This window comes from Gastrolobium bilobum, unplaced genomic scaffold (assembly GCF_033153095.1).
Source record: "Gastrolobium bilobum isolate Gb01-03AN ecotype WA unplaced genomic scaffold, APGP_CSIRO_Gbil_v1 utg359, whole genome shotgun sequence".
Taxonomy (NCBI): Eukaryota; Viridiplantae; Streptophyta; class Magnoliopsida; order Fabales; family Fabaceae; genus Gastrolobium; species Gastrolobium bilobum.
This window is the reverse complement of record NW_026897777.1, coordinates 4,177-137,027: the sequence shown is the minus strand read 5'-3', so window position 1 is coordinate 137,027 and position 132,851 is coordinate 4,177. Positions and strand designations below refer to the sequence as shown.

General features: G+C 33.1%; 10 protein-coding genes and 1 long non-coding RNA gene across 13 annotated transcripts; 5 read left to right on the top strand and 6 right to left on the bottom strand.

Moving 5' to 3' along the window:
* Window positions 1-5,872: 5,872 nt before the first annotated feature.
* Window positions 5,873-9,856, bottom strand: LOC133310218 (uncharacterized). Its single transcript, XM_061511113.1, has 4 exons — window positions 9,770-9,856; window positions 8,900-9,402; window positions 6,470-7,070; window positions 5,873-6,328 (listed from the first exon to the last, which is right to left on the bottom strand). The coding sequence occupies exons 1-4, from the start codon at window positions 9,854-9,856 to the stop codon at window positions 5,873-5,875; spliced, it is 1,647 nt and encodes a 548-aa protein (XP_061367097.1).
* A 14,634-nt stretch (window positions 9,857-24,490) lies between these two features.
* LOC133310217 (uncharacterized) lies at window positions 24,491-28,201 on the bottom strand. The gene is made up of 4 exons (XM_061511112.1): window positions 28,115-28,201; window positions 27,069-27,571; window positions 25,085-25,685; window positions 24,491-24,946 (listed from the first exon to the last, which is right to left on the bottom strand). Exons 1-4 carry the CDS (start codon window positions 28,199-28,201, stop codon window positions 24,491-24,493), a joined length of 1,647 nt encoding a protein of 548 aa, XP_061367096.1.
* A 9,291-nt stretch (window positions 28,202-37,492) lies between these two features.
* Window positions 37,493-44,005, bottom strand: LOC133310216 (uncharacterized). The gene is made up of 4 exons (XM_061511111.1): window positions 43,919-44,005; window positions 43,100-43,602; window positions 38,088-38,688; window positions 37,493-37,948 (listed from the first exon to the last, which is right to left on the bottom strand). The coding sequence occupies exons 1-4, from the start codon at window positions 44,003-44,005 to the stop codon at window positions 37,493-37,495; spliced, it is 1,647 nt and encodes a 548-aa protein (XP_061367095.1).
* Window positions 44,006-56,742: 12,737 nt separating this feature from the next.
* Window positions 56,743-62,111, top strand: LOC133310215 (uncharacterized). The gene is made up of 4 exons (XM_061511110.1): window positions 56,743-56,889; window positions 58,402-58,877; window positions 60,813-61,413; window positions 61,653-62,111. Exons 1-4 carry the CDS (start codon window positions 56,743-56,745, stop codon window positions 62,109-62,111), a joined length of 1,683 nt encoding a protein of 560 aa, XP_061367094.1.
* Window positions 62,112-65,879: 3,768 nt separating this feature from the next.
* LOC133310223 (translation factor GUF1 homolog, mitochondrial) lies at window positions 65,880-70,378 on the top strand. Of its 2 annotated transcripts, XM_061511118.1 has the most exons (12): window positions 65,880-66,226; window positions 66,467-67,217; window positions 67,636-67,792; window positions 67,906-67,960; window positions 68,175-68,242; window positions 68,315-68,419; window positions 68,504-68,575; window positions 68,753-68,866; window positions 69,205-69,345; window positions 69,433-69,492; window positions 69,724-69,925; window positions 70,064-70,378. In XM_061511118.1, exons 1-11 carry the CDS (start codon window positions 65,897-65,899, stop codon window positions 69,887-69,889), a joined length of 2,019 nt encoding a protein of 672 aa, XP_061367102.1. In that variant the 5' UTR covers window positions 65,880-65,896; the 3' UTR covers window positions 69,890-69,925; window positions 70,064-70,378. The 2 variants fall into 2 exon arrangements, 1 of the variants encoding a protein (XP_061367102.1); XR_009751426.1 differs by lacking the exons at window positions 69,724-69,925; window positions 70,064-70,378 and having other exon boundaries at window positions 69,258-69,345; window positions 69,433-69,473.
* Window positions 70,379-72,757: 2,379 nt separating this feature from the next.
* LOC133310234 (WRKY transcription factor 72A-like) lies at window positions 72,758-75,234 on the bottom strand. The gene is made up of 4 exons (XM_061511131.1): window positions 75,138-75,234; window positions 74,034-74,554; window positions 73,765-73,878; window positions 72,758-73,657 (listed from the first exon to the last, which is right to left on the bottom strand). Exons 1-4 carry the CDS (start codon window positions 75,232-75,234, stop codon window positions 72,758-72,760), a joined length of 1,632 nt encoding a protein of 543 aa, XP_061367115.1.
* Window positions 75,235-85,434: 10,200 nt separating this feature from the next.
* On the bottom strand, window positions 85,435-89,981 carry LOC133310228 (plant cysteine oxidase 2-like). Of its 2 annotated transcripts, none has more exons than XM_061511123.1 (5): window positions 89,309-89,981; window positions 87,812-87,930; window positions 87,551-87,713; window positions 86,487-86,705; window positions 85,435-85,966 (listed from the first exon to the last, which is right to left on the bottom strand). In XM_061511123.1, exons 1-5 carry the CDS (start codon window positions 89,529-89,531, stop codon window positions 85,842-85,844), a joined length of 849 nt encoding a protein of 282 aa, XP_061367107.1. In that variant the 5' UTR covers window positions 89,532-89,981; the 3' UTR covers window positions 85,435-85,841. The 2 variants fall into 2 exon arrangements, with proteins under 2 accessions (XP_061367107.1, XP_061367108.1); XM_061511124.1 differs by having other exon boundaries at window positions 86,487-86,736; window positions 87,597-87,713.
* A 12,198-nt stretch (window positions 89,982-102,179) lies between these two features.
* Window positions 102,180-110,210, bottom strand: LOC133310229 (uncharacterized). The gene is made up of 9 exons (XM_061511125.1): window positions 110,012-110,210; window positions 108,590-108,644; window positions 107,731-107,766; window positions 107,599-107,643; window positions 106,766-106,849; window positions 106,507-106,572; window positions 106,335-106,373; window positions 104,084-104,183; window positions 102,180-102,463 (listed from the first exon to the last, which is right to left on the bottom strand). The coding sequence occupies exons 1-9, from the start codon at window positions 110,206-110,208 to the stop codon at window positions 102,309-102,311; spliced, it is 777 nt and encodes a 258-aa protein (XP_061367109.1). The 5' UTR covers window positions 110,209-110,210; the 3' UTR covers window positions 102,180-102,308.
* Window positions 110,211-114,054: 3,844 nt separating this feature from the next.
* LOC133310214 (cation/H(+) antiporter 15-like) lies at window positions 114,055-117,032 on the top strand. Its single transcript, XM_061511109.1, has 3 exons — window positions 114,055-114,243; window positions 114,636-115,643; window positions 115,770-117,032. Exons 1-3 carry the CDS (start codon window positions 114,055-114,057, stop codon window positions 117,030-117,032), a joined length of 2,460 nt encoding a protein of 819 aa, XP_061367093.1.
* Window positions 117,033-119,958: 2,926 nt separating this feature from the next.
* Window positions 119,959-122,010, top strand: LOC133310235 (uncharacterized). Its single transcript, XR_009751431.1, has 3 exons — window positions 119,959-120,417; window positions 121,160-121,250; window positions 121,771-122,010. It is a non-coding gene; the product is annotated as an uncharacterized LOC133310235 (long non-coding RNA).
* A 3,249-nt stretch (window positions 122,011-125,259) lies between these two features.
* LOC133310213 (cation/H(+) antiporter 15-like) lies at window positions 125,260-131,992 on the top strand. The gene is made up of 4 exons (XM_061511108.1): window positions 125,260-125,439; window positions 125,893-126,891; window positions 126,987-128,219; window positions 131,936-131,992. Exons 1-4 carry the CDS (start codon window positions 125,260-125,262, stop codon window positions 131,990-131,992), a joined length of 2,469 nt encoding a protein of 822 aa, XP_061367092.1.
* The last annotated feature ends 859 nt before the right edge of the window (window positions 131,993-132,851 follow it).

The following is a 132,851-nucleotide window of genomic DNA, read 5'->3' as shown; positions in this document are numbered from 1 at the left end:
TTGTCATTTTTGTAATTTTCCCTTACACTTGGCTCACCTCAAACTGTTTTATAATCCAACATTAATTAAGTTCATTAAATCTTAAGAGTGATGCGCTAACTAAATCAAACTAATTTAGTCTTGACAAAATTTTCTGTCCCAAACAGATAAATATTCTATTTCGTGCTGTGTATCATAAATTAATTATTTAACGTACTACATTTAAATTACATATATAAATGGATTTTGATTTGGTCCCTCTTATCACCAGAGTGATATTCTTTGTATTAACATATAATTTCCTTCACTATCCAACGTCTCTGACTTCTGACTTCTGACTTTCCTTGATTTCTATCCTTATGTATGCATTTGTGTCACTACATTAAAATTATAATGGTTATTTTGAACTTCGAAAAACGTAACAGATATGTATCTTATTTTGAACGAACAGTATATCAAACGATCGACCATATTATTTATGTTAGTTAAGTTTTATAAGCAAAGATACATTAAAGAAGACTAAATATTATTTTTAGTCCTCAGTAAATTTTACGATACCCGCTTTAGTACTTAGCAAATAAGAAGGCTCATCGTGATTCCTAAGAAATTCAAAATGAACCCATTTTAATCTTTTTAGAGACTAATATGGGTCTTTTTTAAATTTGTGAGGGACCACAATTTCAACTAAATAGGTCCATTTTGAATTTCTCAGGGACTACAGTGAGCCTTTTTATTTGCTAGGAACTAAAACGGTTATCGTGAAATTTGCTATAGTCCAAAAATTGTATTTACTCCATTAAAGAATTTCCAACGGTGATATCTCACCCACAAAAGTTTACGTGAAGAAAAAGGAACATTGACAAAACATTGGCAACAGTGAATAAAATGTCATGTTTTGTTAAATTTTTTATTCAAATGTCACGCGAACAATATTTTTTATCTGACTATCACGTATCATAATTCGCTACCACTAATAGCGAATTTCGTAGCCAATAATTTCGTGACACGTGGTCATATTGCAGACCAAATTCACTACCAGTGGTAGCGAATTATGACACGTCAGCTTTTTCCTGCGAAAGTGTGCCACGTGTCAAAAAATCATTCACGAACATAATTTGCTACATAGTGTAGCGAATCACGTTCTGCTTGACACGTGTCATTCTTGCTGACTGTGCATTCTGACGTGGCATCATTCGTTACACTGTGTAGCGAATTATTTGCAAACATATTTCGCTACACAGTGTATCGAATTATCTCAGGTGTTATTCTGAAAAAATTTATTGTTAACGTGATAATTTGATAATTTTTTTTGCCAAACATGACAAAATGATCAATGTTCCCAAAACATTGTCTTTAACCTTTCAGGAGCTAAAGAAAGAAAAACTGGAAACTTGAAAGTCATTTTTTTTGTTTGGGGTATTTCACTTGGAATTAAGACAATTTGGATTCGTTATATATGATGAATTATCTTTGATATCGGAACGACACCATCTTACCAAATAAAATTGTCACAATCAAATAAATGGGAGAAATCACGTAACAGGGGCGACGAGATATTGCTTCTTATAATATTTCATTCACATAATCGAAAACATTATTTATAAGAGAAAAGGCCGGAATATAATATTTTAAAAATTGAAAAACCCACCGATGAAGAAAAAATTAAAATGAGGGAAGTTGCAAACTGCTGCAAATTTTAAAAATTCAATATTCATGTCTATAAGATGTGCTGCAGGAGAAAACTTCAGTGGACCGTAGTTACTAAGATACGTAATAATCTTGGGTGTCTAAAAATTTGCATAAGATCCATTTATGTATCTTAAAATTTCAGTGCATCGATAATACTGAAAAATTTTGCGTGCAGGATGTCGGCAGCTTTGTGCAGAGTTGGTACGAACTAATTGATAAGTTGGTTGGCTTGCTATCTTTAACTAATGGGTAATTGTAGTCTTATGTCACATAAAAATTTTGTTATCTCCTACACACTCAATTTAAAGTGGGACCCAATAGAAAAAAAATGAAAAAAAATAAAAAATAAATGGCACAAGTATCGATGTATGGACATAAGATAAGTTTTTTTTTCTTATTACATAAGAGTAATATTGCCCTTAACTAATTGATAAGTTGCTTGGCTTGCTATCTTTCAATTTTTTATATTTTGCTTCCATGACGATGTGTCTTACAATCTTGCGTATCACTTATTATTCCTTTTTGGACAAGAAATATGGAAAATTGGATAATTCCTATCAAAGAGTCAAAATGGTATAAAAATTAATATCAAAATATTGATGTGAAGATAATGTTACTATTATTTTAATATATGTTAGATTAAAAGTCAAAATTTTTGAGATTCAACTATCCTCGTGCTGATGCATGTATGGGTCATTCTCCTTAGCCATATTTTAAAAGTGCCTACTTGAAATAAGTTTACCAAACGTACATCTTTGCGTCCCCATTATTTTAAAAGTCCAATTCCATGTCACCCCCTAAATATAGGATAGACTTTGGGAGGTATATTGGATTAGAATTTTAAAAGATTTATTTGAGATAAAAATTCTTATAGATTTTAAAAAATTATTTAGAATTAGAGGGACTTTAAAGACTTTTTTTACAATCAAGATTTCATAAGATTAGATTTTAGAGGATTTTAAAATAATTTATAAAATTTGAAAGAAGAATATGGATTTATAAGATTTTAAAAAATCATATGAATTTTCAACAAATATTCAAAATTACAAGAGTCAATAAAAAAGAAAAGAAATGCAATGATATTAAAAAAAGAGAGTAAAACCTAATATAATTCTCTCAATCAGTAAAACATAATATAAATTTTAACAAACATTCAAAATTACTAAGCAACAACTCTCTATATATCTAAAGTTATACTAGTCCTCCACGTATTAGCACTCTTGGATTGGACCAATGGATTGAAAATTATCTTTTTCATTTGGTATTAGATCTACATATGTGATTATAAGACCCAATTTTTTTATTTATTAAAATAATTCTAAATTTGAATATATAACCTAAAGTTCATGATACAATTTCGTTTGAAATTTTTTGCAATTGATCTTGTAAACCTTGGGGTTTTTGTTCTACGTGATAAGAGTTTTCTATTCATATATCATATGCATGTTTTTATTGAGTATTCTAAGAAAATTTCAAATTTGAATTTTTGAGTTTTATTACAAGAAAGTTTAGAAAAATTTCAAATTATTTTCAATCGATACATTGAAACCTTAAATTGCTTTGAGATTTTTAAAAAATAAATTTTTAGTTATCTATTGACACAAAAATAGTTTGAAATTGTTTTTATAGCGAAGAAATTTCGTTCATGAGTATATTGTTATGAAATATAGGATTCATATTATGAAAGTTTTAATCTTTCTTTAAATTGATATTGTTTAATTGATATAAAACGGAAAATTGGTTTAAGAATTTTAGTTCCACTATATTGTTTCGAATATAAAAGTCACACATTTTTGTTCCAAGAAAAATCATGATCCATAGCTTGAAAAAAAAAATTGAACTTCCAAAGCTCTCAAAAATCACTAAAAGTCTGCTGCTTTTGAGATGGATTATATTAGAATCGTGTTGGTTCATTATTTCTGGAATGTTTTGGGATGAAAATTGCTCAGAAGTTTGCTGTTTTTGAGCTTTGACGAAACTCTCATGGAGGAACCCAGTTTCGAGCGGGTCAACTCGCCAAAGGAAGAAGAAGACAATGCAATAGAGAAATCTTATAAAATTCTAGGGGTTAGGATGAGAGGCATCCTACTTATATTTCTCACTAAAAAGTCTCACGAAATTCACATCAATAGAAAATCCATTAAAATCGTCATATTTTTTAGCGAAAACTTCAAAAAAAAAAAAAACCCCTACAAGTTTCCTCAAAATTATTTAACCCCCTCCCCAAAATTTTTAATCATTTACCCTTTTACTTAAAATTTCTTTATCACTTACCCCCCTAATTTGATTTTTCATCCAAAATTTTATTAACAGAGTTAAATTTTTTAAAAGGTACCAAAATTACCCTTAATAGAAAAAATAAAAACATAATTTCCTCACCAACGTAGTTTTATACAAATTCACGTAAGAAAGACATGAATGTAAATCAGCGATTGAATTCTCCCTCTACTCTCATTGACACAGAAAGCAATGAAATAGCACCTTCTGCATGTTTGCTTGGTAATGTCATATGATTAAGGGAAAAACAAGGCATATATGAAGCACAGAACGTAAAGCTTTTCAGTTGCTATGCAAGCAAAATAAAGTGCGGCTCTGAATAAATTTATAAAGTCAAATTTATTGATCATATAATAGCAGAAAAACTTATAACAGAAAAGGGAAGATCTAAACCTGCTGAGATGATGCCTCTTTAATCATTTTATTTGAACAATGGCACCAACAATTGTGAGTGTGGTGTTTAATAGCAATAGAATTTGCAGGAAACAATTTTAATAGTTACTAATTCTAACAAGGCTACCTTAAAGAAAACATTCTGTGAGTTCGTCTAAAACTGCGTTTGTGAGGAAATTATGTTTTTCTTTTTTCTATTAAGGGTAATTTTGGCATTTTTTTTTAAAATTAACTCTGTTAACAAAATTTTAGATGAAAAATCAAATTAGGGGTAAGTGATAAAAAAAATTTAAGTAGGGGGGTAAATGATTAAAAATTTCGGGAAGGGGTTAAGTGATGTTGAGGAAACTTGTAAGATTTTTTGAAGTTTTCCCTATTTCTTAATACCACAAGATTTTTTTTTCTTTGTTTAAAATCCTGATTGAATACCAATAGATTCGAAAGGACTCTAAATTAATATTTTAAAATCCTAATCGAATACCATGTGACTTTTTTTCAATCCTTTAAAATCTTAATTGAATACCAACAAATTTTTTTCTCCAAAAATAATCAATTAAAATCTTTTGAAATCTCAATCCAATACACCCCTAGTTCTTTATTTAAAGTTGTTTCACGTTCATGCAATTCTAGTCTTTGCTACAAGCTTAGATGTATGATATTATTTTCCTAGTGCTTGTATATCCTAGTTTTGAGGATTACTCTTATAAATTGAAGTAATCTAATTTCTTATATATTGATTTCTTGTTTTTAGAGGTTTATACAACAATCACAAGACTAGCTAAACCATGGTCGAGATTTGTTCAACAGAAGATATGCCTACAAAGACTGTCAGATTAGCCCTGAAATAGCACCGAACCTACGTTTGAAGTAGAAATTATTCGCAGGCAAAGATATAACACTTAATAACTAACAACTTACCTAACATCTCAATCTATTAAGTGATGGTCTTTAATAATTTTCTATTATATCTTATTAACATTCCCTCTCACCCAGGGGTTATTTGGGATTGAAGTGTAGATATTATATAGGTTCATTTTGGTTATTTTGAACCTGAGTCTAATGAAATACCGGGCTACAAAAACGAAATCCCATATTGCAAATATTAAAATCTTTTGTAAGACTTCTCTCTCTATATCCTTTTTTCTAAATGCGATGGAAAGTTAGAAGTTAGGATTTCTTATAAATTATCTACATTTCTCACCTTTAGCATAAACATAATTGATCCTTCTGTATACTCATTTCGTACTTACCTCAAACTTAAACGTATGATCCTTATTCTCATAAGCTTAACCATTAAACAAGACTACATAAGCGATTATAATGGTATCACAAGCCTTAATTAATATCCAAACATACAACAGATTATATGCGTTTCAATATGATCGAGTCCAGAGAATTCCAAGAATATATATTTGTTCAACTTCTTGCTACTGCTCGTTCAGCCCATCTTATTCACAAATAAAAATCATAGAACACATGACATGAGATCATGGATCATGTTTCTTTATTTCCATCACTAACCACAGAAATTTTCTTAGACGCAAAAGGCATAAAGCGAAGTTCCGGAAGTGAGGTTTCCAAGTACCAATCCGTTACCTATCTTATATCCATTTCCAAAATATATGCACCCATCACTAATGGACATTCCACCAAACACTGTTGATCCGGTCTCATAAGACCACATAATTTCACCAGTCTTGCCATTTATTGCATAGACAGGTCCTTTAACATTTCCGGATCCCACAAAGACAATGCCATTAGCTACACTAACAGGACCAAAAGCAGGGGCATTACTGGGGTTGGCTATGGACCATAAGATCCTACCACTCTTTGCCTCCATAGCAACCCACCCTCCACTAGTTGTAGTCTTGTTGGATGGTAAAAGAGTGAACATTTTGCCACCAAAATTAGCAATGTTAGTGTAGACCCTTTCTTCGTCAGTGGCTGCTCCCCATGATCCACCTCCTGCAACCCCACCAGGACCAGCTTCCTGCAAATTAAATATGAAATAAAGAAAATTTTCAACGGACAACATGTATATAAAAAGTCCATGGCTCACAAAATAAACATGAACATGGATCCTGCTCTAGAGAGAGATAATGATTAATGATATTCTTAAAAAAAAAATTACCGTAGACCAAATGAGCTTGCCATCATCTCGGTTCAATGCCCAAGTAAAACCACTCTTTTGTACAGCAACAACAACGTCTAGTTTGGTTCCATTTACATCAATTGGGAGCATCATTGGTGCTTCTCCAAAATCAGCATCAGGGTTAGGACCTGGTGGACAATTAGGTGTTGACAAGTTATTGCAAGCAACGAACCACACATCATATCCTCCTAATTGGTGGTACCATTTGATTTTACCACTATCCAAGTCAAGTGCAATGATTGATTCAGAGTGATTGTCTGGTTCAACACACTCATCAGGATGAGTTGGTCGACTTAAATTATTCTCTCGTTCTTGACATTGGCGTATGTGCAAAGGGGCAGAGTACAAGTTTCCAGTGGCAATGTATATATGATTCCTTGAGACATCAATGGAAGGGCTACTTCCCCATATAGCTGCTCCAGCATATTCTCCTCGTTCTCCATGGTTATTAGGTAGCATGAAGGTTTGCCATAAGATGCTACCAGATTGAATATCAAGCTTTAAGAGGCTTCCCCGAAAGGTGCAACATTCTTCAATACTGAGGATTTCTTCTGCTGAAGCTGTACCAACATAAAAGGCCCTGTACATATATAGGATGGCCAACTTTTTCTTATATATATATGACGATGTAATAATTATGCATTAACATGAACATGACTAACCTATACATCTTAAAACAAGTAATAGTATCACATGACTAATATTTGTACTAAATATGATAACCGCGACTCATCAACTGTACATGTAGATCTATGTTGCACTGACATTTCAAAAAACTTGACGTGTCGTGTTCGATATTTCTCGACACCCCAACATTTTTCGATACTCTGACATACTCCGATATTTATAATATTTGAAATTATATTAGATATCATGAAAAAAATTGGTCGATGCTTTATCAAATTGATATAATAAAAATTAAAACTAATATCGAATAAATCTCACTGCAGTGTATAAAAGATTTTCAACTTGAAAATATAATAGTAAATATTTAAATCTTATGTTTCTTTGCAAAAGTGATGGATATTTTAAGTATAGTTTCATTTTTTGGTTAAATTATTGAATAATAAATATAATATACACTACATAAATTAAAAATATTATTTAATACCAAAATATGTCCTAATGTATCGAAATTTAATGTTTTTTAATATTTATGTATTGGAGTGTCCTGGGTGTCAGTGTCGGGCCGAGTTTTTAAACACTACATTACACAATCACTTTTCCTACAAGATAATTCTTATAAAACCCAACCTTTAATAGCAAAATACCAAATACCTAATAGCTTTATAAACCATTCATTTATAATAAGAGCTAAGCACAATATTGTAACAACGACAAAATCGGGTAGCTATTCTGAGTTAAAGGAGAGAAATATGAGATTAATGGGCTAGGTGGTCTATACATCAAGGTCTAAAACATGTCTTAAATGGCATAATTTTAATTATGAGTATAATATTTTTCTTAAGATAAAGTTATATCCTAGAGAGACATAAAATAGTGAATGACATGTGTGAAAAGAAGAGAGAAAAAAATGAATCTCTCTCACTTTTTGTATCTACTAAAAATACGTATTTATAAGTCATTAGGATTGATGAGGGGTTTGAGTTTTGAATGAAGTCCTTAGTTCAAATTTAGTGCCACCATTGAATGAGGTCATATGTGAAATATTAAACCATATACAAGTCAAACATACTTTTAAAAGACGAGTATTAATTTATGATGGCGTTATTGAATATTAATTTTGTTATAGCATTGAATAAAGAAGGCTTACGTTAGAAATAATGAGATTAATGTTTCTCATGATGTAAGTAATTTTATTTCCTACGCATAGATAAAAGTAAGTGGACCTATGTGGGGCAATATGAAAAGAAGAAATAGAAAAAAATGAGCTTCACACACTTTTATATATGTGTAAAAGATAAAATTATCTTTTTCAACATGAAAAACACTAATTCCATAAATAATTACAAGTAGGGTGGCTGCTAGTTTTTTTTTTCCGTAAAATATAAAGAATTATAAGGTATTAACATCATCTTCAAACTAACAAGTTGATCAGCATCTGACTCCTCATAATAATAAACAATTTCATGACAAGTTAATTTACTCCTAAATATATAAAACCCAAATAGAATGTTAACCCAATAGCAAAGTCAGGTCAACATGTCAATAATCCAACCACATGTTCGCAATTAAAGCAAGCATAATGGATGTGACTTTAGAATTTGGAGCAATGTGCTATAACAGATCTTTTAATGTCCTTTAATCATTTCACTTATTAAAAAAACAAAAATCATTTATTATCGTTGTATGTGGCTAATTAAAGGCGTTACAATGAATCACCAAATTAAATTGGAAAATTATTGATGATAGCAAAATTATTAATGGGTATAATAAGAAGATACTAACCCTCTGTGGTAAGTTCCAGACATAGTCACAACGCCAGAGTTGTGGCTGTCCAAACTAGTTTGCCAAACTAAGTCACCTGTTGATCTTTTGACAGCAATAACAACAGCAGGGCCATATATTCCAACTATGAGGAGTTCACCTGCTATGGTTGGTGTTGCCCTTGCCACTGTCCAGTTAACACCGGGTACAAAGCCTGTTGCATTTAGGCCTGTTAACTTGTGCAAGTTCTGCTTCCACACAAGTGATCCATCACATGCTCTCACTGCAAAAATGTCCCCATTCCATGATGGAAAATAGAGAGTGCCATCAAAAATTGCTGGAGTTGCAGTTATGTCTTTGCCTGCATAGAATTTCCACTTCAAACTTAGGTTGGAAACAGTTTCAAGGCTGATCTTGTGTTCCTTGCTGGCATATCTTCTGTTGTATATATCTCCACCATGGTTTAACCAATTTTGTATCATTTTTGTTGACTGTGGTTTGGGTTCCTCTGGGGAAAGCCTGTACTGAAATCACTCAACAATTGCAAACTCAGTTTAGTGCATTAATATAGTTTGTACTCATATATATCATAATTAATATGTATCATAAATTTCATGTACACACACGTAAATGAAAAAGTAAAAAAAGATTTTTACACACCATTTCATTAATGTTTTTTTTTTTTTTTACACTTGCTTGTTTGGGTAAAAAGAAAGTGAAGGTATATATATATATATATATATATATATATATATATATATATATATATATATATAAAAGTATATTTGTCTTGGTCTATTATACACATAAAATTTTACAAGAATAGTATGCAAATAACTTTGTTGACGGAAAAGATGTAAAGAAAACGAGTATAGAGTACTGGAGGCTTACATCAGAACCTTGGGAAACTGAACTTGTTAGTAGACATAATACAAACACAGAAATAACAAAAGTGGTGATTTGCTCGAACGGTGACATGATGTTGGGAAATTGGAGATGCACTATATAGGTATAATCGTGTTAACATTCAAGAGTTTCCATGTTTTGACATATCACCATGTAGTCTAGCTATATATAGGAAATGTATTGAGTTAACACAATCTTAATTAACTCGAGACAAGTTTATTTCGCTGGGCAATGGCGGACCTGTGTACTTCTAAGTGTGTGCAATTGCACACACAAATTTTTTTGGGAAAAAAAAGAATAAAATATATTTTGGGTCATCAACAAAAATTACAGAATCCAATTTAATCTCTTAAAAAAAAGTCGACTCCTGATTTCTTTAAATTCTAAAATAGACCCATGTTAGTTCTTTTGAGGGATTAACGTGGATCTTTTTGAATTTCTGAGAACCATGATTTTGATTATCTGGGTCTATTTTTGAATTCTGACAGATTATAGTAGACTTTTTTTTTCCTAAAAGATTAAATTGAGGCCCGTAATTTTTGTTGAGGACCCAAAATGTTATATTGTAACAGTTTAGTTGATTCTTGATTTTTTTTTTTATATTAAGTTAAAAAAAATTTATATTCTTTTGTATTTTAATATGTTCAAAATTTTCTTTAATTTTTTTTTCTTTATTCTTTTATTCTAAGTGTGCAGACATTAAAAAAAAAAAATTCTAGGTCCGCTATTGTTCCCTAGTATTGTCACACGCTTAGATTCTTTGAGCCGGTTCTGAGACTAATTCGGAGTATGGGGTGAGTCAGGAATGAAAATATTTAAACCCTCCAAAAGGTGAACGAATAATTATTTCATGATAAAGCTATTTCACGATATATAAACTATGTTTTTTAACTTGATTTTTTTTGTTAGGGGTGACAATTTTCAATATATCTCGTTGACAAAATATGAACACGACATGAAAGATTCGTAGTGAGGTCAACCTGTTTTTAAATTCATATCATTTTTGTGTTTGCAAAAATTGACATGAAAATTTTTTTGTCGTGTCATGTGTCAACTTGCAATATCAAACTGACCTGCTTTAATCCTTTTAAAAGTTATTTGTGTGTGTTATGTTATAAATAGGTTATTTATATCTTATCACGCCAAGTCAACCCGTAGAACAATTAACATACTATGAGATTGATATATTACTCATGTCATGTTGTATATATCGTGTCAATCCTGTAATAAGCAACATACTTTAAGGTTGTAGGTTATTTTATCGTATAGTATTAACTCACAAATAAGTGGGTCGTGTTTGTATTGAAGGTCTTAACCCAATTTCAAATTTATATCATGTTTGTATTAAATTTAAATATATTTATATTTGTGTCATATTTGTATTGTATTATATAAACTCAAATTGTCATTTTTGTAATTTTCCCTCACACTTGGCTCACCTCAAACTGTTTTATAATCCAATATTAATTAAGTTCATTAAATCTTAAGAGTGATGCTAACTCAATGAAACTAATTTAGTCTTGACAAAATTTTCTGTCCCAACAGATAAATATTCTGTTTCGTGCTATGTATCATAAATTAATTATTTAACGTACTACATTTAAATTACATATATAAATGGTTTTTGATTTGGTCCCTCTTATCACCAGAGTGATATTCTTTGTATTGTCTAACATATAATTTCCTTCACTATCCAACGTCTCTGGCTTCTGACTTTCCTTGATTTCTATCCTTATGTATGCATTTGTGTCACTACATTAAAATTATAATATGGTTATTTTGAACTTCGAAAAACGTAACAGATATGTATCTTATTTTGAACGAACAATATATCAAACGATCGACCATATCATGTATGTTAGTTAAGTTTTATAAGCAAGATACATTAAAGAATTTCCAACGGTGATGTCTCACCAACAAAAGTTTACGTGAAGAAAAAGGAATGTTGACCAAACATTGTCTTTAACCTTTCAGGAGCTAAAGAAAGAAAAACTGGAAACTTGAAAGTCTTTTTTTTTTTTAGGTATTTAACTTGGAAGACAATTTGGATTCGTTATGATGAATTATCTTTGATATCGGAATGACACCATCTTACCAAATAAAATTCTCACAATCAAATCAATGGGAGAAATCACGTAACAGGCGATGAGATATTGCTTCTTATAATATTTCATTCACATAATCGAAAACATTATTTATATATAAGAGAAAAGGCTGGAATATAATATTTTAAAAATTGAAAAACCCATCGATGAAGGAAAAATTAAAATGAGGGAAGTTTCAAACTGCAGCAAATTTTAAAAATTCAATATTCATGTCTATAAGATGTGCTGCAGGAGAAAACTTCAATGGATCGTAGTTCATTTATACTGAGATATGTAGTCGGATCTTGAGTGTCTAAAAATTTGCATAAGATCCATTTATGTATCTTAAAATTTCAGTGCATCGGTAGTACTGAAAATTTTTGCGTGCATGATGTCGGTAGCTTTGTTTAGAGTGGGTACGAACTAATTGATAATTCCTTATATGATTAAGGTTCGTTACTATTAAAAAAATGGGGGAAATCTTTATCATTATTTTTTTCTTACTAAACATTAAAATAAAACATGAAATAAAAAAATATAAAATTATTAAAATTACGGGTAATCTGGGTTCACTCTTATAACAAATTGAGATGAAGTGCAGCAGATTTGGTGATAGCCTATTTTTCAACTAGTGGGCTGCGCAATTAAATGAGGAGCTGCTTGGCGTGCTATCTCACAATTTTTTATATTTTGCTTCCATGATGATGTGTCTTACAATCTTGCGTATCACTTATTATTCCTTTTTGGACAAGAAACATGGAAAATTGGATAATTCCTATCAAAGAGTCAAAATGGTATAAAGATTAATATCAAAATATTGATGTGAAGATAATGTTACTATTATTTTAATATATGTTAAATTTAAAGTCAAAGATTTTGAGATTCGACTATCCTCATGCTTGTATGGGTCATTCTCCTTAGCCATATTTAAAAGTGCCTATTTGAAATAAGTTTACCAAACATACATCTTTGCTAACTGCCTCCACATTATTTTCAGGTCCAATTCCATGTCACCCCCTAAATACAGAATAGACTTGGTTCTTGGTTTAGTGTTGTTTCGCGTTCATGCAGTTCTAGTCTTTGCTGCAAGCTCAGATGTATGATATTACTTTCCTAGTGCTTGTATATCCTAATTTTGAGGATTACTCTTATAAATTGAAGTAATCTAATTTCCTATATATTGATTTCTTGTTTTTAGAGGTTTGTACAACAATCACAAGACTGGTTATATAAACCATGGTCAAGATTTGTTCAACAGAAGATACGCCTAGAAAGAGTGTCAGATCAGCCCCGAAATAGCACCGAAGCTACGTTTGAAGTGGAAATTCTACGTAGGCAAAGATATAACACCTAATAGCTAACAGCTCACCTAGCATGTCAATATGTTAAAAGTGATGGGTCTTTAATAATTTTCTATTATATATGATTAACACTCCCTCTCATCAAGGAGTTCTTTGGGATTGAAACCTAAATATTATATAGGTTCATATTTTTTTATATCTTGTGTTAATTTAATTTCACTAGAAAATTGTGTTGAACAATAAAGTATACAACTTTTATTAAGAGAAACTCAAATTACACACACTTAAACTTTACTGAGACTACTTTGAGTTATACACACACAAACACTCACTTTTACTATTTATTCTCTTAAATTCACTTTCACTCTACACTATTCTCGCTTTTTTCTTTCTCGCTTGTTGCTTCTTCTCACTTGTTTCTAACTTGGAGCCTTTACTCCTATTTATAGTTGCCTTATGAGATCTCTGGATCCTTCTTCATCTTACATGGTCTCTAGATTCTTCTCTTAGTTTCTTCATTACTCTTTGCCTTTACAATGTGTCTAGTTTCTTCCATTTATTTCTTCATTCTTCTTTGTTCTTTGTACACCAATTCTAGAAAGATCAATCGATGAAATTTTCTAGAGAACTCTAGTGAGTGAAGAAGAGAGTAGTTGATGCTCATTTCAATACTCCACCTCAATGACTACTCTCTTACTGTTGATCTAGAAATCATACCAAGTTGCCTTCTATACTCTTGAAGTTTCACACCATTGAGTCCTTTACTGAATAAGTCTGCAACTTGGTCTTCGGTCTTCATGTATTAAATTCCAATATGTCCTTGTAACACCTTTTCTCGAATAAAAGTGATAAGGCACCACCTCATGCTTGGTTCTCACGTGAAAGACTAGGTTCTTATAACACCTCATCTGCAGCCGGTGTATTAACATGTATATGGTACTAAGCGCAACATAATTTAATAATTAATGCAGAAGTTACATATACAAATAACCTAATCACACAAGGGTAAAATGGGAACTAACGTTTTCCTTTCCTTATGTATTGACACACCTTCAATTTGTTTCATGATTAATCAATTACTACATTCTCTTATACCTCACATCTCTAATACTTGGGACTTTACCAAAACTATAGGTAATGGTAATTGAGTAACCGAATGTGATAATTAAACACCACCTCGGTTAAATAAAAATAGACATCATCTGGCTGCAATTTAAGGATTTGGGATATTGTAAAAACCCGCACCATTAATTTAGGAATTTATTTAATTAATTATGAGAGTGATGATATAATTTCATAATTGACTCTAATAATTATGAGAAGGCTTAAATAACTATAGTAAGTGAGTATTAATGTTGAAAGTCGCTATTTTGACGAAAAATGCAGATACTGGTTCTGCTCCCCGGTATAAATGCGTACTGATGAAGTATTCCGAAAAATTATGAAAAATATGTATATATTACTAGAATAATATATAGGACTAGTATAACAAGTTTGGAGTCAAAATAATGAGAACTAGCATCAGAACTGATACCGGCTACGTAAAAGCGCGTACAAACAAAGTGCTACGAAAAATAAAATAAAAATATGACAAATCCTAGAAAAATGGCTAGGTTCAGAATCCAAATTTGGGGATTAAAATGATAAGCGTAGTTATTAGTGCTAATATAGTGTGATTAAACTTGAACCGCCTATATATACTAATTGCACAAAGCCCTAGGTCATATTTTGAAGGCTACGTGAGAGTTCCTTGGCAGATGATCATCCCTCCACTGTTCCATTGCCCCCTCTCTTGAAAACTCACCAAAGAAACCATTTTTCTTCTTATTCTCTTCACCAAAACATCTTGTGTGAGTGAGAGATAGCATTGGGGGTAAGTAGGAGACCTTGTTTCTGAGTTTTGGTCACTTTTGGGGAAGTCTAGGGGCTGAGTTCTTGAACCTTGTTGAGGGAGCCCTTGTCATGGCATCTTGAGCTTCAAGAAGCCATTTTTTGTGAAAAAGGACCAAGTTTTGTGTGCCATTTTCGTGCACCTTTGGAGTCTGAACTTGGAGGCTGAGTGGTGAGCTCCAAGAGCAACCTTGGTCTCTGTTTTGAGCTTGGGTGGTAAGCACCATCACTTGTCTTGAGTTTTACCTTGTTAAAGTTAAAGTCTTGGCATGTAAAATGGTAGGATTAAGTAGCTAACATGATCACTGGTCTAAGTGGGCTTAAAAATGCATGCTTGGACGTATTTTAATGCTAAAAACGCAACCTTGGAAGGATATATTCACGAAAATGCATAACTGCATTCTGTCACGAAATATCCGGATATGATATCCGGATATAGGGTTGGAGATATCCGGATATGGATATCTGGATGTGGATATCCAGTTATGGCCCCGACAAATATCCGGATATTCTGGGAATTTTGAGATAGTGACTGTTCTGTGCATACAGAACTGTATTTGGGGTTTGTGGACCCTAGATTGGTTAAGTTAAACATATGTAATAATTAACCTAAGTCAGAATCAACGAGATTAAGGGCTTATGGCTTTGTGAGAAGCCTAATGGCATGAAACGTAAAAGGAAAACGTTGTCCTTATGTCATACACTTCTAAATTATGAATGTTGATATGATTGCTGATATAAATAGACTATGAGAGTGCTGTTGTGGACCTTGGACTTGGTTGAGCTCTTGAGTTGGATAGTTAGCTTGCGAGGTGAGCTTTCGTGTCCTCGGTTTTGCCATAGTTGATTCCACCATACCCCATGGGGGGATGGTTTACATGCATGATGTGTTTTCATGTATTGATATTTGAAATGATGTTGAGTTGTTAAGTGCAAGTTCTTTATGATATTCATGTGTTGTTCCACCTAAACGATAAGCCTGAGTATGTGGCGTCATACAAAATGGTGATTATGTGGGTGGGTGCAAGTGGCGTCTTACACTGATTGTAGGTTATAGACGTATGTAATCCCTGCATTTTCTCTGGCCAGTAGGATATTGACATACATGACATGATTATCTGCTGCATTGCACTAATTTTGGAACTTATATTATATTACTGCTTTTAAACTTATATTGCACATGTAAGTGAGCTTGGGGTGGAGAGATCCTTGAGGACCCCTTGTCTTACTGAGATTTCTTTTTAGAGGTCTCACCCCACGTTTGGGGCATATTTTCAGGTTCAGGTAACTCGGGATCTGATACCTCGGGCGACAGGAGACCGGAGCTTAGTTGACTGTTTATGCATGTTATGCTGATGTGCTTGGATGCCGACTTATATTTTATTTCTTTATATTGTTATATGATTTGAGACTCTGTTGGGCTTTGTTGCCTTATTTGGTGAGCATGGGGTTGTCCATGCCACATTGATGTTAGTTATGCTTGTAGCTTTGAGTTGTATAAACTATCAGGTTTTGTCCGGTCTACGTGTTGTAGTTCCGTGACTAGAGACACGCCTATTTATATTATAAGGTTATTCAGTGTATATAGCTTTTATTGCAATTTACATACCGGCAATGTTTTGAAAAGGATTAATTAATCAACTTGGCCAATAATAATGACGTCATAATTGAAAAGAAAAAGTTAGTTCGACATTTTAATTAAGTGTTGCTTAATATGATGATATGATAACAAATTGGATATACAGGGGTGTTACAGATATTTTTCAATCTCATTAAAGCACCTAATTGACAGTTTATAAAGAGCCATGCACAATCTATCATATCCACTAGATTACACCTAGAATCTATCCATGGAATTTACATGTTAGGCTCCATGCCAATAATCTACATACATTGCATATTCATCATCTCATTCATGCAAGTATTATAGCATTTACAAATCTATCACATGAATGCAAACATTACATCAACATTTCTCAAATAAATAAAGGCAACACATGCCATATATATATAAGCCTTAATCAATATAGATATAAATAAATCTCAAAATGTATAAGGCTAAACAAAATATCACATGTCATTACAGTTATCTAAAAGTACAACTATGCAACATTTTATCAAAACATCTACGTAAGATCCTCATAATCCATCCTCCAATGCATCTGAGCTTTCTAGCTCTACACAAGCCTCTTGACTTGTGAGGGCTCCCCTGCTGCTGTTGGAGTATTTGAAATATGTCCCCAAAAAGGGTGAGATACGAATCTCAGCAAACCCTGGTTCTTAGAGTAATTCTCCACCAAGAGTTTACTTCCTATATGAAAAGTCAATATCCATAGCATAAAAGCAACATATATCTTGAGGCAAATAGAAATGATTGTAAGTGTTTACCCAGTACACCAGGATCCGTGTGCACCCAATATACTGTGGATCTGTGCTCCCAAAGCACTATCAGTGGGATGCCTCCCAAGAGTAGCGGACTTCCAAGGGCTATCCCTTGATGGATGAAATCCATAAGAAAAATAACGTTCTGATTAGCCAAAGAACAAAACAATCAAATCACTATATTTAACCCCTAGTGCTTATCCAATGGTGCTCTCACCAATGTCACAATAATTTTATATGAATGCAGTTATACCATACAACTAACACACAATCAATCATACAATACATATAACTATAGCCCCATTGGACCATGGTGGAACAACCAAGAGGGAGTAAAACCCTAAGAACAAAGAGTTTACATTTTGAAGCTATGTGTTATAGCACCTCTTGTCCTAGCTTGCTTCTAGCCTAAGGAATCCTATACACAATCCTTCAACCCATATCACCTATTTAAAATATCATTCCATTTATCAACATATACAATCATATAATTTATACATCAAACTATCAAGCTAAGGTTACAATCTCATCAACAGCTAAGGTTTGGAAACTTACCCTTTTTCTTGAATCACTTAAGAATCAAGGCTCAAGCAGCCTATCCATTAGGCAATTTCACCAAGCAACCTATTCAAGGCATACCTCAATTAATTAACATATATACAACAATATAATCATATACCAACACTTCCAATTGCTATCAAAGTTTTAGGTTTGGTGACTTACCATAATTCTTGATAATTCAAGAATTTAAGCCTTGGTTCATGGATGTGTTCAACACTTTATCTTATTTCAATAATTCAATTGGTTCAACTCTATATTACCAAATGAACATAAACAACTATTATATATTCTATATCAACCAACATTCCGATGGATAAAATATCACCAAAGTACACTAATAACAACTGATAAACCCTTGGTTTACCATGTTTTTAGGCTTAATTATGATTGATATATGTTATGAATTGCATGAAAATTAGGGTTTTATGTTGTAAAGTCACAGTAATTGAATATCTTGCTAACATGTTGTCGTAATGCTGATTTACAAGGGTTTTTGACACATATTATGGCATTTTGGAACAAAAGGAAGACATCAAGGTGAGTTGAAGTCACAAGAAAGCAAGATTTCAAGTGTGTACCAGCTGAAGGAGGACGTTTTGGGGTCCATGAAGCATGTTTAAACGTGCAAAAGGAATAAAAACACCATTGCCCCGTGGAGGAGAACGTTTTGGCGCACAACAGCACGCCAAAACGTCCAGAAAACAACATAAACCATTCGAAGAGCACGTTTTGGCGTGCTACAGGACGCCAAAACGTGTGAAGGCAGACAAGAATACACATCAAGAACGTTTTAGCGTGCTACAGCACGCTAAAATGTCCATACACGGTCAAGCCAACTCCAAGAAAGATTTGATCAAGATATGCAAGCAGATTCGATAAAGATACAAGGAAGAAACACCTCAACCTTGATTTGAAATAAGATATAAATCCAATGGGAAGATGTGATGAAGATACAACAAAGATTTGAAGCTCTAATTCGTCAACCAAATCTTCAAGATATTACATGCAAAAAGGAAACAAAGATGAAATCAAATACAAATCTGATATGGATTCATTGGGAGATTTAATGATGGATACAACTCCTATGGTTATAAATAAGAAGCTTGGGAGCAGACCAATTCAGAAACCAATTCACAATTCCAGAGCATTACACCAAGACGGAAGGAGAAATCCTGTTGCGGAATGCTGGAACACTGAGGAACCAAGTCAACATCACACCAATGGAGGCTTGTGGTTCTCTTTTCTTTATTATTTCTTTTCAATTCAGTATGCTAGAGTAGTCTTTTATGTAGTTAAGGGTAGATGGAACCCAATTGAATCTTTATGTTTATGAATTAAATTGTCTCCAAATCCTGTTCTTTTTATAATTGAATAAATTAACTGTTTTTAATGCTTTCTATGAGTTTGTTCCTTATAGAATGATTTTGGTGAATTGTATGACAATAGGGATGTTGGTGCATGAACCTTGACTTGATAATTTATCATAATCCTTGTGATCTAGGAATAGGAATAGGAATAAACATAAGGTAATTATGCAATCTTATAATTCTTGATCTTAATGCATGTTTTCTTGGGGAATAATCGGGGAACTAGAGTTCTTTCAAGATTACATAGATTTATAGTAACAAGAATTGAGCTGTAATTAACTTAGATAGAATTGATTGACAATATATTAAGAAACAGATTCTTGACTCTTTAATTCATAACATATTGAGGATATTAGGGGAAGTCAAAACCTTAACTACGCTTGTTTTAAATCTTAATCAAACATCAACTTCATTCATCCTTTTAATTCTGAATTTTCATATTGCATGCCTTTAATTGTTTTTAATTTTAAGTCCTTTGAATCACAACTCTCTTCATCTAAATTCTTGATTGTCCAACTAAGACGCGATTAACGAACTAGTGCTTGAAAATTCTGATCCTCGTGGGAACGATCTCGTACTCCGGTACACTTTATTACTTTCACGATCGGTGCACTTGTCGAGTCGCTATCAACAACTCACCTTCATTCTTGAAAGATTCAAGAATGCAAGTTTCCACCAATGACTTGATCTAAATGTGGCTCTTCTACTTGAATGTCACAAGATTCACCTCTACAACACCAAACAATCAATGACCACCATCACAACCTATCTCACATTACTTAAAGCCTAAGTAACCTCACTTTGTTCATAATTTGAAATTTCAAAAGTGATACAAATGATGGTTGCATTACTTTTCCTTTGCCAAGAACCAATCTCTAAAATATTTTGTGAAGGCATTAAGGTTCATTCTCACTACAACACCTCAAAACATGAAAATCTATTCACTTTGTTCTTAACAATTTCCAAAAATGATTAAAGTTGTGGTTTTTATGTTTTTTCTTCATTAAACACATTTCCTAATCATTTTTTCTCAATGGCCCCAAGCCAAATTCAAGTCTTAATTCATGTTTGTAACTGATAAATGTCAAAGACATTATGTTTATAAGACCAAAAATAGGTTAAATAATGATAAAATTGGTCAAGAACATAGTTCATATAATTAAATGCAAAAGAATTGGGGGTTTTAATGTTTGAACATGAGTCAGACTTAAAAATATATTGGTTTCGGATTTAAAATTATTAAATTTGAGCATTAGAGCAATGGGTAAGTTAGAAGAACTTAAAGTGATAAAGGAAGAAAAACCATTTAGTGAAAATATCCCTAAAGTTACTTCCAGCCAATTTTTGGCATCCAATATGATGGATTTCAAGAAACAGTGAACGGTCTTATCAATACACAACTGTATAACTCCCTAGGAATTTCAATTGCACTTATATTCATCACTGTAGGAATTGCATTCAAGCTTTCCCCAGCCCCTTCTCATCAATGGACTCCTGACGTATATGAAGGAGTGCGGTTCGTTCAATAAATTCCTACCTCTCTGTTTATTTCTGAGATGTTTGGATTTTTTAAAACTCCATAGACATGCAGAAGAGAAATTCTATTCTGACTCGGACCAAGACATCACTTTACTTGTTCAAATAACAACTAAGGTGAAACAGAGTCAGGAACAACGAATCCATTTATGAAAAAGATTTATTTTGCAAGTTTGTTATTACGGGTAGTTCATATAAAGGATCGGACTAATGACATAGACAATACTTGAATTCTCGATGTAGATGCTATATAGTTGGTTTTCATCCTTCTGAGACTACAAGTATAATAAGAGCATCCGTCGACAAAAGGAACACCCTAAGATGATCATCTCGAGGCTATTGAGAACGAATCAAATCAATTCTCAATCTTTTCAACCTCGGTTCCATAGGAGAAAATCATAAAGATTGAAAAAACCGGTCATTCACAACCACTGATGAAGGATTCCTCGAGAAGTTAAGGATTAGTAATGCTTTTGAAAACTCAAAATCGAATGGATTCGGTCTTATATATACGCGAGGAAGGAAATCAAAAAAAGAAAAAAATGAGTTATGATATCCCTCCAGCATATTATGTTTCAAAGGCAAAAATAAGCAAGGATTCAATCTAAATTGATCCAAAAAAGACTTATAATTGTGATAAAGATCGCTAATCCATTCTCAGACTTGTTCTCACTAAAAATTCTATGTTTTGTGAAAAAGTTTAGACGAAAAAGAGATATAATCACAAGAAGATAAGAAAAGAAGTTTCTATTCATTCGCGCCGTTAGCGCTTAGTTGGCCCTGGAAACGCCAAAGAACTTAAATTCTTCTGTGTCACCGTGCTTCTGGCGCTAAAAGCCCCAAGATAAGGATAAAGCTTCTATTTCACCATGCTTGTAGCGCCATATTAGGGCTACCAACGCCAACGATACCAAATACCTTATGTTTCTCCGCGCCTCTAGCACGGTATTGGCGCTAGAAGCGCTAGCAATTCGAATCCACCGCGCCTCTAGCGCGGGTGTGGCGCTATCAACGCCAAGACCATAATTGAGCTTCTGTTTGGCCGCAACAGCAGCGCAGGAGTGGCACCACCAGCGCCAGAAGCATGTGACCTGATTAAGTGAAGATCAAGTTATATCTGAAAGAGGCATATCTTATGGAGGATTTGGTGGGATTTTGAATTATATTAAAAAGAAAACAAAACCTAATGAGAGGTTGGAGAATTGCAATTTTCAAAGAGAAAAAAACTTGAAGATTGACGCAATTGTGGAAGACCATCATCTTCTTCTTTCTTCTTCATGATTTATTCTACCTTCTTTTCTTTCTTTATTTTGTTTAAGCCAGCTATGTCTGGCTAGTTTTCTTTTGTAGTTAGGGATATGGATCAAACGTGAATCCTTGTTTGGTTTAAATTGTTTCTTTAATAAATTGTCTCAAACTATTTTTATTTTACCTTGAAATTATTCTATTCATTTTTGTATGACTTGATCAATCATATAAGGATAAATAAAGTTAGGGTTCACAATAGACATATTGGAATCTTGATCTGGACTAGAGTAAAATATCAATTCGTGCATGATCTAAACATAAATTTGTAGGAATTTCAAACTTTATAATTCATTGCACTTAAGGTTTAATCTAAAAGAAATTTCTAAAACATTAGGGTTCCAATATGGTTAAAGGATTAAAGAACTAAGAAATTGGGATTTAATCATTTAATTTTTGGATGATAAATTATTTGAAATAATTGAGACAAAATATTATTGAAATTAATTTAAATTACTCAAGGGAGATCGAAGGTGAAATATACCCTAGCTGCAGTTTCTTTTATTGAGTTAAATCCTGTTTTAATTCTTTGTGTTTTGGTCTGAAGTTTATTTTAATTACTATTGTCTTTATTTTGATTTTTTATCATTGAAAGTTACTCTTCCAAACCACTGTGATTTGTCCAAATTAAGAGAAATAGTGAGAATATTGATTGACATATTTAATCCTCGTGGAAACGATAACTCTACTAACTCTTTATCATTTGTACGACTAGTATACTTGTCGTGATCGCAATAAGTTCTTCTTTCTTTTGTCACTTAGGAGTCGTGCGAGATGAAAGTCTCATGCACGGTTTTGAATGAGAGAAAGAACTGAGGAATCCTTTTTTCGACTATAAATCTCTCGCTCCAGTCGTTGCTTTTCTTTCTATTACTTTGAAAGTAGCCATTTTAGCTTCAAGCACTCGAATTTTCGATATTCTTTTTTATTTCTAATCAAACGAATGGCATCTTCTTCTAAAATTCCTAGCTATTCTTAGCATGATATTAGGGAATCTCATTGCTAATACCGAAACAAGCATGGAACATATGCTCGCGTATTCATTCATAGGTCAAATCGGATATGTAATTATTGGAATAATTAATGTTGGAGACTCAAATGGTGGATATGCAAGCATGATAACTTATATGTTGTTCTATATCTCCATGAATCTAGGAACTTTTGCTTGCATTGTATTACTTAGTCTACGTACTAGAACGAATAACATTTGAGATTATGCAAGATTATACACGAAAGATCCTTTTTTTGGCTCTCTCTTTAGCCCTCTTCTATTATCCTTAGGAGGTATTCCTCCACTAGTAAGTTTTTCGAATTGTGTAGACATAGCAGCAGCACAAAGATCTTGGTCATTTTTCTAGTACAGGAATTTGCTGTCAAGTAAGAATCAGAAGAGTTTGTTCTGATATCTGTCCCAAAGCTACTACCTAATGGATCAATAAAGGGGTAGCAAGATATTCAAGGTATGCAATTAAATGGTGACAGGAAAAGACAATGGGCGAGGGTGTATAAAAGAACTCTGCTGTTTCTGGCTTCCAGTCACAGTTTATACGATACTTTGAGTAAGCATATTGTATGGAAGTTCTTATTTGTCATCGTTCGTTCTCCAACTTCCCAATGGATTTCCATTTTTGAGGGTTTAAAAGATAAAAAGTTAAGAGTAAAATCTTCTTCTTTTTTTGAAAATTAGTAAAATCCTCTTCAGTATCCCAATCTATGGATGCAGGCACAATTTTTGAGTTGGGCTTAAGTTGGAATACTCCGATCCAATAAGGGACTATTTTTATTTTGGTTATTTTGAACCTGAGTCTAATGAAATACAGGGCTACAAAAACGAATTCCCATATGGCAAATATTAAAATCTTTTGTAAGACTTTTCACCCTCTCTCTCTTTTCTAAATGTGAATGGAGAATTTAGCATTTCTTATAAACTGTCTAAATATCTCACCACTAACATAAACATAATTAATCCTTCTGTATAAGTAACACTCATTTTGTAATTACCTTAAACATCAATATATGATCCTTGTTATCATAAGCTTAACCAATAAACAAGAGTACAAAAGCCACTATGATGGCACCACAAGCCTTAATGTACCCGAACATACATAGATTATGTGTTTCAATATGATCGAATGCAGAGAATTCCAAGAATACATGTAGGTCCAACTTCTTGCTGCTGCTCGTTGATCCCATCTTATTCACAAATAAAAGTCATAAAACACATGACATGAGATCATGGTTCATGTTTCTTTATTTCCATCGCTAGCCACAGAAATTTTCTTAGACGCAAAAGGCATAAAGCGAAGTTCCGGAAGTGAATTTTCCAAGTGCTAATCCAAGACCTATCTTATATCCATTTCCAAAATATATGCACCCATCACTAATGGATATTCCACCATACACTGTCGATCCAGTCTTATAAGACCACACAATTTCACCAGTCTTGCCATTTATTGCATACACAGGTCCTTCAACATTTGTGGATCCCGCAAAGACAATGCCATTAGCTACACTAAAAGGACCATTAGCAGTGGCATTACTGGGGTTGGCTATGGACCACAAGATCCTACCACTCTTTGCCTTCATTGCAACCCACCCTCCACTAGTTGTAGTCTTGTTGGATGGTAAAAGAGTGAAGTTTTTGCCACCAGAATTAGCAATGTTAGTGTAGACCCTTTTTTCGTCAGTGGCTGCTCCCCATGTTCCACCTCCTGCAATCCCACCAGGACCAGCTTCCTGCAAAAATATAAAAAAATGAAAATTTTCAACAGACAACATGTATATAAAAAGTCCATGGCTCATAAAAATAAACATGAACATGGATTCCGCTCTAAAGAGAGACAATGATTAATGAAATTCTTAAAAAAAAATTACCGTAGACCAAATGAGCTTGCCGTTATCTCGGTTCAATGCCCAAGCAAAACCACTCTTTTGTACAGCAACAACAACATCTAGTTTGGTTCCATTTACATCAATTGTGAGCATCATTGGTGCTTCCCCAAAATCAGCATCAGGGTTAGGACCTGGTGGACAATTAGGTGTTGACAAGTTATTGCAAACAAAGAACCACACATCGTATCCTCCTAATTGGTGGTACCATTTGATTTTGCCAGTATCCAAGTCAAGTGCAATGATTGAGTCCGAATGATTTTCTGGTTCAACACACTCATTAGGATGAGTAGGTTGAGTTAAATTATTCTCTCTTTCTTGACATTGGCGTATGTGCAAAGGGGCAGATAATAAGTTTCCAGTGGCAATGTATATATGGTTCCTTGTGACATCAATGGAAGGGCTACTTCCCCATATAGGGACTCCAGCATATTCTCCTCGTTCTCCATGGTTATTAGGTAACATGAAGGTTTGCCACAAGATCCTACCAGATTGAATATCTAGCTTTGAGAAGCTTCCCCGAAAGGTGCAACATTTTTCAATACTGAGGGTTTCTTCTAGTGAAGATGTACCAACATAAAAGGCCCTGCACATATATAGGATTGCCAACTTTTTCTTACATATATGAATAGATAATAATAATGCATTAACATGACTAAACTATACATTTTAAAACAAGTAATAGTATCACATGACTAATATTTGTACTAAATTTGATAACCGCGGCTCATCAGCTGTACAAGTATCGATCATAATTATATGCATTCAACTATATTGACTTGGAAAGCTAGTTGTCACCAACAGAATTGTTGAACACTACATAAAATTTTGAAAAGTACTTTTCGTTGCAATATACTAAAATGTCAACGTTTTATTTTTTCTTTGCCTTGTGTGCTTTTATCATTTAGAAACCTGTGAATTAGAAGATGATAAGTTTATTATGATTCAATATTTTTTTTTTAAAATAGAACAACAACCTTATGCGTACCTAATAGCTTTTATGAACCAATCTTTAATAATAAGAGGTAAGCAAAATATTGTAACAACTACAGAATCAGGGTAGCTATTCAGTGTTAAAGGGGAGAATGGGCTAGGTTGTCGATACATTAAGGTTTAAAGCATGTCCTAAGTGGCATAATTTTAATTACGAGTTTAATATTTTTATTATATGTTTAAGATACAATTATCTCCAGGAGAGATATAAGAGAGTGAGCGACATTAGTAAGGAGTGAGAGGAAGAGACAGAAAAAAAAGTCCAACCCAGCTCTAGTATTTAAAAAATAAATAGCTATTTATTGAGCGCATACCAGAAATATGAAGTTTTTTTTACATGTATTATCCACGGTTAATCGATTACTACTAGTTCGATTCGAACGGGATAGTACTAGAAATATTAAATTCTGTTTTTTGTTTTTGTTTTTTGGAACACATAATCTAATACAAATTATCCAAACCCCTGGGCACTGTATCTATTATTATAGCATTGAATAAAGACAGGTTACGTTACACATACCAATAAATAAATAAATATAAGTAGGGTGGCAGCTAGTTTTTTGTTCGTAAATATATGACGAAGTATAAGGTATACTAACATCATCTTCAAACTAACAAGTTGAGCAGATCTGCCTCCCCGTAATAATAAACAATTTCATAAAAAGTTAATTTTCTCCTAGATATATAAAACCAAATCGAATGTTAACCCAATCGCAAAGTTAGGTCAACATGTTAATTATCCAACCACATGTTGCCAATTAAAACAAGCATGGATGTGACTTAGAATTTGGAGCAATGTGCTATAACAGATCTTTCAATGTCCTTTATTCATTTCATTTATTTTAGTTTTTATTTTTTTTAGAAAAAAATCTTTTATTATCTTTGTTTGTGGCCAAAGGTGTTACAATCATCACCAAAATTGAAAAGTTATTCATTATAGCAAAATTATTAATGGGTCTAGGAAGAAGATACTAACCCTCTGTGGTAAGTTCCAGACATAGTCACAACGCCAGAGTTGTGGCTGTCCAAAGTGGTTTGCCAAACTAAGTCCCCTGTTGATCTTTTGACAGCAATAACAACAGCAGGGCCATATATTCCAATTATGAGGAGTTCACCTGCTATGGTTGGTGTTGCCCTTGCCACTGTCCAGTTAACACCGGATACAAAGCCTGTTGCATTTAGGCCTGTTAACTTGTGCAAGTTCTGTTTCCACACAAGTGATCCATCACATGCTCTCACTGCAAAAATGTCCCCATTCCATGATGGAAAATAGAGAGTGCCATCAAAAATTGCTGGAGTTGCAGTTATGTCTTTGCCTGCATAGAATTTCCACTTCAAACTTAGGTTGGAAACAGTTTCAAAGCTGATCTTGTGTTCCTTGCTGGCATATCTTCTGTTGTATATATCTCCACCATGGTTTAACCAATTTTGTATCATTTTTGTTGACTTGGTTTTGGGTTCCTTTGGGGAAAGCCTGTACTGAAATCACTCAACAATTGCAAACTCAGTTTAGTACATTATAGTAGTTAGTAGTCAAATCATAATCAACAGTAGGTCTCATAAATTTCATGTACACAAACGTAAATGGAAAAGAAATTAGCCACTGAGATTGGTCTAATGATGAAGAGTTTGAGTAATTTATATTAAGTTGTCTGTTCAATTTTCATCCATATATAAAAAAATTGAAAAATTATTTTTACGCACCATTTCATTAATGGTTTTTTTTTTTTTTTTTACACTTGCTTGTTTTGGTAAAAAGAAAATGAAGGTATATATATATGGAGAAGTATGTTTGTCTTGGTCTATTACACAGAAAATTTTACAAGAATAAGAATAGTATGCAAATAACTTTGTTGAAGGAAAAGATGTAAAGGAAACGAAGTATGTTTGTCTTGGTCTATTACACAGAAAATTTTACAAGAATAGTATGCAAATAACTTTGTTGAAGGAAAGGATGTAAAGGAAACGAACTATGTAGAGAGTTTCAAAAAAAAAATGGAGTATAGAGCACTGGAGGCTTACATCAGAACCTTGGGACACTGAACTTGTTAGTAGACATAATACAAACAAAGAAATAACAGAAGTGGTGATTTGCTCGAACGGTGACATGTTGGGAAGTTGGAGATGCACTATAGGGATAATCGGGTTAACATTCAAGAGTTTCCACGTTTAGCTATATATAGGAAATGAACAATTATTTTATGATAAAGCTGTAATGGAAAACTATATTTTCTAATTTGATTTTTTTTTTTTTTAGGGGTGGCAATTTTCAAGTCACCCCGCTAATGTGATATGAACACGGCATGCAAAATTTGTACTCCGGTCAACTTGTTTTCGAATTTATATTATGTTTGTGTTGGCAAAAATTAACATGAAAAAATTTGTGTTGTATCACATGTCAATTTGCGAATTCGAAATTGATTTGCTTTAATCTTTTTAAACGTTATTCGTGTTGTGTTATAAACAGATTATTGTGTCTTATCATGCCCAGTCAGTCCATAGAAATGATCAACATGCTATGAGCTTGACATGCATGTTATTCACGTCATATTGTGTCGTGTCAATTCTATAATATTAAGCAGCACATTTTGAGGTTGTGGGTTATTTTGTAGTATGCGTGTCAACTTGCAAATAAGTGGATCATGTTTGCATCGAAATGTTCATATTAAATATTTTTATATTCGTATCAAATTCGACTCAAATTGTCATTTGTAATTTTCCCTTACACTTGGCTCACCTCAAACTGTTTTATAATCCAATATTTATTAAGTTCATTAAACATTAAGAATGATGCTAACTAAATGAAACTAATTTAGCCTTGACATAATTTTCAGTCCTAAACAGATAAATATTCTGTTTTTGTGCTATGTATCATAGTTTAATTATTTAACGTACTAGTTACTACATTTAAATTACATATATAAAAGGTTTTCGAGTTGGTCCCTCTTATCACTCTAGAGTGATAATCTTTGTACTGTCTAACATATTCCCTTTACTATCCAACGTCTCTTACTTCTGACTTTCCTTGATTTCAATCCTTATGTATGCGTTTGTATCACTACATCAAAATTATAATGGGTATTTGTAACGATCCGAAATATTTTCAATAAAAAAAAATGGAATCGCCCTCAATTTTATTTAATTTGAACAAAAAATTGGAACATCTTTTATTTTGCAATTAGTCTTTAAAACTTTAGACCAAGGTTCAGAGTAGGGGTGTTCATCAACCAATCCAAACCGATTCAAACCGCGGTGACCGAACCGAAAAACCGATAACCGAATAAACCGAAAATCGAAAAACCGAAAACCGATTAAAAACCGCAAATTTTAATTGGATTGGGTCGATTTTTTGATGGGTTGATGAAAACCGATCCAATATATTAATTTTCCTCTACCTACTTGGGTATTTCCCTAATCATAGCCTAAAAATTTCTAAACACAAGACCCATTAACCCATCAACTAAATCCAAGAAAAAATCTAGTCATATCTCATCAACAAAATTTTATCTTTGTAGAACTTCATATCTCATTGCCAAAATAAAAAAAAAATTATATTATAGTTTACTAATGCTTTTGTATTTCAAATAAAAATTTTACAAAGTCACTATATACAAAAGATGTTATTTCCACAATAATCATGAAATAAATTTTAGAATTTTCAAAAAATCGAAAATCGATCCAATCCAAACCAGAAAAAATTGGATTGGATTGGATTGGATCGGATTTGAAAAAAAATCAAAACCGAATAGATGATTATATGATCAAACCGAAGGGATTGGATCAGATGATTTTTACTTCCAAAACCGATCCAATCCAGACCGCGAACACCCCTAGTTCAGAGTCTGATTATGTGTAGAGAATTGTGAAAACTTAATCACACAAGTTCATTTGTAAACGGTTACGTTTAATTAATTGTGTAAATTATTAATAGCTTTTATAAATATTTGTTTTATCCTTAAAAGATAGGAGAATGATCTGTTTACAAACTTGTTTTGAATTTTTTTACAAATTATACTATGTTCTCCCGAGAGAAGATAGTGTAACCAGTGTTCTTCCGGGAGAAGATAGTGTAGTTTGTAAGAGTTTGTAAACAAAAAAGTTTGTAAATATAATCTGCCCCTAAAAGATAAATATGATTATGTAGAAAGAAGGAAACTAAATTATTAAACTTTTATCTTAGACTGACGGAAAAAATCATGCGCCGACTATCCTCTGGTATAGTGAGGAATTCAAAGTTACGATGTTCTTGAAATATTTGTCTTGGTTGATTTTAATATTCTTAAAATTATAACTTTAATTTGAAAAGGTCGATATCTAGTCACTCTGAATCATCATGCTGTCGCAGCTAAAATAAATCCTAACGAAATGCGCAGGGTTAACAAGTCGTCACGACTAAGTTATCCCTTTAAAAATAATTCTTATATTATTATTTTCGTTACTATAAATTTTACGATGAACTTAAATGAATTTTGAATCATCAAGCCATCACGGCTAAAATGAACCAAAACAAAATATGTGGGGTTAATAGGTTGTCAGACTCTTCACGACTCAGCTAACTCCCATTTTAAATAATAACAATCTAATATTCTTTATTCTTTATTTTTTAAATTAACCCAAAATCAATAATTTTAAAATAAAAAAATACGGTTTGTTTGTTTGTTCGTTTATTATTACTGAACAGTTTAAAATTATTAAATTGTCACAAGCGAAATGATTCTAAAAATAATAGGATAAACAAGCTCTCACAACTTCGCTAATCCCTCCCTTTACTATAACCGTAATATTTGAGCCCAAATTATTACACGTTTAATATTTAATATAAAAAAAGAGTAAAAAGGTTATTAATGATAACGTGAGACAGTTTGACTTTAACATAGAGGAAGATTATTAATAATTGCCAAAAGCATATTACTTATTCTATTCGAATTTTAGATTTAGACAAGACGAGAGGCGGACCTAGGTTGTTACATATGTCCGCACGTGCGGACAACTGCGGACATAAGATTTTAGGATTTTTTTTTTCAGGTTGTTCTTATTCGTCTCTTGATTTAATATTTATATTAGGAGTAAATACTCTTTTAAATTCTCAATAAAAAATATGATCCCCACTTTAGTTCCTTATAAAAAAATTAGTCTTAAGGTTTCTAAGAAATTCAAAGTGGATCAATTTAGTTAAAATCGTGATCCCTCACAAATTCAAAAAAGACCCACATTAGTTGCTCAAAAGAACTAAAATGTATCCACTTTGAATTTTATAGGTACCAGGTCACTAAATTTTTTTTGTAAGGGACTAAAGTAGGGACCAAAAAGAGTATTTACTCTTATATTAGTTAGCAACGTAGTAACGTACATAAATGATTAAAACAACGTAGCAATGCAAATTGATTAGAGAGAAAACTTATTCTTCCTCTCCTGTCACGTACCCATTCTCATGCTCTCTTCATCCTTTGTTTCTTTTTTCTTTTTTCTAAAAAGAAAGTATTGATTGCAGGTCTGACATTCTCAAATAAGTTAATCTCTAGATACGAGGCCTTCACTGTGATTTCGCTTGCCTTCTGTAAGGTAGTGTTAACTTTTTTATTCACCATTATAAAATAAATTGATGATATATGACTGTACTGGAGTATATTATAATATTTGTTTTGGAAGATTGATAAGATTTTGGGAGGAATGATTAGTCAAACTATTGTCTGCAGCTTCTTATGGAAGCAACTAAAGCGTTAATCTAAATTGTCTTTACAAAAAAAGAAAATCGGAAGCGCTACTCCCAAACTCCCACCACTAAATGTGTGAACATAAAACTTTGTTCCTGGGTCTGCCACTCGCGAAGACAATAACAATACATGATTTAATGTGTGATATTTCAATTCCTATGGAAATTGCTTCTTGCCGTAACATACATTCGAGAAATAATGATAAAAAATAAACAGCCAAAGGAACTAAATACATAGATTACTTAAATAAGAGAAAAAAGGAAAAGACTTGGCCTTCTTGTCGTTTTCACATAATAAAATATTGAAAAAGTCTTGTTTCCCACTAAAAGTTTGTCTTCAACTAGTTTACGCTCATTAGCTTAGTGATTCAATGCTGTCGCCTGTCAGTACATTTCAATGAAAAAAAAAAACTCTTTTTGATATTTTTTATCATTTATTTATTCAAATTAAATAAACATAACGATACTAATACTACCAAAACTAATTGAAAGAAAAGTATAACTTTCGAGCCTACACTTCAGCCATGTAAAATGATAACAATTATATGATAATATTTGGACCCCCTAGACTCTTACAATAACGTGGGCACAATTGCTAAAAACACAATACAAGTTGAGAATTGTATCTGCACAATAACTTTGGAGGGGTCCACAATAATAAAATGGAGTGATTCTTCTTAGCATTAGCAAACAAGTAGGAATAAGAAATAATATTCATATTCATAGACAAGAAAAAAAAGACCAGTGGATTGACTACCGCAAAATGGAAAGGTGCCTTCGGTTTATAATATAGAGAAGTCAGAAGCGAGCGGGATGGCGAGGAGGTTGAGCTTGATGGCCGTCACTGGTAGATGGTGGCCAATGGAGTTTGTAGTTGATGGAGGCTTACATAGTGGGGGCAATTGGTTGAGACCTTATATATAGCTCCAAAATAATAGGAATCATTCACCTTTTCTATATTTTTAGTCTCCAAACTAGTTTCTCTCCTCCCTTTCCTCACCATCAGTGCCATCCTTTTAAGACCAAAATCTCTCCCACTTTTCTCCTTCCTCACGGACAGTGCAATCATCCTTCCATCCCGTGAGTTCCTTCAATCCAGCCCGTGAGTCCTCATTCCCGCCAAACCATCATGCTGTACCCGTCCTCTCAATTTTAGAGCAGGTAAAGCGATGGAGAAAAAAAAAATACAAATACAAATACGACAACGTATATGATCGTCCAGCTGCTGAAGTTGTTTTTTAGTGATTTTTTCCGTAGCAAGAAAGCATTTTTTATTTTTTATTTTTAATAATACTTATTGGTAAAAATGAGTGTTTTAAAAAAAAAGACAAAAATATACCGGTCAAAATAGGATGTTATTTGAAATTAAAAGTATTGATGTGCAGATAATGTTTCTATTATTTTAATATATGTTAAATTAAAAGTCCAAGATTTTGACATTCGACTGTCCTCATGCATATACCGGCCATTCTCTTTAGCCATATGTTTGTATCCTCTCTCTTTTAATTACTTATAAATATAAGTTAGGTTAAATAGGTTTTCAGAAAAGTTCTTATAATGAAAAGCTCTTTTTTTATAATGAAGAAAAAAGATAAAAGTTAAAAACTTCTAAAAGGAGCTTTTTTTAAGCTCTTGTATGTTTTTCTTGAATTGTGTATTTTTTTTTTAAAATGAAGAGCAATAAAGGTAGAGAAAGAGATAATTTTTTTGAAATATGTGTTTTTAAATAACTTTTAAGCTAAAATTTTTATGTAATTACCAAACAACTTTTAGCTTTTCTTTTTAAGCTCTTTGTTGTAGCTTTAGCTTATAAGTAGTTTCTAACTTAAAAAAAGAGGAACCAAACAGGCTCTTAAAAGTGCTTATTTGAAATAAGTTTACCAAACATACATCTTTGTTAACTGCCTCCCCATTATTTTCAGGTTCAATTCCATGTGATCACCCCGCAAATATAGCATAGACTTAGTTCTTTGTTTAGGGTTGTTTTGCGTTCATGCAGTTTTAGTCTTTGCTGTAAGCTTAGATGTACGATATTATTTTCCTAGTAGCGTATATCCTAGTTTTGAGGATTACTCTTATAAATTGAAGTAATCTAATTTCCGATTTATTGATTTGGTCGTCCAAGAGGAGCCTATGGCAGGGATTAGACCCGTCTGACAATGGTATCAGAGCCGGGTTGGGCTTGAGCTAGCTTGGTGATTGACTAGAGGCAGGTTGGGTATTTGAGCCTAGGGTACTCGGAGAATAGGGGAGCAGATATACCAATATTGTGTTTCACACTTGAGGGAGAGCCTGCTGGGATCGATATTCAAGTGTGATAAGTCACACGTTGGTTAGTAATGAGTTAAGTGAAGTGCATATAAGTGGGAGGACCCATAAACTCAATGCCTTAAGATTTTAGGTTGAGACATTGCGTCAGACCCACTTAATATAGTGTGTAGCCATAGGTGGTGGTCGGTCCCCCGCCATGGGCTCCTCCCCTTGGACTTACCTAACAGAATTGTTGGAATGTTCAAGCATGATAAGTCTCACATTGGTTAGTAATGGGCTAAGTGAAATGCATATAAGTGAGAAAACCCATAAACCCAATGCCTTAGTGTTTTAAGTTGCGTCATGGTTTCAGACCCACTTGATATAGTGGTGTAGCCTTAGCCCATTAGCGGTGTCCCCCGCCACGGGCTCCTCTTGGATCTGTCTAACATATTTCTTATTTTTAGATGTTTATACAACAGTCACAAGACTGTTTAAACCAGGGTTGAGATTTGTTCAACAGAAGATATGCCTAAAAAAAAGTGTCAGATCAGCCCCGAAACAGCACCAAACCTCTGTTTGAAGTAATAGCTAATAGCTCACCTTACAGCCCAATCTGTTAAGTGAAGGATCTTTAATGATTTCCTATTATATCTTTTTAACACTCCCTCTCACCCAAGGGTTCTTTGGGATTGAAGTGTAGATATTATATAGGTTATTTTTCTTAATATCTTGTACTAATTTAATTTCACTAGAAAGTGGTGTTGAACAATAAAGTATACAACTTTTATTAAGTGAAACTCAAATTACAACTACTTTCACACACTTGAGCTTTACAAAGATAATTTTGAGTTACACCCACTCACTTTTACAATTTATTCTCTCAAGCTTACTTTCACTCTACATTCTTCTTTCTTTCTTCTTTTTCACTTGTTGTTTCTTCTCAATTGTTTCGAACTTAAGGCCTTTATTCCTATTTATAGTTTTCATATGAGATCTCTATATCCTTCTTCATCTTTCTTTGGCTTTACATAGTCTTTAGATTCTCCTCTTAGTTTCTTCATCCCTCTTGGGCTTTACAATGTCCCTAGATTCTTCTATTTGTTTCTTCATTCTTCTTTGTTCACCAATTCTAGAAAGATTAATACATGAAATTTTCTAGAGAACTCTAGTGAGTGAAGAAAAGAGTAGTTGGTATTCATTTCAATACTCCCCCTCAACGACAACTCTCTCTTACTATTGATCTAGCAATCCGACCAAGTTTCCTTTTGAACTCTTGAAGTTTCACACTGTTGAGTCCTTTAGTGAATAAGTCTGTAACTTAGCCTTCGGTCTTCATGTATTTCACCTTAATATGTTTTTATAACACTTATTCTCTAATAAAGTGATCACGCAGCTCCACATGCTTGGTCCTCGCGTGAAAGACCAGGTTCTCAGCTAATCATATGGCTGATTGATTATCATCGTAGAGGTCTTCTATATAATCAATAGGTTGATGTAAGTCCTTCATAAGTTGCATCAACCATGTACATTCTTGTGCTGCCATTGTTGCTGCCTTGTATTCTACTGCTTCTGTAGTTGATATATAATTACAAATGCCTAAATTGCAACGGACATTTGCGACGACCATCTAGTCGTCGCAATTTGCGACAGAATTCGTGGCCGAAGAACAATTGGGATGGAAATGTGTCAAAATTTTTGTCGCCAAAAGTGCCACTTCGAAGCAAAACCATCGCAAACTGCGACAGTCAAAACTTCCTTCGCAATAGTGGAATGTTTGCCAGGGATTTTTGCAACAGAATATTTTACGACGGGAAAATCGGTAGCAAACTAGGGGAGCAAGTTTTGCGACAAATGTGAATTTATATATATTGCAATTTGCGATGGATTTTGCTACGGAAGATTCGAATATGATTTGCGATGTTGAGAAGGAAAAGGGAAGTTTCAAACCCTTACTTGGATGCATGAAAGGTATGGTATGAAAATGAAAGCTCAAATCAAATCAAGGCACTAGCGGCCCAAGTCAGAGACCTGGAAGAAGAGGTCTTTGAGAGTTGAATCAAGAAGAGGGGTTTGTGGGGTTGAAATGAAATGGGTTTGTGAGGAGCGAAGGAGGTGGTGGAATTTTGGTTTTTTGAATGGAAAGTGCACAAAAGAAAGAGGCAGCGACATTAACGGCAACAGTGGCGGCGATGCTGCTCCAGTGACAACAGCAGACAATGGTGGCAGAGGGAGAAGAGAAGTGAGAGGCAAAGGTCAATGGGGAAGAAAAGGGTAGAAGGGGAAGAGAAATATGGGAGCTAATACAACAACTCTTTATCAGTTCTAATTTCACCCATATAGGCCTGATTAAATTATACAATATTTTAATGTATTAATGTATCTTGCTGTATAAGTTTATATTATACAATGGTCACACCAAACAATTGAAAATGTCATACTGTATAGCATAATCTTATACAATCAGGTCTTATACGTCATACTAAACGAGCCCTTAAAAGATAAAAAGTTAAGAGTAAAATCCTCTTCAACATTTCCTTATTAACTAAAATTCATCATCACCACATGGTTGGTGCAGGAATTGAATTAGTAGAGAATATATGGAAACAAGTTAAGGTAAAAATTAACAACAATTTGTATATGAAATCTTATTGGTGTTGGTATGAGCCTGTAGATCTTCTTTCTTCATTTGTTTAAGAAAGAATCCCAATTTGTCGATGCAGGCACAATTTTTGAGTTGAGCTTAAGTTGGAAAACTTGGACCCAACAAGGGACTATTTTTATTTGGAGTGGTAGGTTTATCAATTTTATTTTCTGTTTGGTTATAGTTGGATGAGATCCGTGGTTGAAAAAAGGGAAAAATTAATTGTCGTTGATTTCAAATTTATCTAACGCTAACCAAAAAGATAATAAAAATAATAAGACTAAAATTATAGTAAGTATAATCTTCCTTTACTGGGCTACAAAAATGAAATCCCATATTGCAAATATTAAAATCTTTTGTATGACTTATTTCTCTCTATCTCTCTATTTCTCTCTCCTTTTATCTAAATGCGGATGGGACGTTAAAAGTTAGGATTTCTTATAAGTTATCTAAATTTCTCACTGTTAGCATAAACATAATTAATCCTTCTATATACTCATTTCGTACTTACCTCAAACTTAAACTTATGATCCTTATTCTCATAAGCTTAACCTTTAAACAAGAGTACATAAGTGATTATGATGGTACCACAAGCCTTAATTAATATCCAAACATACAACAGATTATATGTGTTTCAATATGATCGAGTGCAGAGAATTCAAAGAATATATGTTGGTCCAACTTCTTACTACTGCTCGTTGAGCCCATCTTATTCACAAATAAAAATCATAAAACATAACATGAGATCATGGATCATGTTTCTTTATTTCTATCACTAACCACAGAAATTTTCTTAGACGCAAAAGGCATAAAGTGAAGTTCCGGAAGTGAGGTTTCCAAGTCCCAATGCGTTACCTATCTTATATCCATTTCCAAAATATATGCACCCATCACTAATGGACATTCCACCATACACTGTCGATCCAGTCTCATAAGACCACATAATTTCACCAGTCTTGCCATTTATTGCATAGACAGGTCCTTTAACATTTGCGGATCCCACAAAGACAATGCCATTAGCTACACTAACAGGACCAAAAGCAGTGGCATTACTTGGGTTGGCTATGGACCACAAGATCCTACCACTCTTTGCCTCCATTGCAACCCACCCTCCACTAGTTGTAGTCTTGTTGGATGGTAAAAGAGTAAATTTTTTGCCACCTAAATTAACAATGTTAGTGTAGACCCTTTCTTCGTCAGTGGCTGCTCCCCATGTTCCACCTCCTGTAACCCCACCAGGACCAGCTTCCTGCAAATTAAATATAAAATAATGAAAATTTTCAACGGACAACATGTATATAAAAGTCCATGGCTCATAAAATAAACATGAACATGGATCCTGCTCTAGAGAAAGATAATGATTAATGATATTCTTAAAAAAAATTTACCGTAGACCAAATGAGCTTGCCGTCATCTCGGTTCAATGCCCAAGTAAAACCACTCTTTTGTACAGCAACAACAACGTCTAGTTTGGTTCCATTTACATCAATTGGGAGCATCATTGGTGCTTCTCCAAAATCAGCGTCAGGGTTAGGACCTGGTGGACAATTAGGTGTTGACAAGTTATTGCAAACAACGAACCACACATCATATCCTCCTAATTGGTGGTACCATTTGATTTTACCACTATCCAAGTCAAGTGCAATGAATGATTCAGAGTGATTGTCTGGTTCAACACACTCATCGGGATGAGTTGGTCGAGTTAAATTATTCTCTCTTTCTTGACATTGGCGTATGTGCAAAGGGGCAGAGTACAAGTTTCCAGTGGCAATGTATATATGATTCCTTGAGACATCAATGGAAGGGCTACTTCCCCATATAGCTGCTCCAGCATATTCTCCTCGTTCTCCATGGTTATTAGGTAACATGAAGGTTTGCCACAAGATGTTACCAGATTGAATATCTAGCTTTGAGAAGCTTCCCCGAAAGGTGCAACATTCTTCAATACTGAGGGTTTCTTCTGCTGAAGATGTACCAACATAAAAGGCCCTGTACATATATAGGATGACCAACTTTTTCTTATATATATATATGACGAGATAATAATTATGTATTAACATGACCTACCTATCATATGATTAATATTTGTACTAAATATGATAACTGCGGCTCATCAACTGTACATGTATCGATCTATGTTGCACTAATATTTCAAAAAAAAATTATGTATCGTGTCCGATATTCCCTAACATCCCGATATTTCACGATACTCTGACACATTCCGATATCTATAATATTTGAAATTTCATTACATATCATAAAAAAATTGATCGATGTTTTACTAAATTGATATAATAAAAATTAAAATTGATACCAAATAAATCTCACTGGAATGTATAAAAGATTTTCAATTTGAAAATATAATAGTAAATATTTACATCTTATGTTCTATTGCAAAATTGATGGGTATTATAAGTTTAGTTTCATTTTTTGTTAAATTGTTGAATATTAAATATAATATACACTACATAAATTAAAAATATTATTTAATATCAAAATATGTCCTAACGTATCAAAATTTAACATTTTTTAAAATTTATGTGTTGGAGTGTCGTGTCATGTCATATCTTGTATCAGTGTCGGTGCTATATAGAAATCTATGATAACTATATGCATTCAACTACTTATTGACTTAGAAAACTAGTTGTTAACTTTCGAATAAGGATTGGTTATTTAATATGCGGAAGGATATATTTATCACCACAAAAATTTATCATTCTTACAATCAATCTAATCATCATTGACTTCCGTCAATCTAACGGTTATACTTTATTGAGAATTATTGGATCGTATTTATTAATTAATTATTAATTATCAATACAACCAATAAATTATAATTGTTAGATTGACGGGAATCAACGATGAAAGTGATAAATATTTTTAGTGGTAAATATATCTTATCCCATTTAATATTACTCTCTTTAGTCTTTAGAGACCTCACACCAAAAATTAAATGTAAATTAATCAGTTATACTTATACCACCAACGGAATTGTCGAACGCTACATAAAAATTTGTAAATTACATTTCATAGCAATATACTAAAAAGTCAACGTTTTATTTTTTCTGTCTTAGGTGCTTTTATCATTTAGAAACCCGTGAATTAGAAGATGATAAGTTTACTATAAATCAGTAATTTTATTTAAAAATAAACAAGATAATAGGTTTGTACCTATAACTTTTAAGGGGTTTGCATCTATTATGTCACATGACACATAAAAGTTTTTTACACACACATCATTTTGTGAGGCGCGCACTTTTTGAAGCAAAAAAAAAAAAAAAAACTAAAGCACACAAAACGAATCTCTATAATATTACAGTGTTACACAATCACTTTTCCTACAACATAACTCTTATAAAACCCAACCTTTAATAGCAAAATACCAAATACCTAATAGCTTTATAAACGCATCATTTATAAGAGCTAAGCACAGTATTGTAACAACTACAAAATCGGTAGCTATTCTCACTTAAAGGAGAGAAGTAAGAGAATGGGCTAGGTGGTCTATACATCAAGGTCTAAAACATGTCTTAAATGGCATAATTTTAATTATGAGTTTAATATTTATTTTTATTTTTTTAAAAAAAAATATTTCAATCGGTTGTTTCGCAACTAATTCGATTCGGGACGGATCCAGGATTAAGGTTTTAAACCCCTACCAAAGATGGTACTGGAAAGATTCGAAAGTGTAAAGAACCAATTCAAACCAAAAGCTTAAGCTGTTAGGTGAGGCTATATTAATGGTTTTATATATCTCAACACGCCCCCTCACACGAGAGCCCACTGGGCTTGAAGGGTGGACGATGCACATGCCCACCTACCTGTGCGAAGAAAGAAATTCCACTAGAAAGAAAGTGGGAGGCGGTAAGGATTCGAACCTGGTACACCGAGGCTCTGATACCATGTAAAGAACCAATTCAACCCAAAAGCTTAAGTTGTTAGGTGAGGCTACAGTAATGATTTTATATATCTCAACAGAAAATAATATTTCTCTTAAGATAAAGTTATCTCCTAGAGAGATATAAAAGAGTGAATGACATGTGTCAAAAGAAGAAGGAGAAAAATGAATATCTCTCACTTTTTGTATCAACTAAAAATACTTATTTATAAGCCATTAAGATTGATCTAACGGTGAGAGATATGAGTTTTGAATGAAGTCCTTAGTTCCAATTTAGTGCCACCATTGAACGAGGTTATATGTGAAATATTAAACCCTTTTAATATACAAGTCAAAGCATACTTTTAAAAAAAGTGTATTAATTTATTATGGCATTATTGAATATTAATTTTGTTATAGCATTGAATAAAGAAAGCATACGTTAGAAATATCAATAAATAAATAATGAGATTAATGTTTCTTATATTGTAGGAGATAATTTTATCTCCTACATACAGATAAAAGTATGTGGGCCTCATGTGAAATCATGTGAAAAGAAGAGAAAAAAATATGAGGCTCACACATTTTTATATACTTGTAGAAAATAAAATTATCTCCTTCAACATGAAAAACACTAATTCCATAAACAATTGCAAGTAAGGTGGCTTGCCAGTTTTTTTCCCGTAAATATATGACGAATTATAAGGTATTAACATCATGTTCAAACTAACAAGTTGACCAGCATCGGCCTCCTCATAATAATAAGAGTAAATATCATTTTTGGTCCCTGACAATATCTACGAAATCCTTTTTAGTCCCTGGCAATAAAAAAGGACCAAATTGGTCCCTAAAATTATGAAAAAAGGGCCACATTAGTCCTTATGTCAACTCCTCTGTCACTAACGTGGCCCTTTTTACATACTGTTAGGGACCAATTTGGTCTTTTTTTATTGCCAGGGACTAAAAAAGATTTCGTAGATATTGCCAGGGACCAAAAAGGGTGTTTACTCTAATAATAAACAATTTCATGAAAAATTAATTTACTGTTAGGGAACATTTGATAGAGGAAAAAATTTATTTTATCATAGAAAAACAACTACTAGGAAAATGGTGGAAAAATTATTTTTCGAGAAAGTTAAAAAGAAAATTGTTTGGTAAGTCAAACTATTACCGGAAAAATTTGGATGTAAAATTGTTACAAGTTTGAGTTTGCTGGGGAAATCAAAATACCACCATCAAGGTGGTATTCCCAAATGGGCATTTTCCTTCATTTTTACACTACAAAAGTTTCCCTATCAAAAAAAATTTCCTAGACAAATTTCCCCTACTGCATATCAAACATGATCATTTGTGAATCTCTTCTATCACTTTCCTACCATTCTAAAAAAAATCCACCTACCAAACACTCCATATATATATATATGGGTTATATTTATCTCATTCAACATGAGATAAATCAATTTCCTACACACACATAACAAAGGTGGGTCTCACCTTTATTTTATCTCTTTCCAATTATTTGTGTGTCCATTTTATAATTTTGTATCACTAACATGAGGTAATCTATCTCCATCAACATAAGAAAAATATTTCCCTAATATATATATATATATATATATATATATATATATATATATATATGTTATAAAGATAATCATGTGTGGGACCCACCCACTTATAGAAAAAAAAAAAAGTAACACGGAAAGTGATGTATGTATAGGAGCAAAAAACACTCTCCTACAACATAAGAGTATATTTTTTCTATATATATGGGTTTTATAAAAGTTATGTTGTAGGAAAAGTGATTGTATTATGTTATAGAGATTCGTTTTGCATGTCGTAGTTTTTTTTTTCTTCAAAATATGCGAGCCTCACAAAATATTGTATGTGTAAGAAATTTTTTGTGGTCATGTTAAATTTTTTGTCTACAGCTACCCCTTTTTCAAGCTATATCAAAGTTTCTAATCAAAAGAGTAATGAAGACACACCACGATTGTCTTTAAACTTGTCCAGATTTATCGTACTTTGTGATAACAACAAAGCTGTTCTTTTTTTCTCTTTTCTCAGATATTGTCGGCTGACGTGGCAGAGAGAGAAAATGCAATTTTAATGTACGACCGGTCATACTTAGTAAAAAAAGGGCAACTGTAGAGAAACTTATCTAAAGTGACTGTAAAAATATTTTTTCATATATATATATATATATATATATATATATATATAACCCAAATAGAATGTTAACCCAATAGCAAAGTCAGGTCAACATGTCAATGATCCAACCACATGTTCGCAATTAAAGCAAGCATGGATGTGACTTTAGAATTTGGAGCAATGTGCTATAACAGATCTTTTAATGTCCTTTAATCATTTCACTTATTTTAGTTTTTTTTTTTTTAAAACAAAAACAAAAATCATTTATTATCTTTGTATGTGGCTAAAGGCGTTACAATGAATCACCAAATTAAATTGGAAAGTTATCGATGATAGCAAAATTATTAATGGGTCTAGGAAGAAGATACTAACCCTCTGTGGTAAGTTCCAGACATAGTCACAACGCCAGAGTTGTGGCTGTCCAAACTAGTTTGCCAAACTAAGTCACCTGTTGATCTTTTGACAGCAATAACAACAGCAGGGCCATATATTCCAACTATGAGGAGTTCACCTGCTATGGTTGGTGTTGCCCTTGCCACTGTCCAGTTAACACCGGGTACAAAGCCTGTTGCATTTAGGCCTGTTAACTTGTGCAAGTTCTGTTTCCACACAAGTGATCCATCACATGCTCTCACTGCAAAAATGTCCCCATTCCATGATGGAAAATAGAGAGTGCCATCGAAAATTGCTGGAGTTGCAGTTATGTCTTTGCCTGCAAAGAATTTCCACTTCAAACTTAGGTTGGAAACAGTTTCAAGGCTGATCTTGTGTTCCTTGCTGGCATATCTTCTGTTGTATATATCTCCACCATGGTTTAACCAATTTTGTATCATTTTTGTTGACTCGGTTTTGGGTTCCTCTGGGGAAAGCCTGTACTGAAATCACTCAACAATTGCAAACTCAGTTTAGTACATTATAGTAGTTAGTAGTCAAATCATAATCAACAGTAGGTCTCATAAACTTCATGTACACAAACGTAAATGGAAAAGGGAAAATGATTTTTACACAATTGCATAATTTTTTTTTTTTAACACTTGCTTGTTTGGGTAAAAAGAAAGTGCAGGTATATTAATGAGAAGTATGTTTCTCTTGGTCTATTACACAAAAGAACAAGGTAAAAGAATAGCATGCAAATTACTTTCTTGATGGAAAAAATGTGAAGGAAACGTATATAGAGTACTGGAGGCTTACATCAGAACCTTGGGAAACTGAACTTGTTAGTAGACATAATACAAACACAAAAACAACAAAAGTGGAGATTTGTTCGAGCGGTGACATGATGTTGGGAAGTTGGAGATGCATCATAGGTATAATCGTGTTAACATTCAAGAGTTTCCACGTTTTGACATATCACTAGTCTAGCTATATATATATATATATATATATATATATATATATATATATATATATATATATATATGGTTTAGGGTTATCCTGACCCATATATATATATATATATATATATATATATATATATATATAATTATAATGTACAATTATTTTATGATAAAGCTATAAATGAAAAATTATGGCTCTGTTTTAATACTGTTTTCAAAAACAGGTTTTTAGTTTTTAGAACAAAAACATAAAAAAAAACTCGTTTGGTAAGGCTTGTTTTGTAAAAGAAGTTTTAAAAATTGTAACTGTTTTTTTTGTTTTTAGAATCAAATTTAGAGAATGTCTGAGTTGTTTTTGTTTTTTATTTTGGTTTTTAACTTTCAAAATAAAAAAAAAACATAGAAAACAACTGTTTCCATAATTATTCTACAAAACAGTTTTAAGAACAAAAAAACTAAAACACAATCAAACAGACCCTATATTTTTCCTAATTTGATTTTTTACAATGGTAATTTTCAACACGTTTCACTCACAGAATACAATAAATTCTAGAGTAAAAATCTTTTTTGATCTCTAACAAAAAATACGGTCTCCACTTTAGTTCCTTACAAAAATAAATTAGTCAGTTAGTCCCTAACAAATTCAAAGTGGATCACTTTTAGTCTTTTTGTGGGACTAATATGGGTCTTTTTCGAATTTGTGAGGGACCACGATTTCAACTAAATGGGTCCATTTTGAATTTGTTAGGGACTAACTGACTAATTTATTTTTGTAAGGGACTAAAATGGGGACCATGTTTTTTGTTAGGGACTAAAAAGGGTATTTACTCTAAATTCTATTTGAGTCAATCCGTTTTCAAATTCGTGTTAGCCAAAATTGATATAAAAATATTTATGCCGTATCGTGTGTCAACTTGCGAACTAGAAATTATCCTACTTTAATCTTCTTACATATTATTTTTGTTGTGTCGTTTTATAAACAGGACATTAATTCATATCTTATTATGTCATATCAACTCGCATAACAAGTAACATATTTTGATTTTGAAATTTTACTTTATGTTGTATCGTGTCAACCTGCATAATAAACGACACATGTTAAATTTGTAAATTATTAGTGTCGTGTCATAATAACCCATGAATAAGCGGATTGTATTCCTATAAAAAATTTAACCCAATTTTAAATGCTTATCTATTTCGTGTCAAATGTATTCGTATCCCCCAAATTATTCTTCCTAATTTTCCCCCACCACTTGGCTCACCTCAAACTGTTTAATAATCTTAGTACTTTCCATGTTATGTTTTTTTCAATTTTTTTTTTAAGATAGTGCCTCTATTCTTGGTATATTATATCCATTCTAGATCCGCATTTGCTTGTCGATGAATTGACTCAAATTAATTATCATCAAGTTGCTTAATGGATGTATTTATTGATACTGAGTCTATGAGGATTTAATATTTCATTCCCTTTCACCCCAAAAGACAAACTTCTTGGAAACCAAATAATAAATAAAAAAAGGCGGCTTTTATATAGCAATACACGTAGAGTGATGATAAGGGAACTGCTATTAGTATTTTGCAATATGTATTTTATTAGTTTTAAAATAGTTACCTTTAAAATTTTATACCAAAATTCATAAAATTTATAAAATATTTTAATCTTTAAAAAACATATAGACATTAATTAACATTACTTCCGTCACAGATTAATAAATTCTCGGTTACTAAAATTATTTTGCATAGTAAGTTGTAATCTAACAAATATTGTGACAAAGATTAATGAAATACTCAATCACTAATGCAATATACTTTCACAAAAGAAATAAAACAAGTAAAATTAAGACAAAATATTTTCATAGTAAATTCCAAAATTAAATCACAAAAAAATTGCAACGAGAGAGAAGTCATAACAAAATATTTTGGTTGCAAATTCAATCGTTATTTAATTGAGCCTGGATTTTTTTTTTATCCCAGTACTACCTATACCTAGACTGTATGAATTGGTATTTCTATATATTTTATAACAGATTTATATCCTTTTTGTGCTTTATAATACTCATGGATACTGAGGATATGCTTTAACCACCTTTTAATCTCATGAATTGTGCAGTCCCATGCATTTATTGTTCACCATTTTGCAGGCGCAACTCCATCGACAAATGATGAAATGAAATTCCCTGATGCTACAGTTTTCTCCTTTCCTTTTGAACAGCATTCATTGCCATAAATGAAACGAAAGGTCACCGGTTTATTGCGGCACCTTAGTTTTTTTTTTTTTTTTTTTTTTTCCCCTTTTGTTAAATACAAAGGCTTGCATGATTATCATGTAAGTCTTGACTATTCCAATTATTTTTCCCTCATTTATACAAAAAGGATAATTCATTGGACATACAAGAGAACTAATACATATAAAGAAAAAAGAGTTAGCTTTTTGTCATATCACGTGACAAGAGCATTTTACCATGTACACATAAATTAAATGTAGATTTCACACTTAAAAAAAAATCAAGATATAAAATCGTATCTTTATTGCGGGAATCTGCAATATGATTCTTATATTTTGCAAAGAAAAAATCACAAATCTCCGCAAGATGCAGAAGCTAGCAAGGGAATAAAGCTGTTGTCTAAATCTAAAATCAAAGGGGGTGGACATTTATCTGCCATGCTCGGCCGAGGGACCGACACATGAGTCGACTGAACACATCATAAGTATCTCTTAATACCCATTTCATATAAATTAAGATTCTCTTTGATTGTTTTCTAATTTTTTTTTTCTTGATTAAAACTGTTTTGTAAAATAGTACATTGAAGCGTTAAATATAATTGACACAAGTGATAAGGAGTTTGTGTCCTTTAATCAGAAGTTTCTAGTTCAAACTCCAATAATGAAAAAAATAGTCTTGATAAACCGGTTGAAGAGACTAAAAAGAAATATAATTACGGAAACATGTGTAAAAACAATTACAATTTTTAAAATCTTTTTTATAAAACATCCTAATCAAACTAGTTTTTTTTCTGAAAACTATAAATATTTTTAGAAAAAGTATTCAAACATGGCCTATATTTCTTTGATGAATAATTATCTTACCTAAAAACTTAAAGTGGTTAAGTACGGATCACACTAATATATTTATATATTATTTCGCTAACACAAATCCATCCCAAGATTCCTCTAATGTATAGGCACACCATATTAAAAGTATAATTTTTTTTTAGGGATTGAAATATAGAACATGGATTTAAAAATAAAAATAAAAAATATGGTTGTTGAGTATGAACCTATCACTTATCGTAATTATCCTAGTTAAAAACTCAAACTGTTAAATAGGGACCGCGTTAATGATTTTATTTATTATTTCTCAAATCATCATTGCATTGTTTAGGAAACCGTGATAATGACACTTAAGTAGTGTTTGGTTGAGGTGAAATTTTTTAATACTAGGGAAATGTAAATACTAGGGAACTGCAGGGAAAGTGAGTTAGATAGGAAAATTTTAAAAAAGTTGTTTGGTTGGACAAAATTTTACCAGGAAAATTGAATTAAATTTCTGGAATGTGTGTTTGGTTGAAGATAAAATATTGATGGGAAAACTTAATTAAATTACAAAACTATCCTTGTAAAAACATTACAACCTTCGAACCACAACCTTCGATCCATAACGTGTCTTTGTCTTCCATTTTCGCTATCGTCGTTGACTCTTTCCATCGCCTGTCTGCATTAGCCATTCTTATATCGAGCACAGTAATCTTATGCACATCTTCCACTGGAAATGCCGCAGGTCCAATGTCCTCACAATTACCTCCAATGTCTTCACCTGATACCAAACGTGGTCCACTTCTTGGATGATCTAATATGTAAGCTGCAACTTCCCTCAAGGCTCCTTCTCCCACCTTTGTCCCTCTTTTTAAACCTTCACCATTGGATGAACTTGGTAAATCTCGTGGGTTGTTCACAGCCATTGGTTCCTCATCCATGGGCTTGAAAACTGAAACATGCTTCGGACCTGTTGATTAACGAGGGGTAAACTTGTCTTATTTTTCTTCTCCTTTTTCCATCAAAACGGATTTCACAACAATACTGTGGTGAGAGAGGGCAAGTGAATCCGAGATTTTCTTCCATTTTACACTCATCTGTCGATAGCTGGGCAAGGAGGAATGATGGCTAAGGGGAACTTTGTCCTCAACTAAACGTGGAGTTTCAGGAAATCCACTTACACTTAGATGGGATAATTTTCATATGTCCCGAACCAAACACTACCTTACAGAAATATGAGGAGAAATTATTTATGTTGAGGTATTTATGCAGGGTCAACTTCGCCAATCTATTGGGTAGAATAGAATTATAAGATGTGTCCTAATTAGGACAACTTATAAGTTTCTCAATTTTTTTTATGTAACTTCGTCCATGAATAGAATAGTTATGAAAATATGTGTTTTTTTATTTTTTTTATTTAAAAATTTAAAAAACAAAACACAAAATAAAAATAATTTAGACATGTTTTCTAAATTTGTTATTTTAAAAAGAAAAAAACAGTTATAATTTTTTTAAATTTTTTTACAAAACACCCTAATCAAACGAGTTATTTTTTTTTTTTTCTGAAAACTAAAAATCTGTACATTAAGTGTTGCATGCCAAACTTTCTTAGGTGGCGTTTGGTTCGGGATATTTGAAAATTTTCCTAGTTAAATGAATGTAGCATTTTCGGTTGTCCCCATTTGGTGGAAGAGATTAAGAAATTTACCTATCAAATGCTTTTCTCCAGGCATTGTCAATTTTATGTAAAAAAACGACATATGCACAATATAACTTACAACTTTCAATGTACTTTTTTGCAGTAATATTTTACTCAATCAAATAATTTTTTTAAATTTTCTTACCAAACTTACTTTTCTACTTTTTTTTGCTAGTAATTATATTTTTTGGGTACAAAAAATTTTTCCTCTACCAAACACCCTCTTAGAATATGTTTATCTGGGTGGGGCATGTTGCCACAATGAGCGGTGTGAGGGTTCATCGAAAGAAAATCTAACCTAAGATACGTTGCTATAAGCATAATATTCGACGGTAGTTAAGAAAATTTTCGGACCTATTTTATATTGGGTTTCAATTTTTTTTTACGTAATAGGAGGAAATTTTCTTACGTTATAGACACATTTTGCGAGGCCCATATTTATTAAAACAAAAATTATAAAAAAAATTATTGTACAAAAATTAAAGAGTTATTGGTAGGAGAAATAATTTTCCTATAACATAATAAAATATTTTCCCTTTTATATTACTGTAAAATTTTCAAAGCTTGTGCTTTAATACTTTGATCCATTTCATACAGAAGTCATCTTTTAGCAGGAATTGTGACACTTTTAGACTATGATGCACCGACACCGACACAAGATACGACATGATACGTCGAGATGTTAATTTTAAAAAATGTCATATTTCGACACGTTGGGACACGTTTTGATATTAAATAAAAATTTTAATATATATAATATAATTTATATTTAATACATATAAGAGTCCATAATAAGTCATATAATCAATCAAATATTTAAATTTTATAACATAAATATAAATATAAATAATTTTTCGTACTTTGTTAATTTTTCATGTCAAATTTCATAATAGAAAAAAATTATTTTATAAATTATTTTTTATATATTTAGTTAATAAAATAAAATTAAGATTAAAAAAAAATGTGTCGGAGCATGTCGGACCGTTGACCGGGTGTCAAAAACAATTGACCGCGTGTCGAAAAAACGTGTCGGAGAGTTAACTGCGTGTCTTCAAATATTGACCGCGTGTCGGACGTGTGTCGGAACATATCCGAATCGGACACGTGTCCGACACGTAAATTTTTAAAATTTTAACGTGTCATGCTTGCTTGCTTCTAGAAACCATGTGGAGAATTGACGATATTGTTTATACAAAGGCTATTTACGAATTATGTGCTACCCGTTTCATTAATGGGATTTGATTTTTTCATGTTGCATGAGAATTGAATTTTTATGTTGTGACTCAATTAGTGGTAGGTCTCATATTTATTAAAAAGAAAAAAAGAAAAGAAAACTTTGTATGCAAATCGAAAGATCACAACAACATGGTAATTAAATTCTCATGTAACATGAAAAAATATTTTTCCTTCGTTAATTACTGTAAAGTGAAAACGTCTGTAGATCATTTTGTTTATCATTACTAAAAAACGGGTCTGCAGACCGTGTCCAACCATAAAGAAGTTGGACAAATGACTTCAGAATAATATAAATTATTAAAATATTGCATCTAAAATCTTAAATTTTTAAGTTAAATTAATTTTTTACATAGTATCAGAGCTTAATGAACCATAAGGTCACGAGTTCTGTTCTGGATGCTATTTACTAGGCCCACCAGATGGGCCCAATCTGTCAAAGCCCACATTCTAGAACCTTCTAGAGGGCACCCATGAGAAGCCATAGAGGCTCACCACTGGGACATTCCCCATCCTGCACTGCTGCCCCTGTACACTGACAGTGGGCAGCTTGATGAGACATCTCATGGGCTGACCAGCTCAAGCCCCCACGAAGAGAGGACTCTCCTCTCTAAATACCTCTCTCACACATGGAGAGGAGATCTTCTTCTTCCCCACTCCTCTCATATGCTGTCATACACACACACTCCCCCCTTTAGCACATACATGGGAAGCTCTACTAGTGCTTGGTCTCTACCATTACCACTATGGACACCCCCTATATCAACATACTTCACCCTTCATGGGAGACATCTATGTACCACTATGAGTACATTGGCGTCGTCTGTGGGAAACGGTAAACTTCGATTCCTTTCTCTCTACTGAAGCTGTTAAACGACGAAGACAACATTCTCCGTTCAACATCTGAGAGACGATTCTGCAAGAAATTAGTTTTAAAGCCATCCCAAGGCCGACCTCCCAACGTATCAACCTTCTTCGACCGTTCGTTTGCCTTGCCATGCTGAGAATCAGCCTCAAACATCTTGATCGGTCGATCTTGACACTAACTTTGTCACGATCTAAACAAGTAGACCCCTACAGCCTCACTATCTAAACACAAGAACGACCGCCTTACTATCCATTCTTCGAATAGTCAGCCTCTCAGAGCATTCTATACTGCCCAAGAAGATATCTTTTCTTTCTCAAAAGCAACCAATCGGCCTAAACGGTATGGGCCCACCAACAACCTCCTCCTTTGGCGTTCTCCTTCTTTGCCATTCACATACAGCGCTCGTTTATGTGACAGAGGCCTCTCTGGCGCTCACATACGAAACCCATTTTGCATGTGTAAGAAAATTATGGTATTCACACACCCATTTCTTAACTCCCCCTTTACAATGTAAGTCGATCGTTTGAAAGAACGCCACCCATTATTCAACAAGGTCAAAATTGATGAACGAGATTCGTTCCTGCCATCAAGCCTTAAAGCAGCACTAATGGCAACCTCCACACATACGTTGACTCTCGTCATAAGCATGACAAGCCTTCCTACCTGTCGCTCAACCTTTCAAAGCAGAGTTATCCCCTGAGCACCATATTGTTCTCTTTAAGCTCAGACCATTTCATTCCGGTAGTTTCGGACCATCTTCTCTATGTGGCCGAGGTCCTCTACAACCACCACCTTTGGCCAGTCAAACACCATGACTGACGAAGGTCAACAAGCAGGTGAAGATGAACATCTAGCAAATCAAATTGAATCCTACTGCACCGCGGTGACACGCGCGATGGTCTTCTTCAAAGGAACAATATTATATGACAAATTAACGCCCCACTACCGTTTGAACCGAACGCCATAAACTCCAAGCGTAAAACAATCCAACCGCCTTGAAGCATGATGCCTGCCCGCCCCTGCTGGTCACGGTTAGATGTCCAACCATATCACCTACCCATCTCCAAGCACTGACGCCATCATCGCTCGTAGCTACTTCATCTGCCTTGAAGCCTGAGCACTTGAACTCGCCTCACCGCGACGCCATCAGCGCCCATTGTGACATCATCCACAACCGACTAGACCAGCCCACACCATCATCCACCAAGCATCCCTGTCGTTAAGCCTAAAGATCCACAGTGATAAGAAAAGAACGATGACGAACCCACTTTCTCAAAGGCTTGGAGAAAACGTTTTTTAAGCATCTCCTACTTGGTAAAGGTTTATCAACGGTATACCTCTTTCCTCCTCTAAATCGTACAAATCCAATTTGTGGACCCCGTCACATAACCAAATCAGAGAATATATGGGCTCAAAGCTGCCTCCAAACAACAAACTGCTCTGGTGGCAGTTTTGAAGAATGTGCCTGTGTTGTCACCTCAACGTAGAGTCAAATCAAAGTACGTAACTCAAAGCTACCCCCACGGTGGAGTCCACTCTTTAAAGTTACTCCAATACATTAAATCGGAGACATGAAACTGGCAAAGTTCAGCAGAGTTCCCGTGGGACCCGCCACTTATCAAGCAAAGTTCGACAATTTCACAGTATATTATATATATCAATACAAAGCTGAAGAATATGGTCAAAGTGATTATTAGGGAAAATGCTAGCGGACCCACCACCAAACAATTGGTAAAGAAATTGAAGAGCAAAGCAAATTTTCAAAGAAATTAAGTTGAGTTGTTGCCGTTATAATCTCCCGCCTTGAAGTCCGTGAAAGCAAATGGACAAACCACATATCCATCATCACCATGGAGCCCGTGGATTCTCATCTATTGAACCACTAGCTGTTTAAATACGTAAGTTTTGAAGCATGATGTTTTAAGTACGTAACTTGACAGTAAGTTATCAAAGGTACATCTTTGAAGATTCTTATCACTTTCATTCAATTTAATGGTTTTCTCACTGCATCCACCTTTGCTTTTGTTTAAACCATTATGCCAAAGCCTACACCTTGGCTTTCGTATATCAATTTCATAGTTTGCCTATGCATGCACCCGTGCTTTTTTCGTGAACGTGTGTCGCTTTCGATTTCAATGATTTGCCACGTGCCTACACCTTTGCTCCTTCACTTTCGTTATATGTATCAATTTAATATAGCATGGCATATATAAAAAGCCAACGTACTGCACCTACAAGCTATTAGAAAGCCAAGTACTGAGACCATCATCTTTGTGCATCATCTTTACTTGCTTTACATATATATCAATTCAATGTTTTGCCAAGGCTTATCAATTTCATGCTTTGCTTTTGTGAACATACTGCACATGTATATAACGTACTAATGAATGACTTCATGGCGGTGGGCCTCGTGTGGACCTACAACGAGCTTTCATTTACGCTTGCGTGCTATCACATCAAAAAGGAAGTCTAAATCTGTCAAAGCTTACTGGAGCCTTTGGAATTATTGCCTCATGGCACGTACATATTGGCTAGTTGAAGCAAATTTGGCTATTTGAAACCATGGGTACATCACGCCAAGAGAGATCGCCAGCATATTAACACCATCACCCAACATAACCGGTCAGCAGCTCACTTGGTCCAACATGCCGGCATGAATGCTGATGATCCAAGTCCGACCTCCTGTCGGTCGGCATCACTCATCTTCAACCCCTAACCGACCAGAAGAACTAGCAAGGAACGAAGCCAGAGCGTGAACCACTCTTCACGGGTGATTCATCAAACAGAAAGGATAATCGCCCAAAAGAATGAACTGACAAAGAGAAAAGCCAATCGCCCTGTGTCGCCAAAAGCCATTCGCCCAAACAGAGTCAGTCGCCCAACACTTCAAACAACCAATCACCAAACTACCTATCCGGTCGCCCACAATGATTCTCTCTCGCCTGCCGCCCACCCCATCGGTTCAACACTGTTACCTGTCACCGCCCACATCCCGCGCAGATTTGCAGCGGAACCATCGCCCACCAGTCGTTCGAAGAAACAACCGCCCAATATATCAAACTCCTTAGACTGACCAAACTCAAAAACTCAACAAAATAGAGCTCCAAGAACCTCTCTCCGGCAACCACCACACATTCAGTTTACCGATGGGCACAATCGCCCAGAAACCACACTCGCCGAGCATCAAGTCATCGCCAAAGGCAGCCCCTCGCCTGTCGCCAATGGCAGCCCTTCGCCGGTCATCGCCAACCACACCGTCAGTACATCGCCCAAATAAGACCTAACCCGGAATAAAAGTTGGATCTCCCAAAATATCAACCGCCAAACAAGGAAAGTGCTTCAAAGATCGCCCAAGTCTTCCGTAAAATCCACCGCCAAAAGGATGGCGACCGCCAGCCACCTACCGCCCAAGAAGATCTCACCGCCAAAAGCAGGCAACCGCCCATGGGGGTGAGATCACTGATCTCGCGCTGTTGGTGAAGGACCGAGCCATGGAGGTAAGATCCACTCATCGCTGATGGCCTCCTCTGTGATAGTTTTGCTTGAAGCGGTGCAAGAATTTGAGTCCCAAATGGCCCTTGTGCTAAAACTGTTGGCGTCTCAAAAAATAAGAAAATCAATCGCGGGACCCACACGTGCTAAGAAATTTGCTCACTTTTCTTCCACCTAAAGCTGCCACAACAACTCCCGTAGAAGTTGAATTAATGAATTTGAATTCATTAAATCGTGGGACCCGTGAGCATGGCTTTTTTATTTACTTGGAGCTCGTGAAGTTTTGGAAAGCCTAGCAATTTGACAATTCAACTTCAAGCAATTTGCACGTGAATTGATAAGGTGGCGGGCCCATCTAGGAAAGCATAAAAAGAATGCTAATTTATTAGCATGTATATTTCTAGTCACCCACGTGAACATAAAGTTGTCCAACGGGGAGACCAACATTTTAGCCCTCCCAACATGTATAGGTCAATTCTCCCTCTCGTTCAACAGGAAGACCAGCATTTCAGCCCTCTCTACATGGAGACCAAGCTTTCCATCACGCCCAACAGGATGACCAGAATTTCTCACGCCCAACAGGGAGGCCAGCATTTCATCACGCCCAACATGGAGATCAAGATTTCATCACGCCCAACAGGGAGGCCAACATTACATCACGCCAACAGGAAGACCAACATTCATCAACAAACTAAAAGTTATCCAATCAACACTGGTATGCCAAGTGCCCAATGACATTCACATGCTCAGGTTTTATTTTCAACACCAGGCAACAACATCTATTCACTAGCATATACATGTTTCTCTTCTACCGCATCTTTATAAATTTCATATGATTATAAATTCCACATGAATTGCTTAAATAATCTACGAAGGCCAGGACGGTTCTCACCCCTGGTATACTATGAAGGCCGAGACGGTTCTCACCCCCGGTAATTCGGAAGGCCGGGACGGTTCTCACCTCCGGTAATTACGAAGGCCAGGACGGTTCTCACCCCCGGTACACTATGAAGGCCGGGACGGTTCTCACCCCCGGTACACTATGAAGGCCGGGATGGTTCTCACCCTCGGTTAATAAAGTCCGAGATGTGCTACCCCTCGGCAAAAGTCCTAGATGGTCGGCGTCGGGCCAACGCCCCACCTAGGCACATTTTTATCGTCATTCATACACTACTATACTAGTTGTTGCAGGATTTAAATTGGAGCAACTGGACGTCAAAGACCCAAGTCACTGGGCATTATTTATTATACATTCATATTGTCGTGCTTTGTTGTCAAAGAAAGGAACATACATATTTATCATCTATAAAGACTCTCAGTCTCCTTCTCTCTGGGAACACATTCTCTTCTCGAGAAGCTTTCATCAGCAAGTTTTATTTCCGAAGAACGGACTCTCTCTCTTGGAACAATTATCCTCTCCAGAAGATCTCATCTACAACATTATTTTATCAGACGGTCAAGACATCTTTATTTCAGTTATTAAACATGATCATGGAGCAACATATCTGAGCAACTAGACATCAAAGACCCAAGTCACTGGGCATTATTTATCATACATTCATACCGCCGAGTTTTATTGTTGAAGAACGGAGCATACATATATATCATCAGGATCTTCAAGCTTTCATCTACAACATTATTTGATTATTATCAGACGCTCAAGGCATCTTTATTGCAGCTGTTTAAATCTACAGGATACTTGATTCAACATGGTCTTGCCAGCTTATTCTTACAACTAAATTATTACTACTTCAACAACATTTGAAGACCTTCCTCAATAACAAGATGCATCTTTGAAGACAACAAAGTTCAACACAATTGCAAGCCACAAATAGAAGACTCTCTTGAAGCACTTAAGCATCGCCAGACAGACAATTCATACTCGACGACAACAAATAAACAACTCATGAAGGCCGACGTATTATTAATCGGTTACATTATATCCTTCTTAGAACACTACACACTACGGGTATCCGGCCTAAGCTGCCATATATCTTGGCACCTTGACTCCTTCAAGCTACCAAGCTGGGGGGGCTCCTGTTCTGGATGCTATTTACTAGGCCCACCAGATGGGCCCAATCTGTCAAAGCCCACATTCTAGAACCTTCTAGAGGGCACCCATGAGAAGCCATAGAGGCTCACCACTGGGACATTCCCCATCCTGCACTGCTGCCCCTGTACACTGACAGTGGGCAGCTTGATGAGACAGCTCATGGGCTGACCAGCTCAAGCCCCCATGAAGAGAGGACTCTCCTCTCTAAATACCCCTCTCACACATGGAGAGGAGATCTTCTTCTTCCTCACTCCTCTCATATGCTGTCATATACACACACTCCCCCCTTTAGCACATACATGGGAAGCTCTACTAGTGCTTGGTCTCTACCATTACCATTATGGACACCCCCTATATCAACATACTTCACCCTTCATGGGAGACATCTATGTACCACTATGAGTACAAGTTCGATCCTTACTGTCCTCACTTTAAATAAGTATAAGGTAAACCAACAAAAAAATTAGGCTTATATAATATTCACACTTCAAATCCAAATGATTCTTTACCTTGATACAATTTGTTCTATATGCCACCACTTATATTAATATTCGAGACTATTGGATATTCAACGATATGCTTTTCGCTGTATCACTATCTCTTCACAATAATTATATAGGTTTTATAATTCTCATGCAATATGAGAATCGAAATTTTTCTACACACATTTCGATTTGCGTGCTGACGTGAGTGTTACACATAATTTTTTTTAAAGTCACATATACTTTTTGTCTCTACAACATAAAATTTTAATTCTCATGTAACATGAGAATTATAAAACCTAATTATATATACCAAAATTCTTTATATTGTTGATGTCGTGATGATAACTAACGCCAATTAATCAGTAATGTATTAGTTTGACTATGATAAACACTGGTTGTCTAATAATTAATTTCAGCTTCCCATAAGTTTGGTCGTCGCATTAAATAAAATAATAATTATAATAATCGAAATGATCTTGCGTTACTTGTTGGATATCTATACCGGAAAAAGTGTTTATTCTTTTTTTTTTATCTTAGTATTTATCCTTTTAAATGATATAACTTGTGTCATTTTATTCTTATAAAAAAGTGAGACCTGTACCTTTATTTTTATTTTTATTTTGTTTATTTTCTCTTCTCATGTAACATGAGAATTATAAAACCTAATTATATATACCAAAATTCTTTATATTGTTGATGTCGTGATGATAACTAACGCCAATTAATCAGTAATGTATTAGTTTGACTATGATAAACACTGGTTGTCTAATAATTAATTTCAGCTTCCCATAAGTTTGGTCGTCGCATTAAATAAAATAATAATTATAATAATCGAAATGATCTTGCGTTACTTGTTGGATATCTATACCGGAAAAAGTGTTTATTCTTTTTTTTTTTATCTTAGTATTTATCCTTTTAAATGATATAACTTGTGTCATTTTATTCTTATAAAAAAGTGAGACCTGTACCTTTATTTTTATTTTTATTTTGTTTATTTTCTCTTCTCCATGATCTATCTCTTTCTCTCATTTAAAATAATACAATTTTACATCCTTTAAAATGACACACATCCATCTACAATTATAATTTACATATTATATGAAATTTTACATCGTCTTTATTTAAAATTGGCCTTCTCAACAAATCAACTTAAAGAGGCGCTTGCAAGTGAAAAGTGAATCTCAAGTTCCACAACCATGGCAGCACATAATAACAACTTAACCTCCATTCTTCTTTGTTGGCTATTCTTTTGCCTTTATATAATTACAGCATGTGCAGGCTCAGCAGTAAGATAGATGATGCTTATTACTCTCCATCTTTCCCTCTAAATAGTATTTAATATTCTTGAATTATATTATAATCAAACTTACAAGAAATCATTTCTTCTTCTTTTTTCCCTTGGTAGATATATAATTGAAAAACATACTCTAAACTGTGCTAATTTGTTGTTATATATAATTTACTTGATTTCAGTTGCTTGAAGAAGATTCACAAGAGTGGTTTAACCATGGTGGAGACTTGTTTAACAGAAGGTATGCGTACAAGGAACACAGGATCAGCTCAAAATCGGTTCCTAACCTGCGTTTGAAGTGGAAATTCTCTGCAGGCAGAGAAATAACTGCAACACCAGCAATTTTCAACGGAACCATTTATTTTCCTAGCTGGAATGGGAACATCAATGCTGTGAAAGCATATGATGGATCTTTAGTGTGGAAGCAGAACATTCAAAATTTAACAGGCATAAAATCACCTAGCACTATTCCACGCCTTAATACCTCGTTCTCAAGATCAACTCCTAGTTTAGCTGGTGACGATTTACTTGTTGTTGGAATATGTGGCCCTGCTGTTGTTATTGCTCTGAACAGAACCAATGGTGAGCTTGTGTGGAAGACCCGATTGGATAGCCATAATACTGGTGTTATCACCATGTCTGGAACATACTATAAAGGGTTAGTACGTACACTTTCCTTTGGCCTTTTTCATTAAATTCTTTCATATTGCCAATACTTTTTTTAGCTAGCAATAATAAAATTTCAACATGCCATTTCATCAATAGAAATAACGTTTTATCTCATTTATAAATAGTCTCAGATGATGATGCTTTCTATGTTTACAAACGGTGGCTATACAAAAATATTTAAACAAAATTGGTCGTGTTGGTTTTTATGCTTTCCCAGCAAGTCATTTGTTTCTTTAGGAATACATCTCTGAATGAAAAGTCAGCTTCCCTGATCTCCTACCCCTGTTCCCTACTAGTGCTTCAATACGAATATAAGAATTAATTATCTCACTAATATGGAAATTAAGGATGGAGATAAGACTAGTTTAGATAGTGATCAATTCAAACATTGAATTTTAAAATATTATTGTCATCATTATTCCCACTAAAGACAATTTATATGCATCTAATATAATATTCGATATTTATATATTTTTATTTCGAAAGTATATGTATATGCCAATTAAATAAAATAATTCAATGAAATATTAACTAGGAGTGTTCGCGGTCTGGATTGGATCGGTTTTGGAAGCAAAAATGATTCGATCTAATCCCTTCGGTTTGATCATATAATCATCCATTCGATTTGGATTTTTTTTCAAATCCGATCCGATCCAATCCAATTTTTTCGGTTTGGATTGGATCGGTTTTCAATTTTTTTAAAATCCTAATTTTTTTGGTAATCTAAGGGGGTTAACAACAACACCCCAAAGAGATCAATTCAATAAAATCATTCTGAAATTACAAGATAAAGACAAATCAGCCCAATACAAAGGCCAAATACCAGGGGGGATTTTTTTTTGCAAATAATATCTTTTGTATATATTGGCTTTGTAATTTTTTTTTTAAATACAAAAACATTAGTAAACTATAATATAAATTTTATTTTTTGGGCAATGAGATATGAAGCTCTACAAAGATAAAATTTTGTTGATGAGATGTGATTAGATTTTTTCTTGGGTTTAGTTGATGGGTTAATGGGAATTGGGTTTAGAAATTTTTAGACTATGATTAGAGAAAGACCAAGTAGGTAGAGAGGAATTAATATATTTGATCGGTTTGGATTGGATCAGTTTTCATCAACCCATCCAAAAATCGATCCAATCCAATTAAAATTTGCGGTTTTTTTTTCGGTTTTCGGTTTATTCGGTTATCAATTTTTCGGTTCGGTTATCGCGATTTGAATCGGTTTGGATCGGTTGATGAATACCCCTAATATTAACTACTTTTAAAATCTTATAGGCTTGACGTGTATCTAATAAGTGTAATGGACCATCCAGAAGATGCAATTGCAGTTGGGCTAATTGGCAAGAGGAAAGTGAAGAGGCCAGCCCACTTTAAGATTTCATAATAGAGAAAGATATATGGATCCAATGGGTTAATTATTTTAATTAGCAATTTTAATAAGAGGTTTTAGTTTGTTCTTTAACATGACCAGAAAATTTTTTCTACACACAATATTTTGTGGGGCCTACACTTAAAAAAAAAAAAAAAACTATGGCACGCAAAACGAATCTCTATAACATTACATAATCATTTTTCCTACAACATAACTCTTATAAAATCCTTTTAATAATTAGATAACAGGTTGTAACTAAAGTGTAATTGATGGATTCTTTAATAACCTGAAAAACTTAGTAATGAAAGGAAGCAAGACTCAGAACTCTTTTCCTCTTACTTCTCCTTGCCTCTCTAACTCTCTCCTCTCTAACCCAAATATAGCTACTACCTATGTTAGGATTAGAATCGTAAAGAATCAATTCAACGCAAAAGCTTAAGTTGTTAGGTGAGGATACATTAATGATTTTTATATATCTCTAACAAGAAAATATGTATCTGATTGCGTGCATATATTTCAATGAAATCTTTTGTAACGTTTTCATAGGGGTTTCTACGTTGGAACTTCTTCAGCAGAAGAATCGTCAAGTGTAGAACAATGCTGCACATTTCGTGGCAGTTTCTCCAAATTGGACATAAACACTGGTGCCATATTATGGCAGACCTATATGCTCCCGGATAATCATGGCAATAAAGGAGAATATGCTGGTGCTGCTTTATGGGGAAGTAGTCCTTCCATTGATGCATTGAGAAATTTGGTATATATTGCTACAGGTAACCTCTACTCTGTCCCATTAAGAATAAGTCAATGTCAAGAACGAGAGAACAATCAAACAGTACCTACTCATCCAGATGAGTGTGTTGAGACTGATAACCACTCTGATTCAATCCTGGCCCTTGATTTGGATTCTGGCAAAATCAAATGGTATCGCCAGTTGGGAGGCTATGATGTATGGTTCGCCGCATGTAGTAATCTATCAACCCCTAACTGTCCTCCGGGTCCAAACCCAGATGCTGATTTTGGGGAGGCACCAATGATGCTCACTATTTATGTAAATGGTTCCAGACAAGACATCATTGTTACTGTCCAGAAAAGTGGTTTTACATGGGCTTTAAATCGGGACAACGGTAGCCTCATATGGTCTACGGTAATAATTTTCCTGCACAACATTTTTTTTTAATGATTGGAAGAATAAGTTTGTCGATTTTAAGTCAATACATCATTATTTATGATAACTATTATTAATCAACTATAGCTACTAACCATTACTTAATTATGTGTTAACAATTTATAGGCCTTTTATATACCTACCTAAGGTATATGATAGTTAAACTTTTAAGGTATACACATATGAACTAATGATGTAATATGTATATATATATGCAGGCAGCAGGGCCGAGTGGTGAAGGAGGAGGGGGAAATTGGGGTGCAGCCACTGATGAACATAAGGTCTACACCAACAATGCTAACACTGATGCTAAAAATTTCACACTTGTGCCATCCAATAAGACTATAAACAGTGGTGGATGGGTTGCAATGGATGCAAGGGATGGTAAAATACTATGGTCCATAGCCAATCCTAGCAATACTACTACCATAAGTGGCCCAGTGAGCGTGGCTAATGGTGTTGTGTTTTCTGGATCCCCAAATGCAAATGGAACAATATATGCGATAAATGCAGAGAGTGGACAAATTCTATGGTCTTATGACACTGGCATTGGTGTCTACGGTGGTGTCTCGATCAGCGATGGTTGCATTTATGTAGGTCAGGGACTTAGCTCAGTTACTGCGCCTGCAGGGTACAACTTTACGGCACCAATTTCACTATTTTCCTTCTGTGTGTAAGGGATTGGAGATATAACAAAACATGGGCAACTTTACTAGCTTGACCATAATAAAATAATACTGAGGATATTCTAACTACCAAAAATTTTCATTTCTAATTTACTACCCATAACATCACCGTTGGATTAAAGAGAGAAAATGTTAAAAAGTTTTTGAATAGAGAGAAAATATTAATCTAATGGTGATTAAATAGATAGTAAGTTGTTAGTAGAAAATTTTAGTAGTTAGAATATCTATCTTCATAAAATAATTAATGAAGTAAATAATACTTATAGAAGATAAAGGAAAAATTACAAATAAAAAAATCATGGGATATTTTATTGTAACACGTAGAGATGCGTTATGTTAACATAATGTCTATATATATATATATATATATATATATATATATATATATATATATATATATATATATATATATATGGGTAAAGGATTTTTTCAGTCAATAGAGATAAGTTATCTCTGGTGAGTTTAAAATGACATCGTTTTGAGACAGAAATTAAGATATTTTTGTAATTATAATATATTGCAGGGTTATATTAGTCTTTATCATTATAATTTTTTAATCTTATAACCCCAAAACAACGTCGCTTTGAGCTCACTGGAGATAACTTTATCTCCGAAATACTTTTCCCTTTATATATACATGAAAAAAAGAAAACAAAATGTCTTTTACAATATTATATTGTGTAATGTTTATCTATCTTTTAAAAGATATTTTGATTTGAATATTTTCTACGTAAAGAAAATAGTTTATTACAAGAAAAATGGTATTTTCAGGCTATTTAACTGAGGCGGTTTTCCTTAAATCGCCTCTAAGTGACACATAGAGGCAATTTTTCCGGCGGTTCAATCGATTTGAGGCAGTTGACGTGATACTGCCTCCAAATGTGTACTAGAGGTGGTTAAAATAATCGACCTCATTTACCATTCAGAGGCGGTTACAACAAAATCGACTCTGAATGCTACTTTTAGTGGCGGTTAAACCATAACCACCTCCAAATGTATATTAGACACAGTTAAAATAACCGTCCCCATTAACCATTTAGAGGAGGTTGAGGTATATCGCCTCTAAATGTAGCAATTGGAGGCAGTTTTGATGTAATTGCCTCTGAATGGTAAATGGGGCTTTTATTTTAACCGCCTTTAATACACATTTGGAGGCGATTTCACGTCAACCGCCTCAAAATGTACATTAGAGGTGGTTAAAATAACCACTGGTTAAAATAACCACCTCCAAAGCATATTTAGAGGCGGATCATGGTCTAATGGATAGTGAGATTCAAAGAGAGAAATTTCTTTGTTCAGCTTTTCGATCGTACTCAAGTTTAGTCAGTGTATTCTTCTCTTGTAATACTTTAATTTGACCGTTCAGATTTTTAAGTTGAATCATTTGGTGTTATATATAAATTTTCAAAGATGGCTGTTGTACATGAAAAAAAAAATCATCTCACCTTCACTTTGAAGTTCCACATTAAGTGGCCCTTGTTCCTTATTCTCCATTCCCTTCTATATAACATCTCACACTAACACACACATATACAAAATTCAATAAGTTATTTATATTCAACTAATAAAAATTATATTAACTTTTAAAAATATTTTTTTAAAAAAAAAGTTATTTAACTAATCACTTTCGAAAATTATATTAAAAATAAAAATTATATTAACTTTTAAAAATAACAATTTTAATATTTAAAAGTTACATAATTTTTAATATTTGGAGGCGGTTACACATTATTTGGAGACAATTAATATAAACTGCCTTAGAATGTCTTTTGGAGGCGGATATTTTAATCGCCTCAAATTGTCATTTGTAGGTGGTTAAAATAACCGCCTCATATTATCTTGTGGAGGCAATTAAAATAACCGCCTCAGATTATCATACAATTATTTTTGGACATTAAAATAACTGTCTCAAATTATCATGTAATTATTTTTGGGCAAAATCAATTTTGCAAAATTAACATCATCCAAAATTAAGTTTACAGATGATCATTCAAACACTTATCAATAATGATGAACTTAAAACCACTAATTAAAATGAAACAAATCCTCACGTTCTTGATGGTGAAATCCAACTCACTCTATAGGATATACACAATATATTATTTTTTTCTGTACTGAAAAATTACCCTCTTTCTGAAATTTTAATCTTGCATATGAAGAAATCAATCAATTTTAATGTGAATAAGTTGTTTAGAAATAGGTCTTTCATATTTTTCGAGATCCACCCTACAATATGTGGCAAAAAGCCAAAATAAATTATCAATGCTTATTCGTTCGCGGGAACCAGAAGTCAAAATTTTGGTAGATAGTGATCCCATAAAACGTCGAGTCGTCGAAATAAGCAAGAATATTAATTCTTCAAAAAATACCATTTATAGGTATTTGCAACCTACAATCTGAACTGAGGACGAGTTTTTGGAGTTAGCTCTCTCTCGCGGGATCGCGATCCTTTGTCCTGACCATTGTAGCACGTGTGTCACCCAAGGCATAAGGGGCATGATGACTTAATGTCATCCTCACCTTCCTCTAGCTTATCACTGGCAGTCTGGGTGGAATTGCCACAACATAGGCATTCTTCTTAGCAAGAACTATTGCAATAAGATAATGGCTAGAAGGATTTGAAAAGCATTATGGCATTAATATATCATATGAGGGATTGTACTTGTCCTAAAAATTATAACGAGACCAAATGATGTAGCTCAGTTGGCACTAGGAAACTAAGCAGGTGGATCGATTCTCTTCAGTACCATCTATCTTTGGAAGAGGTTTAAAACCTTAATTTCGGAACCCGCTCCGAATCAGACTAATCGCAAAGCGATGAATTGATTGGAGGGATAGGTTATTCTGCCTACTCTTATTTTGCCTACCACTTTCAATACCGTTAGATTACAATCTCATCCAATTATGGAGATTTGCTATGTAAAATAAACTCTTTTACTCCTTTCTCTCTCTCACTGCCTTTCATTATTTCTCTCTCCTCCTCTTTCTCTCTCTTCAATGGCGCTTCAGCATAAAAAAAAATGCAAGCTTTTTTCTCAATTCATCTAACCCAATCATTGTTATAAGCATTTACATAAAAAATTGAAAAAGGGTGTAAAAAAGAAACAAACCCAGATGCCCTATGTTATGGGATCAGGTAGGTCTGCTGTTGGGCATAGAGAAAACAGAGATCATTTCCCCACTTCAAGATGAAAAACAAGATAAGAAGAATGAGATAAATTAATTTGATTTCAAATTTCAACAACAAAATAGAAATGTTTGTAATCGTGGATTAATTCAAATGAAGGGATTCTTTGTGGTTTTCGTTAATTTTTTTATTTTTGTGGTTTGAGCCGTGCTCAATTATATCAGATTCAAGGAATTTTAAAATTTATATTCATCCAGCAGAATCCATTAATCATTGAATAAATTTAGATTCAAATATAAATTTAAGTTGTAAATTACATAAACTCGATAGAGAGAAAGGGGAGAAAGAGAAAGACTATTGGAGGCAGTCAGGAATAAGAAAGGGGAAAAATGGTTTTTTTTGTTCCACAATTCTCCACCATTGGATGAGATTGTAATCTAACGGTGTTAAGAGAGGTAGACAAAAATAAGAAAAACAAGAGTAGGCATAATAACTTATCTCTTGATGGGATTGGAATATCTAAAAAAAGAAAAAAAATTACATCCAAAACGACGTCGTAGTCAAGCAAATAACTCGCTTCATTTCTGGTCTGGTTTTCGCCTGTGTTCTGTACAACGCAGCTTCAGCAATCGAAACCAAAAACCCTGACATGGGTTATCTGAGCAAAGCTTCCAAGACCTTGAGACAGTCAAAATACCTATCCGTTTCCCTGTTATGCAATTTGACCCCATTAACCAACAGAATAACCCATCAACGCTTTGCTCTGACCCGTGCACTGTTTTGTTCCCAGTCACGCCAAAATAGCGCCAAAGAGAAAAGCCCCATAGATTTGAGTCAGTACCCTCCAGAGCTCGTCAGAAACTTCTCAATCATTGCGCACGTTGATCATGGCAAGTCCACCCTTGCTGATCGTCTTCTAGAACTCACTGGAACCATTAAGAAAGGTCACGGCCAGCCTCAGTATCTTGATAAATTGCAGGTACTCCATAATCTTAAAAAAAATTCAGTTTTTTCATCTGGGTATGCTTTTTTGCAATGTTACATGAAATGGGTATTGCCCAGAATTATTGCTTTTTGAAGAATGTATTAGGCCTAACTAGGAGGTGGATTGGGAGGTTGGTTGGAAAAATGAAAAAATCTGAAATTTTAGTGGAAGATGTTATATGTCTTGATTTCTATGTCATATGTTACTTAGTTGGTGAAGCTTGAAATGTGTTAGGTGGAGAGAGAAAGGGGAATCACAGTTAAAGCCCAGACAGCAACAATGTTCTATAAGAACAGCATAAATGTTGATAATTGTAGTGATGGAAAGGAGTCACCTAAATTTTTGCTGAATCTTATTGACACTCCTGGGCATGTGGATTTTAGTTATGAAGTGTCAAGGTCACTGGCAGCTTGTCAGGGTGTGCTTCTTGTTGTTGATGCTGCTCAAGGAGTCCAGGCACAAACCGTTGCTAACTTTTACCTTGCATTTGAGTCTAACCTTACAATTGTACCTGTCATAAACAAGATTGACCAGCCAACTGCTGATCCAGATCGTGTTAAAGCCCAATTGAAATCGATGTTTGATCTTAACCCAAGTGATGCACTGCTAACATCTGCTAAAACTGGGAAGGGTCTTGAGCAAGTTCTTCCTGCAGTCATAGAGCGCATACCCCCACCTCCTGGGAGGAGTGATTCTCCTCTACGCATGCTTTTACTTGATTCATATTATGATGAATACAAAGGGGTAATATGCCATGTTGCTGTTGTTGACGGTGCCCTGCGCAAAGGGGATAAGATTTCTTCTGCAGCTACTGGTCAGTCATATGAAGCTTTGGATATAGGCATCATGCATCCTGAACTCACACCTACTGGAATCTTGCTTACTGGACAAGTTGGTTATGTTGTAAGTGGCATGCGGTCAACCAAAGAGGCACGTGTTGGAGATACAATTTACCATGCTCGGAGCATGGTAGAGCCACTTCCAGGTATAAGTGTCATCTTTTACCGCCCATCTTCAGATATTAATTTGTTAACATTTTTGCTGGAAACTGTAAAATTACTTGTCATCTATTATTCATTTAAGTTGGTTGTGAGACACATGCATGTAGGCAATTCATACTGCTCTTTACTGCATATAATTTCTTGAATCATGTAAACCTCGGTCACTTTTGAAACACTTGTGTAGGTAATGGACTTACGGAAAATGGAGTGAGTTCATTTCATTGTTGCCATTATTATGTTTTTCTTTAAAAAATAACTACCTAAATAATTAAGCTGATGTGATATTATATTTACTCTTCTTTCTTTCGCCCAGTGTATGCATTATCTTTTATAGTATCTATGGGTGCATTTCTTTATTCTAAATGTCTTGTTTTTAAATTATTTGATAATTTTAAACTGTAGGCTTCAAGCCAGCAAAACATATGGTATTTTCTGGTCTTTATCCAGCTGATGGATCTGATTTTGAAGCACTCAATCATGCAATAGAGAGGCTGACATGCAATGATGCCAGTGTCTCTATTACTAAAGAAAGTAGCACTGCTCTAGGTCTGGGGTTCAGGTCTGGTATCTACTGCTAAAAGAATGGGACGGAAATTTGGTTCTGCTAAAATTTGAAACGTAGCTAAATTCATATCGAATAGCTTTCTTATATTTCTTTTTATATTCAATCAGGTGTGGATTTTTAGGCCTTCTACACATGGATGTTTTTCATCAACGACTTGAACAGGTAACATAACCCTGTATATAGATACCAAATGTACCTTCAGAATTTTTGAATTGTATGTATGCTTCATGAGCATTGTGAATTTGATATGTCCTGGAATTACCAAACTTTGTATGTAAGCCATGTGTCTGGAAATTCGATAAATTTTTCTAAGGAACTTAAATTTTTTTGCCCCTGTTTGCAAACATGGTGACAAATATTATGTTTGTGTAAACAGGAGTATGGAGCTCATATTATCTCAACTGTTCCTACTGTGCCATATATATTCGAGTATTCTGATGGAAGGTAGACAACAAAGTTGAGTTTGTCAGGCTATGTTCCACTGTGACTTACTAATATTCTAGGTGTGCTTTTCAGCAAATTAGAAGTTCAAAATCCTGCTTCATTACCCTCTAATCCCAAGCAACGAGTGACAGCCTGTTGGGAACCTACAGTATTAGCTACTATAATCACTCCTAGTGAGTAAGCTCTTGTACAACCCTGCGTATAATTTATTTGCTGCTTTCAGAGCTGATATTCGCTATCTTAATTTATGGGTGATCTAAGGTATGTGGGACCTGTTATTACCCTTGTCTCTGAGCGTAGGGGTCAGCAATTGGAGTACTCATTCATTGACAGGTACAATTTTGCAAGAATTTCCATTTCGTTAGTATATCAATCAATAAATACATATCATGAAAATTATGTGATTTGCTAGGGATGTTATGCTCAATGATCCTTCAATACTGTTTTTTATGTCTATCCTTGAATTTGTCTCTGGTTTAAGCAATGATCCTTTAAGTTTCTCTCCTGCAGTCAACGGGTATTCATGAAGTATCGCCTGCCTTTGAGGGAAATCGTCATTGACTTTTATAATGAATTGAAGAGTATAACATCAGGCTATGCATCATTTGATTATGAGGATTCAGAGTAAGTACTCCTGTCCCATTTTCCTCTCCCTATAACTGTGTGCATGATTATCGTTGTGCACCCACCCCTATTTGCTTTCATACATTGATGATATATTGTACTGTGTGTAGTTTGAAACAATTATCTGGTATATGTCCATGTAGATTGGTATAGAAAAGTTGTGATACCTGGTGGATATACTGTACCCGTTCCCATCTACTTTTGTTTGGTAAATAATTTATGATATATTATATATTTATTGGCTGTCATATGTCATCAAATTGTACAAAAAAGTAAATTTGTAAATTTGGAGTGGCATACTTTCTATCTTATAATATATTCAATGGGTACAATTTCAGCTATCAACAATCTGATCTAGTGAAACTTGATATTCTCTTGAATGGTCAACCAGTTGATGCGATGGCAACCATTGTTCATAACATGAAAGCATATCGTGTTGGGCGTGAACTGGTGGAGAAATTGAAGAAAGTCATAGACAGGTCTTTTAGTTTAAGAATTAATTTTATCTGTTTCATGCCTCTTCTTTAGTTTAAGCTAATCCCAAAAATTCTCTCAATTTTGATCAGGCAAATGTTTGAGATAATCATACAAGCTGCCATTGGGTCAAAAATTATAGCAAGGGAGACGTAAGCTTCTTTTAAAGTATTAGGCTAACGTGTCTTTTTGGAATGGTTGCTGTAAAACATTTAGCTTCTGATATGAAAGTGATTATCTCAGTCATCTTATTTCCGTTAGCCTTTTGGTATATGGATATTAAGGCCCCTAACAAAGGCAAAGGAGGAAGGGTTAAGTAATTTATTCACATGCCTTAGGTCATCTATTCTGCTATGCTGAAACTGTCTCTACATTTATTGTAGGATTTCCGCACTGAGGAAAAATGTTCTTGCCAAGTGTTATGGTGGTGATGTTTCTCGAAAGAGGAAGCTATTGGAGAAGCAAAAGGAAGGAAAGAAGCGAATGAAACGTGTTGGTTCTGTTGATATACCACAAGAAGCATTCCATGAACTATTGAAGGTTTCATAGTTCCCATGTCTAAAGATAATTGCAGATTAGACATTGGTAATGACTTCTTGTTTACCTTTTTTATTTTCCAATAATAGTAAGGTCCATTTGATTAGAAAGAAATTCGCATGGACTACAGTGTCCAATCTTAGATTGATCTGAAATGAAACTTTCTCTATTCTTTCTTTTTTGTAGGTTTTGTAACATTGTGCCTGCACAAAACTCTATGTTGTGCAATTTGCTAGGGAGAGAGGGCTACATTAAACAATAACAGAAATGGTGAAAGCAATTTACTTGGCTGTTTTCATGGAAAACTCCTATGTGGCTTTTCAAATCGATCTCACTGATTAGTGAAAATAACAAAAATTTATTTCTAACAGTTGAATCTGTATTCTTCCATTTATTGATTTTATATGATGGAATCTCAGATGTTGATTTCTTTCTGATAAAGTTTTGGGTAGGAGGAAACGAATTATTGTCTTATAGTTCATCTCAGCCACGATCTTTTGTACATAAACACGTTCTCATTTTTCCTATTCAATCTGATATGGGTGAGAACTCCACAAAAATTCCTTAATAATTTTTCCAATGCAATCTGTGTGCGTGTTTCTTCTCATCCGAGAGATTATTCTTTCAGGGTTAAGTCAGGTACTTATTTTTTCTATAAATATGAATCTTGAGATCGAATTCAAAATCACATCGATCCTTCTCAACATACGTTCATAAGCTTCGGTTCATTTTACCATCCCAACTTATGTGCCCAAGTTTCTATTGATTAATATTCAGTGTGACCATATACGTTAAATAAGTATTACCAAAAACAGGAATAAAGAGATCTTCTTACACAGGCATTAACTTTTTTTTTTTTTTTTTTTGGTGAAAACAGGCATTAATTTCATTATTAGTTTATTAGGCAATTTTCTATTGGTTCTGTATTCTTCGATAAGGCATTATCGAATAATAGAATTTTTTTATTATATTAAATTTAAAGAATATGTTACGTACGCAAAATTTAAGTATGCTCAATTATATCTACCAAAAATATTTACTTCATTTTCACCAAAATTTTCATCTACAGATACTTTTTAATCTCTGATTAGATTTTTGTTGTAATAATGACACTCTGCCTGTGTTTTTTATTATACGGTAAGGTTCTTTTCGGCAGCTTTTACTTTTTCGTAATTCAGGGTTTGAACTCAATTAATATGGTGACGGCAGAGCTCCTCAACCTGCTGAAACCCATGGGCTATATTCAAATATCAATAGAAAACACGAGAATCGAGATTATTTATTAGGGCAGATTATATTTTCAAATTTTTATTTATAAATTCTTATAAATTATATTATGTATTACTTTTTTTTAATATCGTTATGTATTACTTATAGTACATGTTATTTTATATAATATAATTTATAAGAGTTTATACATAAAAAGTTTGTAAATATAATTTATCACATTTATCTATATTTGGACAAAGTTTGGATGAGTTTTGGAGGAAAATATTATGTATTGATTTTTTGGGGGAGTTTTTTTTTCAAAAGAGAAAATTATTTTATTCGAAAACCAATTTTATATAAAAATTAATCTTTTATCCTTCTTCATACTTAAAAAATCTTGACTTAAAAAAAATCATTTTAGCGCGAAAAATATTATGCATTGATTTTTTAGGAGAGTTTTTTTTTTCAAAAGAGAAAATTATTTTATTCAAAATCCAATTTTATATAAAAAATAATCTTTTATCTTTCTTCAGACTTAAAAAATCTTGACTTAAAAAAAAAATATCATTTTAGCTTTTGCTTTTTATTAAAATTGCTTTCATATAAACCTAGCGCGAAAAGAATTTTTATTTTTATTTTTTAAAATTCATCCAAAAACAACTTCTTCTTCTTCTTCTTTTGGTAATTATCCAAAAACAACTTTTAATGGTGCTAGTGCTAACAGCAGAAGGTAATATCGTACTAAGAACATATGTCTACTTTTAATTTTTCTAAAGATATACTAATCATTAGGTCGGTCTTCAACTGATGATAAATATCGTAAATTAAATCTTAAAAAGTATTATCAGTTTTATGGGTGTAATATTTATCATGATAATTTTATCTTCAACACATAGTCACATACATAAAAGAAACACATACATAAAAATATACGAGGTCTATATAAAAGAGAGAGAAAGTGAAAATATGAGTTTCATATACTTATATATATATATATATATATATATATATATATATATATATATATATATATATATATATATATATAGGGAGGATATTATTGTTACCAAAATTTTCTACTATCAACTCACTACCTATCTAATCATCATTAAATCAAAGAAAAAGAATGTTAAAAAGTTTTTGAAAAAAGAAAAAATGTTGATCCAATGGTGATTAGATAGGTAGTGAGTTGATAGTAAAAAATTTTGATAGTAATAATATTAGAAACATTAAATCCCTCAATTTTATATGCACCACGTTTTTTTAATAAGTTTGATAGTTAGCCTATTCCAAAAATACGAAACCAGCTTATTGTAAAAGTCAGCATAATGGCATGCAAAATAATAACAATACCAAATTAAAAAAAAAAAACAATAATTTGTTCTGCGTGGTTAGTTGATTTTATAGCAATCAAAATGATGAAATTTACGCGGCTTTTTGTATTTCTTCTGCAAGTAATTTCAGCAATTAGGTTGTCTATTGTGTCTGAGCAGTTGCTCGAATGTTACAAAAATGGCATGCAATGCAATGCAATGACTAGTTATGGCGGGGACAACAATGATTTCTGGCTGTTCTTTTTTGTTCTGAGTTTAATCTTCTGTTTGTGGGGTCCTATTTAGACATGTAATAATAAGACCATGAACCTTGGCCAAGTCAAAGAGAAAGAGATAGCTAATGATGTGTGTTCATTTCTGGAACTGAATGATTGATCTGATTAACAATGGAAGGAGGTGTGCTTGTGCTACTCATGGAGAGAGAAAATGGCAATTGGGGTTGGAGAAGCATGAAGTTTCCAGCTTGAGAACTTGTAGAGGACAATCTTTTAATGTAGCCTGTTAAGCATCCTTTTCCATTCTGGTTCAAAGGATTGGATGAAGCCATTTGAGGATGTTCCCCATGTTTCAAGTTCAACCCTGGACCTAGAATCTCTCCTCCTCCTTGGTTTGATCCTTGTCCCACCACTGATGATACTGCTGCAGCTATTGCAGAGCGAAGATTTGGGTCTGTGCTGATTGCTTTGGTTATTGTTTCTGCCAATGCATCCCTTGAAGGAGTTTGGTTTGCCATGCATTGTTGATAGAAATGTTCTTGTAAATGGTTTCCCATTAAAACTGGCCTTATTTGGGTTTTGTCAATAGGCATTGTGCCATTATTAGGGATTCCCTTGCCCCAAATGGATGATGGTATGAAGTTAGGCTCAGGGGAATAAAAGCTGAGGCAATTTGGAGAAAATCTTGGGTTTGAAGCAATGCTTGAAGGTAATTGTTGGGAAGCCAGGTCTAGTGTGATTGTTGGGAACAAATGTGAGGCATGGTTTGGTAAGAAAACATGTTTTGCTCTTGATTCATCAAACTGCTGACTGAATCTAAGACCATTGAGTACTGAAGGAGAATTTCCAAAAGATGTAGAATTGTGACCTGTGGGTTGAGATGTTGAAGAACCTGACAAGAGCATGGAAGCAGCAGCTGAAGTGGTGGATGCCATGGCTGTGGCTGAAACTGGAAGTGGGTGGTTGTGAGTTCCTTCATATGTGGTGATTAAGATGGACAAGTCCTCAGCACATCTTTGCACCTGAAGTCATACATTCATTAAATTTGAGGTATTCTGACTCAATATATATCTTTGAAACAACAACTTCAATTTGCTTACAAGAATATAAATGTAATGCATATAGATACCTGTTTCCTTACTGGACATGCTGGTGCAACTGTGCAACGATAGTATGCTCGTGGACATGGATTTCCTTTTGATATCTTCTGTCCATATTTCCTCCACTGGCATCCATCATTCATCTGTTTGAAAGTCATATACATATATATATATATATATATATATATATATATATATATATATATATATATATCACAATTAGACAAGAAAAATTTACAAAACCATTAAAATCTTCAAGAATATGATAATGGTAATATAGTTCTTGATTGATACTAACCGTGGGAGTATCACATCTAGCTCTGACAGATACCCTGGCTCTCTTGGCAGGCATCTGATCTGACATTTCATCATTTACATTCTTCACTTTTACTGATTTATTTGTTGACAATGTTCCCTCTGCTTCTGCTTCTTTTGTTTCTTCTGAGCTGTTCATAGGACTCAAATCAGACACCAGTTCCATTGACAACAGATATTTGGAGTCTAATCCAAGAGTAAGGTTTGCTTCAAGATCTTCTTTATCTTTAGGTTTGTTAGAGTTTCCAATTCTTGATTCCTTCTTAGACTCAGTTGGACTTCTTCCAAGGCAAAGTGTCACAAGCTCAGTTTCTTCAGTTTCATCATGGGAAGTAGCTGAATCAGCTACACCTTTCTTAGGAACTTCTTTGTTATGGATGTTAAAGAAACGGAGTTGAAGGGAGTGGTAGTCCTTTTCTGCTCTCTCTAGCATCATCTTCAATCTCTCATTTTCTTCTTTCACCTCACCCATCTCAGCTGTAGCAGATTTGAGTTTATCTTCCTAGATTTCAAAACAATAGTAGTAATAATAACAAATCAGCCTATTATTCCTGACTATAGGAACCACGGGTTCAATAGCAGAAGACAATGTCTATTTCAAAGGCAACCAATAAATTTGAAACTAGAAGAAAACCTTGTACTATTAATTTTGCCATATATTTTATGCCTAACAGTGTGGTTCCAAACCCCCTCCTGCTGATTGATGTGAAATTCAAACTATATGTGCATAATATATATATGACGTAAACTCTTTGAGCAGCTTCCTTCTATGTTTATTATCTAATTATGTAAATAAAAATTTAATTGAACTATTCATATGATGATATGATGCAAAGGGTATCCTGAGAAACAGCAAACTGAAAAAAAAAAAAAAATCAATTGAAATCTGAAAGCCTTTTTTTCTTTGTTTTGTATTTAGCACACAATATTCAAAGAAATTCACGAAAAACTATTGATGTTTTTTTGCAATTTAATCTCTCACACGCATTTAAATGACTCTTTGGGCATAAGACAAAGAAAATTATTCAGAAACAGTTAAGAGTTTCACAAGATGAAACAAATGGTGAGGCAAAGGGTTGGAGTCCCATTCTAACCTCTTGAACACAGAAATCATCTTCACGGAAAATGGAAGTAACTCTCTTCTCTTCTATCTCTGAACCACTAGGACTAGACTTTTTTGACATGGCTAATTCCATTATTATTTCTCTGATAGAGCTCCTTCAATTTCACATAATCCCATGCCACACATAACAACACACACCCTATTATAATACCAATCAACTGTGCTAGACAAGGTATAAACTATAAACAACTAGAGATCCCAGAGCTCATCTACCCTACATTACGTAGCAACACTTTCAAATGTCAACACCAATTGCTAAGCTAATTTTTGGGATTATTTTATTATCATTGCATTGTTAAATTAATTATATGATTCCCGAAATCTAAGTCATAAATGATATTGAGTGGGAAAAGAAACACACAAATTGTGTATTACTTAATACTATATATAGTTGAAGCTTAATTTGTAATGGTCATTGGGATGTCACATGGCTATTCAGTCAAAGTTGCAACATGCAATTAGCCTTGGCAGCGATCGAGTGAACACATCTGTGTCTTTGTCAATGGTTGTAGCCTTATTTCACTGTCAAATACGCGGTCCATACCATACGCTGTTTGTAAACTATTGCTCTGCTGTCCATTGCCATTGACCTCCTTTCCATGAATGCAATAGATAATTAAATTAAATATTACATGGTGTTTTAAATCATTTATGTACAAATTGATTTAAAAATTGATACCAGTCATTATGTTCTTTCAAACGGCCTGTTTTGTTATACAATATGTAATGTTTAATATGTAATGTTTATTCTTGTAATATAAGTACACAAGCACAGTTCTCAAGCAACACAGTAATCACTTTGTTAGGCTAAGATATATTCTTATGAATGTTTAGTATATGTATCTTAAAATCACGATAAAAAAAAAATTTATACTATGCTTAGAGGACCATTTTTACAATTATTTCAATTTTGTTTAGTAAAATATAAGTACATCATCTATAGTATAAAAATCAACAATTGTTCAAGAATAAAATTATTATTTATTTCTCTTTAAGCGATGTTCTAATTATGTAAATTAGAGGAATGCTATTCTTTTCAAATTGTTTGACTAAATTTTATATACGAAGGTCTCGGTAAATAATTTGAATCTATTTTGTTTTTATTTAATGATACTCACCTAAAATTTACCAAACAATAGAAAGTATGTTTAAAAGAGTGTCTAATTTAAGCCATTAGAATTAGATTAGTAGTAAGGGATTTGGATAGTCTGTATAAGGTCATAAATTCAAATCTCGATGCCACCGTCATATAAAAAAAAATGTGTCTTATGAGTATTAATTTCTCATGTAAATCATTATTTATATATCAAAAAATCAAGACTTATTAAGTCTGATTCATCTTCATTGAGCATAAAATCACATGCTCATTTATAGCCTCATCATACAATATTATGAAATAACTAAAACAAGTTTTCAAAGGATGCCAAACAGTGGTCATAAAAGTTATGACAACTACGTTAGCAATTAATGCGCCGGCATGATTGTTTAACTAAAGTACGAGTTTTGGGTCGTTAATTACCGTCACTGTTACATTTTCAAACCGTAGACTCTAATTAAACATTGTAGATCTTTCGGTGGCATTCAAATAAACAACTTTTAACTATATTTTTTTCAAATAACTTCTATGTTAGGATAACTCAATCCATATAAAATTATGACCAGTCCCAAAGTGTGTGTCTCGGTCTCGGGATCTGAGTGTGTTATGTAATACCCTTTAGTTGATTTGATACGATCAAAGATGTCATCCATTTGAAACTTTGATTATTTAAACCATATTTCTAGTACTTGAATATGATTGTTTGATTATAAAATATGAGTTTAATTTTTCTTATGTTGTAGGATTGTAGAAGAGAAAAAAAGTAAAGAGAAGTTAAATGTGGGTCTCATATTTTATATCAAAAAAGAAAAGAAAAATTATTTGGCACAGAAAATGAATTTGTGTAGAAAAATGAGAGTATCTCATGTAGCATGAGAGTATTATTTCCCATAAAATATACATACATATACGCATTGGTTAGAAATTAAGTAACTCAAGAGTTTTAAAGCTTGTTAGACTAAAATATTTAGATTTCACACCAAACATAATTATTTAATACCAGCCTATGGCATTGGAAGCTTGTCTTTCAAATTTCGCACTATGGTAAAGAGTCATATTAACCCCTAAAGTTTTCAACCATATAGGCATAGGATATTAATGGAAGTGCCTCTTGGAGCCCTGTAGCTTCTGGAAATTGGAGGTCAAGTAATATTCACTTATATATGAATTGTTTTACCCTTTCCATTATGCACATTTAATTTTTGGAAAAAATATTTCTGCAGTTAATGCAGATAAATTATCTGCATTTATTTCCAAAACGACGTCGTTTTGGTATTGAAATCTTAAAAAATTACAAATATAAAGACTATTATAACTCTGAAATAAATTAAAATCACAACAACACCATAATTTCCGTCTCAAAACGACGTCGTATTAGGCTTAATGCAGATAACTTATCTGCCGTAACTTAATTTTTCTAGAAACAGTCTTATTTAAAATCTTCAACCAATATTACTTGTTAAAGGGTTAGCATGTAATATTACTTCTTTCCTATTGGTCTAAATATAAATTGTTAATTATTACCTCTATACTTAAAAGCTAACCTAACTCCTATATTCCAAGACTTTTTCAATGCTTGAGCTTGATGCTCCAAGACTTACACAATCAATTAGATCCAATATAATTAATATTTATAAAATAATAGTATATATTTCAAGTCATGACTTGAAAAAGAAACTTTGTATGGTTGTCCAATTGCAGCACTTTCTAGGGAGCTCAAGATTTTTTATTTTTATTTTTCCCATAGTTAATTGGCTATTCAGCGACTTTTAATGCAAATTGAGTTTATTTTAGTGATGTAGGTCAATGATTTGGATTAGCCTTTGAATTGAATAACTAGCTGAACATGTGATTTGGGTCGTATAGGCGTCCTCACTACTTTATACTATATTTAGAGGACCATTTACATTTATTTCATTTTTATTTGGTAAAATTGAAATGCGTCATCGATAGACTACAAATCAACAATTTTAAAAGAATAAAATTATTGTTTATTTATCAAACAAAAAATGTTTCGGTTTTAACGGTGTTCGAATGTAAATTAGAGGAATGCATGTTACTCTTCTCGAATGGTTGAGTAAATTTTATGTAGGTCTCAATAAATAATTCGGATCTATTTTCTATTTAATGAAACTCACGTAAAATTTACCAAATATTGAAAAGCATGTTTAAAAGAGTGCCTGCTAGTATTTCTCATATAAATAGCTATTTAGATCTCAAAATTAATTTTGTAAAATCAAAATCACCTAAAATTAATTTTGCTAACCTTTATTCAAATACACAACATGTGAGGCGGGCCTCCTAATTTCTAAGATCCCAATTCCAATCCCATACTTATCCAATCATTTTCTTTTTCTTTCTTCAATATTAGTATTTGCGTCATTTAGTAATTATTTCAAACATTTATAAAATTGTGAGCACGAGAAAAAATAATTGTTCTGTGGAATCATTTAAGTATATTTTTTATTTCAAGTTTTTGCAGCAAAATAGCTAGTGATAGATTTATTTATTTTAAAATAATACAATTATGCATAAAAAAAATTAATGATTATTCCCACATTGTATGTATTTCGTATTATTAGAATGGAATAATATGTTTGGTACATTTGATAAAGAATAAAACTCAAAATAATTATTTTTAATGAACAAAAATTAATACATACTATTTTTGTTATAATCAATTAGGAAAAAAAAATAATTTCGTATATTTTAATAATTTTAAATAATTAGAAATTATAATATATATATATATATGTTAATAATTTTATTGTTTTAATAAATTAATTAAGCAACCACCATTATATGCTATTAATTCCTAACCAATAATGCCCGTCAAAGTGAGATGTTGTGCTATGAATCACCGACACTTCAAAAATTCTGACGTGTCGTGTCTGACACTTTCCGACACTCACTGACACTTCCCGACATTCCAATACTTGTTGCAAAGACTCAAAAAAAGGTTCAAAGGTTACGTTGCGTTGCATTTTGAGTTTCAACTATTAGATTCCTTAGATTACGATTACAATTTTATTGAGTTTAATACAAACATTTGAAATATATTATGTTTCTTTGCAAAATTGATGGGTATTATAAGTTTAGCTTTATTTTTTGGGTAAATTATTGAATACTAAATATAATATACACTACATAAATTAAAAATATTATATAATATCATAACGTGTCCAAACGTATCGAAATTTAACATTTTTTAAAATTAACGTGTCAGAATATTGTGTCGTATTGTATCTCGTGCCTCGTGTCGGCGTTGGTGTCGAAGCAACATAGGTTGTGAGGTTGTGAAAGCGGGCCATGCATGTGTGCACCCAGTATTGTTATTTGTTAACAGCACCCATACAAGGTGATGCATAAGGAAATCATGAACTAAGACAAAAGAACCACAAACAATAACAATCCAAGAGAACATTAATAATTGTTCCTGATTAAGAGAACTAATTCTTCTGTTAATAGTTTTTTTTTATTGTTAGATTTTTTTTCAACCAAACATGATTCCTGTAATGAAATTAGTTTACTTTTTCTTTTTAGTATAAAGAGAAAACTGAAAAAAAAAACAATAAAAAAAAATTAAGAGATTGAATCTACCCGGAATTTACTCATAAACAAAAGATTATCCAGAAATAATAAAGCTAAACTATTAGTTAAAGAAACAAATTTATTATAAATAACTGAATCCTTTTAATCTCAAGATCCTATTTGCAAGCCAATTAACCCAGATGTTGTCTTCTCTTGTTTCAATAATGAATTGTTTAATTTTTTTATTTGTACAATTATTTTAAACACAGGGTGATAAGAAAAAAAAAATATAGGCCCATAATCTATGACCAAAGGTTTTCTCTAATACAAAAGGAAATTTAACTTACCAAAAAAATAAAATAAGAACTTACCAAAAAAAAAAAAAGGAGAAGAAGGAATTTTAAAACACAGTAGAAGCGTGTAGGCCCATAACCTACAAGTGAGCTCTAATAAGGAAGTTTTTCGCATATAATATTGAGGAGGGATATTTTGACTACCAAAAGTGTCCACTCTATCAAATCACCATTGGATCAAAGAGAAAGAATGTTAAAAAGTTTTTGAAGAGAGAGAAAATGTTAATCCAATGATGATTAGATAGGTAATAAGGTGGTAGTGGAAACTTTTGATAGTCAAAATATCCTCCCTCTATAATATTTCAATATTGTTTGTGAAAAACTTATTGAACTTACTTGGAGGCAAAAAAAATTAATTTATTGCTTTTTCAATAAAAAATTACGAATAAGTAGTCGTTTTGAAATTAATTACGAAAATATAACAGTCAAACACGCCTCATAGGGGCGTGATCGGTTGGAGAGACACGCCCAATGTTGGGCGTGTTTCACCAGGTGCTGCCACGTGTCACAAAAGTCAATAATTTGACCGGAAAACTTTGGAAGTCCATAACTTTTGACTCGGGTATCCGAATTAGGTAATTTTTTTTTATTCCACATAACTTTTCGAGATCTACGTAATGACACCTAATTTGACCTATTTTGTCTCTCACAAAAAAATTTGAATTTACAACAATGATACCATAATTATTAAAAATGACATGACTTTGTTACCTTATAATTATTACTAAAAATAATCTAACATTTTTATAATCATGAACAAAAACTAAAAAAATCAAAATAAAACGAAAAGCACTCACTTAACTTTTTAATATAAATTATTCGATATTCTGTCATCGACAGATGTTAACTTTTATTAATTATAAATTTCATAAAATTCTTCATTCAAAATTTTAATATATATCTCAATAACATACATAATTAACCTTATCATAACTCACCATAATCATAAGGATCTTTATTATGAATGTTTCTAATCATAATAGTGGTTTTCTGTCCATTAATTTTTGTTTAAACGTTCTTATGGTATCATTATTGTAAATTCAATTTTTTTGTGAGAGACAAAATATGCCAAATGAGGTGTCATTACGTAGATATCGAAAAGTTATGTGGATTCAAAAAAAAATTACCTAATTCGGATACCCGAGTCAAAAGTTATGGACTTCCAAAGTTTCACGGTCAAACTGTTGGCTTTTGTGCCACGTGGCAGCACCTGGTGAAACACGCCCAACATTGGGCGTGTCTCTCTCCTCGGTCACGCCCAACATTGGGCGTGTCTCTCTCCAACCGGTCACGCCCTTATAGGGCGTGTTTAACTGCTATATTTTCGTAATTAATTTCAAAACGACTACTTATTCATAATTTTTTATTAAAAAAACAATAAATTAATTTTTTTGCCCTTACTTGCCTACATTGTTTTTGACAATGTGAGTATAATAAAAAATATTATGTCAATTTTGTTATGTATTTCAATATTCTCCTATTACTTTTGTTTAATATTTTATTTCCACATGAAATTTTACTCGGAGGTTTTGTTTTATTGAAAAATATATAGCTTTGATGTTTCTAGAGTATCTACATTTAACTGTTCCTCCGCACTCTGGATTAGTCTCATAGCCAACTCAAAGAGTCGAAGCTCGTGGAGATACCGGAGGGAGCCAACTCGTCTCAAAGAGATAATTAGGGTTGGGTAACTCCAAAAGAGTATCTACATTTACTCTCAAAACGACGTCGTTTTAGGTTGAAAAATTAAAAAAATTATAATAAAAAAACTATTATAACCCTGAAATGAATTATAATACAAAAATACCTTGATTTCTGCCTCAAAATGACGTTGTTTTGAGTTCAAAATATTAGATAGACCATAGAAAAAGCGAACCCAAAATATATTATACGAAAAAAAATCTCTCAAACTCAGTATGAGTTAACCTTGACAGTCTCACCTTTTTTGGAGTTGTTCATCTCCTCATTTGATGCTGGGGATAGGGACAAAGTCGTAGAACCTTCTACCTCCTTCATACAAAATATCTGAGATATTTATACGGAATTTTCTAGACGTTCCTTGAGAATCTAAGCGTTATCTAAAAGGGTGAAAAGTATTCTTAAGTTGTAACGCCCTACAAAATACTACAAAATATGTAAAAAAAATTAAAAAATAATTACTTTTATCTAACATGTGAGTTTTTGAAAAATACTATATAATATATTTTAACAATCATAGGTTTACCATTGATAAAAATAAATCAGAACAATTCCTGCATCAGTAGAAAAATATTACTGCAAATATATAGTTGGAGCATAATTAAATCGTTTTCATATCAATTTGAAAATTTTTAGAGTTTAAACAGATTCTCAACAAATATTATGGAAAATTAACACATAAGGATATTACGTACTTCCTAATATCATTTTTAAGAAGAATTTAAAATCTTAATACTGAACCCGTTCCAAACAGAATAAACCCTCCCGTACATGAAAGATACATGTGGGGTATCCAATATATATATATATATAAACAAAAAAATTTATAAATACTCACATTCAACTTCAACAAAAAGAAATTAAGGGAATTTTAAGAAATTATGATTATGAATTATTACTGAGGAATATACATAAGTAATTGAAAATGTCAATAACCTTTCAACCAAAAAAAAATGTCAATAACCAATTAAAGGTGTATATGAATAGTGATTATTGGAAGGAAATAATTGATATTAAAGTGACATATATAGCACAGGTCATGCTTGAAAGGATTGTATTTTCATATTAATATCATATATATTACATTATATTAGATTTACAAATGACATATTTCAACATTTAATTTAAAAATAATGAATGAAAGTGTAATTGATCTTTAAAAACATACCTCACTTATAATTTAATTTTGCTATTACTTGTAAGGACTAACGTGAAATGAGTTTGAATAATAAGACTAAATTTTATAACTTGAAAATTTAAAGACTAAATTGCAAATATATTACATTTTCAAGGACCAATATAACTATTTATCAAAAATAAAATGAAATTTATTGCTTTAAAATTCACATATGCAACTCTGCTCTGGTAAATTCACCTCTTCTCACACGAATTATACCGTCACTACATGCATGCATGCAGCTCGTCCTCTCACTTCACACACACAGTAATCTTACCCTGATATATACCTAGTCTTGATTCCATGAACATTATTCTTTTTTTTTCTTTTTCTTTTTTCTTTTGGTAAATCTGGAAGGCTACCAAGCAGCCCAAAAAAAGAAGAAAGGAAATTACAGAGAAAGTTGTTGCAAATCAGCAGCAACAGAATCTACCAGGAAACTAGTCTTAAAAGCATTCCAAACAATAATGAAGATTATTCTTTTTGTTCACCAAACTATTCACTTTTATCCTGATTTATGCACCAAAGCCAAGAGCGACTCTACAATCCAAAACAAGACCCGACAAGAAATAGATAATAAGTTGAATCCTGAGAAAGTAAAATCAAAATCAAGAAGCTATGGAACAGGGACCACCATCTAAGAGTGACTAGCTGCATAACACCCATTTTTTTATTTTTAAAATTTATAAACTATGAACAATATGTAAGTCATTTAACCTTTATTTTTTTTCCTTTTATTTATTTCATATTTTCATCTCCATAAAATCCACTTCGTATAGGATTGTGACAGGAGTTGTTACTGAACAGATTTGGCCTCATCCAAACCTTATCATAAGTCTGTTACTTTCTTTAGATGCAAACCAGTGTTGGGAAACCACAATCGCACATCAAGTAAATTGAGAATGAAAAAGAAAAAGGGAGACAAAAAATTAATACAATGATTTATCCTCATTTATTATTATATTCATCTCATCATCACTCATTACAAGTCATTTGATTTATAAGAAAATATAAATAGAATTTAGAAAACCCTAACAGTAACTATTTATGGATCCAAGTCCAAATTAATAAGAAAAATAATATTACAATAAGTCAGAGAGGGGGCGGCTTCCCTATACCTCCGTTCACTCATTTTCAAGCATGACCCCAATTGTCTTTTTACTGACTCCACAAACAGGGACTCTTATCAGTGTCCGAAATAAGAGTCGTACCCAAGAACCAATTCAATCATAACCAATGTGAAATCTACAAACAAATTAAAGAGAATGAAATTGAAAAATATTATAATGTGAATTTTTTCTTTTGTTTATTTATATAAAAAAATTAGTTATATAGAAAAAAATTTATGACAAATTTTTATAAATTCTGAAAGGAACAAATATCATAAAATTAAAAATAATATTCAATTTTAAACAATTACATATATGTGAAAAAGGAGGCTAATATTTCCGCTAACCTCTCTCACGCTCCATTGATTACAATCAAATAATAATTAGGATGAAACTAATTAACTAAATCAACTTAATATTTAAACAAAATTTACAAAAAAAAAATTGGTAATCTAAATTTACAATTTTACTTATGTATAACTTGGTTATAAAATTTAAAAATGAAAAACAAAAAAGTATAAAGTATAAATCTTATTTACCAAAAAAAAAAGTATAACTCAAAATAAATATTATTAGTACAAAAATATGACCATTTATAAAAACATTAATTTATTTCTGAAAATTCTATAATTTTTTATTTTGTTTAAAAAAATTTAACAACATAACTAACCCAAACTATAACCTAGACCAAGACTACAAAATGTACTAATTTAATTTAATTTAAATCAAAAAATAACTTTGGTAGATAAAATATAACAATTTAGGGCCTATTGTGTTCTGATTTTTTTTCTTAAAAACTATTTAATTGAATAGTTAATAAATAAGTATTTTTTGTGTTTTTTTATTTTATTTTGAAAATTCAAAGTCAAAACACAAAATAAAAATAACTCAGATTTAAAAAACAATTATAATTTTTAAAACTATTTTTATAAAACAAGCATTATCAAACAATTTTTTTATTTATTTTTATTTTAAAAATCAAAAAACTACTTTTAAGAACTAAATTTAAACGGTCCCTCAACTTCCTTAAAAAACACCAAGAAAGTAAGTACTATGACCGAAAAGGAAACAACAGTGCGTGAAAATAAACTAGAGTACTGACATAATTTGCATTAGATCCAATCCCTTCATTTCCTATGATCATGGAAGCAGAAGCATATTACTTAAATAAAATACTGACATAACTAGCTACTAGACACTAAACCAATTCACTGACAGTTTTAATATTTTTTTATTAAGGGATAAATTTATCTCCTAAAGACATAAAAATATATGAAATTCATATTTTCTCGTCACATAACTTCATATGAATTCCACACACCTTTATGTATATATAAAAGAGAAATTTATCGCCAAAGTTAATCCTTCACTAAATACACCAATTTGTTTCTGCGCTCTAAATAATCAGAAAGTAAATTAAATTAAATGACTCGCCCCGCTTCAAAACGAGGCTCCAGTTTCAGAAAACTCTAGCTCATTGCTTTGCACCTTTCATTCCTATCCCATTTTCCAGTGCAGCATCACTTTTGTCCTTCCCTGTATTTGTTATGTACATAATAACTGTAGACTCTAGACTGAAGACAACACCAAGTGTCTCATGTTCCATAAAGACGAAAACAAAAATACTAAAAAAAATGTACTAGAACAAAGTTGACCAAGCTTCACTAGAGGACAGAAGGGTGGCATCAACATTGATAGACAAGATTAGATCTCCAACATCATTGGACCGCTGTACATTTTTCCAACTACTTGAAAACCCTCAGGTTTCTCTCTCTCTTGGAGCCATTCATAAGCTGTCCTTTCCTCTTCTGGTAAGGATATTCCATCTACTGAAATTTCAAAGAAGGTTCAAAGAATTGTATGTCAGAGAAATGAACCAAATAAGTACATGTATGCCGTTGAAGGGTGATATTTTATAGTTTTGGGTACCACCTTATTAAACAATTAAATGCTTGTCACTTTAATAATTCTTATATTAAATTTCCTTAATACATCTTCTCACACAATAGCTCATTAGACTTTAAGGATAATGAATTTGTCCACCTACCTGAATTAAGAAATTTCATAATTAAATATTTATTTGAAGAAATGGGGAAGTTGAAGATGGAACTAGCCACTAAATGGTCTAATACCAAGTAATCCAACCCAACAACTTAAGCACATCAATTATGCTTACAATTAATGGTTTTATATTAGACTTCTCTAACACACCTTGCGTACAGAATTAAAAAATTAGGATCAACTCAAAGGATGCCATGTGTGGAGCTATAACATAACAGCCTGCAAAGAGCTTATTGTTTATGTTGAGTTCATGAGTTATGCGATAAAACGATATTAGTGGGAACATACCTGAAAATTTGGAAAAAGGGAAATTTTGGTAGTATGAGCAATGCCTGCCATCAGGATCAGAGTATGGAGGACCAAGCACATCTAGAACTGCGCATGCTGTCACTGCCGTGAAGCAATGCATGTTACCCCCTTCAGTAGGATAAAGGATGGAGGGGTTGCAAGGAGCACTAAAATCAGCATCAACCTTCACTTTAGCCAACCGCATCTCCGGAGTCTGGGCTGGCATAGTTGGAATATGCAAATTAATTTTCTATAGTTCCATCAATTTCCACACAAAGAAATCATTTTTTTAAAATGCTAGTCCTCTCTTACCCTTTTCACGCATAACAAGGGTAAGTCTAAAAATAGCCACCACATACATGCACATGATAGATATATGTTTTACCAAGCATTTAGATACACCAAAGTCTATGGTCATTCAAAATATCCATCTTCCCTAAAACAAGATGAGTGGTACGAGAAATTGATCTTAACCCATGTGAATATCATCATTATTTAATGACTTAAAATGAATCACCTACTATGTATCTACTAAGCAGGCAGGGATTTATAACTAACGAAAACTGCCATGTCTGAAAGTTCTAATGGGACTTGCTAAATTGTGTTGCTACTACACGCACAAAAACCATAGGTTTACCCAAAGGCTTGTTTGACACTTGCAGTTTATTCCACATTTCCAATTACAACAACGTTTCCTTAAATATAAACCCCCATAAAGCATGCCCTACATATACATTGCAAAAGTTCAAAGCTACTCAACACTCCTAGTAAAAATATTTACAACTAAACTATTTAACAAGGGCCAGATAGAGAGAGAGAGAGAGAGGAGGGGGAGATCAAGAAACGGAAACGGGTACCTTTTCTATTTTATGTACTTTATTCTTATTTTAATATCTGTCTTGGCACTCGATTATCAACAAGAAACAGAAAAACAGGAAACCTTCAAACATGACAAAATTAATATTTTCTATTATCTAATAAAAGGATCTCACTGTACGAACAGACCATAAATAAACAGTGAATAGTTACAACATTGAAAAGATATAAAATAGGAAAATGCTCACTTTCTGATGGTTTGAAAGTGGTGGGCTTGTAAGGAGGCAAGTCAACGACCCAATCATAAGATTTGATGTGCATGGTTCCAAAAAGCAGCTTACTAAAAACCGTCATTCCAGGGTGATTATGAAGAGGAATAACTCCAGATGGTGGCAAGCAAAATATTCCCATCTGCAATACATAAAAAGCAAAAGAAAAAAAAGAAAAGTTACACTATAACTCGTTATCTAAACAGAACTACTCAGCAGTTTAAGTCATTGCTTAATTACCGAGAATTTTTCACACTCATAAATGTGCAGGTATGTAACTTTTGGGGCTCTTCGAGCATTGCTTCTACTGAAATATGGCATTTCAGGTTTCAAGCCGACGTCTTCTGCTTTTATTCCATCTGCACAAAGAGAAGCCTCAGTTAAATGCCTATAGTGACATAGGAGAGTGGATTAAAATGTCATGTGAAATTTTTATATCTATTCCTCTCACTCCAGATACATTAAATAGTGTGGGGTCTAATTAAATAGACACAAAAATATTCACATAATCAAATTATATGAAATTTTAATACGAGAGGATACATCTATTCTCGTGAAATAAAGAACACAAATGAAAAGTGGAATTAACTATTGTTAGAAATAATTCTTGGCATAGCTGCATAGGTAACGGAGTGGTCCAGGAAACTATTTTCTGTGTTGATTACAATAGAGTATTTAAAATTAAAAAAAAAAAAGGCCCTCAGTAACTTAGAACACAGATCAAAATGCCACATATTTCCCAACATGTCACGTGGACAAATTTGTTGGGCACCGTAGCAAACTCAATTTGCCGAATGAGGTGTCACGTTTGTGAACACCACGTGGCATATTAAAAAATAACATTGTTCGCGTATCAGTTAGATAAAAAATTTGGTAAATAGTGACATTTTGGTGAATGTTACCAATAGCTATATCCAGGTTCAGACAGTGTCACATCATTTTTTGACATCCATATTCTTAACTGGCATTACATAATGTGTTTTTCGTCCTTAGCCTTCAGCCACCGACCAAGTTATTCCTTTCCTTTTTGACAATCACCACCATCAAATTTATTTTACCAGAAACATTCAACTTGCTATCAATCCTAGGGATCAATTGTTTCATGGCTAATAATAGGGACTTCAAAATTTTACAAAACAGCTATATGGGCCATTATCACCAAAGGGTCCCCTAATTTAGGGGCATAATACATCCAAATTAAGCTGTCCAATGAGAATGAGACACAAGGAGAGGAGAGAGAATCAGATGTGTTTTACTTAATTAATTAAAGACAGTACCGGATCGAATCGACAATGATAAAATTGAGTATGCTACAGACAATGGACTTATAACAAAACTTAACATCATATAGTAGGAGGAAATCTGCACTGTAAATATATCTCGTGGGAAACACGTGAAAACAATGTGTGCGGGGTAATGTATAACATTTAAATTGAAGCAATATAAATAAATAAATATATAATTAAATAATTGAAATGAGACATAAAACAAATGGCTTGGTCTATTCGAGGATACGAAGTCCTGTGAGAAAACAAAATGATCAATCATCCTTATATAAAACAAAAATAAAGGAAAATTCGAGAAAATGCACACGTCGCATAAAAATCACACAAGGAGCTTAATTTCTGATTCTATTTTTCAAATCAGAACACACGGCACAATAAAATAAAATTAAAAACAGAGAAAAATAATAATAAAAAAAAATTTTAACGTGTGTATTTGGAGCACTCCACTTACCTAAAACAGACTGAAGCATTTCAATGTGTTGAAGGGAAGGGATAATCCCAGGGCCAGCAGAGGCAAACACTTGCTTGCAAGTCTGAAACAATCTCGGACCCGGTAACATCTTCCTCTGACGATGTCGCCGGTTCTTCCTTGATTTGCTGTTTGTGTTAGTCTCTTTCGGCAATTCACACAACTCTCCCCTTTTCTTCTCAGACAACTTCATCTCAATCCCCATTCAGATCAAGCCCAAAAGAACAAATACACAACTGGAATGCAGAACACACACCTCCAAAAAAAAAGGAGAGAACTTTCACAGAGGAATAGCTCTAATCTCAGGGATATTGGGATATTCAAGGACCCAATGGAATTATGCCAAATGGGTATGTAAGAAAACTGTCAAAAAAGAAAAATGCAAGAAACAATCACCCCAGAAGAAGGCAGAACAGAGGAAAAGAGATTCAAAGAGGAATTTGCACTATTTAGAAGGGTAAAAGGAAAAGGGGAAGAGAAGTGAAAATGGGAATTGTCATTGAAGAGTGAAGATGAGAGAAGCATAAGATGTTTTATAATGATGTATTGCTATAAAAGAGGAGGAAGAATGAATAAGAAAAGAAAGTGAAACGGAGAGAGAGAAAAAGAGTGGTTTGTAGGAAGTGAAACTGAAAACCAGGGGCCATGCTTAGAATTCCAGTGGGCTGTTCAAACAGCGGATTTTTATCATCAACTGTGTACTATAATGCCATTGACATATTGTCCCCACTTTTTTTTTTTAATATTAGAATAAATCTTATTTTTGTAAAAAAAAATTAAACAAAGTACATATAATATAACCCTTAAACTTTTTATTAGATTTTAAAATAATTATTTCATTTAATTATATAATATCATATAATTAAATAATAATACAAAATTACAAAACAAACGTGCATTCAATGTGAAAATATATTGAATTTGGGATGTTCATTCAATGTTGCGTTTTTATCTTTAATTTCTTTTAATTTTAATTTAAAATAATTGTTCAATTTAATAATACCATAACACATAAGTCAATCGTAACGTCAAAATTTAATATCATCTGACAAGATGGACGTATAATGAATGAGAAAAATAAGTTAAGTTTAAAATGCAAAGTGTCTTTATTTTTCAATTTTTGAATTTTTATTATAATTTGCAATAATTATTTAATATTGATACGACGATACATAGGGGTGTAAATGGGCTGGGCTGGGCTGGGCTTTGGCCATCCTGGCTCAAGCCTACGTCAAAAAAAATTCAGCCTATCTGGCCTACTGGCCTATTAAAGGCTTTATTTGTAGGCCAAACCCGGCCCATTATCAAAAATAAGAAAGCCTTACATGGCCTATAGGCCTTGTAGGCCTCCCACTATATATACTAAGCAAAAAAAAAAATTGTATAGAGCAAAGAAAGTTCCATTGATGAATGCACTAGTACTTCTCATAAGAAAAAAATGACAAACAAGAAAGAGTCAACATAATACCTCAGTTCTAGAATGTATATCATAGAGGAATAGAGTCAAAGAAATGGGAAAAATAAGAAAAATACAATTACTGGATGCTGAAATAAAGTCTACAAGAGAATGTCATTCATCTAAAAATCTTTAAACCACCATCAAGACAAGGGAAAGAAGAGTATTATTGAAAGATCTTCATCAGTAACATCATAATCCAGCAAGGTACCCATTGCTCCATGGTATTAAGCTGCAACAACATGTAAAATTTGGAGACATTATACAAGTTTTCCTTTCATAAAATAAAATAGCACAAAAAGTAAGAGATATTGGTATTTGGTACTTTGTGTCTTTGTCACATAAAATAAATATTTTTTTATTTTTATTTTAATAAATTAAATAGGCCAGCCTACAAGGCTGTAGGCCGGGCTTGACAAAATTGGCCTATGGCCTATTTATTAAAAAAGCTTTTTTATAAGCCTAAGTCTACTCTACTTTTCTGAAAGGCCGGGCCTGAGCTGGGCTCAATGTAGGCCGGGCCGTAGGCTGGGCTGGGCCAGCTGGCCCATTTACACCCCTAACGATACATAATTCAATAATAATATAAAAATACAATATAATATTACAGCAAAAACTTGTTAAAAAATGTGAAAGTAAGTTAAATTTGATATGCCGAATTCATATTGTGCCTTTATTTTTTATATTTTATTTATAATTTAAAATAATTATTAAATTTAATATTACCAAAACACATAAGTCAATCATAACGTAATAATTTAATATAATCTGACAAAACAGACATGCATTAAATGTTAAAATATGTTATATTTGAGGAGCTGAATTCATATTATTATTTTAATCATCAGTAGTGAATAAAGATAATTATCTGCATTAAATTCAAAATAATATTATTTTAGAACGAAAATTAAAGTATTTTTTAATTATAATTTAATTTAAAGTTATAATAATTTTTATTATTATAATTTTTTAATTTTTCAATTTAAAATAATATTATTTTAAGAGTGAATGTAGATAACTTATCTACATTGACCCGTAGAAACATTAAAACTTTTTATTAATATTTAAATTATAATTTGGAATAACTATTGAATTTAATTATAAAGTAATATATAATTAAATAATAACATAGAAATTCAATATAATATGACAAAACGGATCAGTTACATTAAATGTGAAAATAAGTTAAATTTGATATGCGGAAACCATAAATATAAAAAATCAATATAACTTAAAAAACGGACTTGCGCTAGATGTTAGAACTTAGAAAATAAAAGTTAAATTTAAATGCGAAATCATATTATGCCTTTATTTTAACTTTTTAATTATGACTTAAAATAATTATTTAATTTAATGATTTGACAATATATAATTAAATAATAATGCAATGTTGAATATAAATATATCAAAACAGACATGCGTTAAATTTAGATGCGGCATTGTATTTTATAATTCATTATCAAATTTTAAACACTCTTAGGCATTTAAATATCGAATGGGAGGTAGGACACCTTATCTAACATAGAAATGTGTTAATTCCAGTTAGCTTACTCTCTTTTTTTGTAAAGAATTTAACTTATTTAATTGTACGTCAAGTAATGTATCAAAAAAAAAAAAAATTGTACATCAAGTGGGTATGACTTATTTTTAATTTTTATTATAATTTTAATGATACAACATTACATCATTAAACAATAATATAATATTTAATATAATATTACGAAACGAATGGGCATTAAATGTGAAAATAAGTTAAATTTAAGATGGGGAATTTATATTGTGTCGTTATCTTTTAATTTTTTAATTTCTATTATAATGTGAATAATGATTTAATTTAACGATACGATAAAACATATTTATTTCATATAATATTACAAATTGGGTGTGCATTAAATGTCAAAAAAGTTAAACTTGATGTTATAAAAAAAAAAAAAAGTTAAACTTGAGATGCGGAATTCATATTGTGCCTTTTTTTTATAAATAAAACAATTATTCAACTAAATTATTTAATAATTTGAGATTACAACATAATATTTTAAATAAAAAAGTTCAAAAACCTCTCATATTTTGTTTGAATTACTTATTCCTTTATTTTTTCTTTAATCACATACGAGGTAGTTTTTTCTAACCAAATTCATCCATAACACAGTTATAAATTTAATTAGTTTACCTATTTTACATTTTTAGAAAAATGAAAATAGACTGATAACTATAAAGTAAAAAATTGAAGAAAAAATTAAATTAAATATGTTGAAAACCTATAATACTTATGGAAAATACTAAAAGGTGAAAAATAAAAAAAATAAAAAGATCATATATATAAATCAATAAAAAATAGAAAAAAAAATCGAAATATATTTAAGAGATTTTGAACTTTTTCCTATTTTAAACTCGACATTCTTCCATAATTTTGCAAAAACAGTTCATTCCCAATCCCAGCAATATGAGTAAGAGTAGAAGAGGATGGGGGAAATGAGAGAAATGTGAAGAGAGAATGATCTTAATTAGATTAAGCCTTGAAGTTGAAATTAAACATTTTAAATCAAGATATTAATAAAAAATTGGTATTACCAAAAAATAAAGTAAAAAACATTTTGGAAAAGCTAGCTTTTTAAATATATATATATATATATATATATATATATATATATATATATATATAGCTGGAAGCTCATGTGGTATAGAGATTTAATATATAATTGTTAAATATGTATCATTAATTAGCCTGGAGTAAAATAATTATTTATAATTGTATTAGATTCAAGGTGACTACATAATCATAAGTTTGATTCTTACTTTCAAATAAAATTAAATCAACATAAAAAAATATATTTGTGCAATATCTATTTTTTTATTTTCCTCCTAATAGCTTCCAATAAAAAGTTTTTTTTTAATTTTCATTGAAAAACTCCTTTCTTATTTTGAATTTTTTTTTATTTTATAAAAGGTGGGAATTTAACAAATAACCTAATACAAACCTAGTGGTTTATTTTGAAAACTTCTTTAATGTTTTGTTTGATTCCATTTTTTCATTTAATTTTTTTTTTTTAGAAAATTGGGTCTAAACAAACACTAAATTTATATGTCAGTGGCTATGACCATTAGGTCTAACTCTCTGTTAAAATATATTAATGATATATATAGTAACTTAATCCTAAAACAAAAACACTTATAGACGCTGTCAGATTAGAATTAAAAACACTTATAGAATAATTATCAATCTCCATGAATTTAATATCAGTTTTTGTAAAAATAAAAATAAAATAGTAAACATATATTGATTATATTTGTACTTTAAAAATATATTTAATATACTTATATACTCTCATAATATATCATTTAATGTGTAAAGACTGAAGAGTCTTGATAAAATGGATCAACTGATTTATTTATAAAAATATTTATTGAAATTGCTAAAATTCAATTGTTTTAAGACACTAAAAAAGACAATATACCATTCTCAAAAGATTGAACCACATCAATTGATGTACTTCACGTGCATAACACGAGCAAAAATATCTTGATGAGTTTTAATATTCATGTTTAATCTTCTTTTGTTGAAAAATGTGAAAAATATATTAAGTATATTTAAATATTATAACTATATTTAAGATAATCAAATAATAAAACATGTAACTTGTGAAGAATTTTGGTAAAATGGTGGTGTGAAAATGAACATATTTTCTTTTAAAACTATTTATTAAAAGCTTTTAAAATGTAAATATATTAAAACACATATTATATATGTTAAAAAAAACCCACAGTTTTGCTTCAATCCATCGTTTTATAATTTAATAAGCATGTCTCTTGTGAGCTTGCAACGGGTACAATTTTTTTCTTTTGTTTTCCGTTTTCTGTTTTTTGTTTTTCTCCTAATGATATGTCTCTATGGGACAATAAAAGAAATCTATTAAAAAAAGTGAATGAAAGAAAAGGATAACCCAAACTCTTGTAGGATTGAACAGCATCGATTAAAAAAATTTATATTTGGTATCTTATTGGTAAGTCACGTTTGCCATAAGCTTTTCTTGATATCAAGTTATGACATGCATTTATTATAAAAACAGAATATATACCATCTCATGTTCTTAAAAATAATAATAATTATATAGAGAAATGTACCGGAAAGGAGTAAGACATGATTGCTCTCCTTATCATGTTTTCATGTTCCAGAACACTCTTCCTTTTTATTATTCTCAAAGAAGAAGGTTTTTTTTTTTTTTTCATATCAAACGGATTCGATCGCCATCTTATAACGTAAAAGTACTCTTATAACGTACGTATATAGAAGTACTCTGATTGGATTAGCGATCAATTTCTAGATTGTCCCTAATAATTAATTCCCATTGGCCATGCCTTGATAATAGGGTTAATCGAATCAATAGCAAGAAATGAAGAATTCGAAAAAAAAAAAAAAAATTCCCACCAAATATACTTTAGAAAGGGGCGAAACTAAATGGAGATCTAAACCGATTGATATTGAAAAATTAATAGATGAGTTGTGATTAGAGAAGAAATGCCACTCGAACCTATAGTTAGTTACATTTCTATCCATTTTCCATTTCGATATGATCCGATCTTTTTGTTCGTAAAGCTATTTACTCGATATATCATAGACATTCTTGAAGCACCCCTAAAAAAGGGACAAATAATCAATTTTGAAAACATTTATTGTCAAACTTGCTCATATATGAATTTACCTGATTCATGAGGGAAAAATTAGTATCAGTATCTCAAAGTTTTATTTTTATTTTATTAATTTTAAGGAGGTAAAAAGGAAAAACTTATTTAATTTAAAAGAAATAAAGAAAATATTAATATTAATATATACTCACATATATAATAAAACATATATATGACAACATATATATCTACTACCATTGAATATAACTTCATAACAGAGTCTAATGTTTCTCTTATCTTTTGTCATTGAAGATTAAGTTATCACCTGAAAAACTCCAACATAATATTGTTTTAGGATTTATCGAAAAAAATAGGATGTTTTGAAAAAAATTATGTTGAAAGATAAAAGCAAAATTCTCAAAATATTATGTATTTTTTTTCCCTAAACTCCAAAATATTGTTTTGGGTAACAAAACTCCTATTACAAGAGAAACTATTCCCATCATAATATATGAGTTAGCTATAGGAAATCATTTGGTAGTTTTAATTATTATGGAACCCCATATACAAGTGGCATTAATAGTTATGACTATTTTATCATTCTTCTTGTTAAAATACCATATTTATTGAATATTATAAACAAGGTAAAGTGGGTGGCATTTTAAAGGATATAAAGTTGTGTTATTTTAAGAGAGAGAAATAGATAGATAAAGGTGGAGAGAGAGTTGACAAAAAAAATAAAATAAAGGTGTGGGTCCCACCTCTGTGTGAGAGTGAACTGATATAAGTTGTATCATTTAAAAGGATAAATATTTTTCCCTACAAATAAAAATTTAATACTAACAATCAAGTATGATCCTCTAACAGGTCACCATCATGTTGAGAAAACTTTAAGCTGGGCTCCATAAAGGTTGATTTAGGCTTGCAGCCCAAGAGACCTATTTCATGAAGAATATCAAAAATGTATTTGCGCTAGCTAAGGAAAATCCCTTTGGAGGGGCAAGCCACCTTGGGGTGCGTATGGGTCGAATCGAACCGAATTTTTTGAAAAACTGAACCGAATTGGTTTAAATAGTTCAGTTCAAAAATGGTTCGGTTCAAAATCAATTTGGTTCGATTTGGAACCGGTTCGGGTCGACCCTATTATAAAAAGAAAAATTAAAATTTTTAAAAAATAAAGTAATAAAAATCATTTTGGTTCGGTTCGAAAATAGTTCGATTGGTTCGAAAACGGTTTGGTTCGGTTCGAAAACAGTTCGATTGGTTCGGAAACGGTTCGGTTCAAAAATGATTCGATTCTTGAACTGGTTCGGTTCATGAACTTGTTCTTTAAAAACCGATTCGGTTCATGAACTAGTTTTTAAAAATCGGTTATTTTAAGTGCAGTTCAGTTCGATTCATGGCTTTGCTCAATTTTTTTGTTGTTTTGCACATCCCTAGAGCCACCTCAATGTTAGACAAGTGGCTTCAATATTCAAGAGAGGGGGTGAATTGAGTTTTATAAAAAAAATGCGCAAAATTCCTCCTTTGATATTTTAAAGAATATTTTTTCAATTAAATGATTTAACAAGAAAAATTCTAAGTGTAGGTAGTTGAATGTGCAATAAATATATGCTAATGAAAAAATAAATAGAATCTAAAAATGCAATTTCAAGATGAAAGTAAAGAGTTCAAGGTTAGAGAAATTGCAAACTAGATGTATTCTGATTCGGTCACCACCACCGTGACCTATGTCTAGACTGAAGCCGCTCGATCAATTTTTTTCACTAACTATCAAGCTTCAATGGTGCCTGATAAACCATTACAATCTTCTAAGACTTCGGGCTCTTGGATGCCTTTACACTTCACTCCAAGTTTACTTAGGAATTTGGTATCCTCTCAAATACAAAGGACTCACTCCCCTATCAATTCAAGAAATTAAATGGAGGTGTTTAATAATGACTAAGTACTCTCAAAGTACAAATTATACAAGTTGAAGAACTAATGGGTGTATAGCTTTAAATCAAAGATGAGCTCAAGAATATGTAATAATCATAGTATGTAATCAATGAGCAATAATGAGTTGGAAGGAGCAATAATGATTCAATAATTGATGTGTATTCGTCCAATATTGATTACTGTAGCTACAAGTATATATAATTGCATCTCCAACAAAAACTAGTCGCTTAAAGCCGTTGGACACTGTACATATTCGGATAATTGTCGAGGCCATATCTGGATATTGATATCCGGATATTGAAAATCCAATATCCCAATATTTCTTGGCTGCAACTTTTTTGCACGAAATCTTGAATTCTTCTCATACAAAATGACTTCTAATGTATTGAACACATGTAATTGGGTATGGAGAATGTTTCTAAGTATTCAAATCATGTAAAGATCATTCCAAACTATTTTGACATATTAAACCATTCAAATTGTCCTTTTTCAACCTTTAGTGTTCAAGATGCATTCTTTCAAGTTCAAATAGATTTTCAAAAGTGTGAACAAGTATATTTTGGTTGTGTAAGGCTGCTTGTATACTCAAATCATATTAAAAGCCTTTTGATGCAATTTTGACTTATCAAACCAAGATTTTTAAAGCACTTTATGAGTATGCAATAATATAAATGACTTAAGCTCATGCAATTCTATATGCTTATACCTTTACATAATTGTCCTAAGTCTTAAATATGTATTCTAATGAGATCTTGGACTTAGCTTCATTGTTTAAGGCTTGATGCTTGACTTTGACTTGCTTTCACATAGGCTTGGATTCTTTTTGAGTGTTACTTGTTTATGACTCTGGAATCTCCTTCTTTAAGTTTGTTTGTAATCATCAAAACCATGTGGATGTGGCATCATCAAGTTTATTAGTTTTGAGCGCGTAGCATCACACCATCACCTTGATTCTACACTCAACACCAAGGAAATACTTAAGGGGTCAAGATCCTTCAACCAAAAACAGTTGTCAAGAGAAGATATAAATTTCTGAATTGCAATAGAATCATTAAAGGCAACAATGACATAATCAACATAAATAAGAATAGAAATCATAATGTTATCATTAAAATGCAAAAAAAGAGAATTATTAGCTACTAATTGAGTGAATTGCATTGACAGCAAGGTAGAGCTAAGTTTTTGGAACCACTGTCCAAAGGCATATTTGAGGCCATAAAGTGATTTGCATAAATGACATATAAGATTGGGTGGAAGAGGCTCCCCCTGGCAAAGATATCTTGGAGGCAACTTCATGTAAACCTCCTCACTAAGGTCACCATGTAGGAACGCATTATTGGCATCCATCTGATGAAGGAACCAGCCATGGATAGCAGCAAGGGCAAGTAGGAGCTGAACAGTAGTTATCTTTACTACAAGATAGAAGATGTCAAAATAGTCAATGCCCTCCTATTGAGAGAATCCTTGAGCAACAAGAGGAGCCTTGTATCTTTTAAGAGCGCCATTAGCATTGTACTTGACTCGATAGACCCATTTGAAACCAATTGGAGTTTTGTTAGGAGGTACGGAGACAATGTCCCAAGTTCGGTTTTGTTCAAGGGCAAGGACCACATTTTGCATGGCAGCACACCACTCAGGGAGTTGAGAAGCTTGTCAGTAAGTTGTGGGTTTATAATGGGTGCATAAAGCATTCACAAAAGCCATATGGGTGGGAGAGAGACAATGATAAGATAGGTAATTAGACAGCGGATGAGCTGTGCTGGTGGAACAATTATAATCTAGGAGATATTTAGGGGGATGAGAGGAGCGGGATGATCAAGAGGAAGAAGTATCAGTGGTGAGTTGAGTAGGAAGAGACTTAACAAGAATGGAATTGAGAGAAGTTAAAATAAGAGAAGAGGATATAAACGAGAAGATGAACCCAAAAAAGACAACATCCTCGGAGATGAATACACGGTTGGATTGAAGGTCCAACATCTTATAGCCCTTGTATCTTGGTGGGTAGCCTATGAAGACTGCAGGTAAGACTCGAGGAGAGAACTTGTGATGTGAGTAGAAAAGGGTGGAAGCATAGCAGAGGCAACCAAACGTGCGAAGATGAGAATATTGAGGGGACTGCTTGTAAAGAAGGGTGAAGAGGGTGTTGTTCGACAGAACAGGAGAAGGGGTGCAGTTTATAAGGTAAACAATCGTTAAGACACAGTCCTGCCAATATAGAATAGGAATATGAGATTGAAAACGGAGAGCTCGCGCAACGTTAAGTATATGTTAATGTTTGCACTCTACCACAGAGTTTTGTTGTAGTCGTTCAACACATGAATGGAAGAGTGCAATGCCTTTAGAGGAGAAGAAAATAGTGTTGAATTTAGGGGCGTTATCACAAGGAACAAACTTAATGGATCGGTAAAACTGATTAGAAATAAGAGTATAGAAGTTGAAAAAAAAGAAGGAAATTCAAACTTGTGTTTGAAAAGGAAAATCTATGTATACTGAGTGCAATCATCTACCAAGGTGAGGAAATAACGGTAGCCATCAACTAAAATGGGGGAAATGGACCCCAAATATCACAGTGAACAAGGTCAAAGGGATATGAGACAATTTATGATTTAATAAAAATGGTAAAAGCTTTTGCTTTGCTAAAGGGCAAACAGTACAAGGTAAACACCAGAAATTGAATCAAGATGTAAACATTTTTTCATTGAAGATAACACTGGTAAAGACAAATGTCCTAATCTAGAGTTCCACAAGGCAACATTACTCGAAATCACAGAGAAACAAAGGGGTGGGGGAACATGTTGGAAAGGGAGAAGAGCAGTGAAATCAAGGACGTATAGACCGTGGACAAGACTACAATCCCAATCATTTTGCCCGAGAGACGTTCTTGGAGAAAACAATGAGATGAGCAACAATATTAGTATCACGGGTAAGGGCACTGATGCTAAAAAGGTTAAATGAAAAAATAAGAACAAATAAAACATCATGAAGAATCAAACATTCAGATAAAATAGTAGAACCCTAGAGGCCACTGGAACAACCTTGCCATTGGGAAAAGACACGATTGATTCAGAAGAAAAAGGAGAGGTATCGACGATAATGGAGCACACGACACGTGATGAGAGGTGTTAGTGTCCAAAACCCAGCAAGACGAAGGTAAAGATGAGGGGAACTCACAACTAAAGCTATCAATGGTGGGATTAATGTCAACCTTAAGGGAAGGTGGCTGAGAGGAAAGGAAATTAGGGTTGTTGTTTTGAGATAGAAGTGAGAGGAGTTGCTGGTATTGGTGCAGTGTAAATGTTAGTGAATGAAAGGGTGAGTCAGGAATGGGGGAAACGACAGCATTGGACTAAGGGGTGGTATTGGGCTTATTCAGTTTAGGGTTATATCCAAGTGGGTAACCATGCAATTTGAAGAACTTGTTCTTGGTGTGGCCCAAGGTGCTATGAGTACATAAAGGACGCTAACAACGCGGAGGCACACCAGTGGCAGCGGCAACAGACAGTGGCAGCACAATGGGTTACATCAAAGAAGGGGTTAGAACCACCGAAACAGAAGTCTTGATTTCGCATTGACGCTCCTCATGCAACACCAAAGAGAAAACCTTGATAAAGAGGGAAGATGATCCATAAGAAGGATTCGTGCCATGATTGAAGAGTAAGAATCGTTCAACCCCATGAGAAAATGCATAGCATGGTCCTGGTCACGATCATTAGGGATGGATCATAAGGCACCAAAGTGCAGGGATAAGAAGATCAGTAATCAAGGTGCGCATCCCATGGAGTTTTGAGACGGGTATAATAACCATTTACATCAAGAGCACCCTATTGCAGAGAAGATATCTGAAGTTTCAATTCAAAAATTCGGGGAAAGATTCAAGAAGCGTTTGCTTGATGGAAACAGGTGTTAAGATCTGTCCGAACATCGTAAGCATTGATGAAATACGTGTTAGAATTTGTATCTAAATTTTATGGGTTATGAATAAGAAGTGGGTTGAGGAAGGAAAGAAAGAGAGAAGATGAAAGGATGTGTGAGCTATAAGAAATCCCACATTGAACAACTAATAAGAGGTGGAAAAGTATATAAGCTCTCACATCATACTACTAGATTGCCCCTTGGGGCACTACACATTTTGTGGAAGAGAAAGGAATTTGGTGACCTTTGATCCACCACACGCGCATCCGCCGCCATCCGATTCAGCTCGGTTCGGTTCATGCGTGTATATGAAATAAAAAAAATTATTAAATTTTTTTATTATTTTTTATCCAATCGTTGCTTCCCTCCAAATTCAAACTAAAACGTTGAACCGGTGCGTTCGGCTAAATTTGAACTGAACCGGTGAACCGGTTACCGATTGTACCACTTCGTAGTCGTCAATCACATATATATAGATACTGAACCCTTCAAAAAATTATGTAGTTTTTTGCAATGGAGAAAAGTTATACTTATAATATTTTTTATCTCCTCATTGAATGAAAACCATATAAACAATTACAAAATAATATCAAACGACAGCAGTTACTTAGCATAAACTTAAACAAAATGGGGGCGTGTCATCCCCCCTCCTCCTTTGTCTCTCTCGGCACAGTTAAAGATGATAAGTGAAAGGGTCATTATATGGTTTTAGTAATTAAAAATTGAATGATATATACACTAAAATTGAAAGTTTCGGATTTTCTTTATAACTCTAAACTTTACTTTTAGTCATCACATGATAAAATGGAATGGAAGACTCATTTCATTTATAGTAAATAGTAAATACTAAACGCGTTAAAACAGCAAGGAGAACTTTGTACCGTAATTGAGTTACAGCTTAGGAGTTTGTTGACAAATGATCCTCACTTTTACTAATAGACAATTAATAATTCATAGAATGATCAAGGTATAATAACCTATAAATGTGATTCAAGGCAAAGATACAACTCTAAGAATACAACATCTATATATATATATATAAGTACAAAAGTGTCACCTATTCACAGCTTTTTTTCCCAGCAATGCAGCAGAATGTGCAAGTTTACATATCTTATTATAATTATATTGTTCAATTGCCTCTTTATCGAATATCGCATCTGACAAAACAACTGATGATGCTCCTCGCAAAATATATTCCCCAATAGAATCTACAAACAATTAGAGATAAAGTCATTCACATTGGGTGTTTATGCCAATGGAATTAATTTAATTTACTAATTAAAACTACTTGTGTCCATTGACCATGTATGGATGAGTTTAGCACTACAGATATATGTCAAAAGCTGTTACAGAAATTTGCTTGTTCCATAAGCTGCTTTAAGTATTGTGGTTGGTAACTAGTTTGTCAATAGGAGTGTTTGCTAGAAACAATATCATATTTTGCATGAGTAAATATGTTATTGATTTATTTATTTTTATAAAGCTTCAACTTAAGAAGAAACTTCAATATTATTAAATGATGAAGTATGTGTTTGGCAAAAGAGAACAATGGAGTGAAGTGTTTTAAACAGAAATCCGTTGACAAAAACAGCTGTTTCTAGACATCAATATCAACATCACCTTTATCTTATCCCAAACTAGTTAGGGTCGGTGGCATATGAAGCCAAATGAAAAGTATGAAGAAAATGAGGGAAGAAAAGATAAAAATAAAATTAAAAGAACTATAAATAACATTAGAAATGAAAACATAACAATAAACAATTTAGAAGAAGAATAAAATAAAATAAAAATTGAAAATAAAGATACATAAGAGAGAAAATAACATAAGAAAATAAAATAGAAAAATTTAATAGAAAAATAGATAGAAAAAAATATAAAAAAAATAGAGAGATAAAAATAAAGAAAAGGAAGAAAATAAATTAATTAATAAGAGATGACAAAGAAAAAGGGAAGAAAGTGAAATAGAGGAAAGGAGAAAGAGGGAAGAAAGTGAAATAGAGGAAAGGAGAAAGGAAAAAAAGTAAATGTAGAAAAAGAAATAGAGGGAGATATAAGCGGAAAAGGACTAAAAAGGGACTATTTGGAACATAGGAAGCAAGAACGGGTCTAACCCTCCACAATGCTAATAGCTTTCCTCCAATCCGTCCTAAGACACAGTGTCCGCCAATCTATATCTCACTCCATTAAGTCTTGTTCTATTATTTTCCCTAGGCAAGTTTCAACCAACCTCTTCCTCTCTGTTTTGAATTCTTGGTAACACACTTTTGTTCTTACAGGAGCATCAAGAGGTCTTCGCATTATGTGCGCAAACCATCTCAATCTATGCTCTCTCATCTTTTCAACCATCGGTACAACTCCTACCTTTCTTCAAATATCTTTATTTTTTATTTTATCAATCCTTGTATGACCCTACATCCACTTTAAGATCCTCATTTTCACTACTCCCATTTTATGCTCATATTGCTTATATTCTGGCCAACATTCATGTTAATCAACGTTGAGAATGAGAAATAACGAGCATTCTAATATCCCAAGTACTGGGAAACCTATTTGTAAAATATTCGAGGATGAGACATATGAAAAGGGAAGGACTTTCATGTTGGTAATGACATATTAAACATAATAATCCTAAATATTTTATATCTTGTACCCATATTTAAGTTCTGATCCAGTTTTTAACACATATCCTGATTACTGCAAGAGGTGGAGATTTTAAATATTTGGTAATACCCATCTATCTCTATAAAATTGTCTATTGTGTTATGAACATAGATCAGAACTTAAAATCAACTCAATATATAACACAATAGGAGAAACTGGAAAACTACCTATTGTTATTCCCTGAGAAGCAACCATAGAGACATGAGGAAAGGGCTTCTTGAGTGCTGATATGTACTGAAATCCTCCTAGTGCAGAAACTGGATAAACCTATCCAACAAAATAATAGTCAAGTATAAGAAATTCTTTAAAAATATATAATCAAATCAATGTTAGTGTATGAATGAAAGAAAAAATAAATAAATAATAAACCACCAATATTTGTTATTCTTTTCACAAAGTGTTCATCTATATATATATATATATATATATATATATATATATGATGTTACAAGTTAGAGAAGTATATCTTGAGTCTTGACCATTGGATCATTTCATGAAAGGTCAAGATTAGAACTTAAAGCCATGAGAATTTTAGGTTACGTAGTAACTTCTAATTCTGACCATTCATGTGTATTTTTTATACATCTTAGTGCCTGAGTCAATATCCGGCTGCAACTCAGGGGGACAATAAAAAATAAAAAGACAAGGAGTCTAGATTTCATGCAAATTTACAACTTCAGCAATCATTGCAGTCGATGAAAAGATTAATACATTGCTCGTATGTCTTGAAGGATAAGAGGAGCTAAAGGTTGCAAGATAGAATATTAACAGCTCAAGCCCTTTGTTATTATTACTAATATTGAGGTGGAGGATTGGACTTTGAAAAGGTAGAAAATCATGCCAAGCAAATGCTTCCTCCAAATAAAGCTCCAATAGCGACCAAACTTACTAGGAGCAGAAAATTTATACACATCTAAGTGAAGTGGTAATTTGATCTCAGTTGGAATCTTTATGACATGAATTATAACCCTTTATAAAGAAAAACTAATTGAACATGTGACAGCTCCAAATATAACTAATCCTTCAGATCAGTGTTGTAAAAACGTAGTGTCGAAACGTAGAAACGGACCTTGTCTACGTTTTTATGACCAAAATCGAGTCAAAACGGTAGTTGAAACGGGTTTTGAGTCGAAATGGTTGAAACTCCGTGTCAACTCGGTAAACTCGGTTGACTCAGCGAGTTTATCGAATTGACTCAATTTTTCTTTTTAAAAAAAAAAACTGTTAGATCTGACGAAGAGGGGAGAAAGAGAAACAAAGACGAAGAAGAAGGAGAACAAGAGCTTCATCGCCAACACCTTCACCATTATTGGTTGTTACTCCAACCCAAACCAAAACACAAAAGAAGAAGAGCAGTTCAAGTTGCAGTTTTAGAAAGAAAAACTGATGACATTGCTTCTTACTTGTTTCTATGCTTTCTTTTCTCTTCTACTCTTGCTTTAGTTTTGGCACTAAATAGCTCTTGATGCAAAGCATTTAAACTATATCCTCCGTTAAGAAGGGAGAGAGAGAGAGAGAGCAATGTCAGTGTTAATAAAAGGGAAGAAGAAGAGACTCACCGCCACACTCATAGTCATGCTTGTATATTATTATAATCAATGCTTTAAGTAATTAATAAATCCATGAATAATATAAAAATACATATAATATGAATTTTTTTTGCATAAGTTCAAATATACATATATATATATATATAAAACACGTAATAATAAAAAAAATTATATATATTTTTAGTCATTAATTAGCTTAAATTTAATAACTTATATAATTAATACATTAAAATCATTCTATATAAATTAAAACAGATTAAAATTGACATTCTTATAAAATAAACATGTTTGTGGGTTTTGGTTTTATATATGGTGGATATATATTTTATTTTTAATACGTTAGTAAACTCTTACGTTTCGTTTACGTTTTTGCTCACCCCTACCGTTTTTATACAGACTCTACGTTTTAACAACATTGCTTCAAATCCTTTTTCCTCTCATCTCTTGATTACCTATCTACCGATCAAATGTTTCACTGGTAATACTTTTCTCTCTCTTCACTCATTATCTCTTTCTCCCTTCCCTAGTTCTTGCATTAATATCAAATTTAAAATTATCTATCTATAGTATACTTATGAGACGAGCTGAACAAATTAAACAGTTTTTTCTTATAAAAGGAAATAAGTTGCACGCAGACTGGTATTTATGTGTGCAAGCTAGGAGGTATAATTCCTAACGAAGCAGATACAGACAAAGGAAAATTGAAGAAATGAGAAAATGCAAAGCCAAGAAAACCAAAATATTGTCCACTAATCTCTGCAAAAAGTGATGAAAATCAATCAAGTGAATGTATTATGTATTCTGTCTGTATTTCAATATTATTCAACACGGTAAACAAAACAGAACATCTGAACATGAAAAGGCCTACCTTGACCAGTTTAGCACCTGCATCACATGCAGACAATATCTGCATCGCATACAGTGATGATTAAAGAGAGGTCAAATGAATGCTAGAAAAACAATGCAAAAAGTAGAAAATCGATGATGCAAGAATGAATCACAAGATCAGTATAAGCTTGAAGCTAAAAGTTGACCCTTACTTCAGTTGGAGTCATAGCGCCAGGAATATATAAAATTTCCCCACTCTGAATGTAATCCATAATGTCCTGATAACCAATAAACAAGTTTAAGGAAAAATACACAGTCAATAATCTCGAAAGTCAATTCTAACAATAATAATAGGGAAAAGAAGAAAACAAAATAATAATAGTAATAGTAATAATAATAATAATGATTAAAAAAAGTTGCGATTTAGCACAAGCAGGTGACATCTTAGTATACAAAAATAAAATTTCAAACCTTAACAATTGCAGGACTCATCAGAAATTTGGCTCCAGCATTAATTGCAGTTTTTGCATCCTCAATCCTGAGAACAGTTCCAACCTAAAGGCAGATATCTGTTCTGTTCAGACAACCGTTGAAAAGAAATGTAATTCTATAAAAAAATTATTGTAAATGATAGAGTCTAGAATAGATCATCTATATATTAAAACAAATCATAAGAATTTGCGATAGGATTCCTTTACAAGTCAGTAATACTTATAATTAAAAAAAAAAAAAAAAAACTCCCATGCAATTCCAAGAGAACTCAATTTTATTACAGCATTCTAGACATGACTGAATCAAAAGAAATTTAGAGACTTCACGTAAATTTTGGTGATATTACTTAGTCAAACTATTGGAAGCCAGATTTGAATTTCCTCTTAACTGATGATGGGGCTATAATATTTATATACCTATCCACATGCATAAGACACCCACCACTAGAACTATTGCAAATACCTCAACTCTCAATTTTTCCCAAAATTTCTACAAGGTATTGGGTTTTGTTAGTAATAATCCAAAGAATAAATCATTTTTCTATGTTTGATAGCTAACGAAAATTGAGACACAGAAAAGAATAATTAAGCAGTCTTTGATAATAACCATCATTTATGTTTCAATCAACACATCTATTAGCTGATGATGATATATGCAGATACAATCTTCAGAACTTAAAATTCAATATCTGAGAGAATGCAATGACATTTTCTCCACATTCATAAGTTCTGGGCAGGTTCATGTGATTTACATCCTAAAAAAGAACATTGATGCCATGTAAAAAACCAGAAACTTAAAGGACGAAAGCATACTCCTAAAGCCATTGTAGGATGCTCCTTCACCAGCTGCTGTAGAACCTACAAAGACCAGAAGAATATGAATTCCAAAGCTCAGAAGAGTCAGAACAAGAACAGTAAGGAAGCAGAAAAGCTTAGGTAAACAACCTCAAATACCCCTGGGGTTGACATCACAATCTCCAACTACATGCAAAGAGAAAAAAGATGATGAGAAACACACCATTAAAATATAGATTTGAGCACATTATATTCCATGTCCTAATTCATTGTGCCACAAACTGCAGACCAAGAAGAACCACTTTGTTGTAGCATATAAAACTTCTTAACTTTTCGAAATTTCATATGATCCGTGAGCAACTCAGAATTAAACTTTGAAGTGTGAACAAAATACTCCTAAGTAATTCATTTTTTTTTTTTTTGTAATGCCACATAGCTTGAGCTGAGTAGCTGTGAAGTTGCTCCTTTGTGATCGGAAGGTAAGGATTCGAGTTTAGAAAACAATTTATATGTAAAAAGTAAGGGTAAGACTGCATACAATCGACCTTCATCACTACCCTCGCAAAGTCGGAGAGACTTGTGCACTGGGATTTGCCCTTTAATGCCATAAGGCTAAGTGACTTTCCATGTAGATGGCCCAAAAGCATTTGAACTGATTCAACTATTAGGATCAACTTCAAAACTTATAGTAGACGAAAACGATCCATGCAAATGTCCTCAAAGTTTTATTATTTCTAAAATTAATTTGATAAAACAAAATAAAAGAAAATGAAAAGTAAACTCACAACTGAAATGCCACCTGCTATTGCAGCATTTGCAGCTTTAATGCCATAAGGCTAAGTGACTTTCCGTGTAGATGGCCCAAAAGCATTTGAACTGATTCAACTATTAGGATCAACTTCAAAACTTATAGTAGACGAAAATGATCCATGCAAATGTCCTCAAAGTTTTATTATTTCTAAAACTAATTTGATAAAACAAAATAAAAGAAAATGAAAAGTAAACTCACAACTGAAATGCCACCTGCTATTGCAGCATTTGCAGCTTCCCAGGCCACTTCTGCACTATATGTAAGTGAAAAATAAAAAAGTAAGCCAGCCTAAACAGAATTCCAGACTGCAAAAATAAAATAAAATTATTGACTACGGTTGTGACTTGTGAAAATTAGTCTCACACTAGCACACTAAAAATTGAATTCAGTCATCAAGAACAAAGACACGGAGAAAACTTGCCCCAGTTCAGCAAAAAGGGCAAAAGTAGACGAAAATTAACTTCACATCCTCAATATTCAGTAAACATATCTAATTATACAGCAAATCCAGATTTATTGGGTTGACTAATCGTCTTTTAGTTTTGTCACTATTCAACCACGTCTATGCTGTCCCTTCCTATCCGAACAAGTTTAGACTGCACTAATCTCGGACACCTTATGCCTCAACCTCATCTATAACAAGTAGGGCATGCCTACCTTATATGTTGCATAACACCAAAAATTATAACCGTTAGTCCCAACCTTGCAGTCTAAGAAACAAAGTTTTCTCCTTTTTCATCATTGATAAAGTTCCCTTTACAAGAAACAAGATACCCGAAACAAATTTAGAGTAGCAAACCCTTTCTTCTTGGAAACATATGTGGAAGCGCACTTCCGATTGTCATATTAGTATATTTCGCAAGCTGTATTTCTTTTGTATATTATTTTGTATTCTGTTATTCATGAGGTATTGTTGTACATAGTTTTGCTAGCTCATGGTTAGTTATGCCTTACTTCCTTTTGCAATATATGTATACAGAGAACACTAAACACAATGAGAATAGTCAGATTCTGTTTTCATCATCTTCTTCCTCTCGTTTTCTCATTTCTCATAGTGTAAAAATGTCATTTACCAAATGTTATAGATTTTTTTTTCCTTAGGCAAACAGATGGCTTGCATTACTTATGCCATCATCCAAAGGGGATGATGGCCATTAAGAATTTCAATCTCTAGATTTCAATGGCAAATATTTAGAAATCATGTCATAGAAGAATGCTATGGTGTCGTGTGAACAGAAAAGTTTCAATACACACATCAATGTATCAAAAAAAAAGGCAAGAATAATCAAATATAGTGTCAACCACCCAACTGCAACAAGTACTAATGAAATTTAAACCCCCAAACCCCCCACCCATCAAATAAAATGAAATAAAATAAAAAATTTCAAGGATAAGCAATTAATCACCCTTTCTTTCATGAATTCCTAGAAGAAGATGCCCAAGATGTTCCCACCAAAAACAAAACTACGGAGAAGGAAAAGAAAAAACCCCAAAAATGATTATCAGAAAAGTTTATTTTTTTGAAAAAATAAAACTTGCCCCCTAGTTTTTTTCTTCAAAGATTGCTTCATAAAAATGAGAAACCAAGGAAAAAAAAAAAAGCAGAGAAGAAAGGGGGACCTGTTGGCCCTAAGGCAAGCTATGACACCAGAATTCTTAATCTGGCTGAGGGTTTTTTCAACTGGGGATGCTGAAAGCTGAGGTTGAGGCTGAGGGGCTCTGCATGAAACCGAAACCCTGGCACGCAAATGCAGAGAAGAAGAAGGAGGAGGAGGAGGCCATTGACACAAGGTTAAGGTTGCAGTTGCAGTGCCCATTGTAATTTATCATAATATTTATTTTTAGATGAGATATTATTATAAGTTATTATATAACCTTCCAATCTTCAGCTTTTATGCACTTTTCCTACATTACCTTTCAAAGTTCAAATTCTTCAATCAACTTTTTTTTTTTTTTTTTTTTTTTACAAAAACTGTTTTTTTAAAAAAAAAAATCTGTTCGAATATCTATTTTTTAAAAGATTAAAAGTCATAAAAAAGCTAAAAAAATTATTTTTTTTGGAAGCTATAAATTTGAGCTTATAAAAAACGTAAAAGTTAAAAACAAAATAATTTAAAAAAAAATGTAAATAGCTTTAACTTTCGTAAAAAAATTACTTTCAAAATAAACAAGATATAAAAAATAATTTTTTTGGAAGTTCATCCAAACGGATAGTTATACACAAGAAATGGCTTTGAGGATACATGAGAATATATATATGAATGAAAAATATAAGTCTTATATTGCATAAAAAAATTATCTTATGCAATACATCCAAATAATTTTATGCCAATTTTTTTTTAATTATGGATTTCACGTATTTGTCTCACTCATATGATAGTACTATTTTCAAATTCCAATAACACGATAATATATATATAAAGACTTCACATGTTGCATGAGAAGTCTCATCTTCTACCACTCTCAATTCGATGTCTGTGCCAATCACTTTTTTATTTTTTATTTTTTCTTTAAGGTGGGCCCCACCCCTTTCTCTCTCTGTAAGAAAACTTGAATTTCTCATGCAACATGAGAAATTACAAGCTCATATATATATATATATATGAGGAAGGTTATACTTACAACTTTTTTTTTACAATCTCTTACAACTATATCTTAACACCGTTGATTTCCGCCAAACAGTTATTATTTATTGTGAATTAATAATTAATTAATAAGTTTAATTTGCAAAAATCATACCCGTTGATTGGCGAAAATCAACGATATTAAGATATAGTTCTCAAAGGTTGTAAAAAAAAGGTTGTAAATATAAGGTTCATATATATATATATATATAGCCTTCCAACTTTTTATTTTATTTTATACATACCAATCTTCTTCTTTTATTGAGTCGTACGAAGGATTGAAGGTAATGTTTCATGGACCTATCTGTTTGTTTTGACTCTATTGAGGTTAGTTTTCTTTTTCTTTTTCTGGTAAGCAGAGGTTAGGTTTTTACTCTGCTTCTGAGAGAGAACTAGATTTTCCATTTTATAATTTTATTTTCATTTTACAACGACATATATTATTTCATTTTCGTCTCGAATCATTTCAAAACTCAGTATATATGTCTAACAATACGAATTAAGAAAGAAAAAATTATTAGTTGAATAGTGTCAATATACATAGGATGAAATATGTGCAAATGTCCTTATTTATATACCTTATTAGTTAATTCAAAACAATTTATATATAATCTAATTTTTTTTTAACTGAGGTGTTAATAAATAGTGGGTTTGGCATTTGTCCTTTTAATTTTTAAATGAGAAAAAGAAATACACAATAAAAATTATGGGAAAGAAAATAATTTTTTTAATTTTAATTTTTATTAAAATTACCGTATTCCTCCCCCCCCCCCTAAATAGTAATAAGATGAATGATTCTTTTACTAGCGCGTTTGATTGAGAAAAATTTTCTTGAATAGTAGAGAAATGTAATTGATAAGGAAATGGTTGGAAAGTGAGTTTGGTAGAAAAATGTAAAAAAAGTTATTTGGTTAGAAAAAAATTTACCGGATAAATTAGGAAAGATTTATAAAGTTTATATTTGGTTTGAGGTAAAATATAGATGAGGAAATAACTTCAAATACAAAATAACCCTTGTAGCAAACACTATTGTGAAGAGGGTATTTTTGGCATCCACAAGTGTCCTCTTTCTCCCATTAGCCTAGGTAACTTGAAAATACCACCTTTGAAGATGTATTTTCAACAGTATTTTTCCCCCCTAATTTTTCACACAAAAGTAGATGACTAGGTAAAATGGATGCATAGCTAAATTTTTTAAAAACTTCAACCAAAGAAGGAAGTCCAAAAATAACATATTGAGATGCATGGCTAACTTCTAAGAAACCCTCAACCAAACGCCCACTTAAGATTCTATTTCTAACTTATATACAAAAAAAAAAAGATTCTATTTCTAACCTGTGCGGATTAGAGCTAAATAATATGTATTAATTAGTTAATTAAATGATAACTAACTTTTTAGGTAAATATTATATTTACAAACGTGTATTAATTAATTGAGTTTGTAAAAAAACAAAAACAAATGATAAATATAACCTGTTCAACTTTTTATGATTAAAAAGTTGTTAACCTATTAACCAGATAAATGTTGTAATCAATAGCTGACTGACTTTTAATAAACAGCCATTGTTCTCCTAGAACAGGGGAATGAATCGCAACATAAGCCAGCAATAGGAAATTACAACTAAAATGATTATTAAATCCTTGCCGTTCATCTAAAATGCTGTCCAAGAATAAATCAGTAGCACTAAAACTAGTATTAATGAGGGGTTATAGAAGTATCATCTCACATGACCCTAGCTAATTTTCCTAGGAAACAAAAGTGAAGAGTTAGAAAATGATAGAAAAAAAGAGAAAAGAAAAAGAGTGGACCCCACGTTTGCATTGTTTGTGAAGGAAAATAGTTTTGGGTTGATGTTACATGATATTGATATTGATAATTAATTTTCTTATTTTACATGATAAAATTTTCTTATGCTACACTCACAATATATGAGTGGGGTTCACAAAAAGGTGAGAAGACAAAAAAGTCAAGATGAGACCCACTCATGTATTGTAGTGTAGCATGAGAAAATTTTTTCATGTAAAATGAGAAAATTATTTCTCATTGATATTACCCATTAATGAGATATGGCGAATGTTAGAGTCTTAGAGAAATACAAAATAAATAATTTAACATCATCCAATGACTTAAGGCTTTGAATTAAAATGATTCTTATCATAAGTCAAACCAAAAGATGAGTTTGTGCAGCACAAGACAAATTAAAAATAAGCTTGTGTCATATTCACTCTTCAAGCATAAAGAATTCTTCCATGAGAGAATATATTAGAGAGATACAAAATAAATAATTTAACCTCACCCAACATCTTAAGATTTTGAATTGAAATGATTCTTATCACCAAAACAAGTTTTGATGCTTTGTGTTCACGGATGTTGAACTCCCATCCAGTAACAAACGTTTTGTTTTCACCATTTCCGCTGTTGCGTTTTACGTTTTCAAGATGTTATACAGGAAAATTTAAAATAGAATAAAAAAATAAAAAAAAAGGAAATCGCACATTTTCAGTGTTCTACGTGATGATCCACAAAACCATTAGTATTGAATAGTGTCAACTATACATAGGATGACATATGATCAAATTTTTTAATAGTAATAAGATGAATATTTCTTTTACTTGGAAAATTCTAAACCTAACTTGTGCTGATTAGGGCTAAATCACTTATTGATTAACTGTATTAATTGGTTAATTAAATGATAACTAACTTTTTAAGAAAAAAAGGTTGTTAACCCATCCACCAGATAAGTGTTGTAATCAATAACTGACTCTTGATAAACTGCAATTGTTCCTCTTGAATAGGGGAATATATAACAACCAACATAAGCCAGTAATAAGAAATTACAACTATTAATAAGGTAAATGCCACCTGGGACAGAGACATATTGTTTTATCCTATAAATGGGTTCGTTTCTGTCATCATACATAAAACACGCTACAACATTTTGAAGCTAAGGCCTTTCTCGTTAATCACAAAAGAAAAACGTTCAAGAGGAGAGAGCACGACAATAGAATAAAAAATTGAATCAAAGAGGGAAAGAAAATATGGGGGATATCCTGCCACCTGCATGTATTGAAGTATCCCCCATAGGGAGTTTCTGGCCAACTGAAAAAATTCTAAATTCTGAGCTCCCCCGTCTTGTCTTTCAAATTAGCTTCACCGTATTACTGTCTGAACTTTTCTTCCTTGTCTTAAAACCCCTCAATCAATCTCGTCTTCTTCCACAGATCATTGTAAGTACATATATATCTATATACAAATATCTACGATAGTAAATATCATTTTGGGTACTTAACAAAAAATACAATTCCATTTTAGTCCTTACAATAAAAAATTAGTTATTTGGTTCCTATGAAATTTAAAGTGGACTCATTTTAGTCTTTTTGACGGATTGATGGGGTCTTTTTTGAATTTGTGAGGGACAACGATTTCAACTAGATGAGTCTATTTTGAACATCTTAGGAACCTCGAGACTAATTTTTTTTGTAACGGATTAAAGTAGGATTTGTTGTTTTGTTAGGGACCTAAAATGATGGTATTTACTCTGTATATAAATGTAACAAAAAATTCTAATTTGTGATTATAACTATTTGTGGGTATTATTCAAAATTGAAAAAATTTGCAGTCAGGTTTCGTATTGACTCGACCATTACTAGGGAGATACTCACGCTTATTTGAGTTAGCTTTTCCTGTGGAAGGGGTCCTTAATATTGAAGTGGTGGCACACTTTGGTCTCATCTACTATGCATTCCTCAATGGTTTGGAGATGAACTTAGATACCATTCTAAAAGTAAGAAAGAAGGCTGCAAGCATAGCCATTGCGGGGATCATCTTTCCAATGGTGATGGCACCGGGTTTATATGCTATACATCGAAAATTTTATGTCAGTAGTGATGGAAATAGGCTTGAAGAAAGTACAAAAAATGCTTATTTACTTTGGACATTAGTTCTCACGGTTACAGGTTTTCCAGTCCTAGCACACACCCTTTCTGAGCTAAAGCTCCTTTATACTGGTCTTGGCAAATCCGCTTTAACAGCTGCAATGGTTAGCGACACATTTGGTTGGGTTCTTTTCACATTATGTTTTCCATTTGCAATTAATGGTGAAAGAGCTATCTACTCAGTGCTGAGCACCATATTTTTCATTGCTATCTGCATCTTTGTGTTACGTCCCATCATTGTAAGGTTTATTGATCGCAGGACAGAGAAGGATGAGTGGGATTATGATCAATTACTGTTTGTGGTGATGGGGGTTTTAGCTTGTTCATATATTACAGATCTTCTTGGCACACATGCCATTGTTGGGGCTTTTGTGTTTGGATTAATTTTACCTCATGGGAAATTTTCCGACTTGGTAATGTCAATTTCAGATGATTTTGGTAATGGGATTATGGCACCGTGCTTCTTTAGTGGCACTGGAATGAGATTTTTCCCAAAGCTCATTTTCAACCAGGCACACTGGCCCTTGACACTGCTGGTTGTGTTCTTGTTATTTATTCCAAAGATTTTAAGCACTTTGTTTACCAGTTTCTTCTATGGTATGCGCGTTCGAGAAGCTTTAGCCTTGGGATTGCTTCAGAATACCAAGGGCGCCATGGCATTCATAATGCTAAACATTGCTTGGGATAGAATGGTATTGATCTATTTCAAACATATTACTTACTCTCAAACTCAATTTTTTTATTTTTATAAACATTCTTAACTTACTCAAACAATAGCGTATTTTAATTGTAAGTTCATGTAATGTGTGTTATGACAGATTTTTTTTGCACCAACCTTTGCTGTTGTTACCTCTGCCGTTCTTCTCATGACATTAGTAGTGTCCCCGGTCATCAATGCCATGTACAAGCCGAGAAAGAGATTTGATCAAATCAAGCTGAAGACTATACAAAAGTTAAGAGATGATGCAGAGCTCCGAATTCTAACATGCGTTCACAATGCTCGCCATGCCACCGGCATGATGAGCATCATTGAATCTTTTAATGCAACAAGACTTTCCCCTATACATGTTTTTGCACTGTACCTTGTTGAACTTACAGGGCGTGGTGCTGCTCTTGTTGCTGCCCACATAGAGAAGCCTAGTAACTATCAGGGAGATCAAAATCTGACAAGAACACAAGCAGAGTTAGAAAGCATCAGCAATGTGTGTGAAGCATTTGAACAGCAACACGATGCTGTGAGAGTTGAGACCTCAAATGTTGTGTCAACCTATGAAACCATTCATGAGGACATATACAACTTAGCAAAAGAGAATGGTACAAGCTTAATTCTTCTTCCATTCCACAAACATTTAAATACAGAAGGTGTGCTTGAAACAACAAGTTACAGTGTTGTATACAAAGATATAAACCAAAATGTAATGCAAGGTGCACCTTGTTCTGTGGGAATCTTTGTTGATCGTGATCTTGGGTCAGTCTCCAAAATGAACATGCGGATTATTATGATCTTTGTTGGAGGGCCTGACGATCGTGAAGCCTTAGCTGTTGCATGGAGGATGGCAGCGCATACAGGAATCAGACTCTTAGTGGTTCGTATTCTTTTGTTTGATGATGCTGCAGAAATAGACACTATGATTCAAGATGATGCAACGGGGATATTATCTTCTGTAATGGATAGTGACACGCAGAAAGAGATAGATGATGAATATATAAATTCATTTAGACTTACGGCAGTGAACAACTATGATTCTATATCCTACTCAGAGGTTGATGTCCATAGGGGTGAAGATATTCCCACAGTCCTCAATGAGATAGAAAAAATTGGCTGTGATTTATACATAGTTGGACAAGGGAATTGTAGGAACCTTCGGGTCTTCTCAAATTTATTGGAATGGTGTGATTGCTTAGAGCTTGGAGTTCTAGGGGATATTGTGGCCTCTGACAATTTTGGTTCGCGCTCATCTTTGCTAGTTGTGCAACAATATGGGTATGGAGGAATGAATTTTGCAAAACTTCAGAGCAACAAGGCCGCTAATAAAGATGGTTTTCAGCATATTGTTGTAAGGACTGAATATCAGTTTTGAGTCACCAAAGCGTGTGAGAAACAACACAAAATTCACATAATAGTAGTTGATCGAGGCATGCACCTAGAAACTATTTGAGATATAGCTACAACTACAAGGGATCCTTGTGCTAGCTGTTGCAATGGCATTAGGTAATATTGTACATCTTCGTAACAATTTTGCTATTAAACAACCCTAAACAATCCCAGAAATACCAAAGAACAGATCGGTGAGCTAAAGAATTCAAGTGATTTCAGATTTTTATCATCCTTCCCTTTGCTGCTACTGAACACGAGAAATTTGGAAATGAATCATTTCATCATGTCACATGGTTTGTCGACAATTCAATGGTGACCTGTCTATTCTAATGCTTTCTCTCTTTCGTCTGTGATCATGTCTATGAATAACTGAAATTTCTCACACGAAATCATGTAATATGAGAGGATTTTTTTAGCCTAGATGTATATCAAATTATCAAGTATTTCATTTTTTCTTTCTCCCATTTCCTCTGAAATTATTGGTGTAGTTAAAGGGTTTTTTTTTTTTTTTGCCAAAATCTTATGATCGTATATAATATCTTCTCTTTTGAAGGCTTACATTTACATTGTAATATTCAAATTCTTCGATTAAATGTTACGCTCACACGTCAAGTGCACCGGTCGCACAAGTATTAAAGAAATGAGTAAAGTATCGTTCCCACGAGGATTAGCGTCTCAAGCACTAGTTCACTATTTTTACTTAAGTTGGACAATTCAAATGAGATATTTGATTTAAAATTAATAATAATCAAAATAAAAAAACAAAACGCAAACTTAAAAATTCAAGCAATCAGAAAAACATAGTTAGGAATTTGATTTCCCTCAATCTCCCCTTTATGTTCTGAATTAAGATCTTAATTAATTGTTGTCTTAATTGTTGTTTTTTTTATATTATCAATTCATCTAATTTATTTAAAACTCAATCTCTTGGTATTCTAACTCTTTACTCCCTTAAGAGAATTTTAATTTCTTGGTGTTTCTCAAAAGGATTTAAACATTCAAATCAAGAATTATAACAATGGTATAAGGATTACACGATTCATATTTCTATCTCTAGAGGATTTGGATCCTCTCATGTGAAAAGTGGACATGTTATTTGATTATAACCACTCATTTAAAAGTCATACATTTTTCTCTCTTATCTCATCATCAATGAGTGGTTGTGATCAAATAACAGGACCACATGACCACTTTTCCACATGATAGAATCCAGATCCATCTCTAGATTCATACAAATCAATGATGAATTCACCAATTCCGATTCGTATACCAACATCTCTATTGTCATACATGAACCTTAGATCAGTCTACAAGAAGATTGACTCATAGAAGCATAAAGAACGAGCAAAATCATTCAATATAAAAAGAGAAAATTGCATTAAAGATTAATTCAGAAACATATAGATTCAATTGGATTCCATCTAACCCTAACTACAAAGAAAATTAGCTACTCATGGAAAAAACAAAGACAAAAGAAATCATAGAGGCTTCCCCAAACTGCATCGCAATTAGGGCGTGGTGAATCTCTATGAATCCCTACTTGATCTCCCTTGAAAACTATGCTCCCCGTGTCAAGTCATATCAAAGACCAATGAGTCATGAAGAATAGCTAAAATAGGTTTAGGAATCCTTGTTTTAGGTGAAAACCATGTAATGGGTCTTAATTGAGTTTCAACTGGGCGTTAAACAGGTTGGAGCACGTTAAAATGCACTATTTTGACAACAAAAATATGGTTTCGTATTTTGGCCATAACTTGAGTTATACTCGTTCAATTTATATGATATTGATCTTGTTGGAAATATAAAAGAAAGATCTACAACTTCTATGAAGAACATGAGATCTAAATCTATCATCTTGGATACAAAAAATTGGTCGAAAGACAGCTTTAGGGAGATTTTCACTAAATGGCTTCTCATTTATCGCTTTAAGTCCTTCAAGTTTAACCATTGCTCCAATGCTCCAATTCAACTCAATTGTCCTATAAAACAAGCAAAAATCATTCATATAAGTCAATAATTCAAACTCCATGCTTTTTAGCCAAATAACTCTAAATTTTTATGCTTTTGACTAGATATAAAAGTGATTTTAGTGCTTAAAAACATGATAAACTATGGGTTTATCATTAACCTGCTAACGAGGATCCTTATTAAATCCTTGCCATTCATCTAATACCTTACACAAGAATAAATCAATTAGAGGTGGTAATTGGCGTTGACACGATACAATCAAATTTAACATGACAAGAGCTTAATATGAATAGAGCATGAATTTTAAAACGGATTAAATCTTTCAACATGAACACAACTCGTTTATTTTGCAGGTTGACACGACAAGACACAAATAACATGCTAATCTCAAAGGGTATCGCTTACTATAATGACCCTAACTGGTAAATCTTAGTTAGAGATTTAATTTAAGGATTTAAATGCCATAATTAGATTCAGTGAGCGATTTCGAGTATTTTGACTGTAATCATGACTATGTTATGAACAGTGCGTTCTGCCGGAGAATTTACAGTTTTGTGAATTAACCGGTAGAGCTTAAAATGAGCAAAATAATTTTAGGAACATAATTTGAAAATTCTGATGACAAATATGAGTTCAGAACGAAAAATTGTATAGTCTGGCACTTTCCGTGAAAATCTCGTGAATAGTGTTTCTACCGGGTATTTTGTACTGCTGTTTAAGCAACCGGTAGAGTCCAGAAATAAATAATTGATGAAATAAGAATAAGAAAGTCCAATATATGCCAAGCAAGTCAATATAGGCCCAAGAAAATGATAAGTTTATAAGTTTTAAGTTTCGTAAGTAAAGGAAGTACAATTAGTGATGCACAGTGCATTTCGTCAAAAACGGTGCAAAAACCATACTGTGAATTATGAATATTGTTCCTTAGGAAATAAAAAATTAATGTAAATGATTTTAGGAAATAAAAAATATGTTTGTAGCTTTGAGTTAGTTCCGGGTCAATTTAAGTTAAAATACGCGATAAAAAAACATCCGATGAAAATGGCCACATGTGCCTATATAGCCTTGTCACTTAAATGAAACACTATTCATTTCAGATTTTCTTCTTCTCTCTCTTGCATGGCCGAGCTGCACATGGAGGGGAAGGGGCTAGGGTTTCAAATTTTCCTTCTTTGATTTCTTCATCATCCATCCACCAAATCCAATGACCCACCACATGAAATTGATTGGAAACCACTCAATGAATCCATTCCACCTATCCATTTGAGCTATAGTTGAGTGTGTGAAGAGTTATTCCTCCTCTCATTTTCGAGTTACTATTCATTGGAGGAGAAAAAGTGAGTTTTTGGATGGAGCTTGGCTTGGAGATTGCTCTCTAGGCTTTGTACAAGTGTTTAGAGGTAAGAAACCTCTATTTCCATGATATTATTTTGATGATTTAAGTTATGAAATTGATGAGCATATTTTGTTGGGAAATAATTGATGTTAGAATGTGAAATTTATGATGGATTATTGTTGTTTAGGAAGTTATAGTGTTGAGTAAGCATCCACATGTGATATAAAAATTTAAAAGTCCTATTGCATATTCCTCCTAGGTTTCGGCCATCATGGAGTGAGTAGGAGTTATTGTGGAAAAAATTATATTATGTATTGTGAAGGTATAGTGTGTTGGAAATGAGTGAAAATGGATGAGTTAGTAAGAATGCCTAAGTAAAAAGGACTTGGTGTCTAAACTCAAAATAGGAATTTAGTGGAAGCATTCCTAGGTGTTTGCAAGTTGTAATGAAGTAACGAAAATGCATTGTAAAAGAGAAGGATCTTTGGAAATTCCCCTTGTAGGATTCGACCTATAGGGTATTTAGGGACATATTTTGTACATTTTATTGTAAATAAAATGTGTTGTAACAAATTGTATAAAGGTGATGAGTTTTGAAGAAAAATAGCATGATTTATGTTGAAAAATTCCTAAGGGAATGGTTGATTAAATTAAAGAACACCAACGGTTATAAAGAGGTCTAGACTTGTGTATTGGCATAGGATTGGCAAAAATGCAAAGAAAGGAAAATAAGCGATAAAATGTATGCTTATGAAATAATTATGGTATTGCATCATTTTATTGATGCATTGTAAATTATTCTCTAGGTGTGCCTAGGGATTGAGAAGGATCGGAAATCTCTTGAAGCGATAAAAGTAACTTGTTCCACAAGTAAGCGTATTGGTAAAGCTTCAAGAGGTAAGCTCTATGTTTAAGGAGTCTTTTCCTGCTTGAGTGCTCCACCATGGTTAGTGAACTATGGTTGGACTGTATGACTGTGATTTAGATGCTTTGTATAGATGCATTCATATAGAGTTATTTGATAACATGATATGTTTTGCTCTGATATGACTTCTGTAATATGATTTCTGTAACAATCTCTGGCCATTGATTGTATAGTACCCGGACGTCCGCTTTGGGGTCCTCCCTCGGGACTGATGGTGTACTCCTCTGATATGTCTGGTTCCGCTTTGGGGTCCTCCCTCGGGAACACGTGCGTTGATTTCCGCTTGGGGTCCTCCCTTGGGAATGACGGCGCACATCTCTGATATGATATGGATATATGCTCTATTCTGTTATGATATCTGTTATATGTTGTATTTGTATACTCTGTATCTGACTTTCATGCAGGAGTGAGCCAGGGGTATGGAGAATTCTCTATAAACCTGGAGCTTATTGAGATTTGTAATCTCACCCCTCTTTGGGGACACATTTTCAGGTGCCCAGATTTCCGGTGAGTCCTCACTAGGCAGGGACACGACACGTGGCTGAGGCAGTTGACAGACCGGATTTTGAGTGGCTGTAGGCTGCTACCTTTTTGGAGTGTTTGATGTATTTTAGTATTTTCGCATTTGATGGATCATGATATTGATCCTTTATTTTGTATATGGCCTGTATATGTTTTGTACATGTCTGTCAGTTTGATGCATGTACATTTGAGTATTCAGGAACGTTATATGATGATGTAGTATTCAGATAGGTTTATGTTTTGATGGCATGCTGTTAGATTTAGCGGCACGGAGCCATGTTATGCATGCGCCCATGTATGGGTATTCGATTATATTTGGATATCTGGTATTTCCGAATTGATATGTTGTATAAACTGTTTATCAGGAAATGCTTCTGAGTGGGATTGGAAAATCCCCAGTTGTCCGATTTATAGAGGAAACTCTGCCCGATTTTCGTTTACGCCGAGAAAGAATTAAGTTAGAAAAAGAAAAAGTTAGCTCATATTTTCGTAAGTTAAGTCTTCCGCTGTTTTCTGTTTTATCATATGTATGTTAATTGAACCGGCTCGAGACGGGGATGTTACATTTACTATGCGAGTTGACATGACACAATAAGATACTTATTTATTGAATGTTGCTTTCACCAATATCGTGTTAACACGACACAGATTAATATCATGTTTGCAGGTTAACATGCAACATGAAACCACATGACAATTTTTTTACATCAATTTTTCTCAACATGAACGCGACACAAATTTAAAAATTAATTGACTGGAACATGAATTTCTCGTGTTGTGTTCAAGTACTGTAATTGGGTAGTGTTGAAAACCGACAGGCCTAAAATTAGTAGCACTAAAAAATAAATTATTATTATTATTATTATTATTATTATTACTAACAAGTGACAACATTATTTTAAAACAACTAAAATATTAAAAATAAAATAATGTCTGAAATAACATCTTATTATGCATTTCTTACTAAATGTTGAATAGGAATTTCGTAAATTATTTAATTTAATATTACATATATATTGAATTTAGAGGGTATTAAAAAATTATTTTAAATTATAACAATATTCACAAGAAATTATTTTTATAATAATTTTACTCTCAATTAGTTTAATTTAAGTAAAATTAGTGAGTCAATCGAGCCAATTAGAATCATATATCAGCTTAGTTACACCAGAATTTACCTGTTAAACTCCATTATACTCGATTAATATCATAACTAAATAATTGACTAAGATAAACTAAGGTAATGGTTCATCAATCTTACTATTTGTTTTGAGATAACGTTTTATACTGATTAGAAGAGAGAGCAATTTTCCTTCTTATAATGTAATGGCTGAGAAAAAATAAAAAATCTATTTTCGTCTCGCGACTATATATAAAATTTTCTTTGATGTGTTTTTTCTAAGCTAAACTTAAATTAGAGTTTAAAAAATAAAGTTAAAAATTATTTGGTGTTTATTAAATGATGTTTTCAAGGTTTGCAAGATGAAATGATTTGTTATTAGGGTAAAGGATAAAATTTGTAAATAAAAGTTTAAGATAAGTGTAAAAATTAACAATAAATATCAGAACTCCAACTCCAGAGATTTTTACTTTTACTTTTTTTATTATTGTAAAAAGGGGAAAATGTTTGTTATTTTAAATAACACTCATCTGTAATGAAATTACATCATTTTAATGTTTCTATAGTGAAGGTAGATAAATTATCTACATTCACTCCTAAAAAGACGTTGTTTTAGATTAAAAAATTATAATGAGAAAGATTATATATTATAATCCTAAAATAAATTATAATCACAAAAGTACCTTGATATTCGTCTTAAAATGACATCGTTTTGAGCTCAATATAAAAAACTTATCTACATTGACAGCAGAAAAAATGAACCCTTTCTTTTTCTTCCTAATTTTATAAAAAAGAGAAAATGACAAAAGACACCAAAACGACGTAGTTTTATTAAAAATGACATAAAATTGTTTCATTTGAAATAACACTAAATTATGTAATTTAAAATGACAAACACTTTTTTCTTGTAAAAAAGCTTGTTTTTTAATAAATTTTTGTATTTATGCAAAAGAGAAGCTAAAAAAAAGTAATTGTCAAACAAGTACATATTATTTCATTTTCCTCTCCCAAATCATATTAAAAGTCGAGGGAAATTATATATATAATTTTTTTCTCCTTATAATCTTTTATAACCATTTGTTTGATTAAAATCATACTAACGGTTACATAATAATATTAAGTGAGAGCTGTTAATTTGATTTTGACCTAACAATCATAAAAGTAATTGTAAAAGAAAAAAAGAGTTAGTAAATATAATTTCTTCTTATTATATTTGTCTATATTTATGAATTTAAAAAAAATTATTAGTCGAATAGTGTCGACTAGACACTTGTATCCTTATAGGATAGGATGATGTAAAAAGTAAAGGTCTGTTTGATTGTATTTATGTATATATAAAAAAAAAAGTCTGTTTGATTGTATTTTCAATTTTTTGTTCTTAAAATTATTTTATAGAACAATTTTTAAAAACTGTTTTGTAGAAAAAAGAAGAAGAAGAATTACTAGATTGCCATTAACGAGATGTTGTTCTCCGGGTTTCTCTATGATTTAAGAGTTAAAACTTACGAAAGAGAATAAAAACAGATAAGAGACGTTCTCTGGTTTCTGTTTTAAAAACTAAAATATGGATATTGTTTTTAGAATGATTAGTATTAAAAATTCATTACCAAACAACTCTTTTTGGCTCTGTATTACAGAAATCAAACAAATCCTAAATTTCCTCATTTATGCCCTATTACATAATTCACATTTTTAATCTATAAATTTATAATTATTATTTTTTTAATTTAAATCTTGAGGTGTTAATACATATGTAGTAAAAAGATGAATATTTCTTTTACTTTAAAATTTCTACACCTAACATATGCCAATTTGGGCTAAATCACTTATTGGTTAAAGTGTATAAATTGATTAATTAACTAGTAACTTATTTTTTAAGAAAAAAAAATTGCTAATCAATTAACCAGACAAAACTTGATGATAATCCATAATTGATACTTTAATAAATAAACTAATGAAAGGAAGTGTATCATTCGAATGTAGAAATATCAAAGACAGATAATGGGTTGACAAATGACAATTGCATCGTGTGTGTAATGTGTGAAATAAACAAAATGGGAAAAGGAAAAACAACAGATAATAATTGGTTACTGCCATTGTTCTTCTAGAATAAGGGGATGTATAGCAGCAACATAAGCCAGTAATAGGAAATTAAAACTAATAGTAAGGTAAATGCCACCTCAGATAGATACATATGGTTGCAACATATTGTTTTCTCTATATATTATGGCAGAGCCTAGCTCTGTTTCCAGATAAAAAGAAAGGAAGATTTAAAAGTAGAAATAACCAAGATTAAAAATTGAATCAGAGTGTAGAAGAAAAAAAAAATGGTGCTTACTATGCCACAAAAATGTTACGCAGTATCGCTTAGTCCTGCTCAATTCTGGCAAACTGAAAACGTTCTGAATTCCAAGCTCCCCATGCTCGCTGCTCAAATTGTCTACACCGTATTGGTGTCTCGTATTTTCTTCTTTATCTTAAAACCCCTCCATCAACCTCGTCTTATTTCGCAGATCTCTGTAAGTATATATATATATGTACTAGTTGTTAATTATGTTTATATTAAGTTATCTACATTGAGCCCAAAACGATGTTATTTTGAATCGAAAATCAAGGTATTTTTTGTAATTATAATTTATTTTAGGGTTATAATAGTCTTTTTCATTAATTTTTTTTTTAATTTTTCAACCAAAAATGACGTTATTTTAAGAGCGAATATAGAATATAAATAACTTATCTATATTATTGTAGAAATATTGAAAGTCATACTTATAATATTAAAGTTACTTTTTTCTCAATTCACATAAGCAGATACATTCTGAAAAAGTATATGTACAGAGAAAAATAAAAAAGAACAACTTTAATATTAGTTATAAGTGGTGAATGTAGATAAGCTTATTTAAATTAAGCGTAGAAATCATTAACCCATCATTCTAACAATTTGTGGTTATTCGAAATTGGTAAATATGTAGGTTGGTTTCCTACTGACTCCACCATTATTAGGGAGATTCCCATATGTTTTCCATCTCCTTTATCCAAAAGAAGGGGTCATTAGTGTTGAAGTCTTGTGTAACATTGGTGTCATCTACTATGTATTCCTCAGTGGTTTGGAGATGAACTTAAACACCATTCTATACGTAAAAAAGAAGCCTGCTAGCATCGCAGTTGCTGGGATCATCTTTCCCATAGTTATGGCACCAGCATTCTATGCTCTTCATCGAAAATTTTATGCCGGTACCAGACTTGAAGAAAGTACAATTAATTCTTATTTACTTTGGACATTAGTTATCACTGTTACAGGTTTTCCAGTCCTTGCTCACACCCTTTCTGAGCTCAAGCTCCTTTATACTGGTCTTGGCAAAGCTGCTTTAACAGCTGCCATGATTGGTGACACTTATAGTTGGATTCTTTTCACATTGTTGGTTCCATTTTCAATTAATGGTCAAAGAGGCACCTACTCAGTGCTAAGCACCGTGTTATTCATTGTTTTCTGCATCATTGTGTTACGTCCTATGGTTGTAAGGTTTATTGATCCCAAGACAGATAAGGAAGACTGGGATTATGATCAATTACTCTTTGTTGTGATGGGGGTTTTCGCTTGTTCTTATATTACTGAGATTCTTGGGTCACATGGCATTGTTGGGGCTTTTGTGTTTGGATTAATTTTACCTCATGGGAGATTTGCCGACTTGGTGATGTCAGTTTCAGATGATTTTGGTAGCGGGTTTATGGCACCGCTCTTTTTCTCAGGCAGTGGATTTAGACTTCAGTTGAACTATTTGTTTAACCAGGCACATTGGCCATTGACACTGCTTGTGGTGCTCTTGTTGTGTGTCCCAAAGATTCTAAGCACTTTATTTGCCACTTCTTTCTTTGGTATGCGCACTCGAGATGGTTTAGCACTTGGATTGCTTCAGAATACAAAGGGAGCCATAGCACTCATAATGCTAAACATTGCTTGGGATAGATTGGTATTGATCTATTTGAATCATAGTATTACTCAAATTCTTTAATTGTTCACACAATATCAATTTAATCCATAAGTTCTTGTAATGTGTTATTGCAGATTATTTCTGAACCAACCTATTGTGTTCTTACCTCCGGTGTTCTTCTTATGACTGTAATGGTGTCTCCCATCATTGATGCCATCTACAAGCCAAGAAAGATATTTGAGCAGATCAAGCTAAAGACTATACAAAAGCTAAGAGTTGATGCAGAGCTCCGAATTCTGGCATGCGTCCACAATATTCGCCATGCTACCGGCATGATCAACATAGTTGAATCTTTTAATGCCACCAGAGTTTCCCCAATGCATGTTTTTGCCCTTTACCTTGTTGAACTTACAGCACGGGGTGCTGCCCTTGTTGCTGCACATATGGAGAGGCTTTGTAGCAATCACGGAGAACAAAATCTGACCAGAACACAGGCAGAGTTAGAAAGCATCACCAATACCTTTGAAGCATTTGGAGAGGCATATGATGCTGTGAGAGTTGAGGCCTCAAATGTTGTGTCAGACTATGCAACGATTCATGAGGACATATACAACTCAGCAAAAGAGAAAGGGACAAGCTTAATTCTTCTTCCATTCCACAAACATCTAAATTCAGAAGGTGCGCTTGAAACAACAAGTGCTGTATACAAGGATATAAACCAAAAAGTAATGCAAGGTGCACCTTGTTCTGTGGGAATCTTTGTTGATCGTGATCTTGGGTCATTGTTCAAAATGAACATGCGTATTCTTATGATCTTTGTTGGAGGACCTGATGATCGTGAAGCCTTAGCTGTTGCAAGGAGGATGGCAGGGCATCCAGGAATCAAACTATCAGTGGTTCGGATTCTTTTGTTAGATGAAGCTGCAGAAGTAGACACTTCAGTTAAAGAGGAAGCACATGGGTTGATGTTTGGAGTATTAGATAGTGAGAAGCAAAAAGAGTTAGATGATGAGTATATAAGTTCATTTAGACTTACGGCAGTGAACAATGATGATTCTATATCCTACTCAGAGATTGATGTCCGTACAAGTGAAGATATTCCCGTAGTCCTCAAAGAACTAGACAAAATTAGTTCCGATTTATACATAGTTGGACAAAGGAATTGTAGGAACTCTCGGGTGATATCAAATTTATTGGAATGGTGTGATTGCTTAGAACTTGGAGTAATAGGGGATATTTTAGCATCTGACAGTTTTGGTTCGCGCTCATCTTTGCTAGTTGTGCAACAATATGGGTATGGAGGAATGAGTTTTGGAAAACATCACAACCACAAGGCCACTAATAATGGTGATTTTCAGCAGCTTGTAGTGAGGACGGGATAAAGGTTTTAAGTCACCAAAGCATATGACAAGCATAAAAGTTAAGGTATATTCTTTGTGCCTCTTTTTCGTGTCAATTCCCCATGACATGTTTGAGGTCAAGGCTTGTCTGAGATGAGGGATGTGTATGGGTTCATTCAACAACTGAAAACCTAAATATATGAGCATAAAACAAAGGATCACCCCTCTCCATACAAGTTATTTACGAGTGTTCATATTAGGTGTCAAACACACTATGTTATTAGGGCCAAAAGTATGATAAATTATGTTGTAAATGGTAAATTGTATAATGTATATTATTAAATGCAAAAGACTCTTGAGTTTTTATGATTGGACATGATACTGACTTGAAAATATATTGTTTTTAGGTTTAACTTGTTAAATCAGAGCATTGGGGCAATGGATAAGTTAGAAGGATTTAAAGCAATAAAGAGGAGTAACGATTTAGTGAAAATCTCCCTGAAACTGTCTTTTGGCACATTTTCGTATCCAAGATGTTGGATTTGGATCTTGTGTTCTACATAAAAGTTATAGATCTCTATTTTATCTTTCCAACGAGACGAAGATCACATAAATTGAACAAGTATAGCTCAAGTTATGCTCAAAATACGAAATCATATTTTTGCTGTCAAAGTTGTTTTATGTTGTAGCTCACTAGCTTGCAAATTAGCGAGCAGGTTGTATTTCCTCACAAATTTGCTCGCTTTAGCGAGAAAACACAATGAACACGTCGTTTATGAAAGCCCATGAATCTTTTTGTTAAATAGGGCATGTATTAGGGTTTTCTAATCACTTTTTGACGGCTTGGGGACGACTTTGGAGGTAGAGGAGCTTTGTTTTGGACCTGAGAAGGTGGAGGAATGGTCACAGCTTCACTGTGGAGACCGGTTTATGAGTTCTTTTTATGTTTTTCATTAGTTTCTTGTCTATTTTCTTAGTTTCCCTGACTATGTTAAAGGTTAGATGAAACTAATGGATTTCTAGTGATATATATTCCTTTTCTATAATTTGATATTCAGTTTTATGTTATGCAATTAATCTGTTTTGCATTCCTAACTTTGTTTATGAATTGATCACTCATAGATGATATAATATCCCAAACTTAAGCATTTAATTGATTAAATTTAATTAAATAATTAAGCATGTTTTAGTGAATAAAATTAAGTATAAGACTTAATTAAATGAATCTGAGTCACTTTGGAGTTAAAAAGTGTACTCAGTGAAAATTAAGGGGTATAAATGGGTACAGGCAAAAGTGCCTGAAATATAAAAATAAAATTATAAATATTCCTAGAATAATATTCCAGACTTTTGGGTAAAGTTTGGTAATTAATGGAGTTGAATAGATAGATGAACCAATACCCACATAAGCCACTTAACTAAGTAAGTGACTTAGAAAGCAAAAAAGAGCCCCATTTTCCCCAATTCCCCGTCGAGAAACAGAGGCACCAGAAAGAAGAAGAAGGAGGAGGAGGAGAAAGGGAGAGAGAAGAAGAGAGAGAGGAGGGAGGAAACCTTAACCGTTTTGGGTGATTCAAAAGCCTAAACCACTCTAAATCTTCCCCTCTTTCATAATCCAAGCTTGGTTCTTAGTGGGGAGTGTTGTGTTGTGAGATTTTTCCTCTCAAAGTTCCGCCCCTTTGTGAGAATTTGGGGTTTTGGGAGCTTCAACCTCCATTGAAGCTTGAGGTGCCATCAATCCTTGGTTGTGTGACCATTGGTGGTAAGATTCTAACTCTTGAACCTTGTTTTCTTGGAAAATTTCATGGTTAGGGTTTAATGAATAGTGTTTTAGGGTTTTTTATGAAATGTTGAGTAGATTGGCTATGTTCAAGGAAGAATGAGGCTTAGAGTATGTTGTGAAAAATGCTAGGAATGACATTTAATCGGTAGAAATGAGTTTATAATGTTATTTTAGTATGCTTTGATGTTTGGAGAAATCTAGGCTTGGAACTATGGATTTCCTTGCATTGTTAGCATTGTTTGATTGTATTCCTTGTGTTGATAGGATTGAGGCAAGAGGACCAAGTGGAGTGACCAACCCTTGGGGTTGTGTGCAATTGAGGATAGCTCAAGAGCAAGGTAAACCTTTGGACCTTGTGGTTGATCCCATTGAGTGTTCCACCATACTCCGTTGAGGAGAAATGGTTTATGAGATGTGATATGTAATTATGATAGTGATTGTATGCTCATGCATTGATTCATGCATTGATACATGTTATGATTGATTGATGATTATTGGTTGATGTTTGATTGTTTAAGAGTAATTGAGGAATGATTATAGAAGTAGCAATAATGAATGAGGTAATGGTTGAGGATTGTGATTGAGGTTATGCGTGATAGTATTATGATGAGGATGATTGGTAGGAACTTCCCTTGGAAACAGCCCTATGTGGATCTCCATGTGGTTAGAGCCTAAGAGGAACAGCCCTATGTGGATCCCTCTTGGAGGTTCCTAGATTGAGGAAAGGACTTCCCTTGGAAACAGCCCTATGTGGATCTCCATGTGGTTAGAGCCTAAGAGGAACAGCCCTATGTGGATCCCTCTTGGAGGTTCCTAGATTGAGGAAAGGACTTCCCTTGGAAACAGCCCTATGTGGATCTCCATGTGGTAAGAGCCTAAGAGAAACAGCCCATAGTGGATCTCTCTTGGAAGTCCATGTGATGCTTGTGGATAAGAATGTGTTAAGCTATTATGATTATGTGTACATCAAAGTGAACCTTAGGGTGGAGTGATCTCCAAGGACCTCTGGTTTACTGTGATATATTCGTATATCTCACCCCGTGTTGTGGGGCATCATTTCAGGTACTGATAGAGGTGAGGTTGATCGAGGCAAGAAGCGTGAGTAGACTGTACCTGATAGCTGGACATGTTGAGTTGCATGCCATTTAGCATTGCTATATGTATATTTTGATGCCACATGATGTATTTTGGAGGACTTAGTGCATGATCATTGTAGTAGTAATGGGTATCTGATACAGGGTTACTTGCTTTGATCATGTTCATTTTGTAGCTAAGTCCTTTGGCATGTATATGAGATTTGTAATTAAGACATGATGTAATATTGTAAGTAATGAAGATATTGGTGTATGATGCTTACTGTAAGTTAAATGCATGAATGTATTTTTATGTATTGGATATGTTGAGCTGGAAAGTCAATTAGGTACCTTGTGCTAAGTTGGGAAACGTTGAGAAAACAAAGATTATGCTGCCCAATTTCCGTTAAATCAATGATGAGAGGATGAGAGTTGAGCAATGATATAGGGATATCACAAGCTTGTTAAATAGGTTGTAAAATGTGTAGGATTGATTCCCCAAGAAAGATGCATGAAAAATATGAGTATAGGAAATTGCCCAGAAGAGGGGGCTTAAGCCTGCAAATGGAGGCTTAAGCCTGCTCAGGGGGCTTAAGCGCCCATGAGGGGGCTTAAGCGCCCTGATGCACCTGCGAAGACCAAAAGCTTTCTGCCGCATGGGGCTTTAGCGCCCAAAATGGGGGCTTAAGCGCCCAGGTAGCGCGCTTAAGCGCCCTGGAGCGAGCTTAAGCGCCCTTGGTGGCTAAAAAATGTAAATTCCCTCTGTCTGTGCGCGCTTAAGCGCCCTGGAGCGAGCTTAAGCGCCCTACCCGCGTAGTTTTTCAGCATACACCTGAGTTAGTAAAATTGTCATAACTTGAGCTACAGAGCTCCAAATGAGGAGCGGTTTGAAACCACGCGTAGCTAACGAAGAAATCTACAATATAGTAGAAGTTGGGAAATAAATAAGAATTAAATTAATGTTTTAAAAATGGAATAAGAACATGATATTAAGCTTGATTTATCTGATTCCGCAAAGTAATATGGTTATGATCACGCAATTGGGCATTATAAATTCGGCATGTTTTAAAATGAAAAATTTAACCGGATTTTAATTGAACCCATGTGATTGTAACTGCACTTAATATCATAATGCGATGTTAACAAACCGGTTCTAGAACGGGGTGTTACATTTTATGGTATCAGAGCAGTTTCGTCGGGAATAACTGTTAGCTATTGTTGAGTATGCTTAGTGTTTGATGCTTTATAGTTGTTTTAGTACTCTTGATGATTATTGCATTTGTGATCACTAAGTGTGGGCCTGATCAACTCACTTCTTTGTGTAACATGTGTAGTGACATGACGAGGCACCGAAACAACCCCGGACCATCAAACACCAATGCTCAGCCAGAACCTGTTTTGGCTGCTCTTGTGAGGCCCAGAAGTGGCCGTGGGGCAACGGGCGTACCGCCTGATCTCGTGGCTGAAGCTCTTGCAGCCGTTCAGAGAGAGTTGGCTGCTAGCAGGCAAGCCAATGAAAATTTGTTAAAGACAAATGAAGACTCGCGGACTGCTATGGCCGCGATGATGACCGAGTTGAGGACGTTGAGGGGTCCTAGGCCCGTGAACCGGCAACCCACTCCTCCTCCTCACACTGCTACGCCTTCTCCACCTCCTTCACAGGAAGAGGGTGTAGCGGGTAACAATGAAGGTGAGGCTAGCCACCATTCTGATAGTCATAGCCATCACACTGAGGTCCGTCAACCACGTGTTGAGCGTGTTGACGAGCATGAAGCTGAAGAAAGAAGATTGATGGCTTTCCGA

Bases quoted from the DNA above. Each gene is read 5' to 3' on its own strand.
- LOC133310218 (XM_061511113.1), bottom strand. From the start codon at position 9,856: ATGTCACCGTTCGAGCAAATCACCACTTTTGTTATTTCTGTGTTTGTA. The intron at 7,071-8,899 runs GTTAGTATCTTC...ATATATGTACAG, and splicing joins TCTGGAACTTACCACAGAGG to GGCCTTTTATGTTGGTACAG. The intron at 6,329-6,469 runs GTAATTTTTTTT...TTTAATTTGCAG, and splicing joins GCAAGCTCATTTGGTCTACG to GAAGCTGGTCCTGGTGGGGT.
- LOC133310217 (XM_061511112.1), bottom strand. From the start codon at position 28,201: ATGTCACCGTTCGAGCAAATCACCACTTCTGTTATTTCTTTGTTTGTA. The intron at 27,572-28,114 runs GTAAGCCTCCAG...GAGTGATTTCAG, and splicing joins CAGTGTCCCAAGGTTCTGAT to TACAGGCTTTCCCCAAAGGA. The intron at 25,686-27,068 runs GTTAGTATCTTC...ATATATGTGCAG, and splicing joins TCTGGAACTTACCACAGAGG to GGCCTTTTATGTTGGTACAT.
- LOC133310216 (XM_061511111.1), bottom strand. From the start codon at position 44,005: ATGTCACCGCTCGAACAAATCTCCACTTTTGTTGTTTTTGTGTTTGTA. The intron at 43,603-43,918 runs GTAAGCCTCCAG...GAGTGATTTCAG, and splicing joins CAGTTTCCCAAGGTTCTGAT to TACAGGCTTTCCCCAGAGGA. The intron at 38,689-43,099 runs GTTAGTATCTTC...ATATATGTACAG, and splicing joins TCTGGAACTTACCACAGAGG to GGCCTTTTATGTTGGTACAT.
- LOC133310215 (XM_061511110.1), top strand. From the start codon at position 56,743: ATGGGAAGCTCTACTAGTGCTTGGTCTCTACCATTACCATTATGGACA. The intron at 58,878-60,812 runs GTTAGTACGTAC...ACGTTTTCATAG, and splicing joins TCTGGAACATACTATAAAGG to GGGTTTCTACGTTGGAACTT. The intron at 61,414-61,652 runs GTAATAATTTTC...ATATATATGCAG, and splicing joins GTAGCCTCATATGGTCTACG to GCAGCAGGGCCGAGTGGTGA.
- LOC133310223 (XM_061511118.1), top strand. From the start codon at position 65,897: ATGGGTTATCTGAGCAAAGCTTCCAAGACCTTGAGACAGTCAAAATAC. The intron at 67,793-67,905 runs GTCTGGTATCTA...ATATTCAATCAG, and splicing joins GCTCTAGGTCTGGGGTTCAG to GTGTGGATTTTTAGGCCTTC. The intron at 67,961-68,174 runs GTAACATAACCC...TTGTGTAAACAG, and splicing joins TTCATCAACGACTTGAACAG to GAGTATGGAGCTCATATTAT.
- LOC133310234 (XM_061511131.1), bottom strand. From the start codon at position 75,234: ATGTCAAAAAAGTCTAGTCCTAGTGGTTCAGAGATAGAAGAGAAGAGA. The intron at 74,555-75,137 runs TGGGACTCCAAC...GTTTTGAAATCT, and splicing joins CTGTGTTCAAGAGGTTAGAA to AGGAAGATAAACTCAAATCT. The intron at 73,879-74,033 runs GTTAGTATCAAT...ACTTTCAAACAG, and splicing joins CTAGATGTGATACTCCCACG to ATGAATGATGGATGCCAGTG.
- LOC133310228 (XM_061511123.1), bottom strand. From the start codon at position 89,531: ATGGGGATTGAGATGAAGTTGTCTGAGAAGAAAAGGGGAGAGTTGTGT. The intron at 86,706-87,550 runs GTGAGCATTTTC...CAACTATGCCAG, and splicing joins CACTTTCAAACCATCAGAAA to CCCAGACTCCGGAGATGCGG. The intron at 85,967-86,486 runs GTATGTTCCCAC...TTGAAATTTCAG, and splicing joins CCCTTTTTCCAAATTTTCAG to TAGATGGAATATCCTTACCA.
- LOC133310229 (XM_061511125.1), bottom strand. From the start codon at position 110,208: ATGGGCACTGCAACTGCAACCTTAACCTTGTGTCAATGGCCTCCTCCT. The intron at 104,184-106,334 runs GTAGGCCTTTTC...TTTGTTGGATAG, and splicing joins CAGGTGCTAAACTGGTCAAG to GTTTATCCAGTTTCTGCACT. The intron at 102,464-104,083 runs GTAGTTTTCCAG...AATTGTTTGTAG, and splicing joins TTCTCAGGGAATAACAATAG to ATTCTATTGGGGAATATATT.
- LOC133310214 (XM_061511109.1), top strand. From the start codon at position 114,055: ATGGGGGATATCCTGCCACCTGCATGTATTGAAGTATCCCCCATAGGG. The intron at 114,244-114,635 runs GTAAGTACATAT...AAAAATTTGCAG, and splicing joins GTCTTCTTCCACAGATCATT to TCAGGTTTCGTATTGACTCG. The intron at 115,644-115,769 runs GTATTGATCTAT...GTGTTATGACAG, and splicing joins ACATTGCTTGGGATAGAATG to ATTTTTTTTGCACCAACCTT.
- LOC133310213 (XM_061511108.1), top strand. From the start codon at position 125,260: ATGCCACAAAAATGTTACGCAGTATCGCTTAGTCCTGCTCAATTCTGG. The intron at 125,440-125,892 runs GTAAGTATATAT...GTAAATATGTAG, and splicing joins GTCTTATTTCGCAGATCTCT to GTTGGTTTCCTACTGACTCC. The intron at 126,892-126,986 runs GTATTGATCTAT...GTGTTATTGCAG, and splicing joins ACATTGCTTGGGATAGATTG to ATTATTTCTGAACCAACCTA.